This window comes from Panthera leo, chromosome C1 (genome assembly GCF_018350215.1).
Source record: "Panthera leo isolate Ple1 chromosome C1, P.leo_Ple1_pat1.1, whole genome shotgun sequence".
In the NCBI taxonomy this organism is placed as follows: Eukaryota; Metazoa; Chordata; class Mammalia; order Carnivora; family Felidae; genus Panthera; species Panthera leo.
The window spans coordinates 19,258,706-19,361,774 of record NC_056686.1 but is presented as its reverse complement, the minus strand read 5'-3'; the positions used below and the strand labels follow the sequence as shown (position 1 = coordinate 19,361,774).

Sequence of the window (103,069 nt, the reverse complement as noted above, 5' to 3'; positions counted from 1 at the left end):
CCCCTCAGGACTCTATGATACCCATCCAGCTCCAGCTAAAGTGGGTTTCCCCCTCAGGCCCCACCAGCATACAGTCAATTCCTGCCTATCGTGGAGAACTCAGACCTGGAACCCAGACCTGGGGCAGGGCCAGGGAAGCTGCCCAGGGGACCTGGGGATGGGAGTCAGTGAGAGCTGGCCTCTGCCACTCCCCCAGGTATAGCTGTGTGACCTTGGACAAGTCCACATGCTGGACCTCAATTTCTTCTTGTTCTTTTTTCTTTTTTATTTATTTTTTGTATAATCTTTTTTAGTGTTTGTTTATCTTTCAGACAGAGAGAGAGTGCGTGTGGGGGAGGGGCAGAGAGAGAGAGGGAGACACAGAATCTGAAGCAGGCTCCAGGTTCCAAGCTGTCAGCACAGAGCCCGTCGTGGGGCTTGAACTCACAAACTGCAAGACCATGACCTGAGCTAAAGTCGGATGCTTAAATGACTGAGCCACCCAGGCGCCCCCGGACCTCAGTTTCTTACCTAACAGCCTAACATAGGAATAGGACTAGCTGTTTAGAGCAAAAAGATCTGGAATTCTTATTCAGAAGTAATTCTGGCAGTTTGGAATTCCCATCCGGTGAACACTTGACTTTGTAAGGAAACATATACAAAACCTGGAGCTGAGGCAATGAGGAGACTGCATGAACCATCATCGTTCCCCTGGGACATCATCTTAGAAGCCCCCAAAGGTCATGTCTCTGGACCCAGACATTTTATTTTATTTTTTTTAATTTTTTTAACGTTTTATTTATTTTTGAGACAGGGAGAGACAGAGCATGAACAGGGGAGGGTCAGAGAGAGGGAGACACAGAATCTGAAACAGGCTCCAGGCTCTGAGCTGTCAGCACAGAGCCCGACGCGGGGCTTGAACTCACGGACCACGAGATCATGACCTGAGCCGAAGTCGGCCGCTTAACCGACTGAGCCACCCAGGTGCCCCTGGACCCAGACATTTTATAAGCATGATAGCAAAGACACTAAGTTGTAGAAAACAGGTAAGATACGAATACAATACAAATAGCGAAACAAATGATTTCTGACCAATAGAGATCATTCCAAAGGTTATAAGTCATGCCCTGCAGGGTATTTGCCAGTTTAGAATCTGACTAGCAATCTTTTTCCAGCATTCTCTGTGCTTCATCTCCGATCCTCAGTAAGTCGCTGGAACCAGCTCTCTCATCCTATAGTTTCCTTACGAATAAGTGAAATACAACTTTGACACACACTCGCTATGCATTGGTATGATCGTTTTGTTTTTTAGCACTTGGAAGACTTTAATTTGGTAGCTCAGTGAACTTCATTTTACTCTTCTGTAAAATTCAAGGGAGGAATTCAAGGAACTTCAAGGGAGGGGCTGGTACATTTGCTTGCCATGACCCTACCCGAGCTCTTTGGATCCATGAATTCATTTGAGCCTCATAGTGAAACTGCCAGGATGGGCGTCTGTTCTCCCCATTGAACAGGTGAGGTTAGTGAAGGTCAGAGAGGTGAAGTGATGGCCCCAAGGCTGCACAACTGGTGAGTAACAGCCTAGATTTGAACCCCTGCTTCACAGAATGATTCATCAGCCAAGGCTACCTTCTAACCAGCCACACGTGGACACAGCCCAGGGTCTGGGTCCTCTGCCTCCTGGGAGGTGGGTCTCTGCTTCCCTCGGGTGGGTGTCTGTTAGCTGGAGAAAGCCACAGGGGATTGAGGTGAGCAGGCATTCTGGGCCAGCCTCTCACAAACAGGACACTGTCCCTGCCTGAAACTTCAGGCCGAGTTTTCAGCCCTGGCCACTCCTTTGGGGCTTGTATTCCTGAGACAGGGGTCTTGGGGTAGGAGCTGGGGGATGGCAGGCCAGGACTGGACAGGCCTAGAGAAGGAAATATCAAACCCTGGTCATAGTCATTCCACTGCATCCTCCTGAGTGTTTTTATTTATTTATTTATTAAAAAAAATTTTTTTTGATGTTTATTTTTGAGAGAAGACAGAGTGTGAGCAGGGGAGGGGCTGAGAAAGAGAGAGGGAGACACAGAATCCAAAGCAGGCTCCAGGCTCTGAGCTGTCAACACAGAGCCCAACACGGGGCTCGAACTCACGAACTGCAAGATTGCAAGATCGTGACCTAAGCCAAAGTTGGAGGCTTAACGGACTGAGCCACCCAGGCGCCCCTCCACTGTCCTGAGTGGTTCACTTGAATTATTCCCTCTCTGAAGGCTCCAAAGCCATGCCCAGCTGCCTCATTCCCTCAACCCACACCCAGAGCTACCCACACCCAGACTCCTCCACCTCAGTCCTGGGTGCCAAGGGGTTAATCGACAGGCCAGCTTGGCAAGTGTTTACAAAGCAGTCAGGCTGCTTGGAACCCTAGGTAATTAACAGGCTGCTTTTCAAAGCCAAGGCAGGAAGATTTATTTCTCCTCTCCTCGCTCCCCAGGGATTCAGCTTGGCAGAGTAAACACAGCTTTCTATTGGCTCTTTGAGGAGGTGCCCAGCAGAGGACTAGGAGCTAGGGGCAGGAATTAGGCCCGGAGGTAGGCTTCAAGAAGGAAATGAAGGGGGCTCAGTCCCATTTCTCTGGGAGTCTTGGCCCCACCTCCGAAGCCTGGCCCGCACTGACATTCCTTATGACATGATGATTATTGCTGTAATTGATGGGAGCGCATGCAAGGGCTGGGCCCCTTATATCGCCTCATTGAGTCCCTGCAACCCCCAGAAGAGTTAGGTGCTCGAACCTCTGCTTCCAGAATAGGGAAAGGAGATGCAGAGAGATGAAATCACTTGTCTAGGGTCACCCAGCTAGTAGATTGTAGAGACAGGACCAAACCATGATCTGTCCGACTGCTGGGCTTTATACTCTCCCTGATGGAAGAAAAAACTGTCTATTTGTTGAGTACCAACTATGTGGCAGGCACTGTGTTGGACATTTCAATCTCTAATCTGGAAGTACCATTTCCTAGAGTCTCTTCATTAACATCAGAAGAGTGAGATAGTACAGACCATAACTGGGGGAGGAAACGCAGGCGTGAATCCTGGAAAGAAGGACAGGATGGGCCCCTTGAAGGTTGCCTCTTGTAATCCAAACAGCATCCTCATCAGATGTCCATCAGGTCCCTGACAAACCCTGACAGTAGCCTGGCTCCCACCTCCTGCTCCTACCTAGTCCAGGCCCACCATAATTTCGTGTGTGTGTGTGTGTGTGTGTGTGTGTGTGTATCATTGCATTGGGCTCTGGCCTCTCTTTCCTCTTGTCTCACTAAAATACTATTTCCTCGGGGCGCCTGGGTGGCTCAGTCGGTTAAGCGTCCGACTTCAGCTCAGGTCACAATCTCACGGTCCGTGAGTTCGAGCCCCGCGTCGGGCTCTGGGCTGATGGCTCAGAGCCTGGAGCCTGCTTCCGATTCTGTGTCTCCCTCTCTCTCTGCCCCTCCCCCGTTCATGCTGTCTCTCCCTGTCTCAAAAAATAAATAAACGTTAAAAAAAAAATTAAAAAAAAATAAATAAAATACTATTTCCTCACATCAGCCAGAGAACCTTGTTAAAGTGTAAACCCCATCCCTCCTTGGCTATATTAACCATGTCTTCTTATTTTCTGTATTTTGATGCTTTGACATTGGGGCCTTGCTGCCCCTCCCAAGGTTAGCCCATTCCTGGAGATAAAAACAACTCACTCTCAAGCTTACCTTTCAAAAAATTTTTCTAATGTTTATTTTTATTTTTGAGAGAGAGAGAGAGAAAGAACATGAGTTGGGGAGGGGCAGAGGACGAGGGAGACACAGAATCCAAAGCAGGCTCCAAGCTCTGAGCTATCAGCACAGAGCCTGATGCAGGGATTAACTCTCCAAGCGAGAGATCATGACCTGAGCCAAAGTCTGACACTCAACCAGCTGAGCCACCTAGGTGCCCCTCAAGCTTGTCTTTCAAATGCAAGCCAACAGATCCAGAGCCCATACTCCCAGACACCTCCTCAAGGGCTCTCACACTCAGGGCCACTATCCCCCTGCCCTATTCACCCAGGGCCAGGTACTTGACAACCACAACCGGGTGATGGCCCCTATGTCTCAGAGCCTGCGGGCATTATTCATACTAGCCAATCCTAAACCACCTTTCCCTCCCTTATCCATTCCTCCCACAGAAACCACAGTAAAGGCTCCTGCCCAGTTTTCTTCCCTTGCTCCCTCTGCTTCCTGACCCCTTATAGCAACGTGGTCCCCCTCCTCTTAGGACCTGTGAGTAAAACAAACCGTGTCTTCAGTCCTAGGTGTCTCCTGATCTGTTGGCCTTGCCATACCTAAATAATAAAACCTCTTTTTTATTAAAAAAAATTTTTTTTAATGTTTATTTATTTTTGAGACAGAGAGACAGAGAGAGACAGAGCACGAGCAAGGGGAAGGGCAGAGAGAGAGGGAGACACAGAATCTGAAACAGGCTCCAGGCTCTGAGCTGCCAGCACAGAGCCGGACGAGGGGCTTGAACTCACGAACCCATGAGACCATGACCTGAGCTGAAGTCAGACGCTTAACCAATTGAGCCACCCAGGCACCCCTAAAGCCTCTGTTTCAAAACAAACTCCCCCAGTGGCTCGCGTGACACAGAATAAAATCCAGGCTTCCTTCCATGGCCTCGAAGGCCCTACGTGACCTAATCCCTGCCTCCCGTGCAGGACCCGGTCTCCGGCCCCCCTCTCTGACTCACTGCACTCCAGCTCACTGCCTTCTCTCGACTCCTCAGACCCAGCAAAGCCACTTCTACCTTAGGATCTTTCCCCTGGCTCTTCCCTCTGCCTAGAACATTCTTCTCCCAGAGCTCAGCAAGGGTTCCAGCATCCAGGGCTCTGTGTACATGTCACCTTCGTGGAGAGGCCTTCTTCTGAACACTGGCCATCACAGAATAGTAATAGTAGCACTTCCTGGGTGTTTTCTGTGTTCCAGGCACCACCCCATGTACTTTCCACGTCTTCGCTCTTTGGATCCTCACAATAACCCCGTAAGGTAGGTGTCATTATTGTTTCCGTTTTGCGAACGAGGTGAGCGAGGCTCAGAGAGAGGTCAAGTGGCATGACCCAAGTCTCACAGCTAACAGGAGGGCTGGGCCCCAAACCTGGCAGCCCATTTCTAGAGTCCACACTCTGAACCACTGCACCCTCTTTCCTGGTGCAGATTAAGTTCGTAATTAGCTATTGCTGTTGTTGTGGTGGTGGTTGTTGTGAACAGAGGCTGAATTTCACTCACCTGTTTTCTCTCATCAAATTCAAATTCCTTTGCCACCATCCTTCCCGCTCCCTAGCATCTGACACCAATTCGCTTGAGTTGCTTGGACCCCCAAAGGCACTCATGTTTCCAACCCCTGCTCTGGGTGTCCCTTACGCATTCGCTCATTCCCTTAACCAACACCCACTGTGCCAGGCACTGTGCTAGGCCCGCGGAGGTGAATGTGACACATCCTTGTCCTCGAGGAGCCCCTGGCCGTGTGGGGAGGCAGACCTGTCACACGGATGTCGGCGTGTGTTAGGGGAGCACCCCAGAGCACAGGGGGACTCAGCCAGGATTCCCCAGAGGAAGTGACATCTCTGCCGGGTTTGAAAGACGGGACGGGAAGCAGCGAGGAATGGTGCGGCGGACACAAATGGCAACAGCGGAAATACACGCAGGTGGCTGAGCACACGCACGTCTGGGGACCAGGCCGTCACTTTGCAGAAGGAAGAGTGAATCTGACTGGCTGAAGGACGTTGACTCAGATCATGAAAGGCTTCTGGTGAGGACCGTGAGCTCAGTTGAGGAGGCCAAAAGCCATCCTAAAAGGATTTTAAGTAAGGACTGACAAGGCATTGCTGGTAAGGGTTCCACCCCTCCCCAACCCCATTTCCCCAAACCTGCCGAGAACTTGGTACCCACCAGGCCGGCTCACGTTCTGCAGGCTGGCGAGCCTTTACCAGACATTTGATGGGCTTGATGATAACAAGGCTGGGGGCCAGGAGGAAAAGATTGAAAGTGGGAATTCAGGACCTTCTTGGCCTCTGGGCATCCCTGAGCTGGCTTAGCCTCCGAGAACCATTTTTGATGAGAAATTCTGGGAAGTAGGCCATTGCCAAGGCCAAGTACACTCCTGAAGGCAGAGAAGGAGCCAGGAAGTAGAAAGGGTAATGCCTTCACCAGTTTTCCCCTCCCAGGTGAGGTGGGCCGGAGGCCCCGCCCCTTCCTTTGCAGGAAGCGCCCTCAGCCTGGCCTCCTTCCTCTGGGCTCTATTGTCCCTGTGCCTCTCAGCCCAGTATTCTGGTGACCGCCTTGGGGGACGTCTCCTTAGCTGTAGAGTTAGGTCTGACAGAATTTTGGTATCAATGGAATGAGAGACTGTATGCCGAGCCCTTGACACAAACGTGATTTTTAAAAATTTTTTAAAAATGTTTATTTACTTTTGAGAGAGAGAGAGAGAGAGAGAGAGAGACAGTGCACAAGCAGGGGAGGGGCAGAGAGAGGGAGGCACAGAATTCCAAGCGGGCTCCAGGCTCTGAGCTGCCAGCACAGAGCCCGATGCAGGGCTCGAACTCACAGACCGCAAGATCACGACCTGAGCTGAAGTTGGAAGCTTCACCGGCTGAGTCACCCAGGGCCCCAACACTAGCGAGATTCTTATCAGTGCTGGCCTGTCACTGCTGGAGTTCATCAGGTGGAGGGCCTAGGGATGGACCACAGTGGGTTCAACGTGTGCTTCAGCAGAGGACACAGCACTTGCAAAGGCCTGGAGGGTGACAGGGCTTGGCAGGATTGGAGAATGCTATGTCCCCAAGCAGTTGGCTGTGCCTAGAGCAACAGGTGGCTAGGAATAAGGTGGCTGAGAATGAGATGGCCGTTGGGATGCCTGGGTGGCTCAGTCGGTTGAGTGGCCGACTTCGGCTCAGGTCATGATCTCGCGGTCCGTCGGTTCGAGCCCCGCGTCGGGCTCTGTGCTGACAGCTCGGAGCCTGGAGCCTGTTTCAGATTCTGTGTCTCCCTCTCTGACCCTCCCCCGGTCATGCTCTGTCTCTCTCTGTCTCAAAAATAAATAAACGTTAAAAAAAAAAAAAAAAAAAAGAATGAGGTGGCCGTGAGTGAGGCGGCCGGAAGTGAGGTGACCGGGAGTGAAGTGGCCAAGAATGAGGTGGCAAGGAGTGAGGTGGCCGGGAGTGAGGTGGCTGAGATTGAGGTGACCGGGAGTGAGGTGGCTAAGAGTGAGGAGGTCAGGAGTGAGGTGGCCGGGAGTGAGGTGGCCTGGAGTGAGGTGGCCAGGAGTGAGGTGACCGAGAGTGAGGTGTCCGGGAGGGAGATGGCCAAGAATCAGGTGGCTAGGAGTAAAGAGGCCGGGAGTGAGGTGGTCGGGAGTGAGGTGGCTGGGAGTAAGGAGGCCGGGAGTGAGGTGGCCGGGAGTGAGGTGGCCGGGAGTGAGGTGGCTGGGAGTAAGGAGGCCGGGAGTGAGGTGGCCGGGAGTGAGGTGGCCGTGAGTGAGGAGGCCGGGAGTGAGGTGGCCGGGAGTGAGGTGACCTGGAGTGAGGTGGCTGGGAGCGAGGAGGCTGGGAGCGAGGAGGCTGGGAGCGAGGTGACCGAGAATGAGGTGGCCGGGAGTGAGGTGGTCGAGAGTGAGGTGGTCGAGAGTGAGGTGGCCGGGAGTGAGGTGGCCGGGAGTGAGGTGGCCGGGAGTGAGGTGGCCGTGAGTGAGGAGGCCGGGAGTGAGGTAGCCGGGAGTGAGGTGGCCGGGAGTGAGGTGGCTGGGAGCGAGGAGGCTGGGAGCGAGGAGGCTGGGAGCGAGGTGACCGAGAATGAGGTGGCCGGGAGTGAGGTGGTCGAGAGTGAGGTGGTCGAGAGTGAGGTGGCCGGGAGTGAGGTGGCCGGGAGTGAGGTAGCTGGGAGCAAGGAGGCTGGGAGTGACGTGACCGAGAAAGAGGTGACCGAGAATGAGGTGGCCGGGAGTGAGGTGGTCGAGAGTGAGGTGGCCGGGATTGAGGTGGCCGGGATTGAGGTGGCCGAGAGTGAGGTGGCTGGGAGTGAGGTGGCCGGGAGTGAGGTGGCCGGGAGTGAAGTGACTTAGAGCGAGGTGGCCGGGAGTGAGGTCCCGGGAGTGAGGTGTCGAGAGCGAGGTGGCCGGGAGCGAGGTGGCCGGGAGTGAGGTGGTCGAGAGTGAGGTGGACGGGAGTGAGGTGGCCGGGAGTGAGGTGGTCGAGAGTGAGGTGGCCGGGAGTGAGGTGGCCGGGAGTGAGGTCCCGGGAGTGAGGTGGCCGGGAGTGAGGTGGCCGGGAGTGAGGTGGCCGGGATTGAGGTGGCCGGGAGTGAGGTGGCCGGGAGTGAGGTGGCCGAGAGTGAGGTGGCCGAGAGTGAGGTGGCCAGAGTGAGGTGGCCAGGAGTGAGGTGGCCGGGATTGAGGGGGCCGAGAGTGAGATGGCCGGGAGTGAGGTGGCCGGGAGTGAGGTGGCCGTGATTGAGGTGGCCAGGAGTGAGGTGGCCGGGAGTGAGGTGGCCGGGAGTGAGGTGGCCGTGAGTGAGGTGGCCGGGAGTGAGGTGGCCGTGAGTGAGGAGGCCGGGAGTGAGGTGGCCGGGAGTGAGGAGGCCGAGAGTGAGGTGGCCGAGAGTGAGGTTGCCGGGAGTGAGGTTGCCGGGAGTGAGGTGGCCGGGAGTGAGGTGGCCGAGAGTGAGGTGGCCGGGAGTGAGGGGGCCGAGGGTGAGGTGGCCGTGAGTGAGGAGGCCGGGAGTGAGGTGGCCGGGAGTGAGGTGGCCGGGAGTGAGGTGGCTGGGAGCGAGGAGGCTGGGAGCGAGGAGGCTGGGAGCGAGGTGACCGAGAATGAGGTGGCCGGGAGTGAGGTGGTCGAGAGTGAGGTGGTCGAGAGTGAGGTGGCCAGGAGTGAGGTGGCCGGGAGTGAGGTAGCTGGGAGCAAGGAGGCTGGGAGTGACGTGACCGAGAATGAGGTGACCGAGAATGAGGTGGCCGGGAGTGAGGTGGTCGAGAGTGAGGTGGCCGGGATTGAGGTGGCCGGGATTGAGGTGGCCGAGAGTGAGGTGGCTGGGAGTGAGGTGGCCGGGAGTGAGGTGGCCGGGAGTGAGGTAGCTGGGAGTGAAAGAGGCCGGGAGTGAGGTGGCCAGGAGTGAAGGAGGCCGGGAGTGAGGTGGCCGGGAGTGAAGGAGGCCGGGAGTGAGGTGGCCGAGAGTGAGGTGGCCGGGAGTTAGGTCCCGGGAGTGAGGTGGTCGAGAGTGAGGTGGCCGGGAGTTAGGTCCCGGGAGTGAGGTGGTCGAGAGTGAGGTGGCCGGGAGTGAGGTGGCCAGGAGTGAGGTGATAGAGAGTGAGGTGGCCAGGAGTGAGGTGGCCGGGAGTGAGGTCCCGGGAGTGAGGTGGCCAGGAGTGAGGTGGTCGGGAGTGAAGTGGCCAAGAATGAGGTGGCAAGGAGTGAGGTGGCCGGGAGTGAGGTGGCTGAGATTGAGGTGACCGGGAGTGAGGTGGCTAAGAGTGAGGAGGTCAGGAGTGAGGTGGCCGGGAGTGAGGTGGCCTGGAGTGAGGTGGCCAGGAGTGAGGTGACCGAGAGTGAGGTGTCCGGGAGGGAGATGGCCAAGAATGAGGTGGCTGGGAGTAAGGAGGCCGGGAGTGAGGTGGCCGGGAGTGAGGTGGCCGGGAGTGAGGTGGCCGTGATTGAGGTGGCCAGGAGTGAGGTGGCCGGGAGTGAGGTGGCCGGGAGTGAGGTGGCCGTGATTGAGGTGGCCAGGAGTGAGGTGGCCGGGAGTGAGGTGGCCGGGAGTGAGGTGGCCGTGAGTGAGGTGGCCGGGAGTGAGGTGGCCGGGAGTGAGGTGGCCGTGAGTGAGGAGGCCGGGAGTGAGGTGGCCGGGAGTGAGGAGGCCGAGAGTGAGGTGGCCGAGAGTGAGGTTGCCGGGAGTGAGGTTGCCGGGAGTGAGGTGGCCGGGAGTGAGGTGGCCGAGAGTGAGGTGGCCGGGATTGAGGGGGCCGAGGGTGAGGTGGCCGTGAGTGAGGAGGCCGGGAGTGAGGTGGCCGGGAGTGAGGTGGCCGGGAGTGAGGTGGCCGGGAGCGAGGAGGCTGGGAGCGAGGAGGCTGGGAGCGAGGAGGCTGGGAGCGAGGTGACCGAGAATGAGGTGGCCGGGAGTGAGGTGGTCGAGAGTGAGGTGGTCGAGAGTGAGGTGGCCAGGAGTGAGGTGGCCGGGAGTGAGGTAGCTGGGAGCAAGGAGGCTGGGAGTGACGTGACCGAGAATGAGGTGACCGAGAATGAGGTGGCCGGGAGTGAGGTGGTCGAGAGTGAGGTGGCCGGGATTGAGGTGGCCGGGATTGAGGTGGCCGAGAGTGAGGTGGCTGGGAGTGAGGTGGCCGGGAGTGAGGTGGCCGGGAGTGAGGTAGCTGGGAGTGAAAGAGGCCGGGAGTGAGGTGGCCAGGAGTGAAGGAGGCCGGGAGTGAGGCGGCCGGGAGTGAAGGAGGCCGGGAGTGAGGTGGCCGAGAGTGAGGTGGCCGGGAGTTAGGTCCCGGGAGTGAGGTGGTCGAGAGTGAGGTGGCCGGGAGTTAGGTCCCGGGAGTGAGGTGGTCGAGAGTGAGGTGGCCGGGAGTGAGGTGGCCAGGAGTGAGGTGATAGAGAGTGAGGTGGCCAGGAGTGAGGTGGCCGGGAGTGAGGTCCCGGGAGTGAGGTGGCCAGGAGTGAGGTGGTCGGGAGTGAAGTGGCCAAGAATGAGGTGGCAAGGAGTGAGGTGGCCGGGAGTGAGGTGGCTGAGATTGAGGTGACCGGGAGTGAGGTGGCTAAGAGTGAGGAGGTCAGGAGTGAGGTGGCCGGGAGTGAGGTGGCCTGGAGTGAGGTGGCCAGGAGTGAGGTGACCGAGAGTGAGGTGTCCGGGAGGGAGATGGCCAAGAATGAGGTGGCTGGGAGTAAGGAGGCCGGGAGTGAGGTGGCCGGGAGTGAGGTGGCCGGGAGTGAGGTGGCTGGGAGTGAAAGAGGCCGGGAGTGAGGTGGCCAGGAGTGAGGTGGCTGGGAGTGAAAGAGGCCGGGAGTGAGGTGGCCGGGAGTGAAGGAGGCCGGGAGTGAGGTGGCCGGGAGTGAGGTGGCCGGGAGTGAGGTGGCTGGGAGTGAAAGAGGCCGGGAGTGAGGTGGCCAGGAGTGAAGGAGGCCGTGAGTGAGGTGGCCGAGAGTGAGGTCCCGGGAGTGAGGTGGTCGAGACTGAGGTGGTCGGGAGTGAGGTGGCCAGGAGTGAGGTGGTAGAGAGTGAGGTGGCCAGGAGTGAGGTGGCCGGGAGTGAGGTCCCGGGAGTGAGGTGGCCAGGAGTGAGGTGGCCGGGAGTGAGGTGACCGGGAGTGAGGTCCCGGGAGTGAGGTGGTCGAGAGCGAGGTGGCCGGGAGTGAGGTGGCCAGGAGTTAGGTGGTCGAGAGTAAGGTGGCCGGCAGTGAGGTCCCGGGAGTGAGGTGGCCGGGAGTGAGGTGGCCGGGAGTGAGGAGGCCGGGAGTGAGGTGGCCGGGAGTGAGGTGGCCGAGAGTGAGGTGGCCGTGAGTGAGGTGTCCGGGATTGCGGTGGCCGAGAGTGAGGTGGCCGGGAGTGAGGAGGGCGGGAGTGAGGAGGCCGGGAGTGAGGAGGCCGGGAGTGAGGTGGCCGGGATTGAGGGGGCCGAGGGTGAGATGTCCGGGAGTGAGATGGCCGAAAGTGAGGTGGCCGGGATTGAGGGGGCCGAGGGTGAGATGGCCGGGAGTGAGGTGGCCAGAAGTGAGGTGGCCGAGAGTGAGGTGGCCGGGAGTGAAGGAGGCCGGGAGTGAGGGGGCCGTGAGTGAGGTGGCCGGGAGTGAGGAGGCCGGGAGTGAGGTGGCCGGGAGTGAGGTGGCCGGGAGTGAGGTGGCCCTGGAGTGAGGTGGCCGGGATTGAGGTGGCCGGGAGTGAGGTGGCCGGGAGTGAGGGGGCCAAGAGTGAGGTGGCCGGGAGTGAGGTGGCCGAGAGTGAGGTGGCCGTGAGTGAGGTTCCCGGGATAGAGGTGGCCGGGAGTGAGGTGGCCGAGAGTGAGGTGGTCGGGAGTGAGGTGGCCGTGAGTGAGGTGGCCGTGAGTGAGGAGGCCGGGAGTGAGGTGGCCGGGAGTGAGGAGGCCGGGAGTGAGGTGGCCGTGAGTGAGGAGGCCAGGAGTGAGGTGGCCGAGACTGAGGTGGCCGAGAGTTAGGTGTCCTAGAGTGAGGTTGCCGGGAGTGAGGTGGCCGGGAGTGAGGTGGCCGAGAGTGAGGTGGCCGGGATTGAGGGGGCCGAGGGTGAGGTGGCCAGGAGTGAGGTGGCCGGGAGTGACGTGGCCGGGAGTGATGTGGCCCAGAGTGAGGAGGCCTGGAGTGAGGTGGCCGGGAGTGAGGTGTGAGGTGGCCGTGAGTGAGGTGGCCGGAGTGAGGAGGCCGTGAGTGAGGTGGCCGGGATTGAGGTGGCCGAGAGTGAGGTGGCCGGGAGTGAAGGAGGCCGGGAGTGAGGTGGCCGAGAGTGAGGAGGCCGGGAGTGAAGGAGGCCGGGAGTGAGGTGGCCGGGAGTGAGGAGACCGGGAGTGAGGTGGCGGGGATTGAGGTGGCTGAGAGTGAGGTGGCCATGAGTGAGGTTCCCGGGATAGAGGTGGCCGAGAGTGAGGTGGCCGGGAGTGAAGGAGGCCGGGAGTGAGGTGGCCGGGAGTGAGGAGGCTGTGAGTGAGGTGGCCGGGAGTGAGGTGGCCGAGAGTGAGGTGGCCGTGAGTGAGGTTCCCGGGATAGAGGTGGCCGAGAGTGAGGTGGCCGGGAGTGAGGTGGCCGGGAGTGAGGTGGCCGAGAGTGAGGTGGCCGTGAGTGAGGTTCCCGGGATAGAGGTGGCCGAGAGTGAGGTGGCCGGGAGTGAGGTGGCCGAGAGTGAGGTGGCCGAGAGTGAGGTGGCCGGGACTGAGGAGGCCGGGAGTGAGGTGGTCGGGAGTGAGGTGGCCGGGAGTGAGGTGGCCGAGAGTGAGGTGGCCGTGAGTGAGGTTCCCGGGATAGAGGTGGCTGAGAGTGAGGTGGCCGGGAGTGAGGTGGCCGGGAGTGACGTGGCCGGGAGTGAGGTGGCAGAGAGTGAGGAGGCCGAGAGTGAGGTGGCCGAGAGTGAGGTGGCCGGGAGTGAGGAGGCCGGGAGTGAGGTGGCCGGGATTGAGATGGCCGGGAGTGAGGAGGCCGGGAGTGAGGTGGCCGGGAGTGAGGGGGCCAAGAGTGAGGTGGCCGGGAGTGAGGTGGCCGGGAGTGAGGTGGCCGTGAGTGAGGTGTCCGGGAGTGAGGTGGCCGAGAGTGAGATGGCCGACAGTGAGGTGGCCTGGATTGAGGTGGCCGAGAGTGAGGAGGCCGAGAGTGAGGTGGCCGTTATTGACATGGCCGGGAGTGAGGTGGCCGGGAGTGAGGTGACCGATAGTGAGGTGGCTGTGAATGAGGTGGCCGGGATTGAGGTGGCCGAGAGTGAGGTGGCCAGGAGTGAGGTGGCCGGGATTGAGGTGGCCGAGAGTGAGGAGACCGGGAGTGAGGTGGCCAGGAGTGAGGTGGCCGTGAGTGAGGTGGCCGGGAGTGAGGTGGCCGGGAGTGAGGAGGCCAGGAGTGAGGTGGCCGGGAGTGAGGTGGCCGAGAGTGAGGTGGCCGTGAGTGAGGTGTCCGGGATTGAGGTGGCCGAGAGTGAGGTGGCCGGGAGTGAGGAGGCCGGGAGTGAGGTGGCCGGGATTGAGGTGGCCGGGAGTGAGGAGGCCGGGAGTGAGGTGGCCGGGAGTGAGGGGGCCAAGAGTGAGGTGGCCGGGAGTGAGGTGGCCGGGAGTGAGGTGGCGGTGAGTGAGGTGTCCGGGAGTGAGGTGGCCGAGAGTGAGATGGCCGACAGTGAGGTGGCCTGGATTGAGGTGGCCGAGAGTGAGGAGGCCGAGAGTGAGGTGGCTGTTATTGACATGGCTGGGAGTGAGGTGGCCGGCAGTGAGGTGGCCGAGAGTGATGTGGCTATGAATGAGGTGGCCGGGAGTGAGGTGGCCGAGAGTGAGGTGGCCGAGAGTGAGGTGGCCGGGACTGAGGAGGCCGGGAGTGAGGTGGCCGGGAGTGAAGTGACTTAGAGCGAGGTGGCCGGGAGTGAGGTCCCGGGAGTGAGGTGTCGAGAGCGAGGTGGCCGGGAGTGAGGTGGCCGGGAGTGAGGTGGTGGAGAGTGAGGTGGCCGGGAGTGAGGTGGCCGGGATTGAGGTCCCGGGAGTGAGGTGGCCGGGACTGAGGTGGCCGGGAGTGAGGTGGCCGAGAGTGAGGAGGCCCTGAGTGAGGAGGCCGTGAGTGAGGTGGCCGGGAGTGAGGTGGTCGAGAGTGAGGTGGCCGGGAGTGAGGTGGCCGGGAGCGAGGTGGCCGGGAGTGAGGAGGCCCTGAGTGAGGAGGCCGTGAGTGAGGTGGCCGGGAGTGAGGTGGTCGAGAGTGAGGTGGCCGGGAGTGAGGTGGCCGGGAGTGAGGTGGCCGGGAGTGAGGTGGTCGGGAGTGAGGTGGCCGGGATTGAGGTGGCCGAGAGTGAGGTGGCCGGGAGTGAGGAGACCGGGAGTGAGGTGGCGGGGATTGAGGTGGCTGAGAGTGAGGTGGCCATGAGTGAGGTTCCCGGGATAGAGGTGGCCGAGAGTGAGGTGGCCGGTAGTGAAGGAGGCCGGGAGTGAGGTGGCCGGGAGTGAGGAGGCTGTGAGTGAGGTGGCCGGGAGTGAGGTGGCCGAGAGTGAGGTGGCCGTGAGTGAGGTTCCCGGGATAGAGGTGGCCGAAAGTGAGGTGGCCGCGAGTGAGGTGGCCGAGAGTGAGGTGGCCGAGAGTGAGGTAGCCGGGACTGAGGAGGCCGGGAGTGAGGTGGTCGGGAGTGAGGTGGTCGGTAGTGAGGTGGCCGTGAGTGAGGAGGCCGGGAGTGAGGTGGCCGAGAGTGAGGAGGCCGGGAGTGAGGTGGCCGAGAGTGAGGTGGCCGGCACGGAGGAGGCCGAGAGTGAGGTGGTCGGGAGTGAGGTGGTCGGGAGTGAGGTGGCCAAGAGTGAGGAGGCCGGGAGTGAGGTGGCCAAGAGTGAGGAGGCCGGGAGTGAGGTGGCCGTGAGTGAGGAGGCCGGGAGTGAGGTGGCCGAGAGTGAGGAGGCCGGGAGTGAGGTGGCCGAGACTGAGGTGGCTGAGAGTGAGGTGGCCTAGAGTGAGGTGGCCGGGAGTGAGGTGGCCGGGAGTGAGGTGGCCGGGAGTGAGGTGGCTGAGAGTGAGGTGGCCTGGACTGAGGAGGCCGGGAGTGTGGTGGTCGGGAGTGAGGAGGCCGGGAGTGAAGGAGGCCGGGAGTGAGGTGGCCGGGAGTGAGGAGACCGGGAGTGAGGTGGCGGGGATTGAGGTGGCTGAGAGTGATGTGGCCGTGAGTGAGGTTCCCGGGATAGAGGTGGCCGAGAGTGAGGTGGCCGGGAGTGAAGGAGGCCGGGAGTGAGGTGGCCGGGAGTGAGGAGGCTGTGAGTGAGGTGGCCGGGAGTGAGGTGGCCGAGAGTGAGGTGGCCGGGAGTGAGGTTCCCGGGATAGAGGTGGCCGAGAGTGAGGTGGCCGGGAGTGAGGTGGCCGGGAGTGAGGTGGCCGAGAGTGAGGTGGCCGTGAGTGAGGTTCCCGGGATAGAGGTGGCCGAGAGTGAGGTGGCCGGGAGTGAGGTGGCCGAGAGTGAGGTGGCCGAGAGTGAGGTGGCCGGGACTGAGGAGGCCGGGAGTGAGGTGGTCGGGAGTGAGGTGTTCGGGAGTGAGGTGGCCGTGAGTGAGGTGGCCGGGAGTGAGGTGGCCAAGAGTGAGGAGGCCGGGAGTGAGGTGGCCGTGAGTGAGGAGGCCAGGAGTGAGGTGGCTGAGAGTGAGGAGGCCGGGAGTGAGGTGGCCGAGACTGAGGTGGCCGAGAGTGAGGTGGCCTAGAGTGAGGTGGCCGAGAGTGATGTGTCCGGGAGTGAGGAGGCTGGGAGCGAGGTGACCGAGAATGAGGTGGCCGTGAGTGAGGTGGCCGTGAGTGAGTTGGGCGGGAGTGAGGTGGCCGGGAGTCAGGTGGCCGGGAGTGAGGTGACCTGCAGTGAGGTGGCCGGGAGTGAGGAGGCTGGGAGTGAGGTGGCCGGGAGTGAGGTGGCCGGGAGTAAGGTGGCCGTGAGTGATGTGTCCGGGAGTGAGGAGGCTGGGAGCGAGGTGACCGAGAATGAGGTGGCCGTGAGTGAGGTGGCCGTGAGTGAGGTGGCCGAGAGTGAGGTGGCCGGGATTGAGGTGGCCGAGAGTGAGGTGGCCGGTAGTGAAGGAGGCCGGGAGTGAGGTGGCCGGGAGTGAGGAGGCTGTGAGTGAGGTGGCCGGGAGTGAGGTGGCCGAGAGTGAGGTGGCCGTGAGTGAGGTTCCCGGGATAGAGGTGGCCGAGAGTGAGGTGGCCGGGAGTGAGGTGGCCGGGAGTGAGGTGGCCGAGAGTGAGGTGGCCGTGAGTGAGGTTCCCGGGATAGAGGTGGCCGAGAGTGAGGTGGCCGGGAGTGAGGTGGCCGAGAGTGAGGTGGCCGAGAGTGAGGTAGCCGGGACTGAGGAGGCCGGGAGTGAGGTGGTCGGGAGTGAGGTGGTCGGTAGTGAGGTGGCCGTGAGTGAGGAGGCCGGGAGTGAGGTGGCCTAGAGTGAGGAGGCCGGGAGTGAGGTGGCCGAGAGTGAGGTGGCCGGCACGGAGGAGGCCGAGAGTGAGGTGGTCGGGAGTGAGGTGGTCGGGAGTGAGGTGGCCAAGAGTGAGGAGGCCGGGAGTGAGGTGGCCAAGAGTGAGGAGGCCGGGAGTGAGGTGGCCGTGAGTGAGGAGGCCGGGAGTGAGGTGGCCGAGAGTGAGGAGGCCGGGAGTGAGGTGGCCGGGAGTGAGGTGGCCGGGAGTGAGGTGGCTGGGAGCGAGGAGGCTGGGAGCGAGGAGGCTGGGAGTGAAAGAGGCCGGGAGTGAGGTGGCCAGGAGTGAGGTGGCTGGGAGTGAAAGAGGCCGGGAGTGATGTGGCCGAGAGTGAGGTGGCCGAGAGTGAGGTGGCCTGGACTGAGGAGGCCGGGAGTGTGGTGGTCGGGAGTGAGGTGGTCGGGAGTGAGGTGGCCGGGAGTGAGGTGGCCGGGAGTGAGGAGGCCGGGAGTGAGGTGGCCGGGAGTGAGGAGGCCGTGAGTGAGGTGGCCGGGATTGAGGTGGCCGAGAGTGAGGTGGCCGGGAGTGAAGGAGGCCGGGAGTGAGGTGGCCGGGAGTGAGGAGGCTGTGAGTGAAGTGGCCGGGAGTGAGGTGGCCGAGTGTGAGGTGGCCGTGAGTGAGGTTCCCGGGATAGAGGTGGCCGAGAGTGAGGTGGCCGGGAGTGATGTGGCCGAGAGTGAGGTGGCCGAGAGTGAGGTGGCCGGGACTGAGGAGGCCGGGAGTGAGGTGGTCGGGAGTGAGGTGGTCGGGACTGAGGAGGCCGGGAGTGAGGTGGTCGGGAGTGAGGTGGTCGGAGTGAGGTGGCCGTGAGTGAGGTGGCCGGGAGTGAGGTGGCCGTGAGTGAGGTGGCCGTGAGTGAGGTGGCCGTGAATGAGGTGGCCGGGAGTGAGGTGGCCGGGAGTGAGGTGGCCGAGAGTGAGGTGGCCGGGATTGAGGGGGCCGAGGGTGAGATGGCCGGGAGTGAGGTGGCCGGGAGTGAGGTGGCCGGGAGTGAGGTGGCCGGGAGTGAGGTGGCCGGGAGTGAGGAGGCTGTGAGTGAGGTGGCCGGGAGTGAGGTGACCGAGAATGAGGTGACCAAGTATGCAGAGGCGGGAGCGAGGTGGCTGGGAGTGAGGTGTCCGAGAATGAGGTGGTCGGGAGTGAGGTGGCCGGGAGTGAGGTGGCCGGGAGTGAGGTGGCCGAGAGTGAGGTGGCCGTGAGTGAGGTTCCCGGGATAGAGGTGGCCGTGAGTGAGTTTCCCGGGATAGAGGTGGCCGTGAGTGAGGTTCCTGGGATAGAGGTGGCCGGGAGTGAGGTGGCTGGGAGTGAGGTGGCCGGGAGTGAGGAGACCTGGAGCGAGGTGGCCGGGAGTGAGGTCCAGGGAGTGAGTTGGCCGAGAGTGAGGTGGCCATGATTGAGGTGGCCGAGAGTGAGGTGGCCGAGAGTGAGGTGGCCGGGAGTCAGGTGGCCGGGAATGAGGAGGCCGGGAGTGAGGTGGCCGGGAGTGAGGTGACCGACAGGAGGTGACCAAGTATGTGGAGGCTGGGAGCGAGCTGGCCGGGAGCGAGGAGGCTGGCAGCGAGGTGACCGAGAATGAGGTGAACGAGAATGAGGTGGCCGAGAGTGAGGTGGCCATGAGTGAGGTGGCCGGGAGTGAGGTGGCCGAGAGTGAGGTGGCCGGGAGTGAAGTGACCTGGAGTGAGGTGGCCGGGATTGAGGTGGCCGGGAGTGAGGTGACCTGAAGTGAGGTGGCCGGGAGTGAGGAGGCCGGGAGTGAAGGAGGCCGGGAGTGAGGTGGCCGGGAGTGAGGAGACCGGGAGTGAGGTGGCGGGGATTGAGGTGGCTGAGAGTGATGTGGCCGTGAGTGAGGTTCCCGGGATAGAGGTGGCCGAGAGTGAGGTGGCCGGGAGTGAAGGAGGCCGGGAGTGAGGTGGCCGGGAGTGAGGAGGCTGTGAGTGAGGTGGCCGGGAGTGAGGTGGCCGAGAGTGAGGTGGCCGGGAGTGAGGTTCCCGGGATAGAGGTGGCCGAGAGTGAGGTGGCCGGGAGTGAGGTGGCCGGGAGTGAGGTGGCCGAGAGTGAGGTGGCCGTGAGTGAGGTTCCCGGGATAGAGGTGGCCGAGAGTGAGGTGGCCGGGAGTGAGGTGGCCGAGAGTGAGGTGGCCGAGAGTGAGGTGGCCGGGACTGAGGAGGCCGGGAGTGAGGTGGTCGGGAGTGAGGTGTTCGGGAGTGAGGTGGCCGTGAGTGAGGTGGCCGGGAGTGAGGTGGCCAAGAGTGAGGAGGCCGGGAGTGAGGTGGCCGTGAGTGAGGAGGCCAGGAGTGAGGTGGCCGAGAGTGAGGAGGCCGGGAGTGAGGTGGCCGAGACTGAGGTGGCCGAGAGTGAGGTGGCCTAGAGTGAGGTGGCCGAGAGTGATGTGTCCGGGAGTGAGGAGGCTGGGAGCGAGGTGACCGAGAATGAGGTGGCCGTGAGTGAGGTGGCCGTGAGTGAGTTGGGCGGGAGTGAGGTGGCCGGGAGTCAGGTGGCCGGGAGTGAGGTGACCTGCAGTGAGGTGGCCGGGAGTGAGGAGGCTGGGAGTGAGGTGGCCGGGAGTGAGGTGGCCGGGAGTAAGGTGGCCGTGAGTTTTGTGTCCGGGAGTGAGGAGGCTGGGAGCGAGGTGACCGAGAATGAGGTGGCCGTGAGTGAGGTGGCCGTGAGTGAGGTGGCCGAGAGTGAGGTGGCCGGGATTGAGGTGGCCGAGAGTGAGGTGGCCGGTAGTGAAGGAGGCCGGAGTGAGGTGGCCAGGTGTGAGGTGGCCGTGAGTGAAGTGGCTGTGAGTGAGGTGGCCGAGAGTGAGGTGGCCGTGAGTGAGGTGGCCGGGATTGAGGTGGTCGGGAGTGAGGTAGCCGTGAGTGAGGTGGCCGAGAGTGAGGTGGCCGTGAGTGAGGTGGCCGGGAGTGAGGAGACCGGGAGTGAGGTGGCGGGGATTGAGGTGGCTGAGAGTGAGGTGGCCATGAGTGAGGTTCCCGGGATAGAGGTGGCCGAGAGTGAGGTGGCCGGTAGTGAAGGAGGCCGGGAGTGAGGTGGCCGGGAGTGAGGAGGCTGTGAGTGAGGTGGCCGGGAGTGAGGTAGCCGAGAGTGAGGTGGCCGTGAGTGAGGTTCCCGGGATAGAGGTGGCCAAGAGTGAGGTGGCCGGGAGTGAGGTGGCCGGGAGTGAGGTGGCCGAGAGTGAGGTGGCCGTGAGTGAGGTTCCCGGGATAGAGGTGGCCGAGAGTGAGGTGGCCGGGAGTGAGGTGGCCGAGAGTGAGGTGGCCGAGAGTGAGGTAGCCGGGACTGAGGAGGCCGGGAGTGAGGTGGTCGGGAGTGAGGTGGTCGGTAGTGAGGTGGCCGTGAGTGAGGAGGCCGGGAGTGAGGTGGCCGAGAGTGAGGAGGCCGGGAGTGAGGTGGCCGAGAGTGAGGTGGCCGGCACGGAGGAGGCCGAGAGTGAGGTGGTCGGGAGTGAGGTGGTCGGGAGTGAGGTGGCCAAGAGTGAGGAGGCCGGGAGTGAGGTGGCCAAGAGTGAGGAGGCCGGGAGTGAGGTGGCCGTGAGTGAGGAGGCCGGGAGTGAGGTGGACGAGAGTGAGGAGGCCGGGAGTGAGGTGGCCGAGACTGAGGTGGCTGAGAGTGAGGTGGCCTAGAGTGAGGTGGCCGGGAGTGAGGTGGCCGGGAGTGAGGTGGCCGAGAGTGAGGTGGCTGAGAGTGAGGTGGCCTGGACTGAGGAGGCCGGGAGTGTGGTGGTCGGGAGTGAGGAGGCCGGGAGTGAAGGAGGCCGGGAGTGAGGTGGCCGGGAGTGAGGAGACCGGGAGTGAGGTGGCGGGGATTGAGGTGGCTGAGAGTGATGTGGTCGTGAGTGAGGTTCCCGGGATAGAGGTGGCCGAGAGTGAGGTGGCCGGGAGTGAAGGAGGCCGGGAGTGAGGTGGCCGGGAGTGAGGAGGCTGTGAGTGAGGTGGCCGGGAGTGAGGTTCCCGGGATAGAGGTGGCCGAGAGTGAGGTGGCCGGGAGTGAGGTGGCCGGGAGTGAGGTGGCCGAGAGTGAGGTGGCCGTGAGTGAGGTTCCCGGGATAGAGGTGGCCGAGAGTGAGGTGGCCGGGAGTGAGGTGGCCGAGAGTGAGGTGGCCGAGAGTGAGGTGGCCGGGACTGAGGAGGCCGGGAGTGAGGTGGTCGGGAGTGAGGTGTTCGGGAGTGAGGTGGCCGTGAGTGAGGTGGCCGGGAGTGAGGTGGCCAAGAGTGAGGAGGCCGGGAGTGAGGTGGCCGTGAGTGAGGAGGCCAGGAGTGAGGTGGCCGAGAGTGAGGTGGCCGAGACTGAGGTGGCCGAGAGTGAGGTGGCCTAGAGTGAGGTGGCCGAGAGTGATGTGTCCGGGAGTGAGGAGGCTGGGAGCGAGGTGACCGAGAATGAGGTGGCCGTGAGTGAGGTGGCCGTGAGTGAGTTGGGCGGGAGTGAGGTGGCCGGGAGTCAGGTGGCCGGGAGTGAGGTGACCTGCAGTGAGGTGGCCGGGAGTGAGGAGGCTGGGAGTGAGGTGGCCGGGAGTGAGGTGGCCGGGAGTAAGGTGGCCGTGAGTGATGTGTCCGGGAGTGAGGAGGCTGGGAGCGAGGTGACCGAGAATGAGGTGGCCGTGAGTGAGGTGGCCGTGAGTGAGGTGGCCGGGAGTGAAGGAGGCCGGGAGTGAGGTGGCCAGGTGTGAGGTGGCCGTGAGTGAAGTGGCTGTGAGTGAGGTGGCCGAGAGTGAGGTGGCCGTGAGTGAGGTGGCCGGGATTGAGGTGGTCGGGAGTGAGGTAGCCGTGAGTGAGGTGGCCGAGAGTGAGGTGGCCGTGAGTGAGGTGGCCGGGAGTGAGGAGACCGGGAGTGAGGTGGCGGGGATTGAGGTGGCTGAGAGTGAGGTGGCCATGAGTGAGGTTCCCGGGATAGAGGTGGCCGAGAGTGAGGTGGCCGGTAGTGAAGGAGGCCGGGAGTGAGGTGGCCGGGAGTGAGGAGGCTGTGAGTGAGGTGGCCGGGAGTGAGGTGGCCGAGAGTGAGGTGGCCGTGAGTGAGGTTCCCGGGATAGAGGTGGCCGAGAGTGAGGTGGCCGGGAGTGAGGTGGCCGGGAGTGAGGTGGCCGAGAGTGAGGTGGCCGTGAGTGAGGTTCCCGGGATAGAGGTGGCCGAGAGTGAGGTGGCCGGGAGTGAGGTGGCCGAGAGTGAGGTGGCCGAGAGTGAGGTAGCCGGGACTGAGGAGGCCGGGAGTGAGGTGGTCGGGAGTGAGGTGGTCGGTAGTGAGGTGGCCGTGAGTGAGGAGGCCGGGAGTGAGGTGGCCGAGAGTGAGGAGGCCGGGAGTGAGGTGGCCGAGAGTGAGGTGGCCGGCACGGAGGAGGCCGAGAGTGAGGTGGTCGGGAGTGAGGTGGTCGGGAGTGAGGTGGCCAAGAGTGAGGAGGCCGGAGTGAGGTGGCCAAGAGTGAGGAGGCCGGGAGTGAGGTGGCCGTGAGTGAGGAGGCCGGGAGTGAGGTGGCCGAGAGTGAGGAGGCCGGGAGTGAGGTGGCCGAGACTGAGGTGGCTGAGAGTGAGGTGGCCTAGAGTGAGGTGGCCGGGAGTGACGTGGCCGGGAGTGAGGTGGCCGAGAGTGAGGTGGCTGAGAGTGAGGTGGCCTAGAGTGAGGAGGCCGGGAGTGAGGTGGCCGGGAGTGAGGTGGCCGAGAGTGAGGTGGCCGAGACTGAGGTGGCCGTGAATGAGGTGGCCGGGATTGAGGGGGCCGGGAGTGAGGTGGCCAAGAGTGAGGTGGCCGAGACTGAGGTGGCCGTGAATGAGGTGGCCGGGATTGAGGGGGCCGGGAGTGAGGTGGCCAAGAGTGAGGTGGCCGGGATTGAGGGGGCCGAGGGTGAGATAGCCGGGAGTGAGGTGGCCGGGAGTGAGGTGGCCTTGATTGAGGTGGCCGGGAGTGAGGTGGCCGAGAGTGAGGTGGCCGGGAGTGAGGTGGCCGGGAGTGAGGTGCCCGGGAGTGAGGTGGCCGGGAGTGAGGTGGCCGGGAGTGAGGTGGCCGAGAGTGAGGTGGCCGAGAGTGAGGTGGGCAGGAGTGAGGTGGCCGGGATTGAGGTGGCCGAGAGTGAGATGGCCGGGAGTGAGGTGGCCGGGAGTGAGGTGGCCGTGATTGAGGTGGCCGGGAGTGAGGTGGCCGGGAGTGAGGTGGCCGTGATTGAGGTGGCCGGGAGTGAGGTGGCCGGGAGTGAGGTGGCCGTGAGTGAGTTGGCCGGGAGTGAGGTGGCCGGGAGTGAGGAGGCCGGGATTGAGGTGGCCGGGAGTGAGGAGGCCGGGAGTGAGGTGGCCGAGAGTGAGGAGGCCGAGAGTGAGGTGGCCGAGAGTGAGGTGGCCTTGAGTGAGGAGGCCGGGAGTGAGGTGGCCGGGAGTGAGGTGGCCGGGATTGAGGGGGCCGAGGGTGAGGTGGCCGGGAGTGAGGTGGCCGGGAGTGAGGTGGCCGGGAGTGAGGTGGCCGGGAGTGAGGAGGCCGGGAGTGAGGTGGCCGTGAGTGAGGTGGCCGGGATTGAGGAGGTCGGGAGTGAGGTAGCCGTGAGTGAGGTGGCCGAGAGTGAGGTGGCCGTGAGTGAGGTGGCCGGGAGTGAGGAGACCGGGAGTGAGGTGGCGGGGATTGAGGTGGCTGAGAGTGAGGTGGCCATGAGTGAGGTTCCCGGGATAGAGGTGGCCGAGAGTGAGGTGGCCGGTAGTGAAGGAGGCCGGGAGTGAGGTGGCCGGGAGTGAGGAGGCTGTGAGTGAGGTGGCCGGGAGTGAGGTGGCCGAGAGTGAGGTGGCCGTGAGTGAGGTTCCCGGGATAGAGGTGGCCGAGAGTGAGGTGGCCGGGAGTGAGGTGGCCGGGAGTGAGGTGGCCGAGAGTGAGGTGGCCGTGAGTGAGGTTCCCGGGATAGAGGTGGCCGAGAGTGAGGTGGCCGGGAGTGAGGTGGCCGAGAGTGAGGTGGCCGAGAGTGAGGTAGCCGGGACTGAGGAGGCCGGGAGTGAGGTGGCCGGGAGTGAGGTGGCCGGGAGTGAGGTGGCCGAGAGTGAGGTGGCTGAGAGTGAGGTGGCCTAGAGTGAGGAGGCCGGGAGTGAGGTGGCCGGGAGTGAGGTGGCCGAGAGTGAGGTGGCCGAGACTGAGGTGGCCGTGAATGAGGTGGCCGGGATTGAGGGGGCCGGGAGTGAGGTGGCCAAGAGTGAGGTGGCCGGGATTGAGGGGGCCGAGGGTGAGATAGCCGGGAGTGAGGTGGCCGGGAGTGAGGTGGCCTTGATTGAGGTGGCCGGGAGTGAGGTGGCCGAGAGTGAGGTGGCCGGGAGTGAGGTGGCCGGGAGTGAGGTGCCCGGGAGTGAGGTGGCCGGGAGTGAGGTGGCCGTGATTGAGGTGGCCGTGATTGAGGTGGCCGGGAGTGAGGTGGCCGGGAGTGAGGTGGCCGTGATTGAGGTGGCCGGGAGTGAGGTGGCCGAGAGTGAGGTGGCCGGGAGTGAGGTGGCCGGGAGTGAGGTGCCCGGGAGTGAGGTGGCCGAGAGTGAGGTGGCCGGGAGTGAGGTGGCCGTGATTGAGGTGGCCGGGAGTGAGGTGGCCGGGAGTGAGGTGGCCGTGATTGAGGTGGCCGGGAGTGAGGTGGCCGGGAGTGAGGTGGCCGTGAGTGAGTTGGCCGGGAGTGAGGTGGCCGGGAGTGAGGAGGCCGGGAGTGAGGTGGCCGGGAGTGAGGAGGCCGGGAGTGAGGTGGCCGAGAGTGAGGAGGCCGAGAGTGAGGTGGCCGAGAGTGAGGTGGCCGTGAGTGAGGAGGCCGGGAGTGAGGTGGCCGGGAGTGAGGTGGCCGGGATTGAGGGGGCCGAGGGTGAGGTGGCCGGGAGTGAGGTGGCCGGGAGTGAGGTGGCCGGGAGTGAGGTGGCCGGGAGTGAGGAGGCCGGGAGTGAGGTGGCCGGGAGTGAGGAGGCCGGGAGTGAGGTGGCCGGGAGTGAGGAGGCCGGGAGTGAGGTGGCCGGGAGTGAGGTGGCCGGGAGTGAGGTGGCCGAGAGTGAGGAGGCCGAGAGTGAGGTGGCCGAGAGTGAGGTGGCCGTGAGTGAGGAGGCCGGGAGTGAGGTGGCCGGGATTGAGGTGGCCGGGAGTGAGGAGGCCGGGAGTGAGGTGGCCGGGAGTGAGGGGGCCAAGAGTGAGGTGGCCGGGAGTGAGGTGGCCGGGAGTGAGGTGGCCGTGAGTGAGGTGTCCGGGAGTGAGGTGGCCGAGAGTGAGATGGCCGACAGTGAGGTGGCCTGGATTGAGGTGGCCGAGAGTGAGGAGGCCGAGAGTGAGGTGGCCGTTATTGACATGGCCGGGAGTGAGGTGGCCGGGAGTGAGGTGGCCGAGAGTGAGGTGGCTATGAATGAGGTGGCCGGGAGTGAGGTGGCCGAGAGTGAGGTGGCCAAGAGTGAGGTGGCCGGGACTGAGGAGGCCGGGAGTGAGGTGGCCGGGAGTGAAGTGACTTAGAGCGAGGTGGCCGGGAGTGAGGTCCCGGGAGTGAGGTGTCGAGAGCGAGGTGGCCGGGAGTGAGGTGGCCGGGAGTGAGGTGGTCAAGAGTGAGGTGGCCGGGAGTGAGGTGGCCGGGATTGAGGTGGCCGGGAGTGAGGTGGCCGGGAGTGAGGTGGCCGGGATTGAGGTGGCCGGGAGTGAGGTGGCCGAGAGTGAGGAGGCCCTGAGTGAGGAGTCCGTGAGTGAGGTGGCCGGGAGTGAGGTGGTCGAGAGTGAGGTGGCCGGGAGTGAGGTGGCCAGGAGTGAGGTGGCCAGGAGTGAGGTGGCCGGGAGTGAGGTGGTCGAGAGTGAGGTGGCCGGGAGTGAGGTGGCCGGGAGTGAGGTCCCGGGAGTGAGGTGGCCGGGAGTGAGGTGGCCGGGACTGAGGTGGCCGGGAGTGAGGTGGCCGAGAGTGAGGTGGCCGGGAGTGAGGTGGTCGAGAGTGAGGAGGCCGTGAATGAGGTGGCCGAGACTGAGGTGGCCGAGAGTGAGGTGGCCGAGAGTGAGGTGGCCGGGAGTGAGGTGGCCGGGAGTGAGGTGGCCGGGAGTGATGTGGCCGGGAGTGAGGTGGCTGAGAGTGAGGTGGCCGAGAGTGAGGTGGGCAGGAGTGAGGTGGCCGGGATTGAGGTGGCCGAGAGTGAGACGGCCGGGAGTGAGGTGGCCGGGAGTGAGGTGGCCGGGAGTGAGGTGGCCGTGATTGAGGTGGCCGGGAGTGAGGTGGCCGTGATTGAGGTGGCCGGGAGTGAGGTGGCCGGGAGTGAGGTGGCCGTGAGTGAGGTGGCCGGGAGTGAGGTGGCCGTGATTGAGGTGGCCGGGAGTGAGGTGGCCGTGATTGAGGTGGCCGGGAGTGAGGAGGCCGGGAGTGAAGGAGGCCGGGAGTGAGGAGGCCGGGAGTGAGGTGGCCAGGAGTGAGGTGGCCCTGGATTGAAGGAGGCCGGGAGTGAGGTGGCCGGGAGTGAGGAGGCCGGGAGTGAGGTGGCCGGGAGTGAGGTGGCCGAGAGTGAGGTGGCCGTGAGTGAGGTTCCCGGGATAGAGGTGGCTGAGAGTGAGGTGGCCGGGAGTAAGGTGGCCGGGAGTGAGGTGGCCGAGAGTGAGGTGGCCGAGAGTGAGGTGGCCGGGACTGAGGAGGCCGGGAGTGAGGTGGCCGGGAGTGAAGTGACTTAGAGCGAGGTGGCCGGGAGTGAGGTCCCGGGAGTGAGGTGTCGAGAGCGAGGTGGCCGGGAGTGAGGTGGCCGGGAGTGACGTGGTCGAGAGTGAGGTGGACGGGAGTGAGGTGGCCGTGAGTGAGGTGGCCGAGAGTGAGGAGGCCGTGAGTGAGTTGGCCAGGAGCGAGGTGCCCGAGAATGAGGTGGCTGTGAGTGAGGTGGCCGGGAGTGAGGTGGCCGTGAGTGAGGTGGCCGGGATTGAGGTGGCCAAGAGTGAGGTGGCCAGGAGTGAAGGATGCCGGGAGTGAGGTGGCCAGGAGTGAGGTGGCCGTGAGTGAGGTGGCCGGGAGTGAGGTGGCCGGGAGTGAGGAGGCCGGGAGTGAGGTGGCCGGGAGTGAGGTGGCCGAGAGTGAGGTGGCCGTGAGTGAGGTGTCCGGGATTGCGGTGGCCGAGAGTGAGGTGGCCGGGAGTGAGGAGGCCGGGAGTGAGGAGGCCGGGAGTGAGGAGGCCGGGAGTGAGGTGGCCGGGATTGAGGGGGCCGAGGGTGAGATGTCCGGGAGTGAGATGGCCGAAAGTGAGGTGGCCGGGATTGAGGGGGCCGAGGGTGAGATGGCCGGGAGTGAGGTGGCCAGGAGTGAGGTGGCCGAGAGTGAGGTGGCCGGGAGTGAAGGAGGCCGGGAGTGAGGGGGCCGTGAGTGAGGTGGCCGGGAGTGAGGAGGCCGGGAGTGAGGTGGCCGGGAGTGAGGTGGCCGGGAGTGAGGTGGCCCTGGAGTGAGGTGGCCGGGATTGAGGTGGCCGGGAGTGAGGTGGCCGGGAGTGAGGGGGCCAAGAGTGAGGTGGCCGGGAGTGAGGTGGCCGAGAGTGAGGTGGCCGTGAGTGAGGTTCCCGGGATAGAGGTGGCCGGGAGTGAGGTGGCCGAGAGTGAGGTGGTCGGGAGTGAGGTGGCCGTGAGTGAGGTGGCCGTGAGTGAGGAGGCCGGGAGTGAGGTGGCCGGGAGTGAGGAGGCCGAGAGTGAGGAGGCCGGGAGTGAGGAGGCCGGGAGTGAGGTGGCCGTGAGTGAGGAGGCCGGGAGTGAGGTGGCCGAGACTGAGGTGGCCGAGAGTTAGGTGTCCTAGAGTGAGGTTGCCGGGAGTGAGGTGGCCGGGAGTGAGGTGGCCGAGAGTGAGGTGGCCGGGATTGAGGGGGCCGAGGGTGAGGTGGCCAGGAGTGAGGTGGCCGGGAGTGAGGTGGCCGGGAGTGATGTGGCCGAGAGTGAGGAGGCCTGGAGTGAGGTGGCCGGGAGTGAGGTGTGAGGTGGCCGTGAGTGAGGTGGCCGGAGTGAGGAGGCCGTGAGTGAGGTGGCCGGGATTGAGGTGGCCGAGAGTGAGGTGGCCGGGAGTGAAGGAGGCCGGGAGTGAGGTGGCCGAGAGTGAGGAGGCCGGGAGTGAAGGAGGCCGGGAGTGAGGTGGCCGGGAGTGAGGAGACCGGGAGTGAGGTGGCGGGGATTGAGGTGGCTGAGAGTGAGGTGGCCATGAGTGAGGTTCCCGGGATAGAGGTGGCCGAGAATGAGGTGGCCGGTAGTGAAGGAGGCCGGGAGTGAGGTAGCCGGGAGTGAGGAGGCTGTGAGTGAGGTGGCCGGGAGTGAGGTGGCCGAGAGTGAGGTGGCCGTGAGTGAGGTTCCCGGGATAGAGGTGGCCGAGAGTGAGGTGGCCGGGAGTGAGGTGGCCGGGAGTGAGGTGGCCGAGAGTGAGGTGGCCGTGAGTGAGGTTCCCGGGATAGAGGTGGCCGAGAGTGAGGTGGCCGGGAGTGAGGTGGCCGAGAGTGAGGTGGCCGAGAGTGAGGTGGCCGGGACTGAGGAGGCCGGGAGTGAGGTGGTCGGGAGTGAGGTGGCCGGGAGTGAGGTGGCCGAGAGTGAGGTGGCCGTGAGTGAGGTTCCCGGGATAGAGGTGGCTGAGAGTGAGGTGGCCGGGAGTGAGGTGGCCGGGAGTGACGTGGCCGGGAGTGAGGTGGCCGAGAGTGAGGAGGCCGAGAGTGAGGTGGCCGAGAGTGAGGTGGCCGGGAGTGAGGAGGCCGGGTTGAGGTGGCCGGGATTGAGATGGCCGGGAGTGAGGAGGCCGGGAGTGAGGTGGCCGGGAGTGAGGTGGCCGTGAGTGAGGTGTCCGGGAGTGAGGTGGCCGAGAGTGAGATGGCCGACAGTGAGGTGGCCTGGATTGAGGTGGCCGAGAGTGAGGAGGCCGAGAGTGAGGTGGCCGTTATTGACATGGCCGGGAGTGAGGTGGCCGGGAGTGAGGTGGCCGATAGTGAGGTGGCTGTGAATGAGGTGGCCGGGATTGAGGTGGCCGAGAGTGAGGTGGCCAGGAGTGAGGTGGCCGGGATTGAGGTGGCCGAGAGTGAGGTGGCCGGGAGTGATGTGGCCAAGAGTGAGGTGGCCGGGAGTGAGGTGGCCGTGAGTGAAGTGACCTGGAGTGAGGTGGCTGTGAGTGAGGAGGCCGCGAGTGAGGTTGCCGGGAGTGATGTTGCCAAGAGTGAGGTGGCCGGGATTGAGGTGGCCGAGAGTGAGGTGGCCGGGAGTGATGTGGCCAAGAGTGAGGTGGCCGGGAGTGAGGTGGCCGGGAGTGAAGTGACCTGGAGTGAGGTGGCTGGGAGTGTGGAGGCCGGGAGTTATGTGGCCGGGAGTGAGGTGACCGAGAATGAGGTGACCAAGTATGTGGAGGCTGGGAGCGAGGTGGCCGGGAGCGAGGAGGCCGGGAGCGAGGTGGCCGGGAGCGAGGTGACCGGGAGAAAGGAGGCCGGGAGCGAGGTGGCCGGGAGCGAGGAGGCCGGGAGCGAGGTGGCCGGGAGCGAGGTGGCCGTGAGTGAGGAGGCCGGGAGCGAGGTGGCCGGTAGTGAGTTGGCCAAGAGTGAGGAGGCCGTGAGTGAGGAGGCCGGGAGCGAGGAGGCCGGGAGTGATGTGTCTGGGAGTGAGGTGGCCGAGAGTGAGGTGGCCGAGAGTGAGTTGGCCGGGAGTGAGGTGGCCGGGAGTGAGGAGGCCGAGAGCGAGGTGGCCGGGAGCGAGGTGGCCGGGAGCGAGGAGGCCGGGAGTGAGGAGGCCGGGAGTGAGGTAGCCGGGAGTGAGGTGGCCGGGAGCGAGGAGGCCGGGAGTGAGGTGGCTGGGAGTGAGGAGGCCGGAGTGAAGTGCTGAGAATGAGGTGGCCGGGAGTGAGGCAGGAGAGGTCAGAGTGGGAAGGGCCTGGGGTGGTGCCAGAGGGGCTTGGGCTCTCTCCTCAGGCTTATTGTCATAGGGCACAGTGGTTAGGACTGTGGAGTGTGGTCCATGCGAACCTGGATTCACATTGCAGTTCTGCCACTTGGTCGGGTGGCCTTGGGAAAATCATTTAGGCTCTGTCTTAGCCTGAGTCCCCCCAAAATTAGACCCTGAGAGTTAGGTGCTTATAGTCTATTTGAGAGGTGATTTCAAGAAGCAGAAGTAAAGGCGTGGAGGAGGTGAATCCGGGCGGGGCACGTTCATGTGAGGTTTACTGCCATGAGCCACGGGTTCAGTGTCCCCCGGGACTCTCTGAAAGAGTGTGAAATGCACCTCAAAATCACCTTAATTCACGATGGAGGCACCAACTTCCTTGATGGCTGAAGCTCGCCCTAGGGGGCAGAACTCGCCACTCCCTTCCCCTTCGTGGCTCACAGATGCCTAAGAAAGCCCTCCGGAAGGAAGCAGGCAGGATCAGGCCCTTGGGTGGAGGGGCCCTCAGTGTGCTGGAAAGTACCACACTGGCAAGGGAGCTCAGAGAAGGATGAGGGGAGATGAGGCAGATATTAACACTGCTATTACCTCTTTGAGTTTCTGTTTTCTTGTCTGAAAAATAGAAAGACTATGATAGTATGGAGGTTCCTCAAAAAACTGAAAAGAGAACTACCCTACGACCCAGCAATTGCACTACTAGGCATTTATCCACGGGATACGGGTGTGCTGTTTCGAAGGGACACATGCACCCCCGTGTTTATAGCCGCACTATCAGCAATAGCCAAAGTATGGAAAGAGCCCGAATGTCCATCGATGGATGGATGGATAAAGAAGATGTGGGATATATATACAATGGAGTATTACTCGGCAATCAAAAAGAATGACCTCTTGCCATTTGCAACTACATGGATGGAACTGGAGGGTATTATGCTAAGTGAAATTAGTCAGAGAAAGACACAAATCATAGGACTTCGCTCATATGAGGGCTTTAAGAGGCAAAACAGATGAACATAAGGGAAGGGAAACAAAAAGAATATAAAAACGGGGGGGAGGGGGACAAAACAGAAGAGACTCATAAATATGGCGAACAAACTGAGGGTTACTGGAGGGGCTGTGGGAGGGGGGATGGGCTCAATGGGGAAGGGGCACTAAGGAATCTCTTCCTAAAATCATTGTTGCGCTATATGCTAAGTAATTTGGATGTAAATTTAAAAAAAAAAAAATGATATACTTCCCAGGGGGATTAAATGACATAAAGTATTGGAAAGTTCCTAACGACGTGTCTGACACATAGCAGACAATCAAGAAATGGTGGGTATGGTTGAGCTCAGCACAAATGCCAGCTGTTCATAGAATCCTTCCTGTTGATCTCCGTCAAAGCATCCTGTCTGTTTCCTGTAGAGCACTTAACATAGCATGTGATTATCTTGGTTATATGTGTGTTATCTGTCTCTCTCCACCAGAATGAAAGCACCATGTGGGTAGGATATTGATTTCTCCATTCACCGCTTGATCTCCGGGGTTGAGCACAGTGCCTGCGACATACTAGACTCTACTCAATATATTTTTTTGACTAGAAGAATTATTATATTAACAATAATAGAGAAGGACAGTTACAATTCTTTATTAAGTATGTACTCTGTCTGTTAACAGGACATTAAAGACCTAGCTGGATTCATCCGGACTCCAGCTGGGGCCCAGGGCTGAAAATAGTAGGCACAGCTACATTCAGAGCAGGACCCGAGTCCGTGCCTCCAACACGAGCCTATGAACTTCCAGGCTCTGACACAAGAAAGAGCTAAGAGTTCTCGAGCGGGTTTCAGCCAGGACAAGGGTATTTGGGGAGAGCTGGTTTGAAAGCAGTGATCTGAAAAGATTGAAGATATTGTGTAATCTTGCCTCTTCCCAAGGTCAGAGTTATAGAGAAGCTAACAAGGTTTAAGCTTCGGAGTCCTGTCCAAGGCCCTAGGAGGGTATCTACAATGTGTTCATATGGTCACATGTTTTATAAATTTTGAAAAAGTGGGGTGCCTGGGTGGCTTAGTCGGTTGAGTGTCTGACTTTGGCTCAGGTCATGATCCCATGGTTTGTAAGTTCGATCCCCACGTCAGGCTCTGTGCTGACAGCTCAGAACCTGGAGCCTGCTTCGGATTCTGTGTCTCCGTCTCTCTCTGCCCCGCTCCCGTTCGTGTTCTGTCTTTCTCTTTCTCTCAAAAATAAATAAACATTAAAAAAAAAACCCCAAATTTTGAAAAAGTAAGATATTTAAAATTCTTTTCAAAGAGGGTCTCCTCGAATTCTCTAAGCTTCAAGCCCCACAAAACCTGCATCCACCCCTGCCCCCTATCAGATCCAAGCTACTTAAGTAACCAGTGATCTGTGGATTAGCTCGTTTGATCCTGGCATCAATTCTATAATGTAGATGCTATTGTTGTCCCTGTTATAGATGAGGAAACTGAGGCCTAAAAACAGTCTTTGCCGAAGATCTCAGTAAGTGGTAGATCTGAGATTTAAAGTTTGTAGCCTATCTCCAGGGCCCAGACCCTGTGCCTTCCAATGGTGTATATTTGTTCTCTTGTCCGTTTTCCTGACCAGCCACGAGGTCCCCAAGGACACAAAGGCAAGTAATTTCTATTTACCCAGCCCAGAGCAGACATCGACATACGTTGGTATATAAGAAAGAGCAAAGCAGACCCTGACCTCCAGGAGCTGGCCTGGGACTCACCCTTGAGCCTGGGTGTACCTAAGCTGAACAGAAACAATTTCATAGAATGTCAATATCAGACAAGGCCACTCTGTGTCCATGATGCACTAAGATACAAACGGGACCACTCCATACTCATGTCTGAACAAAATATGGACATTGTCCAAGCCACAAAAAACACCAACCATCCCCCTATTCTGGCTAATAAAAGGGACTATTGCTTCTTACTAATGACAGCTTTTACCTTACTGAACTCTTCCCCTCCTTCTAGATAAAATTAAGATCCTTGGTCATAGGATTACCCCTACTTTCGGACAGCATCCAATCCAGAGCAAAGCCCTCCTTCCTGCAAGCCTCCTTGAAATCATCTAACAGAAGTCCCGATTCTAAGTCTTTCCTGATACCCCTCTTTCTGAGATGGCCCACAGCTCCTTTTCATGTATTCTCTCTCTCATTGCAAGGAGTATCCAATTTACTCAATTACAGGTGTGTTTCTGGTGGTCTTTGACCGCAATGGCATTAACACAGGTATCATCCAATGATGGATCATTGAGCATAAAATATCACTGTCGGGGTGCCTGCGTGGGTGGCTCAGTCGGTTAAGCATCCGACTCGATTTCAGCTCAGGTCATTTCTCACAGTTTGCGGGTTCAAGCCCCGCATTGGGCTGTGCACTGACAGCAGGGAGCCTGCTTGGGATTCACTCTTTCCCTCTCTCTCTCTGCCTCTCTCTCTCAAAATATATAAACAAACTGAAAAAAAAAATCATTGTCAAAAGTTACAAAATGTTGCTCACCCCAAACTAGTTGATGAAGATAGAAAGAAAAATAGTGGTTCCCTTTGGGAGATAAGTGGTTATAAACGGGAAGGGACATGAGGCAACCATTCAGGGTATTGGAAATGTTCCACATTTCAAACTAAGTGAGGGTTACGCCAATTTTTTTTAAAAAAAATTAAGCTGGACCCTTAGTATTAGTGCGCTTTACACACTTTATTGTATACATATTATAGTTTGATTTTAAAAAGTGTTGTCCAACAACTTCAGCGGGGGAGGGGGGCAGGAAATCGAAACTAGTCACCTAAATATCAGTTTAGTAACTTAGCAACAAGGAGAAGGCTAGAGTGGGATGGTGGCCAGCTGGAAGGAAAACGTGAGCCGTTGGAGGACAGGATCTAGGATAAAAGCCTAGAAAGTCAAATGCTTGCTAAAAACGTAAAACATTTGGGTTGTTTACCCCCGAAAAGACTAGATTGGAGGGAAATGCAATGGAACTCAAGTATTTTATTTTGCAACAGGAGTTTGGGCCCAAGATCTTCCTAACAGTGACCAAAGAGGTAAAGGAGGCTGTGACGTCCCTGTCCCTGGGAAGTTTAAAAGTCAGTTGCCCAGCAAATACACCCTCCGTGGCCTGGTCTGGGAGTAGGAGACATAGGAGGTGTGAGCTGACCCTCTCATGATTAGGGACTCTGGTTAGTCATGGCTGTGCTGGGCCAGCTGAAGAGCACTGATTAATGCCAAAGAGAGCATTCTCGGATCTACACTAAGCTTTCATTACTCTGCTGTCAGTGCCACCAACCACAGCTTTAATTAAATCCAGGGCTTAATTACCATGGTGCGAGACTACCATTACTCTTTCCTGATGAGTTTATCTTGGCTTCTGGAAGGATGGTGGTGGCGACAGGGTGTCAGGAGCAGAGGTGAGCCTCTGAATAGAAAAATTGAACAGGGACTCTGGACCCTGGTGACTAGAGGGTATGTGAGATGGGAGCCGGTGGGGGGGGGGGGTGGGGAGCGGGGAGGGTCGCCTGTAGGATTCAGCACCTGACCTCAGAGAGCTCACAATTTCTTGGAGCGTTAAGACCTCCCACCTAGGAGATGGCACCAGGCAGTGCGAGGTAAGCCCCCCAAATGAGAGGCGCACACGAATGTCCCAGCAACTGAGAATGGGCAGAGGTCCTTTGGGGCTGGAGGAATCAGGGAAGCTTCGTGGGGAGAACCTAGCGGACCATTAAAAGAACAGGATTAGACAAGCCACCAGACAGGGCAGCACCCAGTGGAGGGAAGAGCACGACTTGGAGTGTGGAGGTACAAGCCTGGGACACCTGCAGAACGGTGAGGGGGTGCACATAGCACATAGCGGGAGGCAGAGCAGAAGAGAGGAGAGCCCTGCCAGAGAAGCATGGGCAACACTTCTGGGGAAGTGGTGGGGAGCCAGGTCGGGGAGGATCTCCAATGCCAAGCTGAGACAGGGAAACCGAAGGGACCCCTTGAGACAAAAAGCTGTTTTTTAATTTTGCCTCTTTTGGGCTTCTATTCTTGCTAGGACCGGTACCCCTGCCCTGCACATGCCTTATTGTATGTCCTCCTTGTAGGGACAAAGAGGTAATGATATCTTTGGAGCCTTCTTTCTAGCACAAAAGATAATACCTAAGGCACTACTGGAAAAGCCATCATGTGCATATTTCAGACCACTGGCACTAGGCATCTCGACACCAAGACCCCTGGCTCTAAGGACTGAGTGACTTATGATGGACATCTGGACCCCGTCCTTTTTCTGACCACTTCTTAGAGGGAGGTCTGAGAGGACACGGGCATCAGACCACAATTGTCGATAAATCCCCCAGACCCCAAGCAAAGACAAGACTCATGCTCCTTTCCTTTCCGAGTCTCCCAGATGCTCTGTCTGTATCTGTTCTTCCTATATCTTCAATCAACTGCTTTTACCTCCTGCTGGCTGGAGGTTGATTTCCATCCTGCATGGAGCCAAGGATCCTCTTGGCTAGTCCTGCGGGACCCTCTTGAGGTCTTGAGACCCTGCCTGCCTGCATCAAAGCTAAGAAGCTGGGACCTCGTTCAGGAAGTAGTCTGAAGCCGCTGAAAGTTTTTAAAGTTGCTTGAATGATCCAAATTTGTTACAGAAGTTTACAAGACTCAAGGATGTGGCAACCCTCACACTCTTGTGTTACTGAGTGTACAACATTCTTCACAATCCCTGTGCTCCTGGCTAAGTGCTGTTCCCTCAGTTCTTAATTTTAACATAGATCTCTAAAAAGCCTTGCTGACACCATCCCATTTCCTCCAAGCCTGGGCAGGTGCCCCTTTCCGGGTTCCCACACCCCCCATTGTGTCCGCCATCAGAGCCCATATCGCGGTGTTGTAATTGATTTGTCAGACTCTTCCACTAGACTGTGATTTCACTGGAGGCTAGGGACAGTATCTTATTCACCAGTGTGTCCCTAAGAACCAGCACAAGAGCAGCAAAGCGATGACGGATGGAAGGGCTGGGCTGAGGGTGGGGAGTATCCGTGATCACTCAGGTTCGCCCCTGTTCCATGTCAGTGAGTTTCTGGAGGACAATGGAAAAATCACAATTGTCAACAGGTTATGGATTTGGCGCCAATGTGCACTTAATTTGAATGAGCAGTCTCATACTCTCACGGGAAACAGAATTGGGGGAGGGGGGAAAGAACCAAAAAAAGCTCCGACCCCTCTCCTCCCCCCTCCTTCCTTGAGAATAAAACGGAAGCCATTGCAATTTCTAGGCACGCCCGGGAATTATTTGAGGAATGGTGAGGCGGAGGGTTACTAACCGGGACTACAAGCAGTAACCCTCCGCGCGGGTCTTGTAATCGTGGTGGCGACGCCTCAGACCACCAGGGGGAAGAATCGGACCGCATCCCGGACCTTGGGAGGTTTCATCCAACGAGGCGGGGGCTGCATAGAACTCTGGGGATTGTAGTTCTAGAGTCGTAATACACAATCTCGCGCGGTGCACCTCGGGAGTTGTAGTTCCGGACAGAGAAGCGGGGAACGCTTTAAAGCGCCAGTGGTGAGTTCTGAAAACTACAACTACCAAAGGGCTACGAGCTCCAGAGTAGTTTTTAGTTCCCGTCAGTTGACCTTCTGGGCTACTTCTGAGGGGTCAACTTGACTGGGTAAGTTGGTTTGGAGAAAGCTCTTGTTCTGAACTGAGATATGAGCCAACTTTTCCATCCTCCAGCCGGTTTTGGGGGCTGCTCGTCCCAATCCGAGGAAGTCCGCATTAATCCCTCATCCTTTTCTGTTTCCTGTTCAGACACCTCCAGTATCCACCCGCACCCTTCACCCTCCCACTGTCATCTTGTTCCTTCACTCCCAACGGCCCTGGAGTCCCACCCTGAGCTCTGGTGCTAGGACCCCCCCCCCCCCCCCACGACCCCTCTCTGAGCACACAATGTGACCTCCCTGAAACCTGGGCTTCTTTATGCTCCACACCTCCTGTGTGCTTTCTCTCTTACCCTCACTTTCCGGTTTTGCATGGTAGTGGAAGGAGGGTCGCCATTCCTTCTTCCTAGTGGAAGAGCCCTGGACTCCCCCCGACCCGGGGTCTGGTCCACCTCGGCAGCTCACTCGCTGTGTGACCTTGGGCACATCAAGCAATCTCTGTGGGGCTCCGCTCTTGATTGACACAGTGAAGATGGTAATCGCTCTGTCGGTCTTAGGGTGAGGCTGTGTTGTGGAGCCAACAAGCTAATGTGTGTGAAAGGGCTTTTTAAACTGTAAAGCCGGGGCGCCTGGGTGGCTCAGTCGGTTAAGCGTCCGACTTCGGCTCAGGTCACGATCTCACAGTCTGTGAGTTCGAGCCCCGCGTCGGGCTCTGGGCTGATGGCTCGGAGCCTGGAGCCTCCTTCCGATTCTGTGTCTCCCTCTCTCTCTGCCCCTCCCCCCGTTCATGCTCTGTCTCTCTCTGTCTCAAAAATAAATAATAAAACGTTAAAAAAAAAATTTAAACTGTAAAGCCTCCACAAGCGAGAGAGGTTATTTTTATTATAATTGTTAATGCTCTGGACGCCTCTTATCTTGGCTCCTTTTCTATCTCTGCCCCCTTGTTGCTCAAGCCTGCCTCTGGAGCACTTGGTGTCTCTATTCTCTAAGAGCAGGATGTTTCCTCACTTCCTCCAGCGCCCAAAGGTCTTTAAGGAGCTTTAAGTCTCCATAGAGCTTTGTCTGAAAGGAAGCCCCAGAGAAGTGTTTATCGTGGACTCTGTCCTGAAATAGCCAGTGATGAAAAGTCCACACAGCTGGCAAAAGGGTGGTTGATTTCTACTCACTGGAAACAGGGCCCCAGCAGGAGATGGACAGCTGCATTGTAGGCACTGTCCATTCCTTCTGGGCTCTTGTGGGCCTTTTTAGTACACTGTGGTTTGGGCTTGGGTGTTTCTGACCCAGAAAAGCTGGGAGGGAAGAATCCATTTTGCCAAAGGGCTTAATCCAGAAAAAATTTCTGAAAGAGACCTCGGCTGGGTATGGCGAAAGAGAGACATGGCATTATTCATTCATTTTTAAGATTTTTATGCGTACTTGAAACGTACCAAGCCATAGGCAATTATCAGCTTTCTTATTTTAATTTAACTAGAAGTGACTTCATTTTACTTAAAAAGAACTTAGGCTCAGAGCTACCATCTCTGGTTCTAGGGCCTTCTACGTTTCAGGTGCTTTATATACATTATTATAATATACATTATTTCATTTAATTCTCATCAACAACTTCACGAGTACTATTATTTCTATCCTATGGGATAAATTATCAGAGGCTTAGAACTTAAGGAACTGGCTCAAGATCACAGCCAATTAAGAATTGGAATTCAGACGGTCGCCAAAGCCTTTTTTACACTATACCATATAGCCTTGTTTTTAGGTAGAAAAGACAGATTAAAGAATTGAGGGAGTTTAAATCAAAGCCAAATAAAGAGGCATTTATTGGGTCCTTACTACATAGAGGAAGCCTGATGATAGATGGTTTGGCCTACAAAGAAGTATAAAACACAGCCTCTATCTCTAGTATATCCAAAGAAATGAGGCCTAAGTGTGTAAAAAACTAAATCAGATTCATTGGATAAATTAATTCTTGCCAGTAGTTATATGCAAGGCGCTACATTAAGCCTTGTAACCAGCAAGAACATGCTTCTAGGTGGCCATGGGGATTCAACTAAGTGAAATCTTAGTCATTATCATTTCATTAATATACAGTGGTGGGCTGGAACACTGTATACACTCAGTAAATATTTGTTGCATGCATACATCTCTGAATAAAAAGTCCTGTGTTCCCTCTGGACCAGAGGTTCTCACACCTTGCTGATGAGAAATATGGGCAGCTTTTAAAAACTGACCTCCGGGAATGAGGACCTTAAAATCTATATTTTTGAACGTTTCCCAGGTGATTGTGATGATAGGTTCAGGAACCTCTGAACTAGGTTCTACTTGAACTGTTCATAGGCAAGTCACTGATCGAAAACTGCTAGAATAGGCAGTAATCCAAGAGCTGTTCTAAAGCAGCCCGTGATTGGTTACCAGGTGAGGGATGTGGACAGTGCTTAGATTTGAGAGGAGGGAAGGTGGAAGGACTTGGGAAAGCACAGAGAACCGGGGATTTCTCTGGGCCTTGATGGGTGGAATAGGTTTGCATGGGTAGAGAGGCTTCTAGACAGGTTCCACCTTGAATTGTTTGGATGAGCTAAGCAAAGCAAATTAGAGACACCTGGACTCATTTCCTTGGAAAATTATATGGCATTTATTGGAAATGACTCTGGATACTTTGTGTGGGTGTCTTGTAGGCAAAATTGGATTTTCCCATTCCCCCCCCCCCCCCCAACTCCCCCCGCCTTCCTTGGACATCAGTTAATGTGAGCCCAGGGAATGCAGATTCATTTTTGGGTATGCCTCACTCTGGCCAATTAGCTTTCATTTGTATTTATTTCCAAACTTAATGACCCCCCCCCCCCCCCCAGAAACTTTCCAGGACTACCAGTGAGTTCTACTCCCCCATCTGTTTAGCAGTCTAACTCCACTTATCCTGATTTCCAATCCTAAGCACTGTTCTCTATATGCAGAAAGACCAACATCTTTTCCCGTAAGAAGCTAGTATCATTCTGGTCACCCAGTCCTGAAACCTGACTCATCTTTGGCTCTTGTCTCTCCCTTGCCTCCACAAATCCACTCCGTTGCCAAATCCCATTGTTTCTACATTTCACTCAATCAACACATATTTCCTGGATACTTCATAAGAGCCAGATACTATACTGGGCGCTTTAACTACATTATTTCATTTGACCTTCCTAGCAACCCTATGAGGATGGATAGCATCCCATTGTACTGATGGGGAATCAGGCTTAGTGAGATCGGATGCTCCACCCGAGGTAAGAAAGCTAGGCAGCAAAGGAGCTGGGCTCAAACTTGGCTCTTTCAGACTTAATATTGGTGATTTCCACACCCTCATTTCCAGAGTGGATTCCAACTCTTTAGCCTAGCTCTTGAGAGACTGCTACCCTCCGTATCTGTCACACGTTTCTTTTGTCACCTTGCATCCGTCACTAATGACTAGCTGTTTCTCACGTGTGCTTTCTTACCTCTGTGTCTTAGCTCATGCACTTTCTTCTCCTTGAAAATTAACTTTTACCACCTTCTCCCGCCCTCCACGGGCAAGCTACCAGAGTGTGTTTTCTTCTCAGAACTCCTACGTCTATCTGATCTTCTTATCTGACCTTCTTTGATGGCAGTTAGAACTTGGAGCTGCTTCATTGTCATGTGGGTGACATGTGCCCTGTTTCCCTGCAGAGGCCTGCCATTGGTTACACCCGCAACGACCAGGGGAAAAGCTCAGGCTATGAGACATGCTCATGCACATGCTCAGTTTCACTCTGGCTAACTGGTGCACTGACTACATCAGGAGCTCAGTTTCTTTTTAAAAAGAATTGGATTCTGCGGTGCCTGGGTGGCTCAGTCCGTTGAGTGTCCGACTCTGATTTTGGTTTAGGTCATGAGCTCGCGGTTTGGGAGTTCAGCCTCATGTTAAGTTCTCTGCAAATAGCACGGAGCCTGCTTTAGATTCTCTGTCTCTGTCCCTCTCTCTCTCTGTCCCTCACCTACTCACTCTCTCTCAAAAGTAAACATTTGGGGGCGCCTGGGTGGTTCAGTCGGTTAAGCGGCCGACTTCGGCTCAGGTCATGATCTCTCGGTCCGTGAGTTCGAGCCCCGCATCGGGCTCTGTGCTGACAGCTCTGAGCCTGGAGCCTGTTTCGGATTCTGTGTCTCCCTCTCTCTGACCCTCCCCCATTCATGCTCTGTCTCTCTCTGTCTCAAAAATAAATAAACGTTAAAAAAAAAATAAACATTTAAAAATAAGTAAATAAAAAGAACTGGGTTCTACTACTACAGAGTAGTAGAAAGAAAATCACTTATTATATTCCAAAGGTAAATAGAATGACGTTAGGATTATCGGTTATTGAGTTTTCCACTGGACCAGACAGTTGGAAGTTGGCAACCAGGAGATCTGTGTGTAGTAATAGATACACTTGTGATGTTGAACAGTTCACTTAACCTCTTAGGACCTTGATTTCTTCATCAGCAGCACGTGTATATACTGGGGAGGGTGGGGGAAGATTGATGGGAATGGTCTCTAAGGTCTCTTCTTGCCTAGACATGCTTGGACTTGAACTTTCTTTTTTTTTTTTTATAATTTTCTTTTTAACATTTACTTATTTTTGAGAGACAGAGCAAGACAGAGCACGAGTGGGGAAGGGGCAGAGAGAGGGGGGTTACACAGAATCCAAAGCAGGCTCCAGGCTCTGAGCTGTCAGCACAGAGCCCGATGCGGGGCTCGACCTCACGGAACGTGAGATCATGACCTGAGCCAAAGTCAGCTGCCCAACCGACTAAGCCACCCAGGTGCCCCAGGACTTGAACTTTCTGATCCATCCCAGAGTGTCTTAAAGAAAACAGAATAGTGTAATGACCAAAAATCTGGGGCTGGGACTTAGCGTATCGGTTTAGATGCTTTTGGTTCAGGCATTAGAAATCTAAAGTCAGTTTAAACAAAAAGGGGATTTACTGACTCATGTAACTAGAAAATCTAGGAGTGAGTGGGTCAGGCCTTTCATGTATAGTCTAGAGGTTTTTTTTTTTTTAGCAACTGATAATTTATTAAAGAGGTTGATTTAAGCGTCTGCAATGGTGACTTCAGCCTCAACTCCTGGCTCAATACTGATGGAAGTAATCCGCTTAACAGTCTCAGAAGGACTGTGCAAATCAGTGAGTCGTTTGGGTATCCTCATCTGAAAATGATCCCAAGTCTTAGAACCTTCACCACAAGGAGTTTTTGTTGTAGTGATTCTCAGAGTCTTGGTAGACATCCAAACTGGTCCTTTCACTTTGAGATTCTTTTCCTTTGCGCCTCTGATCAAGTCAGCACATACCTTCTCCAAAGATTTTATGTTGCGGCTGGGTAGACTCATTCTCATTTGGTGAATCGCCACCTCTGGTTCCACGGGTGTCTTCCCGGGGTCTTTAAAAGCCATGGCTGCAGTGCGGCTTCCTGAGCAACTTGGTGAGTCAGGAGCAGGAGCAGGGCCTCCAAAGCTCTGCTGTAGCTGCGGCCGTGTCTTCCTCAAAGGGTGAGATTCTTTTTTTTTTTTTTTTTTTAAGTTGATTTATTTATTTTGAGAGAGAGAGCATGCGCACATGTGCACATGAAAGCTCATGTGAGCAGGGGGTGGATGGAGGCAGAGAGAGAAGGAGAGAGGGAATCCCAAGCAGGCTCCACGTGTGAGTGCAGAGCCCCGCACCGGGCTCTGTGTCACGCACCTCACGAACCACGAGATCACGACCTAAGGCGAAATCAGGAGACGGACGTTTGACTAATCAGGAGACGGACGTTTGACTGACTGAGCCGCCCCTCATTTTAAGATAAAGAGAGTGTTAATGTCTTCACAAATAGGACTCACGTTTCTCCGATTTGCTCAACTCTGCTATCCATCCTCCTTGGGTAGCTTCGTCCTTGAAGTAGCAAAGCAGCTCCCACATTCCAAGGCTTTGTATCTGCACATCACTCTCATTCAAAACAAGAAAGAACTTTTCCGTCCTCAGGGATCAAAAGTCCTGAGCTTTGCTCTGAATGGACCAACTATGTCATGTGCCCGCTTTTCATCCAGATACCGACCAGGGGACACCAAGGGCTGATCGGGCAGCCCCGCCCAAGTCACACAGGAAGGCAAGATAGAATGCATGTTGAGAAGCTTGGCCATATTCTCCACTGTTAGAGCCACACTGCTCATGATCAAATTCTGGCTCTGTTAGCTGTATGTTCTTGGGTAATCTACGTAACTGGCAAACTCATCAGTTTCCTCATCTCAATTTTTCAATTAGTAATATAGCAAAGCACTTGGTGTCATTCCTGGCATTCCATAGGTGTAATGATGACGATGTTGCTGGTGATGATGAGGTTGCAGAGGGACAGAAGCCATGGCATTAGCTCCTGTTTAGGGAGCAGCCAAGCTCCTGGAATGTGGGCTAGTCCGAAGCACGCACACCTGCCACGTTCAAGGCTCCTGTTTGATCTCCTGCCACATCACACTCTTCCCCTATCGCTGCCCTTTCTTGCTCTGTGTAGAAGTGCTTTCCTTCCTCTCCCCTGCCTCCAGATCTTGCTCATACCTCAAGGCCCAGTCTAAGTGCCTCCTTCATAGTCAGTAGTGGAGGTCCGTGCTTTTGCAAACCTGCAACCGAGTCTCCGCACAAGCAGGATCAGTAGGGGTTAAGAGCTCGGGTCTGCATTAGACAGACGTGGGTTTGCTGCCTGGAAGCAGTATAACTTGGGAAAGCTATTCAACCTCCCTGTGCCTTAGTTTCCTTATCTGTAAACGGGGTCTTCATAGGACCTTCCTCAGAGATTTGTGGAGAGAATGAAGTGACGTACTGTATGTAAAGAGCTTAGTTCAGTGCTGACACAGAGCCAATAATACATCTTAGTCGTCGTTATTCCTAGCCTCATGAGGACACAGCCTGGGTTACATTCTACGCAGAAGTTACTGCTGTGCTGGGCACATAGTAGGTGCTGAGTGAGCACTTGGCAGTGGGTTTTGAGAAGCATGGAAGCTCTCTTTCCTTTCCCCAACCATCTCTTCACCCTGCCCCCAACAACAAAGCAGCCCTTAAACCTTGGCAAAGTCAGGGTAGCACAGTGGTTGGTGTGGAAGACTGAACGAGTCCCTGACAAGGAGATGGGGTGATAAGGAGCAGTGGACACGGGTGGCAGATGACACATAGAATCAACAGGAAGCTAAGAGGAAACCAGCAAGAGGCTCTTCTATGTTCCACCCTCAGCCATCAAGTTCAGCGCTGCCCAGGTCGTTGTTCGTCTCAGCTGGTGATGAAATGGGGGTCAACCAGTCCGTGGGCTTTCCCCCTGTCACAGGACCCCACCTCGTAGGCTGCGGGGATGTGATGGAAGGTCAGAGTCTCCAGGTAAGCGTCTCCGGCTCTGTCCGCACACACCCCTGCTGCTTTTTCCTGCACCGTGACTTAATAGCCATCCCGATGAAACAGAGAGCTGGTCTGGATTTGGTGATAGAGCCCCCAAGTCTGTCTTCCCTGACCTTTTTCTTCGTCTCTCCAGTTAGAAACCTCTCGGTAGCCAGAGATGGGTTCTTTTGCCAGCTAGGAGGAAAGGGGGTGCGGGCTCTGGCTCCAAGGGCAGCTCTCGGGCTTGCGGCCTTATCTTTAGAGCAGATGCCTGATGCTGGGAACGTCTTCAGTCTCCTGCTAATCTGAAGGTATGGGAGGAGGAGCCGTGGGCCATGTGCTGTTGGCCTTTGACTCCCTGACCTGGGTTGGAAGACATGCTCCTCTCTCTCCTCTCCTGCCTTCATCCATTTTCCCTCCTGCTTTGGTTCCAGACTTTCCCTCCAACAGTTCCTAGGTGCTTCTCTGCTGGCCCTTAGACTTCCCCTCTCTCTTGAGAGGCACATACTTCCTGTTAAGCCCTCACCTACTCCTGTGTAAAATGAGGGTGCTGCCGCTTCCAGAGAACTGCCCTGGGTGATGCCCCCCCACCCCCACCCCATCCAGCACGAGGGCTAATCTCACTCCTGGGGCTCCTCCAGGCCTGGGCTCAGGGCCAGAATTGAAATCTTTCTGATCCAAGCACTGAAAATATTTTGGTGCTCCCAGATGTAATTCACAGTATAGTCAGCTATTTGAAATCACATAAGCCTTACATGTACGCTAAAAATAAATTTGCTCCTTTCTGGATTTTCTGGGTGTGAAATTCAGGTATATGAATTAGAGCTTAAGTTCCCCATTTTGGTGCCCTGCCCCGCTGGCACCTCAGATACCCTCTGAGTGTGTCTGATGGGAAGTCTAGCAGAGTCAGGCTTCTTGCTCTGAGCAGTTGCTCTCTTCTTTCCTACAGGGGAGCTTCTTTCGACTGTTCTATCCCTGCCAGGAGTCAGAGGAGACCACGGAGCAGCCCCTGTGGATCCCCCGCTATGAGTATTGCACTGGCCTGGCCGATTACCTGCGGTTTAATAAGCGCTGGGGGGGTTTGCTGTTCAACCTGGCTGTGGGTAAGGGCTGGCCTCCCCGCCCCGCCCAGATGCTTTCCCAGCTTCTTGGTTATGTTTCTAGGAGAGATCCCTAGGCGCACACAGTACCATTAGTTTGCATTTTCCAGCCCTTTTGTCACGGGGCGTGCGTCAGCCATTGCAGTGTGGAGAATTGGGAGAGGATTATGTACATAAGAGCTTTGGTTATAGAGTTAGATTGTCGTGGATTTGAATCCAGACTTTCGCGTTTACAGTTCTTCCTTAGCTCTCCTCTCTCTGGGGAAAGTCACACTGAGTCATCTACTTCCCCCAAAGGCCCCACCATTAAGAAGTCTACCCACCGCCTTGGCACCTCAGGGGTCGTTCAGTACTTGTTGCATTTATCTTCCCATTTTCTATTATATTTGTGCTTGCTAGGGAAGAAAAGGGGAAAGAAAAGGTGACTGTTTGCCCTGGACTGCTCAGGGGCAAAAGGTGGTTCTCCAGTGAGGAGGGGCATGTGTCCCCATGCATGCCTGTGCCCAGGCTGCCCTTGGGAATACAGATCTGGGGCAGCCAGAGATTCTATAGCCCGTGTCTCTGCCAGGATCTTGTCGCCTGCCTGTTAGCTGGAATGGCCCCTTTAAGACAAAGGATTCTGGATACCCCTTGATCATCTTCTCCCATGGCATGGGAGCCTTCAGGTAAGAGCTTCTGTCCCCCAGAACTTGTCATATTCCTCAACCAGTGACAGCAGCTGAGTCTGAACTTCTTCTCAAAGGGCAGAGGAACAGACATTTCCACCTGCCAGCTGTCTTATCTCCCATCTGCCTCCTTCCACCTTCCCTTAAAGGCCTTTCCCAAGCCCCTTCCACCTGGTGGAGTCTTTCAGCAGGCTTCTCATGTTCAGCATTTATAATGAAACAAACAACTTATTTTCTGTTCATCTTTATTTAAACAGAAACATTTATAAATAAACACTTTTAGTCCTCTTTCTATGTAACAGCACGGAAGTATTAGAAAGGAGCTTAAGCCTTACAGAGTAATTTCTTCACTGTATATGGAGGGACAGCTCTGCCATGGCACTGATATAACAGTAAGACGGGCTCACTCCCTGCACGCCTGGAGCTCAGAGCCTCACCTGTGAATCTCAGCCACACCGCCGCCGCCCCCCCACCCCCCACCCCGTGGGAGCCTGGGACAGTGGTAGAACTCTCCGAGCCCAGATTTCATCATCTGTTGGATGGGGATGCTGCTCCCACAGCGTGGTTTGTGAGGATTCAGTTAGACTGGCACCTGGAAGTGTCCACACACGCAGCTCTCTGTTTCCCTATGTCGAGGAACCATGGGATGGTGAATGGTAAGATCTCTCCTACCACACTTGGGTAGGCTCTGCCTGAGTTTTATAAGTCAGTATCCATTCAGAATTCTTCCTAGGAACCCTGATTTCTACATCTTGCTGTGTTACATAGCTTAATAACTATAGTCTGTGTGTTCCTGTGTAAGTTTGTGAAGATTCTGTCTATAGGTTCATTATCAACATATAAGTCTGGCTTATGTCCTAGAAGGTTACACATCTCAAAGGCATCTATTTTTGCCTCTCCATTCCCTAAACCATTGTCGACACGGTAGCCAGGGAGATCTGTTTTAAAAAGCAGATAGGACCGAGTCATTTCAGCACCTAGAGCAGTGCCTGGCTGATGGTGGGTGCTCAGTGAATATTGTTATATAAATGAACGACTGTCGCTTCTGTATTTAGACTTTTTAACAGTCCTTTGAACTTAATTCAGTTCTTGTCATGGCCTTACGTGGATGCAGGTCCCAGACAAAGTTTCCAGCCTCAGTTCTAACTACTTGCCTCACTCCGGCTCTTGAGACAAACTGACCTTTCACTTCTGTAAAAGCACTATGTTGTTTTCTGCCTCAGAGCCTTTATCTGTGCCGTGCTTTTTGGCTGTTTCCGTTGCCTGAAATATTTGCTGTTCTGCTTCTCTCTTCCTCCTCTGGCCCCCCAACCCCTTCATCTTTGCCTGGCTAATTCCAAATTAACCTCAATGTCTAGTTTGGATGTCACTTTTAGGGACACCCATTCTAACCCCTGCATTATATTAGTTTAATTTTTTCAGTAATGTACTTTCATAAGACAATATCTAGTACTTCTCAGTACTTATCATAATTATAATGAATTAACTATGCGTGATTTTTTTTTTTAATTAAAAATTTTAAAAAAATTTTTTTTAATTTATTTTTGGGAGAGAGAGAGAGACAGAGTGTGAGCAGGGGAGGGGCAGAGAGATAGAAACACAGAATCCAAAGCCGGCTCCAGGCTCTGAGCTGTTAGCACAGAGCCTGACGCGAGGCTCAAACTCACAAAGTGTGAGATAGTGACCTGAGCTGAAGTCGGACACTTAACCGACTGAGCCACCCAGGTGCCCACGTGTGATTATTCTTTAAGGTCTGTCTTTTCTACTAGATTGTAATTTCCCTGAAGGCAGAGACCATGTCTGTCTTCTATCTCTTCCAGCGCCTAGGCCAATACCTGGAAAGTAGTAGTCTCCCAACAAATATTCACTAAGTGAATACAAGGGCTATGTTTTGCTAGGTTCTCATTCATTTAGCAAATATCTGTTGAGCATCTGTTCTGTGCCAGCCCCTTGGCATGAGAAGGTGAGTCCTATGGAGATAAACATCAAGGAATTGCATCCACTAGGGGAGCCTAAACGTGGACTCACACAGCTAGCCCATGGCAGGAAGTGGAGAGTAAATGTGGAGATGCGGCTCAAAAGGCAAATAGATGGGTTTCAATGTTGCTTTTTTTTTTTAAACTTTTTAAAAACATTTTTGTTTATTTTTGAGAGACAGAGACAGAGCGTGAGCGGGGGAGAGGCAGAAAGAGAGAGAGACACAGAATCCGAAGCAGGCTCCAGGCTCTGAGCTGTCAGCACAGAGCCCAACGCGGGGTTCGAACTCATGGGCTGCGAGATCATGACCTGAGCTGAAGTCGGACGTTTAACCGACGGAGCCACCCAGGTGCCCTCAATGTTGCTTTCTTATTCAGTAAATTCGGTACCTGCCATATGCCGGGGCTTGTGCTGGGGTTGAGTATTCAGTAGTGAATAAGATAGAGTCCTTGCCTTCAGAAAGACTGTAGTCTAGCAGGGAAAAAAGTAAGAAACATCCTCATAAGCTCACAGGTATTTTATACAGACAGCAGGTGAGCACATGACTTTGGAGAGTGGTCTTTTTGGTCTAAGAATGTGTATTGAGACTTCACCCCTCAGTTGACCTGGGTGAGCCAATTATAAATACTCATCAATAACCAGAATGAAATTCCTAGAAAAGGGTCGCCTGGGTGGCTCAGTCAGTTAAGTGTCTGACTTCGGCTCAGGTCATGACCTCATGGTTCGTGAGTTCGGGCCCCACATCGGGCTCTGTGCTGACCACTCGGAGCCTGGACCCTGCTTCAGATTCTGTGTCTCCCTCTCTCTCTGCCCCTCCCCCACTCACGTTCCGTCTCTGTCTCTCTCAAAAATAAACATTAAAAAAATTCCTAGAAAAAAGGCAGGGAGGGAAAGGGACATGGTTTCCTCTTGTTGCCTGTGTGGTTACATTGGGGATTGGAAATCCTTCCAGACCTATGGCTTCCCATCACAGGGAGGAGTATGTGTATTTAAATGTTACCTGTTTATTGGGGTGCCAGTGTGGCTCAGGTGGTTAAGCATCCGACTCCATTTTAGCTCAGGTCGTGATCTCACAGTCATGAAATGGAGCCTCACATTGGGCTCTGTGCTGAGCGTGGAGCCTGCTTGAGATATATTCTCTCTCCCTCTCTCTCTCTCTCTGTCTCTGTGTCTCTGTTTCTGTCTCTCACCTCCCTGCCCCTCCTCCCTCACATGCTCACACGTGCTCTCTAAATAAATAAACACACAAATACATAATGATGTGCCACTGTTCCTTTGGTTTTCACACAGTCCTGTGAGGTAGGTGGGGGGTCAGTGGGGGGGCGGGATGCATATTTTACAGATGACCAGGCAGGCTCTGAAAGGCAGACTTGCCCAAGGTTACACAGTTTGAACTGGGAAAGGATCAGAAATCTCTCTGGCTCTTACGTCCAATGCACTGCCTCCCTTGGAGAAGTGAGAGAAGGTGAGAATCAATTTAATGTCTGTCCTTCCTGACCTTTCTGAATCAGTTAGGATCCAAACAAGTTGTATTAACAGAAGAACTCCAAATAACAGTGACCTAAGCAATATGAAGTTTTTTTTTTCTTGCTCAGATAAAAGAAAGCTAGAGGTAGACAGAGATGATATGGTACTTCCACAGTTAAGCAGAGAGCCAGACTTCTTTTATCATCTTGCTCTGCCGTGTGTGGCTTCCATTTCTAAGGCTATCTGATGACCTCAGGTGGCTGCTTTTGCTCCTACCGTGACACCCACAGTCCAAGCAATAGGAAGGGAGAACTTGCCTGAAAGTTCTGTACAACACTGTACAACAATGAGACTAGAAAGTTCTAGTCCCATTGACTAGATCTACTCTGTCCATTATAGTAGCTTTTAGCTGCATGTGGCTATTGAACATTACAAATATGGCTGGTCTAAACTGAGATGTGAAGTGTAAGGTATACACTGGATTTCAAAGACTTCATATGGAAAAAAAAAAAAAAAGAACTTAATAGAATATTTCATTAATTCAGACATTCTTTTTATTTAAAGTAATCCCGGGAGCCTGGGTGGCTCAGTCTGTTAAGCGTTTGACTTTGGGTCAGGTCATGATCTCGCGGTGTGTGGGTTTGAGCCCCATGTCAGGCTCTGAGCAGCCTGGAGCCTGCTTGGGATTCTGTGTCTCCCTCTCTCTCTGCCCCTCCCCGACTCGCACTCTGTCTGTCTCTGAAAAATGAATAAATCTTTTTTTTAATTTTTTTTTTTTCAACGTTTTTTATTTATTTTTGGGACAGAGAGAGACAGAGCATGAACGGGGGAGGGGCAGAGAGAGAGGGAGACACAGAATCGGAAACAGGCTCCAGGCTCCGAGCCATCAGCCCAGAGCCCGACGCGGGGCTCGAACTCACGGACCGCGAGATCGTGACCTGGCTGAAGTCGGACGCTTAACCGACTGCGCCACCCAGGCGCCCCTGAAAAATGAATAAATCTTAAAAAAAAAAAAAAAAAATTAAAGTAATCTCTATACCCAGCGTGGGGCTCAAAGGTTCAAACTCATGACCCCAAGATCAAGAGTAGGATGCTCTACCAACTGAGCCAGCCAGGTGTCCCTAATTCAGACATTTTGATTATATGTCAAAATGATAATGTCTTGGCTCTATTGAGTTAAATATAACATTATTAAAATTAATTCCACCTGGGTTGTTTTTTGTTTTTTGTTGTTTTGTTGTTGTTGTTGTTGTTGTTGTTGTTGTTGAGTTTAAAACATACATCAGGGTGCCTGGGTGGTTCAGTCAGTTGAGCTGAAATCAGTCTGTTGATTTCAGCTCAGGTCATGATCTCACAGTTCATGAGTTTGAGTCCTGCAACGGGCTCTGTGCTATCAGTACGGAGCCTACTTGGGCTTCTCTTTCTCTCTCTCTGCCTCTCTCTCTGTCTCTCAAAAATAAGTAAGTACACATTAAAATATATATCTACTAGAGAATTTTAATTAATTATGAGGGTAGTATTATATTTCCATTGCTGGGCTGAAAACTTAATCACACAGTTAAACCTGGCTGCAGGGGAGGCTGAGAAATGTCATAATTGATGGCATAACTGTATCTTGAGCTGAAAATCAGATTCTGTTACTAAGGCGGAGGGAAAAATAAGTGTTTAGAGTAGGCAGTGAACAGTGTCTGCCATATTGCTTTTTTTCTGGGAAGTTGGAGGACAGACCAAAAAAATCACATGCTAACTGACAGGGGCAGATTTGCATATTACAGAAATAGCCAGCGTGTCTGTCTTTGAGGATCTGACCAACGAATTTGGGAGACATACAACATATAGACAATAAAAATGCAATTGTCAAAGTAGCCAAACTGTATTGGGGGGTGCTGGAGGAGATAAGTCAAGGTTCATATGGGGTTGAAAACATCATGGATGGATTTCCACATGCTTCTTGGAACCTTGGGGAGACAAGTGGTATGCTGGCCGGAGAAAGTACCTTGAGGAGGGCTATTCCAAAGGAAGCTTCCTCCATTCAATCTTTTGAGATGGTCACTACCCAAGTATGGTTGGATTGGGGGCTGCAGGTGGGCAATTCTTTTGACCACTTCTCTCTTTCTTCCTTCCTGCGTCTCTAGGACACTGTATTCAGCCTTCTGCATGGAGCTGGCCTCCCACGGCTTTGTGGTGGCTGTTCCAGAACACAGGTGAGGGGACGGCAGTCATAACGAAGTATAATAGATTGGATGCCTGCCGTGGGCTAGGATATAGGCTGGACCCATATTGAGATGGTATTTTTAGTCTTCACAACAACCACGCAAAGCAGGTATTATACTCATTAAAAAAAATTTTTTTTTAATGTTTTATTGTTTCATTTATTTTTGAGAGGGAGGGAGAGAGAGAGAGAGAGAGAGAGAGCGCGCATGCACGGGTGAGGGGCAGAGAGAGAGGAAGACACAGAATCCAAAGCAGGCTCCAGGCTCCGGGCTGTCAGCACGGAGCCCGATGCGGGGCGTGAGCCCACCAACTGGGAGATCATGACCTGAGCTGAAGTCGGTCACTTAACCGACTGAGCCCCCCAGGCGCCCTTATACTCATTTTAAAGGTGAGGAAACCACGGTTCAGAGGTTCACTTGCTGAAGGTGACACTGCTAAATTGGGGTTCAAACCTATCAGTCTTCAATTTCAGGGTTTTTCTCCTCTCCTGTGTATGCCCCCAGATCTTTTTCCCTCCTGGCCAAAGGATGATCCAGGGTATCTTGGTGGAAATGGAGGATTTGGTAAAGGGGAGAAATAAGCTGAAGAGTGTCTTCTTGGTGTCTCTGGTGGCATGTGTATTTCAGGGACGGGTCAGCAGCGACCACCTGTTTCTGCAAGCAGGCCCCAGAGGAGAACCAGCTCACTAATGAGTCGCTGGGGGAGGAATGGATCCCTCACCGTCAGATTGAAGAAGGGGAGAAGGAATTCCATGTCCGAAACTGCCAGGTAGGCTTGTGCCAGTTGGGGAAGGGAGAGTTTACCTGTCTTCCTCCTACTGTAGTCACTAAAGAAGACTTCACTAACCTTCTGTCCTGAAATCTCAGCCATAGTGGGTCTGAGCTTGCCACATCAGAGAAATGGGGTATTAATCAAGACTTTTACAATTGCAGGTGACAGAAAGTCCATTTAATCTCGTTAGGCCAAATGGAGACTTGATTGGCTTATCCAGGCAGTTGTAAGTGGGGCAGGACCACGGGAGCCAGACAAATACGGTCAAGACCTTTCTTTCTTTCTCATCTCTGCTCTGCTCGTTGGTCTCGTCTGCAAACTGGCTTACCTTGTGAGGTTAGAACCATAGCTCGTGACAGTCTGAGCTTGCGCATGTTTCAGCTCCCCCTCTGAGAGAATTAGGCTCTTTGGGGGTTGTCTTCCAGTCGTCATACCTGCCTCAAGCTGCAGGTTGAAAATGAAAAACCCTGGGGGGAGGCTCCTAGACTGGGGAGAGATTTCCCCAATGGGAAATTCCCATCAGAAGTACATTGATAGATTTGAGGGGAGCACAGTCCTCAAAGGTCAGGGTTAGCGGGCAAAGTAGGAGCAGATGAGTGCTAGACAGACAAAAGCAATAGATGTATGTTGTTGATAGGCACGTAGAATCCAGCACTAGGTTGATTCAAAAACACTCTTGCTCCTTTTGTGTTCAAGGTGCTTTCATATGTGTTGTCTTATTCGGTCCTCTTGACACCCCCGTGGGGAGGTGGGTAGAGAGTCTGTATGGCAGTGCTGACTGCAGTGAACTGTTAGGTGGTGCTTATGTGAGCTGCTAGGAGGTTGCTGAGCCTTTCTCGGGATGTGGAACCCACAGTGCTTGCTGAGATGTGGGTGGGCAAGCTATCCCTGCATTCTTCCTTGGCTCTGTCGGAGAGTGAGATCCCTGCTGGATGATTGTGCGGCGTTCCAGCTCCCACCAGGACTGTCTGTGTTGCAGGTGCATCAGAGGGTAAGCGAGTGTGCACGGGTGTTGAAGATCCTGCAGGAGGTCACTGCTGGGCAGATCGTCCTCAACATCTTGCCTGGCGGGTTGGATCTGATGACTTTGAAGGTATGGCAGCCATTGGTATGACCCTGAGCACACATATTCATCAGGACTTTTTTGGTGACAAATAACAGAAACCTAACTCATTAGCTTAAACCGAAAGAGAATTTATTGACTCAAGTAAGTGGGAAGATCCAAGGCAGACAGGCTTCAGGCCAGTGTAGCTAGATCCAGGGTCTCAGACATTGTCATCAAAGCCCTGGCACTCTCTCTACCTTCTCCTGGCTCAGTTCCACTCCTGTGTGTGTGAGCTCCATTCTCACTGCACACCCCCCCCCCCCCCAATTAGACAAGAAAGATGTTGCTGGCAGCCTGAACCTGTGTTTTTTTTTAAGTTTGCTTATTTATTTTGAGAGAGAGAAAGCACAAGCAAGGAAGGGGCAGAGAGGGAGGACGACAGAGGATCTGAAGCAGGCTCTGCGCTGACAGTAGAAAGTCTGACACGGGGCTCAAACTCACGAACCACGAGATCATGACCTGAGCCGAAATCAGATGCTTAACCTACTGAGCCACCCAGGCGCCCCACCCCAAGCGCTTTTTCAATTCAGCTCCAGATTTAACAGGAAGAGAGATTCTGTTGCCTCCACTATTCTGGGAAGGCCGTGGCCCTGCTTGGGTTACTTGTCCCTTCTAGATCTATCACTGTACCAGAAGGACAGTTGTTAAGTGGGGCAAATAGATTGGCCTGCCTCGGTTCTACCCCACTTCTGGGTCAGGGGAACCTGAGCACCAGGACTGGCAGCCCTACAGGGCCACACGGATAAGGAAGAGATGTTTCGGTCCCCAGAGGAAGGGCTGTCGAGCCACAAACAACCTGCGTCCACAGCAGGCTAATTCCTTCCCTCAAGGGGATCTCAGAAATCCTCCCAGGAGGATAGAAATTGTCTTGGCTGTGGAATCTGCTGCCTATGAAGATACATTCCCAACCCCCCTATCTTTCCCACCTGATTTCAAAAATAGCTCAGGCTCTATTTAGACCACCAAGAAATCACACAAAAGCATGAAGAAAAAAATAGTTTTTTTACATTTTGATGTTTGTCCTTCCAGTTCTTTTATTTATCTATCTATTTATTTACTTATTTATTTTGAGAGAGAGGGAGCCTGCAAGCAGGGGGAGGGGCAGAGATAGAATCTTAAGCAGGCTGGTGCTCAGCACAGTCTCCATCTCACAACCCTAGGATCATGACCTGAGCTGAAATCAAGAGTCGGACACTCAACTCACTGAGCCACCCAGGTGCCCTAGGCTTTCTAGTTCTTTTAAAATGCATAACGTATACGTATACATTTTTAAAAGCAATAATGTTATCATTTAATACAAGCTTTTGTATGGCCCTTTTTTTTTTCCACTTAGCAAAATAGTCTGAATGTTGTCTTATGCCAGTGAATATTTTCTAGGGCATCATTTTTAATAGCTGTGTAATATTCCATTGCATAAGTGAGAATGGTGTATGTATATATATAAAAAAATAACAATTACTACCTTATGAGTACTTACCGTGATGAGAGCCCTTCGCACAAACTTATGTGGGAAGTATTATCTCTTTACATAGAAAGAAACCAAGGATCAAAGAGACTAAGTATCTACCCAGGGTGACACAGCTAAGTAAGTGGTAGGCTCAGGCTTCAAACTGGGGCTTTTGGATCCCAAAGCCTGTGCTGTGTGCCCCAAAACCTTACTACAAAGTACCTTTTAGGGGCACCTGGGTGGCTCAGTCAGTTGAACATTCGACTCGATTTCAGCTCAGGTCGTGATCCCAAGGTCATGGGATTGAGCCCCACCTCGGGCTCTGCACTGAGCATAGAGCCCTGCATGAGAGTCTCTCTCTCTCTCTCTCTCTCTCTCTCTCTCTCTCTCTCTCTCTCTTCTCTCTCTCTTTCTCTCTCTTTCTCTCTCTTTCTCTCTCTTTCTCTCTCTCTCTCTTTCTCTCTCTCTCTCTCTCTTTCTCTCTCTCCCCTCCCCCACCCCTCTCCCCCCACCACTCTGGCTCTCTGTATAATAAAAATAAATGAAAAAGAAAATACCTCGTAAAGGCTCTAGTAGCGTCTTCCAGGGCAGAGTATCTGCCTGGATGCCCAGTTGGCAAGGCAGAGATCTGAAGCGCTTTACCAACTGTTTGATGTATGTCATCAACCCCCACTAGACAAGCAGGGTCCTGGGCACTGAAGTGAAGGGCTGCACGCCTGTGAGCCTAAGACCAACATTAGGCAGGCTGGAGTTTAGTTCGATTGTTGTATTTTGGAGAAATACAGAATAAGAAAAGCTAAGAACGTTTTCGTCTATCAGATTACAATCTGAAAATTGATTACTCACTCTTGTTGGCAAAACTGTGGGGAAGTAGAGATTACAGATTGCCCCATGCAGGGCAGTTTGGCGATACTTATCAAAAGCACAAATGCACATATTATTTGACCCACCAGCGTCCACTTCTTGGAATTTATTCTATAGATACTTGTATCCGTGCAACATGATGTACGTACAAGGTTAATCATTCCACTGTTGTTTGTAATAGCGAAAGCTTGATAGTATCCTAAGTGTTCTCCAGTAAGGGAAGTGGTTTAATAGATTATGGAACAATGGATGTATTAGTTTTGGGAATGTTAATTGCTGTAACTTGTAAGTCCCAAATCTCAGCAGCTTAACACAATGGAAATTTAATTCTCTCCCACGTAAAGTCGAAAATGGGTGCTCCTATGCACGAGCTAACTCAGGGATCCAGGCTCCTTTCAGCTCATAGCTCTACCCTCTTCCACTTGTGAAACTCAACTCCACTGTGTGGAGTTGGAATTGGAAAGGGTGTAGAGGTTTGTATGAAACACTTTTTATGGGCCAAGCTTGGAAGTGGAGATATCGCTTTCGTGCTCATTCGTCGGCTAGAACTCGGTCCCAAGGCCACATCCAACTGCTGGGCAATAGAGTCTAGCTGTCTGTCCAGGAAGAAGACAGATTTGGTGATCAGCCAACTGTCTATGCCATGGTGAAACTCATTGTAGCTGTAAAAAGGATAAGGAAGGTCTTTATGTACTAATATTATTATGTACAAAGGTAAGACACAATGCCGCTTGTATAAAAAGGGGGGGGGGGTAGTATAGAGTCACATTTACCTGTATGCATGTAAGTAAGCTCTGCAAAGACACTGAAGAAACTTACCCGTGTAGGGATAGGTGTTGGGCAGCTGTGGGAAAAGGGAACGTGGTACACGGGTGACTTTGCTATATACTCCTGATTTTAGGGATTTATAAATATATTAACCTATTTAAAAAAGCTAAAGTGGGGGCGCCTGGGTGGCTCAGTCGGTTGAGCGTCCGACTTGGCTCAGGTCACGATCTCGCGGTCCATGAGTTCGAGCCCCGCGTCGGGCTCTGGGCTGATGACCCAGAGCCTGGAGCCTGCTTCCGATTCTGTGTCTCCCTCTCTCTCTGCCCCTCCCCCGTTCATGCTGTGTCTCTCTCTGTCTCAAAAATAAATAAACGTTAAAAAAATTAAAAAAAAATAAAAAATAAAAAATAAAAAAGCTAAAGTGGCCACCAGCCAAGTTGTTGGTCGGAAGGTACTGAGCAAGGGGGGAGAATTTGGATACAGAGCCTTGGGTTAGGAATTGGGGAGAGCAGGGGAGAGCATGGGAGCCGGGCAGAGGCTGGACAGCAAAGGCTAGAGAGATTTTCCGAGCCCCTTAGCAGGCAGCTGCAGTGGCTTTTTATATAACCAAGCCCTGCAGGCTTCTGTGGACAACCAGAAATAGATAACTTGCGGAGCATGTTCGAGTAACCAGACTCACTGCTAGAGAAACGTCAGGACAGATGCCCAGAGGAAGGAGAACCTGAGTCTGTTTTTGGATGAGCACGCCTCACTTCAGAGGAAAATGACAGGTGGCAGGAGCTTTCTGTTCTGTCCTCGGCTTGGTGCACGTGTCAGCCTGTTGGACTGGCTGTAAGGCAGGGGTCTAGAGGCCAGAGACAGTTCTTGTTCTTAACGTGCTCTTACACTGATGGGTCAGCGTGGAATCACATCATTTATGCCCATTCATTTATCCGTGTGTGTGTGTATATATATATATATATATATATTTTTTTTTTTTTTAATGTTTATTTATTTTTGAGAGAGAGTGAGAGACAGAGCATGAGCAGGGAAGGGGCAGAGAGAGAGGGAGACACAGAATCCGAAGCAGGCTCCAGGCTCTGAGCTGTCAGCACAGAGCCTGACGCGGGACCCGAACTCACAAACCACGAGATCATGACCTGAGCTGAGGTTGGATGGTTAACTGACTAAGCCACCCAGGTGCCCCTGTTGGTATATATTTGAATGTCTCCTCTGGTCCAGGTGTTACAGGCAGTATGATTACAAAAACAAAGGTGGAAAACATAGTTTTCAGAATTCCTGACTACAGAAAGCTGTTCAGCCTGGGGAATGCCTGACTGGCCGCTCTCCGGTGAGCAAGAGGTTCTTAACATGCAGTTGGGAGCTCACCCACTGTACTGTGCTCCCACATCACTCTCACTCTTTGCCTCTTGCCTCTGAAGAATTCCCAGAAAAGCAACCCCTCGTTTCTGATTTGGCTCAGTTCTCTGCTTTCCTCAGGGCAGCATCAACATGAGCCGCGTGGCTGTGATGGGACATTCATTTGGTGGGGCCACGGCGATACTGGCTTTGGCCAAGGAGACCCAGTTTCGGTGAGTTTCCCAGCAATGCTTCTGTGAGCACACACCATTCATTCAGCGTGTGTTTGTCACACAAGAGTTATATACTAGGCACTGTTTTGGGGGCTAAGGGTTCAGTGGGTCTAAGATTTCATGGAATTATGTTATTGTGGGAGGAGATGGACTAATAAACAGTCAAATCCCCAGTCCCCAAGTGTAGTGAAGCAAATAAGAGGCCGATATGCCAGAGTAATTGGAGGTTTTTTGGAGAAAGTGACATAAACCAAGACTTAACAAAGAAACTAACCATATAAAGGTCTAGGGGATCATTCTAGGAAGAGGGAACAGCTAATGCAAAGGCCCTGAGGTAGAAAGAAGCTTGCTGTGTCAGTGTGGGAGAGGCACAGTGAGTGAGGGGGAAGTGGCTCAAGATGTGATCAGAGAGATAAACAGGGGCTAGATCACAGGGCCTTTTGGCCACAGTGAGGGAGTTCGATTTTATTCCAGGTATGATGGGAAACCGTTGAAGGATTTTAAGCAGAAAAAAAATCTTTATTTATTTATTTACTTATTATTTTATTTTATTATTTATTTATGTATTAAACTAATTGCTACACTCCACATGGGGCTCAAACTCATGACCCCAAGATCAAGAGTCACATGCTCTTCCTGCTGAGCCAGCACCACCCCCCTCAACCCCGCCCCGAGAAAACTCTTATTTACACTTGTAAAGATCCCTCTGGCTACTGTGTGAAGAATGGACTGTAGCAGGACAAGACTGAAAACCAGGAGGCTAGTTAGAGGAAAGCTATTTCAGAGTCAAGGTCAGAGGTGATGGGTTTGCATTAGGACAGAGGTGGCAGGATGGAGAGATGTGAATTGAGTCAGGATATATTTTAGAATTTTCAGGACTTGGTGATGTATGAGGTGAAGGAAAGAGGAGTCAGGTTTTTCATTTTTGTATACATCATCTGAGTGGGAGATGAATGTCCTTCATTGATATGGAGAAGACCGGAGGAACTTTGGGGGTGGGGTGCTAATCTTGGGGCCTTAGTTTTGCCCCAGGTGACAGATTACTGCTTGCCACACTGGCCATGTCTTTGAGTTGTGGCATCGAGGAACCTTTTCCTGACCTCCCATGCCATGCATGCTGTGGGCTCACATAGCTCCTTGTGCCGTCAGGGCACTAAGCTGCATTTCGTTACCTTGTCTGTTCTGTCTCCCTTTCTAGACTGGGAGCTCCATGAGAGCAAGAACTGTGTCATTTATCTCTGTATCCACAGCACAGAGCTAAGCACATAGTAGGTACTCAGTGAATGTTGAATGAATGAAGTACCTTCTGAGTAACCCAGGTCAGCAACCTGAGTAGATCCAGGAGAAGGTCTGACCCTTGCTCTCAGTCAGTTTAAAATGTAGAAGAGTCTTTGGTGACAGGTAAAACTGATCTCTACCCAAGATCCTAACTGAAGTGTCTGGGCCCTGGTACCCCCTTCCTGGCTTTCTGAGCTTTTGTCCCCCTGAAGGGAAGAACCCTGCCCCTTCCCCCTCTACCCTAACTACTCTTGCCTGGGTTTCTGCATGGCTATTCCAAATGTCTGGTTCCATGACAGGTGTGCTGTGGCTCTGGATGCTTGGATGTTTCCTCTGGAACATGACTTTTACCCCAAGGCCCGAGGCCCTGTGTTCTTTATCAATGCTGAGAAATTCCAGACAGTGGAGAGTATCAACCTGATGAAGAAGATATGTGCTCAGCACGAGCAATCCAGGATCATAACTGTCCTGTGAGTAAGCCCCAGGGTCATGATCCCCAGTGTCCTCGCCATTTGCTACCTAGCTGTGGCTCTCTTAGTTTCTTCTACATTATCCATAAGTTCTACCCATTAATACAGCACCTGAGTACTTCCTGAAGTGCAAAGCCTTATTCATTCCTTTAGGATTTCCTATCTGTCCCTTTCCACTTAGCTCTATCTACAGCAATTCCTTTACTAGTTTATATGACTCGATGACAGGATTTACCTGTTGCTTTCTGGAACAGAAAGCAACTCTTTCCCCCGGAGAGGAAAAGTGTGGGTCAGGGTGGACTCCAGAGATCTCGAACCTCATTTGGGAATTTTACCGAGTCTTTTGAAGACTGTAAATGTACTAGCCCTTCGACGTTCAGGAGATAGGCCTCAGGAGACCTTGAATACCTAAATTCAGATACCTTCCACAAACCATCTATATTCTGCCCAAGAGAAACCACACTCTTCACTTCCATTGCTGGCACTATCAGATGGTTTTCTTTCAGGAGCCATTTTTCACAGAAAGAAAATTTTCTGAGTGACTTTGAGATACGTACCGTAGCTCGTAAGTAGCACACAGTTCAGGTGCAGGGCTGAAGGCTCACTGACAGATCTCTGACTTGCTTCCGCCCCACACTCGAGCCTCACAGAGCCTAATAGCACAGGCGTCAAGGATCCCACGTTCCGTCTTAGCAAGACGACAAGTAACTACGTGTCACGGGCCTTTGCAATCGCTCAGGTAGTTGAAACGCTAAGTCCGAAGCGCTCATGCTAGGAGTCTGCCACCCTTGCTCATCTTGGCGGGGCTGTCTCCCCGAGGGCCAGCCCTCCCTTTGGCTGTTGATCTCATGGCAGCGTGACAGTTTCCCCAAGCCAGTCAGATTGAGGGTAATGGTGGGAAGGGAGGTGAGAGCAGTCAGGAAGGGGATGATTTAACTGTTGGCAGTGTATCACTTCTTAAACCGAGCGCTGGGTATCCATTATGTTTATTCGTTACACTTTTTCGTGTGCCTTAAGTAACACATTTTTTTTTTTTTTTAAGTCAGTTTTTCTGCATGATATCAACCAAAGTTTGGCATTTAGGTTTTCTTCCCTCATTGAATTGATTAGGAAATTGAGTTGGGAGCAATAGCCCAAAATGAACCTACCGAGAACTTTTCACCTTCGAATTAAATGTATTTGATATCAAAGAACTTAAATTCTAATCCAGAAACCCTCTTTTATAAGCATTTGTCCTCACTTGTCTGATTACTTAAATGAAGACAGGGGATTCCTTTTCCTGTTTACTTTGTGGTACATTTCTGAAGAAAGAGGAGCTGCCATGTTTTGTGAATGTTCAGGAGTCACGTGAAAGCCATGGTGTGGTGGTTTGTCATGACATAGGAATGGCCGGTGTGGCAGACCTTGCTTCCTCACCCCTGCGCCTGCCCGCTCCAGCTAACTCCACCCTTCCCTGCACCGTCAGACGTTGTGTTCTAGGGGCCGAGGCAGCTTTGAAGCCAGGCACCCCTGTGTTCAAATCCTAACCCTGTCCCTTGCTAGCCGTGTGACCTCAGGCAGTTCCTTTCCTCGGATTCCGTCAAAGGGGAAATGCTTCCCTTACGAGACTCATGTGAAAATTGAGATAATGCACATAAAAAAGCTCACACATGGTGAATGCTTAACAAATACTAGTATGCCTTAACCTCCAGACCCATCCCGGTTACTTGTTCCTCTTTTCCTCTAGTGGTTCTGTTCATCGGAGTCAAACTGACTTTGCCTTTGTGGCTGGTAACTGGATTGGTAAATTCTTCTCCACTCAAACCCGTGGGAGCTTGGACCCCTATGAAGGTCAAGAGATTATGGTGAGGGCCATGTTGGCCTTCCTGCAGAAGCACCTTGGTAAGGAGAGAACTGGGGTTTATGGGGAAGCCATGGGGTCCCTTAGATTTCCCTGCACAGTGGTCTATACCGACATATCCCACATCAGGACGATTTATGGCACAAGGAAAACCTGAGCGAAGGAGAGAGTTACGTAGAATTACAGAAAGAACACTTAGCTGAAAGTTCGGAGACCCTGACTCTGTCTCTTACTACCTGAATGAACTTGGCTTCATCATTGAACTCCTGAGCCTTGGTTTCCTCACTGTAAATCGAACATTCACCTCTCTCTACTCCATTACTTGGGTCCTAACTCATTATCACTCACCTCATGTGGATTGTGGAGGTTATAATGATAAATGGGCTAAATTCGTGGAAGTGCTTTAAACGAAACAAAGCACGGAAGGCCTGTGACCAGTGTCATACATCACAGACCAGCTAAATGGCAAGGCCTGTAGAGGTCATCGGTCCATCCTCCCACCCAGAGGAGATGGCCCCTTCCCTGCCACGTGGAGAGTGTGCTTCTCTGAGGGTCAGCCCTCTCTGCCTCTCCATTTTAAGACTGATACCCTAGTTAGGCTTGTTTTGGTTACAAGGACTAGATATTGACTCAGTTACCTCAAGAAGAAAAGGGGAGTTTATTGATGAAAGTACACCCAGCCAGGTGGGAAGCAAAAAGTTACAGGAACCCGAGTAGGACTGGCCTCTCTCTCTCTCTCATCTCTCTCATGGGCTTAGCCTCATTTCCTCTCATGACATCTCTTTCTCTTGGCTCCAGTCTGTATTTTGCTTATACTCTACTCTAGTTTTTCTCTTGCCAATAGCCTCTGCTTGTTCAGTTGCTGGTCCCTCATAGCTCCAGTCAGCTCGAACCACTCATGGCTCGGTCTTTCTTCCTTGCGGCCCCCTCCCATCTTTGGCTCCCGCTGCTCGCTGCCATGTTTCCTCGAGTTTCCCAGACCGGATTCCCAAGAGAGACAGCTTGATTCTACCAGCTCATCTTTACCTAGCAACGCATCGTAGGCCACTGTCCAGCTTAGGCCCAGAGCTCTGGATCAGATGTCCTTCTCTGATCCACCAACTGTTGTGCTAGCACAGTGCCCTTCAGAAGGGAGCCAGGCTGGCCTGGGTTTCCAAGGTTCCGCCTCACCCCAGCCTAAGACCAAAATGTCCTACTTTGTGACTCCTCCCACTTCCCCTGATCATCCCCTCAAGGGCTACCCAGAGGGGCCCCCGACCCCTTGCACATGGCAGGTCTCCCGATACTTTAAGTCCCCTATGGTGTCCTCTCTGAGTTTCCTGGTCAGTAAGCTGAATGTCCCCGGTACCTGCGCCTGTTCCCCGTGCAGCTCCCCGTGTGGCCATTATTATCCCCTTCGGATGCACTGTTTGTCACCACACCTGGGTGGTGCCCCGACTTGAGCAGCCGGTTGCGGTACAGCAGCACCGTCACCTCTGTGCTCTGGACACTAGACTTCGAGTTGCGTGGCCTGAGCGCATTCACAATTCCAACCGTTGCCTAACAAATTCGGCTTGGATTGAGTTTGCTTTTAAGACACATCTGTTCTGTTACGAGTTTATTGACTTTTTGAACCTCCGTTTGCATTTCGAAATTTATGCCTGTTCATTTTCTCTTGCTCATTGTGTGAGCCATTATGCCTGCCTGGGTTTAGAGACTTCCAGGGTTAATAGAGACCTTGGAGCACCACCTGTCACCTCCTAGGAGAAGAATGAATCCATGACTCTAGACTTTCATGGAGACTGACTACATGGTCCTCAGTCCACTTTCCCCATTTCCTACTGGCACCATGTCATTAGGTAAGAGCTAAGTATGACAGGGGAGCCTACCATGGCGTGATTGGTATTTCCGCCTTTAATACCAATGTCTGGTGAGCTAAGGTACTTATTACGGAGACCACCAGAAGAGGAGACGGAAGGGAGGCAAGCCCTACACTGAAGGGAGATTACTGAGGATTTGCATTATGCCAGGCTTTCCACTGAATACTATAGATTCAGTATGAGGTATAATCCTGAAGATGACCCTCTCCGGCAGGTACTTTTATTATTAACTCCATTTTATAGGTGAAGATAGGAAGCTTAAAAAATTTAAGTAATTTGTCCAAGGTTATCTGGTTATTGAGTGGCAAGGCCAGAATGCAGCCCAACTTGTCTGATTCCCAAGCCCACGTACTTAGTTGATGCACTGTTCTGCCAGTGACTGATGCCCACGATATATGCGCTCAGTCTTGGGGAGACACAGAGGGCAGGCGCCTGGCTGATGGAAGGGAACAGACAGCCGAGGAAGGAGGCTCCCTAGACAAAGTGATGCTTGTCTTGAATCTTTTTTTTTTTTAATTTTTAAAAATGTTCTTACTTGTTTTTGAGAGAGAGACACACATACACAGAGCACGAGTGGGGGAAGGGCAGAGAGAGAGGGAGACACGGAATCTGAAGCAGGCTGCAGGGTCCGAGCTATCAGCACAGAGCCTGATACGGGGCTCAAAGTCACAAACCACAAGATCATGACCTGAGCCGGAGTCAGAGGCTTAACTGACGGAGCCACCCAAGCACCCCTGCTTGTCTTTAATCTTAACCGATGAGTACAATTCTCCAGGCAAGAAAGGGGCAAGGATCTTCTAAACAGAAGGCGCAGACGCTTGTATGGTCAGTTTTGAGAAACTGTGTTTAGAGTATCTGGCTCTCGGGGGCACCTGGGTGGCTCAGTCGGTTGAGTGTCCGACTTCGACTCGGGTCATGATCTCACGGCTTGTGAGTTCGATCCCCACGTCAGCCTCTGTGCTGACAGCTCGGAGCCTGGAGCCTGCTTCGGATTCTGTGTCTCCCTCTTTCTCTGCCCCTCCCCCGCTCACACTCTGTCTCTCTCTCTCAAAAATAAACATTAAAAAAAAAAAAAAAAGTATCTGGCACTCGGGATAGTGAGTTGGTGGAACATACAGGCAGAGAAGTGGGCAGAAGCCAGAGGAGAAGCCATGTACTTGCTGAAATGAGAGTGGATTCTATTCCCCTGGCCGGGGACTGTCATGATCAGACTTGTGTGTGCGAGCTGGCTGCATCATGGAGGACGGGCGATGGGCCTGTCTGAAGCTCTGGCATAAGCAGACGAGAAGAGATGACACAGGGTCCGAAAACACAAAGGCTCTCACTTGGAACAGTTAGCTTTGCAGCGGGAGAAAAGCATTTTGGTGGCCACACAATACATTGGCACACGGGAAACTAAGCTGAGTTGCAGTGAGCTGACCCTCTTCTGGCTCCTACAAAATACCTCTGGGAGGGCATATGCCACTGATCCGGGGATATTCTTTCTCTTTGTTAAAAAGATTGGTGCTTCTGGGGCACCTGGGTGGCTCAGTCATTTGAAGGTCTGACTCCCAATTTCGACTTGGGTCATGATCTCACGCTGACAGTGTGGAGCCTACTTGGGATTCTCTCTCTCTCTCTCTCTCTCTCTCTCTCTCTCTCTCTCTCTTTCTGTCTCTCTTTTTCTCTCTCGCAAGATAAATAAATAAACTTGGGGCGCCTGGGCGGCTCAGTCGGTTAAGCGTCCGACTTCGGCTCAGGTCATGATCTCATGGTTTGTGAGTTCGAGCCCCACGTCGGGCTCTGTGCTGATAGCTTGGAGCCTGGAGCCTGCTTCGGGTTCTGTGTCTCCCTCTGTCTCTGCCCCTCCCCTGCTCATGCTCGCTCTGTTTCTCAAAAATAAACATTAAAGAAATTTTAAAAATAATAATAAATAAACTTTTAGGAAGATTGGTGCTCCTTTCCAGTGAACTACAGGTAGCTTCTGTCTCCACCTAGTGCTCCTCTCTACCGCTCTCCCAGAAGACTATTTCACATCTTCTCCTTTGCGAACCTCTGACACCCTCCCCTACCCTGTCTCTCAGCTGATTAACTTCGCCTCCCACCTCACTGAGAAAATGGAAGTAGTCAGGACTTCCTCGAAATCCCAGCACCTCGTCTACCCACCTTCATGCCTATGCTCAGCTCTGCGGCCGGTTCCTAGAGATTCCCAGTCAGTTGTCTAAGGCCACCCCTCCACTCACGTACCAGATTTCCTCCTTTTCCATATGCCGGCAGTTTTTTCCTCTTTATCTTCCATCATCAGTTTTTCCCTCTCTTGCTTCATTTCACCCTGAAATTTCTCTTTAAAGATACCTCTCTGGGAGGTGCCTGGGTGGCTCAGTCGGTTGAGCTGCGAGTCTTGATTTCACCTCAGGTCATGATCCCAGGGTCGTGGGATCGAGCCCTGAGTCAGGCTTTGCCCTGAGCATGGAGCCTGCTTAAGATTTTCTCTCTCTCTCTTCTACCCTCTCTTCTACCCTCTCTCTCCCTCTGCCCCACTTGTGCTTTCTCTTTAAAAACTAAAAAAAAAAAAAAAAAAAAAAAAAAATTAAAGATCTCTCTTTTGACCCCACTTTCTCCCCTGTCTTCACCCCTTTTCCCTGTTCCTCCTAACAGCAAAACTCCTCAAAGAAGAATGTCCGTCTTCTCTTTCTCTGGTTCTTGTGTTCGCATTCTCTCTTTTTTATGTATTTATTTAGTTTAAAACATTTTTTGTTTATTTATTTTGAGAGAGAGAGAGAGAGAATGGGGGAGGGGCAGGGAGAGGGGGAGACACAGAATCCAAAGCAGGCTGCAGGCCCTGAGCTGTCAACACAGAGCCCGACGTGGGGCTCGAACCCACGAACCGTGAGATCATGACCTGAGCCGAAGTCGGCTGCTCAACCGACTGAGCCACCCAGGCGCCCCTCGCATTCTCTCTTGAACCCATTCCAGTCAGGCTTTTGCATCCCAGTTCCCCATGAAAACTGCTTTTGTCAGTGTGGCCAGTGACCCTCACAGCCTTCCATCCGGTGGTGAACTCCATTCCTCGTCCCCTGGCATGCTCAGCAGCTCCTGACAGAGTCGGGGACGCCCACCTCTGTGAACCCTGGAGTTTGCTGCCAGGACACCCCACGGTGGGTTTTTCCCCTGCCCCGACGTCTGTTCCTCTTCGGTCTACTTTGCTGCTTCCAGGACTCAGGGCTTGGACCTCTTCTCTACCTGTGTCCCCTGATGTCATCCAGTCTTGCGGCTTTAAGCGCCATCTCCATGCTGGCAAGTCCCACCTTTCTGTCACCAGTTTAATCTCTTCCATGAATGTCGCCATTTGTCTAAACCCACCACTCAACGTTTCTACTCTCTCGCCAGCCAAACCTGATTTCGGCTGCGGTCTTGCCCTTTGAGTTACTCAAGCTGTAGTCCTCACTCTTGTCTCTGCTCTCACATCCCCCTTTCCAATCTTTCAAGAATCCCCTTGGCTCTGCCTTCAAATTACATAATGGAATCTCGTCACTGGTCCTCACCCCCACGACCGCCATCCTGTCCAAGTCGTCTCTCACTGAAATCACTGTGAGAGTTTCCTGAGTGGCCTCCCTACTGCCACCCTTTCTCCCCACACGGTCTTAATCGAACAGCCAGAGTGATCCTGATAGAAAGTAAGTCAGATCTTTCACACCCCTGTTCAGAATCCTCCAATGGCTCCCCATTTCTCTGAGGGTCAAAAGCCAACATCCAGCATCCTGCTGGGCCCATGTGATGTGGCCCTCTGGTCCCTCCTGACCCCCTCTGCTGCTCTTCCTCAGGCCTCCTTCCGTGCTGCTGCAAAAGCCTCCCGCACTCCAGGCACTCACCCACTTCAGGGCCTGTGCACTGCCGTTCCCTCTGCCTGGAATGGAACACTGTTCCCGTATAGTCTCGTGGCTTCTTCCCACCTCCTTTAAGTCTTTGTGCAAATCTCAACTCAGTGAGGCCCACCTTGACCACCCTTTTTATTTTTAATTTAATTAAAAAATTTTTAAGTTTATTTATTTAAGTAATCTCTACACCCAGCGTAGGGCTAGAACTCACAACCCTGAGGTCAAAAGTCACATTCTTCCATCCAAGCCAGCCAGGTGCCCCTGACCACCCTTTTTAAAACATTGTCCCTTCCCTGCCTCCCCTTGCCCCATCCCCCAGCCACCACCACTGCTTCTCTTATCTCGCTCTATTTTGTTTCCCATAGTATTTATCACCGCTTCCCATCCTATGTAATTTCTTGTGTTTATTGTTATACCTACTAGATTACGAGCTCTGTGAGGATAAGGATTTCTATTTGTGTGTGGATGTATTTTTAGCACCAAGAACAGATTGGCACATCATGGGTGTGCTCGATGTTTTTTGAGTTAACAAATCTGTAACACTTACTTGTTGAGGACCTGGTCCATGCCAGGTCCTTGGCAGGGTGCTGGGGATCCAAAGATGAAGGAGAGTGGTCCCTGCCTTCTGCCCCAGCTTTTGTTTGTTTTGAACAAAAGCACAGTGAGTGCCTGTTCGGCTGTGCCCCACTCCCTCAGCCTGAGGCCTTGGATCCTTTGTGACTGTTGCTGCTGTGTATTTAGACCCATCTGCCGGGGTGCCTGGGTGGCTCAGTCGGTTGAGCGTGTGACTTCGGCTCAGGTCATGATCTCATGGTCAGTGAGTTCAAGCCCTGCATCGGGCTCTGTGCTGACAGCTCAGAGCGAGGAGCCTGCTTCAGTTTCTGTGTCTCCCTCTCTCTGTGCTCCTCCCCCACTCGTGCTGTGTCTCTCAGAAATGAATAAACGTTAAAAAAAAAAAAAAACTTAGACCCATCTGCCCACGATCCCGGGGCCCTCTCGTGAATCATATCCAGTTGTGCTGCCTCACGATATTGCCATCCTGTTCTCTCCTGCCCTGCATCGAGGTGGCCCTGAATTTGCACCCACGGGCTAGCATGCAGAAGACTTCTTCCTGTTCAGCAGCTTTCCTGAGCTCGGAAATAGGCTTTCCGTTTTCTCACCCTTTCTGACCCAGGCGTGAATTCTGCCTCTACCACTTATCAGCTGTAAGGACCTTGGGTGAATCGGGTAGCTTCTGTGAGCCTCAGTTTCCTCAACTGTAAAATAGGGCTAACATAGTACTTAACTCATAGGGATATTGTGAAAAAGAAACAGTGCATGTTTGGCACAGTCTGTAGAATGAATTATCCTTCAGTAAATGCTGCCTTCTGTTACTAATTATTATCATTACTGAGTTGTTATGGGTTAAGCAAGTCGTTTATGAAGCACGTGTATAAAAGCATTGAACGAAGCACAGTTATACTGCGGTCACCATCACAGCCACTGTAATCAGTCCTTTTGGTATCCCCGGTGCTCCTCTCAAGGCTGACCCGCTAAATCCATGGTAGCTACTCTTTGATCTAAACTGGCAAAGATTGACTTGACCGTCCTGTTTTTTTCCCCATTCAGACCTGAAAGAGGACTATGACCAGTGGAACAGCCTCATTGAAGGCATTGGACCGTCGCTCATCCCAGGGGCCCCACACCATCTGTCCAGCCTGTAGGCACAGCTGGCCATTTGTGAAAGGTCACTGAGCTGAGTTCCCATGCGGGGCCTGCCCAGGGACACCCGTAGCCTCCTATCGAGAAGTGGCTGATGGTGACCCTTCTTCGCAGATTAAGAGGATGAAATCACACTGCTGATTAGATAACTGGGTACTTTGATCTTGGACTTGTTGATCTCAAACTCATGCTGGGGTGTGGATCACTTACTGATTGGCAAACTGACTTTCTGGGAACTGAACCCTGATGGTGTGGGGAACAAGCAGTGGGGTAGAGTTGGGGGGGGGGGGGCTGCTTCCAGCCCCAAGCTCTATTAACCCAGTGGCCTACTCCCTCACCTCGGGCCAGTGTGGCTTCTGCAGTGGAAGGAAGGAAGCCGAAGGATGGAGTGAAATTTCCACCTTCAGGACCTCTAGCCCAGCCTCGCACTGTCTCCTCCCACCTCTCCGCCTTCTCCCTCTCCAGGGCCACTTGGTAAGTTCTGATCACTTTAGGTAACTTCCTAGGATAGAGACCACTGTTTTCTGTTTATTTTCAAGCCTTCTTGTTGCATGAAACATCAGGACTCAGACTTGTGAGCCCACGGAGGAGGACAGAAGCATTGTCCTCACAGCATAGGGAGGGAAGCAGAGTCCACACTGGTATCGCAGAAGTTTCTGGATGTCATGGACTTTTGCTAAAAATGTATCTTGACAAGAATCAACACAAGTTGGTTGAGATGGAAAAGATAGATTAACACCATTAAGTGGCCTTTTGAACAGGCCCTTGCCACAAGAGGGAGGTAGTTTGGTTGGTTAGAATTCAGGCAACCACCCCTGGAGAGGTCTAGGGACTCTTTGGTCTTGCCCCTTACGTCAGATACCATGAGCCTCCAACTTGCCTGGAATCAGGGTGCTATAGTCTGTTTTCTGGCTCTGAGGCCCTAGCCTCAAATGTAAGTCAAGATATAGACTGAATTTCCATTCTGTTCCATTTATAATATGAATGATATTAATACTCATGTTTGCCTAATGATATGTTGGAATATTTTCTTTATTTAATCTGCATTAGAGCAAGATGGTGAGCCATCTGGAAGTAACTTTTCCTTCTGTCTTTCTTTGTTCACTTACCACTTATGCCCATGTGGAAAAAAACTTTAAAAGGAAAGGAAATCTTCCTGGGGATCGAATTCAAAGTTGTCTGGGAACATCAACCTGAAACCCTCCTCTCCACTACTCTAGACTTCATACCTCAGCCCAGGTAGTAGGGGACCCCAGATGAGGCAGGAGCAAAGGGGAAATGCATCTACACAGTAGGTCCAAGGTCAGTGCCACCAAAGCAAGCTGGGACCATGTCTTCCATCTTGTGACAGCTCTTCTCTCTAAGATGTGAAGCGTCAGCTCCCCTGAGGCTGTGGACCTTGGGAGGATCTATGAATTCCAGTGAGACAGAGCATAAGGAGAATATCATTTAAGTGCTGGGCTCTAGAATTCTGTATCCTGGTTTTGAGTCCTGACTCTACCACCACTGAGTAAATTTGAGCAAATTATGTTCTCTTTCCATTCTTAGTTCCTGAATTTCTAAAATGGGGATCTGCATCATGAATTGTTAAGAGGATTAAGTGTAAAGATGAGTGACCCAAGGCTTATTTAAAAGTATGTTTCTGGGGCACTGGGTGGCTCAGTTGATTAAGCGTCCGACTCTTAATTTCCGCTCAGGTCATGATGTCACGGTTCTTGAGTTTGAGCCCCATGTAGGGCTCTGCGCTGACAGCATGGAGCCTGCTTGGGGTTCTCTCTCTCCCTTTGCCCCTCTCCCCTGCTCTCCCTCAATCTCTTTCTCAAGAGTAAATAAACATTTAAAAGTAAATAAATAAAAGTATGATTCCTACTTTCCGAATATGTGAGATTTTTGTAGTTATCTCCTAGCTGTTGTTTTCTGGCTTAATTGCTTTGTGGTCAGAGAAAATAACCCATATGGTGTTCATCCTTCAGGATTTGTGGAAACTTGCTTTTTGGCCCAGTATAAGGTCAGTTTTGTAATTTAAATGATTTAAAAGACTATATGTAAGAAGTTTTGGCTTGCTTTTTTACTCAACCACACATTATGGACTTCCTTCTAGGAGAATGCATGCAGATATTTAATAGAGCCTTCCAACCCCCGCATGGGGACCAGAGCCCCTCCGCACTCGCAGAACCAGTATCTACTGGTTCTTGAGCCTGGGGCTGGTTCTGCAGATGCTGAGGGGCCAGTTCTGGCAGCATGAGCACATGAGACCCAACTGCTACCTTAGGCAAATAAAGAATGCAGATATATTTTGTAGAGAAGGTTCTCAGAAATTGGATCTATTTCCTCCACTCAGTTCATGTTCTGGTAATGACTCATTTATCCAGCAACGTTGGAGTAGGTGAATTTTTATATAATTGAAAATTATCCTGTAAGCTACAGAATATAATATTGACTTTTTTTTTTTTTTTTTTTAAGTAATCTCTACATCCAACACGGGGCTTGAACTCACAACCCCAAGATCAAGAGTTGTGTGCTCTACTGACTGAGGCAGCCAGGCATCCCTAATACTGACTATTTTGAATTATCAATCTACCAAAAAGATAATGCAGTTACTTCTTAATGTGAACCAACCTCATTTAACTTTTTAGGATGTTTCTATTAAGATAAACCAGATTATATGGTAGTAACAAGCAACCCCAAACAGCAACAAAAGTTTATTTCTTGCCCATGTTCTTGTTCTCTGTTGGTTGGCTAGAAACTCTGCCTTGTGTCTTTTTTACCCTCATAAGACACAGAGGATCTATGAATTCCAGTGAGACAGAGCATAAGGAGAATATCATTTCAGTGCTGGGCTCTAGAATTCTGTATCCTGGTTTGGGTACAGTGGGGACAGTGGAGCTGCCACTGTCTGAAAGCGTCCTTTGCTGGTTGCCATGGGCACCCATTAGCTCTTGAAGCTTCTGCCCAGAAGTGCCACTCACTATTTCCATTCACGTTTCATTAGCCAAAACTAGTAATCCGCCCATACCTAACATCCCATACCACACCCAGAGAGCCGACCTATCTGTGACCAGGTCTAATGTGTGAGCAGTGGCACACCCTTATCTGTAAAGATGTGGATAGCTGTTTGCACCTATCCACCTAGTGTGGTCCCCAGCAGCTGTCCTCCTCGTTCTTTTGGTTGCTTTTCAGAGTTTGTGTTTGTCTCCCTTGCAGTCAGACTGCCAGCCATCACTCTTCGTTGCCTTTCTTGCGCCAACCCCTCTTCACTTGAGATTTGTGACTTGTGGTCAGCCACATTATTTACAACTGTCTAAAGTAAAACTAGGTAGTCCCAGAGGGCTTTAGAGACTTCTGCAGTCAAAACGCACTGCCTTTAGCCCTTGGACTTTATAATCCTTCCTTTGACTGCCCAGAAGGGATATCACAAGGCCTTTGGTCTTTTGTCCTGGTTTTTTGTTAGCTCCCAGGGTATCAAAAGACACCAGATAAATGGCCTTTAGAGAAGTAAGATGATCCGGCATATTATTTGGCATTTGCTGGTAAATTACATGCTAGCAAATCCTTTCCAAAAGCAAAGATGTCTCAGATTTCTCTTGTCTTGTTTCCCATCCCGTTATTCAACTACACGCATGGAAGCCTCCTAGTGGTGTTTTGTGAAGTCTCTGTGCAGGGCATCGTGCATCAGTGAGGAGGGAAGAGTAGTAAGCACAGGCTGGAATGAGAGTCCTCATCCCTCCCGCTTCCTGGACTTGTCAGGCTGAGGCTGGTCGGGCTCTTGCTGTGCCCGCAGCACAGCCCCCAGGTACATTTCTAGTATACGTCTTGACGTGCTGTCTACTTGCTCATCCTCAAGAGGACTACTAGGCTCTTGAAATGTCAGTCGATGAACTCCAACTCCATGTGTTGGCCCTGTGTGGGACTACATCTGCTCCCCTTTTCTTCTGGGACACCACTTACCCCTGGGCCTGCAAACTGACAGAGGGAGGGACAGAAGAAGCCATACTCTGTACTCAGGACCCATCCTCCTTAAGAAGCTTACTTTCTGTCCCGCCATACCCACACACAGATACCAAGTGTCCCTGGCCATTGCCACGTAGCAAAGTAGCAGTGATGAGGTTCATCATCACAGCCTGGGTTAACGGGCCCTTCCTGTGAATCTAAGACTATGTTCAGGGCTTTACATGCATCATCTCGCTTCTCACAGTAACCCCCTGAGGTGAGGGGCTATTGGCCTCATTTCATGTATGAGGAAACAAGAGCCTTAGAGAAGTGACTCGATCAGCAATCACAGCAAGAATTTGGCAAAGCTGGGATTTTGGCGTCAAAAGCCAAGCTCCTAATCACTGAGCCATACTGCCAGATACACATACTCAGTTTTGCACCTGCTTCTGTCTTTTTAAACTGTCAGGGTATGAAGAATGCAATTTCATGAGAAATTGAATCAAAAATAATGAAACTCCACGGGGCACCTGGCTGGCTCAGTCGGTGGGGCATAGGACTCTTGATCTTGGGGTTTTGAGTTCAAGCCCCATGCTGGGTGTAGAGATTACTTAAAAATAAAATCTTGGGATGCCTGGGTGCCTCAGTCAGTTAAGTGTCTGGCTCTTGATTTTGGCTCAGGTCATGATCTCACAGTTCGTGGGTTTGAGCCCCAATTGTGTTCTGTGCTGACCGTGTGGAGACTGCTTGGGATTCTCTGTCTCCCTCTCTCTCTCTCTGATAGATAGATAGATAGATAGATAGATAGATAGATAAATAAATAAATAAAATTTTAAAAATCTTGGGGAAAAAAACCCAAACTCAAAAAAAAAAAAAAAAAGTCAAATTCCAGCAATTTCGATATGACATGTATTTAGATTCCATGACATCCTCAGCATTATTTATTGAGAAATGGGTTGGGGGAGAGAAATGCCCTTCACCGAGGACTGTGGGTGGGTCGGGTGCTCAGTTAGTTTGATTTATGAGGAAAGCAGTTCAGGTGTTAAGAAGATGGTCTTTGAAATCAGACACCCCCAGCCCCAGTAGCCCTGTGACCTCATGCTGTTTATTCGGTGAACTTTGTTTTCCTTCTATGTGTGCATGTTTGCAAAATGAGAATTCTAATAGTATTTACCTCTTGGAGTTGTGGTGATAATTAAACGAAGTTCATGCACGTAAAGCGCTTAGCCCGGTATCTATGCGAGGGCTTAGTGAACATGACCTATGACTGGCATTGTTTTCCTTGCTCCTCCTCACGTGTCTGTGAGGTCAGGTATCATTTGCCCTTCGCTGAGTGGACCCCAGTGGTCCTGGTCTAAGTTCTTACGCCAGCCTGTCCGGTTCCCCAGGCCCCTCCCTCGCAAGAAGCCTGCTCCCTGCCACCCAGCTGCCTCCACCGTGTGAGGATGGATCCACTGGATGAAGAGACAGTTCCGTTCTCTTTGCCCTGATTTCCCTGCTCCGCACATCAAAGCTCAAAGCCCACACTGCAGTTCTAGCCCCTCTTCACCACCAGGGAGAGTCTCCGCCCCTAGGTTCTGGTGTGGGTTTGAGTTTCACACCTGATCATCCGAGCACACAGGTCTATGCGCCGGCTGTAACCCAAAGGTGGGCGAGTCAGAGGTCTGCGTAGAGGTTAGTCGGAGGGAGGAGGACCTGGGGGCGGGGAGTTTGTGGCAGAGGCTAGTTGCGGGAATTATCGTCTGCCGTGTTGGAGGCGGGCGTGGGGGGGTTAAAGCGCCCCGTGACCTCCTCGGGAGACACTCCTCCAGCTCTCCCCGCTCACTGCCTGCCCTGATTTCCCCCCAGGTTCTCTTGTGTCCTCCCACCGGCCGGTTGCCAGGACCTTTGAGGCTAGTCTCCCGGCCGCTCACCCCTGGACTCATTTTTACAGTCTCCTGGACTCCAGTCCCTTTCCCCTGCGTCCTGTTGCCAGATCAGCCGACAACACTACTTTTGTTTCAAAACGCCAACCTGGCAAGGGGGTCTGATGGGAAGAGGACCAAACTGCTTGTTTGGAGCCCAGGGTTTTTGTCTCGGCTCTCAGTCACCGTCTCTCTTGTCACCGTCTCTCTTGTCACCGTCTTTCTTGCTCAGCGCCTTTCCTCTTGTGACTTCAGTTTCCCTGCCTGTGAATTGGGATGCGGGGTGGTGGGTCGTTGACTTGGCTGATCCCTGAGGCCCGTGCAGTTGTGCTGTTTCCTGGCTCCGTCACGGAGTGGATTTGCCTGTGGCATGACATCTCACCCCCTCATCGCGCCTGGTCCTGCCCTGCCCCTCCTGTCCTCTGCTTCTTACCACGCACTTTTCCCACAGTCCCCCTCAAGTACGTGCCCACCCATTCCCCAGACGAACACGCATGCCCTTTCTCACGATGTTTTCTTCCCAGTCTCCTCCCTGTACATCCAAGTACTGCTAATCTTTTAGGCCCCATTTGAGCTCCTGCTCTTCTGTGAAAGCCTTCCTGCTTCGACTCACCTAACGTTTGATCTCTTGGCCTCCTGCTCCCCAAGAGAAACACATCCGTGCCGTATTTAGTATTGCAGTTAATGACGTTATTCCAGGAGTAGGACCCATCTGTTGCGCAGGACAAGCATCCTCCTGTTGACTGACATGGGGAGCAGGGATCACCGTCCCCTCCCCTCTTGTCCCCCTGATCAGCAGGCTGCTTGTTTCCCAGGCAGACTTGGGAACAGCTGGTGTTCGCCCAGCCCTCCGATGCCTCCGGCTGCCCCTGCTTCCTTTTCTTGGGGTTTTCCCAGATCCCAGGTGTGGGGCCCGGGGCAGACCCAGTGACACTGCGGCCGAGGGCAGCTGGAGCGAAAGGAGATATGGAGATACTTGGACACGTAGCGTTTGAGAGTTAGAAGGAGGGTAACACTGAGCACAAATCATACCGATACTGAAAATGAGGGAAAGTTTGCCAGCTTATTTTTCCCATCTTGCTTTCACCTAAAAAAAGAAGCTGCTCAGAAACACAGCCCTCCTCAGCCTGCTAAGCCAGATGGTCCCTAGATGCACAGCCTGCCAAGAGTGCGTGCATAATTCTTCATTTTCATGGTGTCACATCCAGGTCTGAATCCAGGCACTGACACTTTCTTACCATTTGATCTGGAGCCAGTGAACCCTCCCGAGCCTTTATTTTCCTATAAAATGGGGTCATTAATGTCTGCCTTGCCCACCTCAAGATGCGGGGCGGTGGGGGGAGGGGTTCAATATAAGACAGAGGGTGCTTTGTAATTTACAAGGCACTAGACAAATATATGCTGCTATTAATAACAAAAGTGCCATATTTTGTTTTTTGCCAGTGTGCTGCTATATAATGAGCACGTATTTTGTGCCAGATTCTGTGCTAAGTGTTTTACATACATTGTATCGTTTAATCCTAACACCATCCCTGTAAGGTATTACGTGTTATCCCCATACAACAGATCAGGAAAAGGAGGTTCAGGAAGGTGTACTAGCTCGGCCACAGTCGCCCAGCAGGTAAGTAAGTCCTGGGGTCAGGATCGGAACCTAAACTGTTGGCTTCCAAAGTCAGTGCTCTCGGTTTCTGTTCATCCCTACCTCACAAAGAGAAAGCAGTTCTGTACTACCCTATATAGGTTAAAATAAGCCATGATTTGATCTCCAGTAAATGCCCTGAACAGTTGGGTCATACAAAGACTGATTTTGGGGGAAGGTCCAACTGAGTCCTGATGGTACACCTCTTCTAGCAGTAGAGATGGGCCGGTTCCAACAGTCCATCCATCATCTCTCCACCTCATATAAAGTTAACAGTTCAGAGAACAAACCCATTAGTTCCGTACTCTATAAACCATGAAGCCAACCAATTGGCAGAAAGAAAATTTCTAATCTCTAACTTACATACTGTAGATCAGTGAGTGTCAGCTCTAGATGTACATCAGAATCACTTTAGAACTGCATAAAAATACAGATGCCCTGGCCATGTCTCCAGAGACCCAGAGAAGCTGATCAGCAGGTATAGGGTGGGCTCCAGGTGTGTGTGTGTGTGTGTGTGTGTGTGTGTGCGCGCTAACTGTGATAAGCTCCAGGGGTATTCCTGATATGCAGCCTAGTTTGAGAACCCCTGTTATGGCTTAACACTATTAGCCTATCTTTCACTTTGTTCTGGAACAAGAGTAATTACTAGCTGAAAATATAGAATCATTAAATTTTAGAACTGGAAGAACCTTTAAATCTTTTGGTGCATGAGGAAACCAAAGCTCAGGGAAGTTCAGCAAGTAGCTGGAAGATTTGAATTAATATCCAGATCTGAATTCTAATCTAGTGCTTTAGATGCCTCCATACATGCCAGAGTTTTATTGGATTATTAAGAAAATCTTCCAAGGCACTTGCGTGGCTCAGTCGGTTGAGCATCTGACTTTTGGTTTTGGCTCAGGTCACGGTCTCATGGTTTGTGGGATCGAGCCCTGCAGCAGGACTGCTGTTCCACTCACAGCTCATGGAGACTGCTTGGGATTCTCTCTCCCTCTCTCTCTGCCCCTTCCCTACTGATGCTTTCTCTCTCTAAATAAAAAAAAAATAAATTAAACATTTAAACTGGCAATAAACTAAGTTTTGAAGAGAAAGAAAGAGAGAGAAAGAAAGAAAGAAAGAAAGAAAGAAAGAAAAGAAGAGAAGAAAGAAAATCCTCAGGACCCACTCACCATGACATCCATGATTTCCAGAAGTCATACCTTGGATTTTTTGTGTGGGGAAGAAGCCCGGGCTGAAAGGTCTATGAGAATCAACTCAGATAGCCTTTCTCACATGTGTTCATTCACGCTACAGTCACTTACACGGCTGTACATGGTTGTCTCTGTCCTCATGGGACTGAATCTAGAGGGTAAGAACATCAAGTCAGCAGTTAGGCCCCGTGTCACGAGTGCTATAATAGGGGAGATCTAAGGCTCAGAGCAGCACACGGTGATTAGTTCAACCTCAGCAGCGGAGAAGAGCTACAAAACCCTTGCAGAGTATCATTTACTTGAGCTTGGTATTTGTATTAGTTATCTATTGCTGCATTATAACCCCAAATTTAGCAGCTTTGCACCGCAAACGTTATCTCACACTTGACGGCTCAGGAATTCTGGAATTGCTTAGCTGGGTGGTTCTGGCTTAAGCTCTCTCGTGAGGTTGCAGTCAAGATGTCAGCTGGGATTACAGCCATCTGAAGGCTTGACTAAGACTGGAGAACCCACTTACAAGCCGGCTCACTCACATGGCTGTTGGCAGGAGGCCTCACCTCATGGAGCTCTCCATGGGGCTGCTGTTCAAGACATGGCAGCTGGCTTCTCCCAAAGTAAGTGACCCAAGAGAGAGTAAGATGGCAGCCACAATGTCTCTTATGTCCCATCCTTAGAAGTCCTACTCCATTGTATCCACAGTATCACATGATACAGGCCAGGCCTATTCGGTGTGGGAGGGGACCTACAAGGGTGTAAACACCAGGAGGTGGGGATTACTGGGGGTCATCTTGGAGGCCAACCACCACAGAATTGGAGATGAATGGAATCTTCCAGATGGGCAAGGGAGAAGGCCTTCTAAGCACAAGAAGTAACATGCAAAGGCACAGAAATATAAATAGCAAGGCTTGGCATATTCAGGACATTGTAACTGGTTTAAAGAAAATAGGTGAGAAATGGAGATAAAGGGGAGCTTACTGAAGAAATCAAGGCCTTCTATGTCAAGGGAAGGAGTTAGGCCCTTATCCTCTCTAACTATCCCAAATTAAACAGAAACATCTAAACTTTAGCAGCCCCAAGTAAGTTCCCATCAACCTAAATTGCCTATTTATAAATTTCCAAACCGAATGTTGATGCCAACATTCTTACATTAACATAATCACTCTGGAGAGGCTTTCCCCCCATTGCTTCACACTTTCGTATGTGCATTTCTCTATTTCTGCATGGTCCTCCCATCCAACAGGAGAGTATTAATTAGGAGCATGGCCTTCTGAGTCAGCTGGACCTCTGAATTTGAGTCCTGATGTCATCACTTATTAACTTGTCAGGTGATGGAACCTCTCAGGGCTTCAGCTAACTCATCTGAAAAATGCAATCATATCTACCTCAGAAGATGCTCGAGGATAGCAAATGAGATCACGCATGCCAAGACCTCTCCTCAGTGCCTGGCACATAGTGCTCAATAAATGTTTATTATTATCCAGCATTCCAAATGACATTTTTAAAAGTTTATTTATTTATTTTGAGTGGGGGTGGGGGCACGGAGAGAACAAGAGAGAATCCCAAGCAGGCTGCACACTCAGCACAGAGCCCAATGCAGGACTCGAACCCATGAACTGGGGGATAATGACCTGAGCCGAAGTCAAGAGTCAGATGCTCAACCAACCGAGCCATCCTGGCGCCTCTATAAATGATGTTAAAATTTTTTTGTTATGTTTTTATTTATTTTTGAGAGACAGAGACAGAGCATGATTGGGGGAGGAGCAGAGAGAGGGAGACACAGAACTGGAAGCGGGCTCCAGGTTCTGAGCTGTCAGCACAGAACCCAACGCAGGGCTCGAACTCGTGAACTGTGAGATCATTACCTGAGCCGAAGTCGGACGCTTAACTGAGCCACCCAGGCACCCCTCAAATGACATTTTAATATTCTGTTGCATCAACCGGCACCCTTTTGTTTGGGTCTGCTTAGCAGGTGCCCCCCATTGCCAGGGTTTTGAGCCATTTTTAGTTGTTTTTAGCTATAATAGTTTACATTTCTTTGTTTAAATTGGTGGGGTTTCTCTTTAAAGTTCTTTCCCTGATATTGTTTTTATCCTTTCTTTCTTTCTTTCTTTCTTTCTTTCTTTCTTTCTTTCACAAATTCTTGTGTCAAGGGCTGATTTTCGATAGATCACAGCAAGGTCCCTAATATTTTAGATGTAGAAGTTGAAGATTGGAAAGATGAAGTAACTTGTCATACAAAGGTCTTCCTGCTTGTTAGCGTCAGAGCCAAGAACAGGACCAGTCCCAGACACCCTGAGGCTTACCCTTGTGTTCTTTCTCCCCTGCCACCCAGACCGCATAGTCCCTGGAGACTTGAAGACAGGCCCTTCTTGCCTTCTCTTCTCCAGGCTGGGTGATTCGGCTCTCCCAGTGTGCCCTCTGACATCTTCTCTCCCACCCTTTCATCATCCTAGAGGCCCCTCATCAACCCACTATAATTGGAGCAGCATCCCTGCTGGTCCCCTGAGGCATGGGAGCAGACGATGACTAATGCTTTGGAGACCAGGACTCATCTCTTGGCGCCTCTGGATCTCTGTTGGTTGATGGTGTGCATTCAGATGGGGATGGGGATCCTGTCTGACTCATACCCCTCCCTCCTACCTGGAGCACTGTCTGATTTCATCACATCCACCTTTCCAGAACAGGTGGAGGGACCAGAGAGACCATTCTCTAACTTACCCCCTGGTATGTACAAAATGAGGAAACAGGCTCAGTGACACAGGTTGATCAGTAGCAGATCTGGGACTGGGACCCAAGCCAGGACACTTCCAGTGTGATGTTGGGGAGAGGGCTTTGGAGCCAGGCAGGCCTGGGCGTGAAACCCAACTGGGTGAACTTGGGCAAGAGAGTTAAATGATGGCCAATTTCCTCTTCTGTAAAATGGCAATACCCAGCTCAGGGATGTGATAAGGAGTGAATGAGATAACTAATGTAGAGTATGGAGCACTGTGTGCAATAAATGGTAGGTAGTAGAGCACAGTGCAGTTAAGAGTCTGGGCTTTGGAATCAGAGAAACTATTCAAATCCTAGACACCCATTCGCGAGTTGAGCTGTGTGATCTTGGACGACTTATTTAACAAGAACTAACATTAAATTTACTTGTTGCAGGCATTATGCCAAGTGCCTTAGAGATATGATCTCATGTGATGTTCACAACAATTTTATGAGATGGGTACCATCAGTATCCTGTCTTTATGACTGAAGCTACTGAGGCATGAATCAATTTAGTAATTTAACTCACCGTCCTGTATTTTCTGATTATTCTCTAGTTTAAGTTCTTTCCTGCCAAACACACCCATCTTCTTCCCTCAGTGCTGAAGAATTCTCTCCTGCTTTTGAGCTTTGGGACACGCCACAGTCTCTTAAAAACCCTCTCCCCTCTTCATCAAGTTCCGTTCCTTCCCTCCGTTCCCGTGTTGCTGGTGACTCTCCTCCTCTACAAAACCCACCCTGCAAGCCGCACTCAGGCTGCTCCAACATCTCCTCTGCCCAGTCAGCTGTCAGCGCCTGGGATCGATTCTGCAGGGTTGTTAAGTGCTCGTTGCACACACTGGTCCCCCTTCACACAAAGGACTTCACAAAGGACGAGCGTCCCCAGCAATTCAATTCAACCAACATCACACCTGCTTGTGTCACTGCTGGACCACGTGTTGGGTACTGTCCTGAATGTTAAACCAGGCTGACAAATCACATACTGCTCACCCCTGCTCTATAAAAATGAAATTCAGATTTCACACCCAAAATGCACAAGTCTGAAAAAAAGGGCTCTGTGCTGACCGCGGGGAGCCTGCTTGGGATCTGTCTCCCTCTCTCTCTGGCCCTCCCCTGCTCACGCTCTCTCTCTCAAAAATAAATAAACATTAAAAAAAATACTGTACAGAGTCAGAGATGCACCTACAATCAGCAAGTCTATTCCCAGGCAAACCTGAAGAAACCCTTGCTCACGTGTATAAGGGAACACACACAAAATTATTTCTTGCCGCACATACATGTTTCTTCATAACAAAATGTATTGTTTCCTAAAAAGCTCCAACTAGAGTTTTGGTGTTTGGTTTTTTTTTTTAAGTTTATTTATTTATTTTGACAGAGAGAGAGGGAGAGAGAGAGAATCCCACAAAGGCCCCAGACTATCAGCACAGAGCCCATCTCAGGGCTCAATCTCACAACCGTGAGATCATGACCTGAGCGGAGATCAAGAGTCAGATGCTTGGGGTGCCTGGGTGGCTCAGTCGGTTGAGCGTCCGACTTCAGCTCAGGTCATGGTCTTGCAGTTCGTGGGTTCGAGCCCCACGTCGGGCTCTGGGCTAACAAACAGCTCAGAGCCTGGAGCCTGCTTTGGATTCTGTCTGTCTGTCTCTCTCTCTCTCCCTCCCTCCCCTGCTCATGCTCTGCCTCTCTCTGTCTCTCAAAAATAAATAAATGTTAAAAAAAATTTTTTAAAAAAAGAGTCAGATGCTTAACTGACTGAGCCACCCAGGTACCCTGAGCTCCAACTAGAGTTTGTTTTTTTTTTAATTTTTTTTTTTTAACGTTTATTTTTTTTTGAGACAGAGAGAGACAGAGCATGAACGGGGGAGGGTCAGAGAGAGAGGGAGGCACAGACTCGGAAGCAGGCTCCAGGCCCTGAGCTGTCCGCACAGAGCCCAACGCGGGGCTCGAACTCACGAACTGCGAGATCATGACCTGAGCCGAAGTTGGCCGCTTAACCGACTGAGCCACCCAGGCGCCCCTAGAGTTTTAAAAAATAATGAAAGTACTGAAGTTTTTGAAATCACATTTCATTAAAAAAAAATTTATTGTGGTAACATATACATAACATGAAATTTACTCTTTTAATCACTCTTAAGTGTACAATTCTGTGGTATTAAGTGCTCTCACATCGTGCAACCTAAAAATCCTGTGTTTCTTGCAGCGTCTGGCTGGCTCAATATAAGTGTCCGACTTGGGCTCAGGTCATGATCTCATGGTTCGTAGGTTCTACCCTCTGTCGGACTCTGTGCTGACATCTCAGAGCCTGGAGCCTGCTTGGGATTCTGTGTCTTCCTCTTTCCCTGCCCCTCCCCCACTCATGCTCTGTCTCTCTCGCTCTCAATAATAATAATAATAATAATAAACATTAAAGAAAAGTGTTAAAAACCCCGTGTTTATTAATGAGCATGGGTTTAAATACCTAGAAGGTAGAACCTAGTAAATCAGGAAACATCTATGTGGTTAACAAAACATTGAATAACCTGTTTTAATGTATCCTGGCATTAAACTGCCCTTTTTTTTCTTGTTGACATAAAAGACATGTGCTGTTATTTTTTTTTCTTCCTGATCCTTGTCCTTCTATTTCTACCCCAACTTTTTATTATGAAAAATTTCAAATAGAGGGAAAAGCTGAAATCATAGTACAGAAAAACACCTGTAGGTCCACCACCCGGGTTCCCTAATTTTGAGACTCTTGTTCATGCAGTTTATAAAATACTGCCTTCAGAGGTCTTTTGGGCTCATTCCTCGGTTTCCTGTGTCCCATTCAGGGCCATTCCTTTCTGGGATTCCTTTTTCGTTTTGTGTGAGTATGCATGCTTCTTTGAAAGTTCTTTGAAAGGGAAACTTGGGGTCCTTGGGGGACCTCAGGTGTATGTTCATTTGGCTGGGAAGACAATTCTACATACAAATTCACTTTTTCCCTTAGAACTTTGAAGACCCCACTCTTTTGTCTTCCAGGATGCAGTACTGTTGGTAAGAGATCTGATGCCAATCTACGTCTTGATCCCTTATCTCTGGGAACTCTGGAGGCCAACTTTTATCCTCGGAGGTCAGATGCTTCACCACTATGTGCCTGGGTATGTATCTCTTTTTGACTGAAAGGTAATTATGAATAAAGGACTTGGTTGATTAGTACAGATAGATGGATGGTGTAGGTTCCTCTGAAGCATGGGAGGTTTTTTTTCACAGAGGATCTCTTTCCTGTGTGGGAGGTCTGACTGTGGGCTCTGATAAGTGGGCAGGGCCTATCAGAAGCAAGCCTCCCTTTAGGCAATCTTGGAATCCCCGGCCTTCTAAAATAAGGAGTGGAACAATGTGTTAACTGGTCTGTTAGTTGCAACGGCCAGAAAACAGGCATGATCCAGCTTAAGCAAATACAATTTACTGGCTTACAGAGTTCGAAGTGGGGTTGCTGGCTATCTGCATGGTGTCAAGATGGCTGCCGACAGCCCCCTGACTCCCATCATCTTTATCTACAATCTTTATCCATGTTTGTCCACAGTCCCAGAGGAAGATCCTGGAGTGTTCTCTCCCAGGGACCATATTATTAGACTCCAAGGAAGGGATTGACTCTGCTTGGATTCTGTATCTTAGCCAGGTCTTAGACCAGTCACTGTGGACAGGAGATAGGTACTGAAATTGGCCAGGACTGACCCATGGCCCACTTCTTATGCCTAGTGCAGGCCTGACATTGTGATTGTTTTCCAGAATCATGTGGGATGGCAGAAAGGCAGGCAGCCCCGCAAAGGGCACAATTCCCGGCAGGTAGACCACCCATGTTCTCATAAGGATTCTAGGGCATTCGTTGCCAGATGGAGTTGCCTCTTCTTTTCCCTTCTGGGACCTCTGGCTTTTTCACTTAAGAACCCTCCCTGAGATCTCTCGTTTTGTTGGGAAAGCACTTCCAGTACCTTTAGCAGATTTGAAAGCAGCCATTCATCCCTGGAAGGCATTGGCACAGCACTATCATATGAGGACATCTACCCTAAAAACCACATCATTAAATTTATAATTTTTAAAAAATGTTTATTTATTTACATTTGAGGGGGGGCGAGCAGAGAGAGAGGGAGACAGGGAATCCCAAGCAGGCTCCATGCTGTTAGCATGGAACCTGACGTGGGGCTCAAACCCATGAACCGTGAGATCATGACCTGAACCGAAACCAAAAGTCAATTGCTCAACTGACTGAGCCACCCAGGAGCCCCTTTCATTTTCTTTTTTTTTTTTTTTTTCTTATTATCGAGTGGTACATGCAAAGCAGACATCCTCCCTTCCACTCTGCACCCCACTTAATGCCAGCTCTCACTGCAGTGGAGAGGGGGTCAGAGACATGGTAGAAATCAGGAATGGAGTCAAGGTCAAGGAGGGCATGAGAGTCAGGGGTAGGTGAGGGTGTGAGAGAAAGTAAGGATTGGATATGCCTTTCAGAAGCTACTTGGTAATTTTTATTTGTTTCAAGCTTTTTTCCTTAAGTTTATTGATTTATTTTGAGAAAGAGAGAAAGCATGAGCAAGGGAGGGGCAGAGAGAGAAGGCAAGATAGAATCCCAAGCAGGCTCCAAGCTATCAGCACAGTTCTCTTCAATCTCACCAACCGTGAGATCATGACCTGAGCTGAAATTAAGTGTCGGACCCTTAACTGACTGAGCCACCCGGGTGCCCCTGTTTGTTTCAAGTTTTTATTTAAATCCCAGTTAGTTAACATACAGAGTAATATTAGTTTCACAACTAGAGTTTGGGGATTCATCACTTACATACGATACCCAGTGCCCATCACGAGTGCCCTACTTGGTAATTTTTAATGATAATTTTTATTTTGACTGTTCTGTCATTTCAAAATGTCCCTCATATCAAAGTGGCTTTGCCAAGCTGCCCTGCTTTGAGGCCCGGTTAGAATGAGACTCAGATAGCTGATTCCCAGGCCAATACTCTTATCAGATAGTGCACAGTCTCCTTGCAGAGAGGGGCCAGACCTCAGCAGGGCAGAGTCCAGCCCCAAGCTCTGCCCTCATTTGTCCTGCGGGTTACTGCCTGAGCAGATGTTCCACCCATCCTATGTTTGGCTCCCCGCACCGCCTCCCTCTTCCTCCTGGGTTCAGATCAGGAAGGCAAGTGTGGAACAGGCAAGAGTGAGCTAGCGGGCTGCTCCTGCCCTCTGCCCCTGGTCCTCTGTCTCTCCAGCCTCCTTGTCTTCCATAAATAAGGCTGACCCAGAGGATGCCTTCACCTCCTTGTTGCACTCTGTTCAAAACTCGGGAGCTACAAGGCCTGTAGACCTCCTCTATACTGCTGCCAGTGCCTGGGAAAGCCATAGGCCATGGCCCCTGCTGCCCTTGGAGCCCTGGATAGAGCCACTGCCTCCCCAGAGAGCAGTCCCTCCTCGCAGTAGGGTCTCAACCTTGAATTGAAATTTTTGGTTTTAATTTAGTTTCTCTTCCTTTTTTACCCTCTTGTATTTTCCTACACACATACCCCAGCACCCCCATTCTTTAAGTAAGAGATGCTGTCTTAGTTTGGGCTGCCATAACAAAATATCATACACTGGGGGGCTTAAACAAGACACATTGACTTCTCACAGTGCCAGAGGTTCGGAAGTCCAAAATGAAGGTGCCAGCTGATTTGGTTCCTGGTGAGGGCCCTCTTCCTGGCCTGCAGACATCTGCCTTCTCCCTGTGTCCTCACATGACAGAAAGGGAGCCGTCTCTCTCTCTGTCTTCTCTTCCTAGAGCCACTAATCCCATCATGAGGGCCTCACACTCAGGACCCCATCTAAACCTAATTACCTCCCAGAGGCACCACTTCTCAATATCATGCCATTCCAAGTTAGGGCTTCAACATATGAATTGTAGGGGGACACAAACATTCAGTCCATAGTAGATGCTTATTGTAGAAATTTTTGACAAATACAGAAAAGTAAAACAGAAGAAGAGTACAACCTATACTACCATCTAAAGGTAAATGATATTTAGAAATTTCTAGCATATTCCTTAAAGTATACATATCAGGGGTGCCTGGGTGGCCCAATCAGTTGGGCATCCAACTTCTGCTCGGGTCATGATCTCACGGCTCATGGGTTCGAACCCCATGTTGGGCTCTGTGCTGACAGCTTGGAGCTTGAAGCCTGTTTCAGATTTTGTGTCTGCCTCTCTCTCTGCCCCTCCCCCATTCACGCTCTGTCTCACTCTCTCAAAAAAAAATTAATAAATAAACAAAAAAAATTTTTAAATATATATATCATATGTACAACTCTGTATCTCATAAGCATTTTCCCATATGAAAAAATCTTTGTAAACATTTTATAATACTTACCATTTTATTTATTTATTTATTTTGAGCCTAACCCATGGCTTGAGCTCACAACCCTGAGATCAAGAATCAGATGCTTGGGGCTCCTGGATAGCTCAGTGGGTTGGGTGTCAGACTTCAGCGCAGGTCATGACCTCACAGTCTGTGGGTTCGAGCCCACATTGGGTTCTGTTGCTGACAGCTCAGAGCCTGGACCCTGCTTCCTATGCTGTGTCTCCCTCTCTTTCTGCGCCTACCCCACCCACTCTCTCTCTCTCTCTTAAAAATAAATAAACATTAAAAAAAGAAAAAAAGAATCAGATGCTTAACTAACTGAGCCACCCAAGTACCCCTTGTATTCACCATTTTAAATGACTGAATAATATTTTATCCTATGACTATACCACAGGTTATGTGAGCAGTCTCCTGATGTTGGGTGTTGAACTTGCTTTTACTTTTTGTTACTGTAAAAATTAACATTATTCCTTGTGACAGAACTGTCTTGTCTTGGCTATGGGAGTGGCTCCACAATCTACATGTGATAAAGTTACATAGAACGAAATACACACACCCAAATGAGTGCATGTAAAATAGTGAAATCTGAATAAGGTGAGGATTGCATGAATGCCAGCATCTTGATCCATGATTATATGAGCTTTTTTACTGCCATAGATCGAACGTGTCCCCTCAAAATTCATGTGTCCCCTCAAAATTCGTATACTGAAACTTAATCTCCAGTGTGATGGTGTTAGAAGGTGGGACCTTTGTGAGGTGATTAGATCAGGAGGGTTGAGCCCTTGTGAATGGGGTTAGAGAGAGATACCAGAGTTCCTTCACCCGTTCTGCCATGTCTCTGCCATGTCGAGGATACAGCGTCAAGACAACCACCTCTGAACCAGGGAAAGGGCCCCCACCACACCTGTAACCTGCCAGTGCCTTCAGCTTGGACTTCCCAGCCTTAGAATTGGGAGGAATAAATGTTTTTTAAACGACCCCATCTATGGTGTTTTTGTTATAGCGGCCTGAACAGATGGAGACAGTTACCGTTGGGGAAAACTAGGTGAAGGGAATAGAGACTCTCTCAATATTATTTCTTATAACTGCCTGCTAATCTAAAAATTAATTCAAGAGAAAAGGTTTTAGGGGCGCCCGGCTGGCTCAATCAGTAGAGCGTGTGACTCTGGATCTCGGGGTTGTAAGTTCAAACCCCATGCTGGATGTAGAGATTACTTTAAGAAAAGTAAAGAAAAAAGAGAAGAAAAGGAAAGAGAAAAGAAAAAAGAAAAGAAGAAGCTTTTAGGAATCCACTGTAGTGGATATCTTCTTTGTGTGCATATATACATCTCAACTTCTAATCATTTCCTGTGGGTAGATTCCTATGAGAGAAATTACCAAATTTGAAAACTTGGTCGAAGATACGAACTCTCAGTCCCAGGACATAGAAGACCTATCTGCATGTCCGCAGAGGAGGAGGGGTTAGCCATACTCACAGACTGTTCTATAAACCCAGAATGCTAGTTCACTATTTACAATGAAAAGTGTGAGCGGAGGGGACCAGACTCCCTGTCATTTGGCCAGGGCTTTTGCTGCCCGTAGACCCTCCACCAGCAGAGCCAGGGGAGTTAGGTGATATGATTCAAATGTTAAAGATATCAAGCCAAGGCTTACTACACACACCTCAGAAATAGGGCTGAACCATTGCTACCAGCGACAGACAAATGGGTTCTTGGGCCAGGGGCACCCCTCCCTTAGCAGTGCTTGAATGGGGACAGCCTATATTTGCCTACTGTGCTCCTAAGGTTGATTAACCCCTGTTCCAATTAGCACATTGTTTCTTTAGGCGTATGATTCTATTCTAGCGAGTTACAGCCAAATCTTGTTGACCCCAGAGCCCTTCTGTCTCATTAAGGCACTTGTTCATAACCCCTTGTTCAGTAGACCTGGAAGCCTCTGGAAGGCTCTGGAAGGCTCTGGAAGGCTCCTATCCCCAGTGAAATTGCATGCAAAATTTTGAGTGTATGGTCAAATGTGCATTTTTCTGGAGAGAGAGTTCGTTGCATTTATCAGATTTTCAGAAAAGGATATCAGCTTAATAGTGAGCATCACATGGCCCCCATGTTCTAGGCCTTGTACTCAGGGTTTTACATAACCTCATGTTATCCCCGCTGAGTCCAAAAATTTGTCTCAAGTTATCAGTCTGGGCATGCTAAAGAACCTCTGTTTTCAAGTGACTTTGTGTATCTTTTCTCTGGTACAGTTGCTATCTGTCCTACAGGGAAGTCTTATCCACCCCCCACCCCCACCCCCACCTTTTTTATCTTCCTAAATGAAGAAAAAGTTATTGGCAACAAGCACACCCACGATCCATGCCAGACGACGCTGTGGAACAGCTTTGTTGATTCTTCTGGAGACTGAGCACCACTGTCTGTGTCAGCATCTCTAGTTACCTGTCTTATTTTCTTATTCACTGATCCCTGTGTGCACTCGGATTAACTTGTGAGCTAGCACCTCACATCTACATCTCACCCCCCTTGCCACCTTGAATGCCGTCTTCCGCTCCCCTTCCTTCCAAACGGCAGCCCCGCTGTCCGTGTACTCTCCCTTTGACTCCATCAGAGTCTAGAACCCTTAGGTTTTCTAAAGGATCATCGGGTTGCTTTTTATCAAAAGCAGTATGCATTTCGATGCTAGCTTTCCAGTAGAAAGTCAGGCAAGAGGCTTTTCAACATTCACTTATACACTGAATATTCATTAATTCAGATACTGTTCTAGGCACTACGGATATAGATAAAAATCTTGGCTTTCGCCAAGCCTAGTTTTCAGGGGAAGAGCACGGACTAAAACAAATAAACAACTGAAGATATAGTAAGTCAGATGTTTTTTGGGTTTGTTTGCTTTTTTCGCCTTTTTTTAAAGACGGAGAGAGTGGGGGAAGGGCAGAGAGAGAGAGAGGGAGAGGGAGAATCCCAAGCAGGCTCCATGCCATCAGCACAGAGCCCCACGCGGGGCTCCACGTTACAAACCATGAGATCATGACCTGAGCCGAAATCAAGAGTCAGACGCTCAACCGACTGAGCCACCCAGGCACCCCAGGTCAGATGCTTTTAAGGGCTGAGAAGAGAAATAAAATAGGGGCAGGGCCTAGAGAGTGCCAGGGACAAGGCACTGCATGTTTACTTGGGGTACTCAGGGAAGGCCTCACTGAGAAGTGACAATCAAGCAAAGGCCTCTGTGGTGTAGTAGGCAAAATATGGGTTTAGGGGTCAGACGGGCCTGAGTTCAAATAATGACTCTATACTTCTAAATGTGTGACCTTGGTCTAGACCTTAGCTTGGGCTTTAGTTTCTTCATATATAGCATGCAGATACTTACGCCTGCTCCGTGAGAATGCTGTGAGAGTGGAACCACGGTCATAGCTTTTGCTACATGACCCTGAGGGCCCACCCAGTCAGGGGTTCCTTTAGTTTTGGAGGGTCTTACTTGGGTCCAGAGGCCCAAGGCAGGGGCTGGAGACTCCTCCCTCCCTGAGCCCAGCACCAAGATGAGGTCTGAACCTTCTCTAGTGATGATTTAGATGCAAATCCCGCCACAACAATAATGTGAACACCCCTCTCTGAAAAGAGAGGCTTTTTGTTCTCAAGGAAGACCCTCTCTCTTCCCTGCCTGACAAGGGTGTGGTCTGCAGTCCTTTCCCGGATTGCAAAAACCTCCAATGGTTCGACACCCTAGATCTATTTTCATCTCTCTACCACTTGTTTAAAATAAGGAGCTCATTGCTATTCTGCCCACGGCTGCGTCTAAATCATAACTGGGCTGGGAGTTGAATACATTTTTCTCTCTTCTGCTAAATACCACTTTTATCTTTCCGAGCCCACAAGCCCTCAGATGACAGTGTCTGCTTCAGCAGTCCAGGCGTGGGCCCCGGGGAAACACACAGGTGAGGGACCCCCCCCCGCCACCCCCCCAGCTCACAGCGAGCTTCCCTCCCCATGACCTGTTTGTCTCCCACTGCAAATTCTTCCGCACCTGGAGCTAGCCGAAGCCACCTTCCAAGCTGTCACCTCCTGTTTTCACCGTCCTTCGTTCCTTGGTGGGGGCGGAGGCTTTGTGAGCCTTTGAGTCTCCAAGTCTGTCCTGTGAAGGCTTGAGACTCGGCACCCTCAGGACTTCTGTCTCCCTTTTTCTGACTCCTGTTATATAGGAGGGAGAAGATGAGCAATATGAGGAAATTATGGAACTCCAAAACGCAATTTCATAAACATAATTTAAAAGAGATTTTTGACTCCGAAAAGAAATGATGTCATGCTCTAAATTCAGCCTGAAACTCGTGCTTTTTTATCTCTAATCTCGCCCCATCTGAGTCTTAACTCCTCCCGCATACCTCCTTTCCCTTTAGCATTATTACCATCATCTTATAGACCATCAAATCAGCCCCGCCGGGGAGGGAGGTGAGTGGCTTGGACCAGATTAGGATGTGAGGCTCCCCTGAGGACAGATGAGCCTGAAGTGTCCCTCGACTGCCTCATTATTTTAATCATGATTTTTTCCTTTTCAGTTAGCCCCCGTGCACTTGTGAGAAACCCTTGCCCCCACCACTGCAGACATCAAGAAAAAGAGTAAGTGTCCCTTTCTGTTGCTGGGGAGACTGAGAGTACCTGGGACCCCAGAGAGTCAGGAATACAAGATAGAGAATCAGAGCCAGCCTCTGCCTTAGCTGCAGAAATGGCCCTCTGAAAAAAAGGGTTTTTCCAGCAGTGGAGGTGGATGGTGACGAGCCTATGACAAAATGGCAAGACAACAGCCTCTGAAGCTAGTCCGCCTCTCTTCAATCCTGAGTCTGCTATTTACGGGCTGTGTTACCCTGGACAAGTTACTTCACCTTTCTGAGCCTCAGTTTCCCCATCTGTAAATGGGAATGATAATATTTCTCCCTGGAGATGTTGTAAGGATCACGTGAGATGATACATTAAAAAGTGCCTAGCACAGCGTGTGACAAATGGTAGCCGTAATCACCAAATGCCCACAGTGTGCGGACCCTGTGCCGGTCACCGGAAATACTTACGTGAATACGGCAGATATTTCGTCTTTGGGGAGTTGATTGTCCTGTGGATAGAACAGGCGGGCTAATGTTTACCGCACAGCACGATGGGAGTGGCGCTGTCTGCAGCGGTGACTAGAGCTCCCCCGTGTCTGCAGGTGACATTAATTGTGTGAGAGCAGAAACTGAACCCATAACCTTACTAATGGAAATGGAAAAAAAGTAATAACAATAGCAAGTAGCAACTGGCCATTTCCAGGCAGAGGGTGTAAAATCAGTCACGGTAGCCAGTGACTTCTTTGTCTCCTCTGCAAGTCTTTACAATATCTGGTGATGAATAACTGAAGAGGTGAGTGTGGCTTTTCTAGGGACTTAATAAAAGTAACTGTCCCTAAGGCCCCGTGCATACCAGCTCCTGCTCCGATGAAGCCCGGCAGAGCCAGAACTGGTATGGGCTCCCCACCCACCTTTTTAGAGGGGAAAACAAGTAACAAAATGGCCAAAGCGTGCTTTGGAAAGAGGCTGCTGGCTAGAACCCAGTGAATCTAGTAAGCAGATCACCAGGGTGCCTGGCTGGCTTCGTCCACGGAGAATGTGACTCTCAATCTCGGGGTGACTCTCGATCTCGGGGTTGTGAGTTCCAGCCCTGTGGTGGGTATGGCGATTACTTAAAAATAACTAAATAAAGTGATCTCAAAATAAGCAGGTCATTTGTTTGAGGTCAAGGAATTTAGGAAAATGCCTTTTTGCAGGTTTAGGTTAAAGTGGAACCCTCTACTCTGTCCTTCCATCAATTGACTGAAGGACATGGCAGGAGAGGTGGGAACGATATGACAGAAGGCAGTTTGCCCTGTCGCTGTGCCAGCGACCTCCACCCATACATAGAACTCCATCTGAGGGAATGTCCTTGCATGGGTTCAGACTTGAGGCCTTGTCCACCCTTCTTTGCCATGTTATTTTTGTCTTTCCCCCTCACATGGGTATGATACCTCAACAGAGTATAAATTCTCTTCAGTTCTGGAAACCCACAGATTCTACAATAGCCCTGTGAAGCTAGCACCTGTCAAACGAGGGGCGCCTGGGTGGCTCAGTCGGTTGAGTGTCCGAGTTCGGTTCAGGTCATGATCTCATGGTGTGTGGGTTTAAGCCCCACGTTGGGCTCTGTGCTGTCAGCTCAGAGCCTAGAGCCTGCTTTGGATTCTGTATCTCCCTCTCTCTCTGCCCCTCCCCTGCTTGCTCTCTGTCCCTCAAAAATGAATTAAAACATTTAAAAAAAAGAAAAAAGAAAAAGTAAATGACTTACCCAAGATTAAACAGCTAAAAAGTGGAAATCCCAAATCTGGAACCCAACTCTGCTGGCTGTGAGCCCAGTGCTTCCATGGTTCTAGATGCCTGCTTCCCGGGGGCCATGGATTTGGTCTTCTTCTAAGAAGGAGAGGGTCCCCCAGAGGGCTGAAGATCCACGGCCGTAAAGCTCTCTTCCTTTTCCCGATACCCCCTCCCACGTGGGAGGTCACAGGGACATCAGGAAGCCAATGGTGTGGGTAGATGAACCCCAGCTTCAGATCAGAGTCAGGAGGTCAGCTCTTCTCCAGCTCTGAGCCATCTCTCTTGTGACCTTGAGCAGGTCACTGCACTCTTCAGAGTCTTGGGGTCCTTCTCTACTGTGGGGAGCCATAGCCCTCTCCCTGTCCACTTCTTGGGTATGATGAGACTCCAAGTAACAAGTGACCTTAGAAATGCTTTGAGGGGGCCTAGGTGGCTCAGTCGGTTAAACGTCTGATTCTTGGTCTCCTCTCAGGTCATGATCTCATGGTTTCGGGAGTTCAAGCCCCATGTCTGGCTCTGCAGTGGCAGCTGGGAGCCTACTTGAGATTCTCTCTCTCTCTCTCTCTCTCTCTCTCTCTCTCCTTCTCTCTCTGCTCCTCCCCTGCTCTCATGTCTCTGTCTCTCTCAAAATAAATAAATAAACTTTAAAAAATTTTTTGGAAAAAAAAAAAAGAAAGAAATGCTTTGAGAGTATTAAAAGCACGGTAACAAATGCCAGGCATGATTCTGAACATCTTCATACAAAAAATGAGGTCTTCTTTCTCATTGTTACTTTTCATGCATTCACTCAGTGCTAGAAAAAATGTTTATAGACTACTTCTCCTGTGCCAGATACTGCAATAGGTACTGAGGACCCAAGGAAATCTCCAGGCTTTGAGGAATTCAAAGGGAGAAGAGACAGATGTAAACAAAGAATTATGGCATAGACTTGAGGACCTTATTTTATTTTTTTAACTTTTATTTTTTTAATGTATGTTTATTTTTGAGACAGAGAGAGAGAGAGAGAGAGAGAGAGAGAGAGACAGAGCATGAGCAGGGGAGGGGCAGAGAGAGAGGGAGACACAGAATCTGAAGCAGGTTCCAGGCTCGGAGCGGTCAGCACAGAGCCCGACGCGTGGCTTGAACTCACAAGCTTGAGATCACGACCTGAGCAGAAGTCAGACGCTCAACCGACTGAACCACCCAGGCGCCTCTAGACATGAGGACTTTAAACTGAAGTCCACAGTCGAGGAGACCTCCCAGTGAGGGGTCCTAAAGTGCTGTGGAATCCAGAAAGGGGTGTGGTGAGTAACATTTGGAACCAGAGGAGGCCCCACAGAAGGCAGAGGAGTAGGAAGGTGATGGGGGGGGGGGTGCGGAGGGGGAGGGGCAGCGAGCAGAAATAACGGGATGATGTGCGAGAAGAGTATGTGAGTAGTTTAGCACGGTTGGAGCAGGGGCTGTTTGAGGAAGTGTGGTAGCTATTTCTCACTGTTGCAGTGGGGCCTAGGAGTCACCTTGGGGTTCCCTCTGTGGCATGTTCAGCTGGTTGTGTCAGTGTGTATTAGGTTGCCTTTCCGGGTTACAAGAAGCCCATGTAAATGAAATTCAGTGACGGAATTTTGTTGCCAGGTTCCCCTGGAGGAGGAGGGGTTTTTGGTTGCTGTTTTCTACTGTCTCGGCTACTGGACATGCCCAGGATCCCTGGCCTCCAAGTCAGTGCAGTGCTGTTCAGGTTACAGCCCGAGCTGTAGGGTCCCATGAGCACCTAGTGTCGGCGGTTCCTAGGAGAAGGAGGCTGGTTGTGCTGGTCTGCTGCTGGGCATGACTCGCCTCCTTACGCAGGGCTTTCAGCCAAGCCACCATGGCGGGAGTTGGTTTCCATTGGGCTCAGCATACACCAGGCCATCTGGTCACCATCCACTATCACCTTGTACAGAGAGAACTCCACAGGACACCTTCCTCAGATCGGGCTGTGAATAGGGCAGGTAACTTAGCTCTCCAGAATTCATCTCGTGGATGGCATTTAATCTGCACAGACTGTGTTATTTCTTCACGGAGTCCTTTCCAGTTGGGACATTAGGGTCCAAAGTTACCATTTCATGATTTTTTTTTTTCTTTAATTTATCCTGCTCTTGACCCGTTTTCCCCTATGAAGACCCGTGTGGATTTCTCCCTTGAACAGAAGGTGTTGGAGCTGAGGAGGAAGCTTTAGAGATCACAGTCCAACTTACTTCACAGATGGAGAGAGTGGGGCCCAGAAAAGGCAATAGACTTGCTCAGAGTTGCACAGCAAGTTAGCTGCAGGGTTAGGCCCAGAACCAGGTCTTCTGACTCGAGTCAGATTTTTTTTGGTTGGTATATAAAGGTGCTTCCGTGCTATTGAAGTGTTTGTCAACCCATCTGCTGCATACCAGGCAATATGCCATATCCTGGGAAGAGACCGCTGTATAATCCCTGTCCTCTAGGAAGCTCACAGGCAGGCCAGCAGAGCAGAGCACAAATGGAAAAAGATAGCTGTTTGATTTTAAATGGCCCTGGGGGAAGCCAACATAGTTAGGCAAATTTTACTATATCCAAGGGAGAGATCTGGAAAGCTGAGTACCTGCCGAGCCCTCCGTGAACTTCTGAGAGAGGTGGTCATCAAGATATTTTGCTTCAAAAAGAAAAAAAAAAAAAAAGATTTCAGTCTTGTGAGAACCAGACAGGTCACAGCAGAACTTCTGGACCAGCCATAGGCTAGCAGAGAGTGGCAAGGAGCCTGAGGGAATGAAAAGGAATAAGATTGGGGACCTCATTACCAGCGAACCTGTTCCCTAAGCCCTCTGTTCTTACAGACCCGTACTAGCAGCCCAGAGCAGCTAGGGAGCGGGACGGGGGTCTCTGAAACACGAATCACCAGTGATTATAAGGCCATCGGGCAGGAGGCTGTGTGTCTTTCCTCTAAGTGGGACAGGTTTTATAAAGGACACGTGGAGTCGTTTTTCTGGCTAGCCCAGTGTCCTTCCCATGCGATGGCTAGGGGATGCTGCCATGAGAGGATCCTGGGAGGGGCAAAAGATTGGCTTGCAGAAAGACAAGTGAAAACCCTGCTCCAAGGGAAGCTCCAGAGCCTGGACCCTGGCAAATTAGTCTTTTGGCCTGGTTGCCATGGAGACAGACAGGCAGCAGCTGCGCTGGGAAAGGGAACAGCAGCCTCACCAGCATCTAGGATTCTGAGACAGCCATGGAGGGGGAGGGGGCTCGACACCGCCCTTTCTTCCCCAGATACAGAGGCTCCTGTCTGCCCCTGAAGCGCCCAGACTCACAGGATCTGGTGAGTTGCCACGGTCGTAAAAGGAGACAAGGCGGTGCTGGCTCCTGAGATGCCGCTTTTCTGGCTTCTAGGCCGGTGCCCTCCCGCTGCACCATTTGTCTCCTGCTCAGCTTTTGGAGCAAACAGATCTTCCAGTGCTGAGCTCCTGGGCTCCGGAGGGTTTCCAAGCCTCCCTCCTTGGAGGGGATAAGTCATTAGAGGTGAAGCCCAGAGTGTTGGCCACCAGAGGCCAATTTGGCCCCATGCTCTGTCACAGTCTTTCTGGAAAACCTGGCAGAGGCTGTCTGGGACCAGCCATTGTCTGGGAAAGGAGCTTGAAGCCGAGCCTAGAGGGAACTCGGCAAATGATGGGGTTTATTGTTCCCTCATTTGATGCTACACTGATATCATTAATTTATGGCTCCAAGCCCTGTCCTCCCTGCCCTGGTGGAAACAGTCCTCGGCTCTCCCTTCCTATGGGTTATCTCTGGAAATTGGAGGTGGGAGAGAAGGGGCCTGGGATCCAGGTCGCCTGAGTCCACTTTCCCAGCAAAGCTGCCAGAAGGTTGTGTCTCTGTGTCTCCGTTTCCTCCTCTTAGGTAAGAGGAGAAATGAGCAGGGTATTGTCTGGGGCTTTGAGTGCCTGGGCGGTGCACGTGACCAGGGTGGTTACCTAAGAGAGCAGAGCCCTAGAACAGGGACAGCGGAGCTGGAGAAATCCAGGGGCTACTGCCGATCAGACAGGGCTTTCAGTGTTGCTATTTTAATTATGAAGGTAGCTCACGTGTGGGTGTAAAGAAAAAATCAGTACATAAAGTATATAAAGTCAATTGAGAAGATCACCCATCGCTTCAAGCGCCGATACATCACTCCTGCTGAAAACTGCTGGTGATTTTATTGTGTATTTTTTAGAGCTTTCTCTATGTGTATTGCTTCCCCCCTATATTATGTTTTAATTACACAAGTGATTTACAGGAACACATGTTTATAAAAGACACAAATGCCACAGATAAACGTAGAGTCCAAAGCATATTCCCTTCCCCAAAGACAACTTTTGGTAAACTTTAGCATCCTTCATGCATGTATGTACCAACAGCACAAACACAGAGTTTCAGCTTTTCTTCCTTTCAAAAAAATGCAATCATAACATCCATATCCTTCTGCAAGTTGCCTTTCCTGCTACAATAACATGTTACCCTGTAGATTTTTCCACGTTTCATATTCTCCATTATGGATGTTCTGTGCTTATGAAGTGGTCTCCTCTGATAGACACTTGCGTTGTTTATAATCTTTTGTTATTAATATTATGCTTTGTGCATTTGTGCACCTATTGATGTAGGGTTCATTTCTAGAGGTAGAATTGTTAGGTTAATGTGTTAGTATATCTTTAATTTTTCTAAATACTGTGGGGATTTATTTTTAAGGTTTTTTTTTTTTAATTATCCAAGAATGCTCATTGCAAAAAAAGTGGAAAAGTATAGAAAGCCATCTAGAGAGAAAACATCACTCACAGTCCCTCTACTCATTTGCCACAATTGCCTGCTTTTTGGCATGTTTGCTTCCAATCAGTTTCTGTGTCCTACTATTGTTACAGTGACCAGATCAGATCATACTGCAGAGATAATTTTCTATCCGGCATTTTTTTTTACCTAATGTTACAAACATTCTCCTGTGTCGGTAACATATTTTTGTCAGCATCCTTTTTTTATGATTTCATGATGGACATTACATGTACATATTGTAATTTTCTTAGCTCTTCCTCTATTGTTGGGCTTTTCAGTTGCCTACATATTTTTCACTGTAACACTTCAGTGAATATCTTTTTGTACAAATCTTTGAAATGCAATGATTTCCTTAAGCTAGATTCCCAAAAGGAAAATTACTGGGTCCAGAGGAAGGATGTTAGTGAATCTATTTTTAAGTGGAATTTTGAATTGCTAATATTCATACATGGAACAAAGGTCCAAAGGTACTAAAAGTTAGACAATGAAAAAAAAAGTCTTTATTCTACTTGGTCCCCCCAGCTGTGGTATTCCCCCGAAGGTAAATTGCCTGGTTTGTTGTGTATCTTTCTTAGGAAAAAAAAAAAAAAAAAAAAAAAAAAAAAAAAAAATATATATATATATATATATATATATATATGCATATACACAGACACGTATTATACATACACGTGTATACACACATGTATACATACATATATATTCCTTTTTCATTTAGAAATAGCACATCAGAGCTATACTTTTATACTTTTCTCTCTTCATTTAATATTGACGATTGTTCCATATATAAAAAGGAGAACTGCCTCATTTTCTGAAAATATTGCATAGAATTTCTTTAAATGGATGTGCCACAATTAATTCTATTGAAATGGTTTTAGGTTAGTTCCCAGCTTTTGCTATGGGAGCTGTGCCGTAATGAATGTCCTTACATATACACACCATTTTCACCACGTGCTAGCACATCCATCAATAGAATAGACTCCTTTGAGTGGAATTGCTGGGTCCCTGGAAATGTGCATTTGACATATATCGCCAGCTGGTGCTGTCTCCTTAGAAGATGCCTATTTCCTCATTAAAGGGCAAGGACAGTTCTTCAAACTCTTGATCCAAATGGCCAAACTACTTTCCAGAAACGTGTCACCTATTTGCTCTCTTGCCAGCCATACATCAGCCCTCCACGCCCTCCTCCCACTGAGTAAAAATAGCATGCTGATGTTTGCAGTGTCTGTGCTCCATTGTCACTTTTGCCAAAAGAATCTGTGAAAGACTAGCAAGAGTGAGCAGATAGTTCATTTTTAAAACTTGTTTAAAGTAGATGGGTTTATGTGGTAGTTTTTAGGAAACCATAAAGCATCATGCAATTATGAATTGACTATTATGAAAAACATTCTAATTTGCTTGGGGGGGGGAAAAACTCGTATAATCAAAACAAATTTTAAAACACAGAATCTGGGAGAATTTCCTAATCCCACTCTATATGTGTGACCTGGGGAAATTGCTTATCATCTCCAAGACTAAGGTCTTAGAGTCATCTGGAGGAGGAAATGGGATAATGCACTCAGCACAGTGCTTGGCATCTGACAAGGGCTCACAACGTGGTAGCCAAGAAGAAAAGTTTGCTAAGGAAAAAACACCAATCTTCCAAGTAATGCCAACTGTGAGAGGAGGGAGCCTTCCAGGCTCTGCAAAGGAGGCTGGGCGGTGCCAGCTTTGTTCTTTCCCGCAAATTCTTCCTCTGGTCTTTCCTGCCTTGAAGAGGAAAAAGGGAAATCTGGCCACAGGCCCCTGGGGAGGAACACCTCACACTAGCACTAGCTCTGGGAGCACTAGCTCTTCAGAGGGGCTGGGATCTGGGACCTCACCCAGATTGCCCTTGTGCACCTCGGAGGTCCGTGCGTCCTCCACGGGGGTCCCTGCCGCAGCCGGATCGGAGCCCGGAAAGTGAGAAGTGCTGACCCAGCCTTGCATTTCTTACTCCGAGCTAACGGCAGGCGGTGGCTGCCTATGCCTCCGGGGGTCCAGCGTCTCAGAGCTGCCCCGGTGGGCGCGGCTGCGTGCTCGATGGCTTGGGAGGTCCTTGGGACTTGTCAGTGCCGTTCTCTGCAGCGCGCTCGCTCCATTCCAGCCAGTCAGGCGCTGCCTGCAGGGCCCGGCCAGTGCCAGCCCACCCTCAAGGTGCTGCAAGTGGCAGGGAGGGGTCGCTGGGGCTCGTGCTGGGTGCCGCGTGCCGCGGTCTGCTGGGCGAGCCTGGGATGTGGGGTTGCCTTCGTGGGCTCCGCACCTGCCCAAGTCCCGGGAGGCTTGGCCTCCCCCTCCCCCGCCCCTCCTCCCCGAGCAGGGCTGCTGCACTGAAAAATCAGCTGCTAGAGACGCCATTTCTGTCCCCACCCTTGTCTGGGCTGGAAGAGCCAATCACTGTCGTCGTGCGGAGCTGCAGGTAGAAACTTCCCCGCGTGGGAGAGCAGATCCGTGCCGCACAGTGAAGCCATTTTCTGGGAGGATTTGGAGTCATTTCCACTCACAGCATAGTCGCCATGCTGGAGAATTTTAGCCATTCCCTCCCCACCCGCCTCCTTACACCAGCCTCTCCTTGATTTTCCGGGGAGAAGTGACAGTGACGATACTGTGTGGTGAAAAGATTGAACTGCGTGGAATCAGGGGGAGTGTGGGGTCGGGTCTTGGCCCTGAACCGTAACCTGCACTGTGACCAGAAGAAAGCGATACAGCCCCAGGCCTGTCTTCTCGTCTATAAACATAAAGTTAGACCATGTCAAGTATTGGTGAGGCTGTGGGGAAGCGGGTTTGTACCCTGTGCTCTAACAATTCTATTTCTTGGTTTCTACACTAGAGAAATACTTCCACGGGGTGTGTTCGGGCAAGCTGTCCATTGCAGGATCATATCTAATAACAAAGCACTGAAAACCATTCAATGACCATCAGTAAGGAAATTATAAATAAAACAGTCTATTTTCATAATCAGTCACTAGATTGCAGTTGGAAGGAATACATTGGATCTATATATGCAGGGACATGGGCAGAGCTCTAAGATATTAAGGCAGAAAGTTGCAGAATAATGCATACAACATAATACCATTTTGCAACATATCAAACACAATTGTGGTATATTCAAACATATATAATGCATTAAAAAAAAAAATAAAAAGATACACTCCCAGCTCAAAAGAGTGGCTTTCTTTGGGGAGAGGGGCAAGGAGCTGGGATAGCCAGGGGAGGTGAAAGGGAACTTTAGCTTTCCTTGTAACATTCTAATTTTTCCTTTAAAAAAAAAATGACAGTGCATCCATATATTGGCTAAGGAATTTAAAACGATGTAGTCATAAAGAAAACACTGAAAACAAATATGTCAAAATGTAAACAATGGTCAATTCCAGGTGATGGGGAATGGGAGTAATTTTGGGGGTTTGTTTTAGTTGTAAAAATTCAGGGAAGGGGTTGAAGAGTGACTGTGTGACCCCTCAAATCCCTCAGGTCAGAGACCCTGCGATCTTGTGATTCTAGGTCAGCATCCCTAAAGTCCTGGTCCCACCCTGAAGGTTTTTCAGGGGCTCTGGTGCTCCTGCCCCGCCCATTCCCAGGCATGGGATCCACTCTCACCCGAAGGCTGGAGCCAGGGAGGAACACTGGCAGTTCACTGCCCTACAGGACTTACTCTCTCATCTGGGCATTTCGTTGCCCTGTTTCCTCTAGAGGCAGATTCTCTCCCATAGCCCTCAGAAGGAGCCAACCCTGCCATCACCTTGATTCCAGACTTCTAAGTCCCAGAACTGTGAGACTGCCATTTAAGCCTCCACCCAGCTTGTGGCTCTTCGGTAAGGCAGGTCCCAGGGAAGTAGTAGACCCCACCCATCCTGATTAGCTGGAGGCTGCACTCTCCGGGGACCTGAGTTGGCAGGTGCCCATGCGGGGAGTGGATTTGAGGCAGGGGCAGGAGGAAGACCAAGGAGGAGGAGGCTGCTGTGGGGTCGGCCAAAGCCCGGCAGTGCTGATACTTACTAATCGATGCAAGAGCTTAGCAATAAGCCCGTGAAGGTCTATAAATCAAGCCGAGCTCCAGTAAGGCATCAGCTTGTCTTCCCCTTGTGTATTTTCTCTTGCGCAGCATCCCACCCTCCTCCTGACACCTCAGCCACCCCCACCTCCCGGGCTGGAATTCTACTCGGTCTTCACTTTCCCCCGCCTTTCAATGGGTGTGATTGCAGCAGGCTTGATTTCAACTTCCTGTGACAGCTGTAACCTCTGTTTTCACTGAATTGCTAAGACTGCTGATAAATGCCAACTGCTTGGAAGTTTTGTAAGTAACCGGGAACATGTTCCCATGCCAGGCCATGGAGAAATGGGCTATGGAATGGTCCAGAAATTTAATGAATTAAAAGTAACTAGTAACTCCCCTCTGTCTTTAGGTCTACCAATGCCCATTCAAGAAAAACACTAGATCTGGGTGGCTCAGTCGGTTAGGCTTCCAACTTCGGCTCAGGTCATGATCTCACAGCTCGTGAGTTCGAGCCCCACGTCAGGCTCTTGTGCTGACAGCTCAGAGCCTGGAGCCTGCTTTGAGTTCTGTGCCTCCCTCTCTCTCAGCCCCTCCTCTGCTCGTGCTCTCTCAAAAATGAATAAACGTTTAAAAAAATTTTTTTTAATTTAAGAAAAAAGAAAAAGACTAGATCTTATGAAATGAAAGCCATCCTCCTGGCCCCATGTGGGAGGAACAGTCCCTTTACTTGTCTGAAGCCCCAAAAAGCCCAACAGAGAGCCAGTGTGCTCACCATCCCCACATCATCTTTCTTGCTCATCTTTTGATTGTTTGGGAAAAGGTTGGTTAGAAGAAACAATAGAAAGCAATACCCGCCCCCCCCCGGGCTTCACATTAAAAGACATGTCACTGGCTGAGGGGACATGCTGTGCATACAAACTGGTGTCCTGAATTGGATCCTGGAACACAAAAAGGACCCCGATGGGAAAATGGAGAATCCAATTAAAGCTAGCCACGCAATTGGTAGTATTGTACCGGTGTTAATGTTTTAGTCTGGATAAATGTTCTGTGATTATGTAAGATGTCAATGTTAGAGCAAGCTGGCTGAAAGGTGTATGGGAACTCGGTGTATTTGTTCTTTGCAACTCTCTGGAAATCTGAAATGATTTCAAAAGTAAAGCTTAGGGGCACCCAGGTGGCTCAGTCGGTTAAGCATCTGACTCTTGAATTCAGCTCAGGTCATGATCTCATGGTTCTTGAGATGTGAGCTGTCAGCACAGAGCTTGTGTGGGATTCTCTCTTCCTCTTTCTGTCTGTACCTTCCCTGCATTTGCATGTGCATTCTCTCTCTCTCTCTCTCTCTCTCTCTCTCTCTCTCTCTCAAAATAAACTTAAAAAAAAAAAAAGTAAAAACTTAATCAGGGCACCTGGGTGACTCAGTCAGTTAAGCATCCCCCTTTGGCTCAGGTCATGATCTCATGGTTTGTGAGTTCGAGCCCTGTGTCCAGCTCTTTGCTGACAGCTCAGAGCCTGGAGCCTGCTGCAGATTCTGTCTCCCTCTCTCTCCAACCTTCCCCTGCTCACACTCTCTCTCTCTCTCTCAAAAATAAATAAACATTAAAAAAATTAATTAAAAAAGTAAAAACTTAAAAACAAGTAGAAAAATATTTTTTAATGTACTTTTTGAATCGCAAGACTCTAGACCTCAGGATATACTCTCAGTTATACGTCTGATAATCAGCCCTAAATGTTATTTTGTTTTTTTTAAACATTTTTAAAATTTTAAAAAATTAGTTATTTTTATTTTTGTGTGAGAGAGAAAGAGAGTG

At 51.7% G+C, this 103,069-nt stretch overlaps 2 protein-coding genes and 1 long non-coding RNA gene across 5 annotated transcripts; 1 reads left to right on the top strand and 2 right to left on the bottom strand.

Moving 5' to 3' along the window:
• Positions 1 to 35,022: 35,022 nt before the first annotated feature.
• LOC122227224 lies at positions 35,023 to 35,827 on the bottom strand. The gene is made up of 2 exons (XR_006205927.1): positions 35,735 to 35,827; positions 35,023 to 35,490 (listed from the first exon to the last, which is right to left on the bottom strand). It is a non-coding gene; the product is annotated as an uncharacterized LOC122227224 (long non-coding RNA).
• Positions 35,828 to 35,998: 171 nt separating this feature from the next.
• Positions 35,999 to 100,279, top strand: PAFAH2 (platelet activating factor acetylhydrolase 2). Of its 3 annotated transcripts, XM_042951583.1 has the most exons (13): positions 35,999 to 36,079; positions 43,281 to 43,421; positions 44,368 to 44,521; positions 45,087 to 45,183; positions 50,763 to 50,831; positions 51,468 to 51,609; positions 52,592 to 52,705; positions 57,276 to 57,367; positions 58,945 to 59,115; positions 60,842 to 60,996; positions 82,781 to 82,899; positions 90,662 to 90,722; positions 100,098 to 100,279. In XM_042951583.1, exons 2-12 carry the CDS (start codon positions 43,332 to 43,334, stop codon positions 90,680 to 90,682), a joined length of 1,224 nt encoding a protein of 407 aa, XP_042807517.1. In that variant the 5' UTR covers positions 35,999 to 36,079; positions 43,281 to 43,331; the 3' UTR covers positions 90,683 to 90,722; positions 100,098 to 100,279. The 3 variants fall into 3 exon arrangements, with proteins under 3 accessions (XP_042807517.1, XP_042807516.1, XP_042807518.1); XM_042951582.1 differs by lacking the exon at positions 100,098 to 100,279 and having other exon boundaries at positions 90,662 to 90,862; XM_042951584.1 differs by lacking the exons at positions 82,781 to 82,899; positions 90,662 to 90,722; positions 100,098 to 100,279 and adding an exon at positions 68,280 to 69,386 and having other exon boundaries at positions 36,006 to 36,079.
• LOC122227222 (40S ribosomal protein S20-like) lies at positions 41,117 to 41,476 on the bottom strand. Its single transcript, XM_042951585.1, has one exon. It carries the CDS (start codon positions 41,474 to 41,476, stop codon positions 41,117 to 41,119), a length of 360 nt encoding a protein of 119 aa, XP_042807519.1.
• Positions 100,280 to 103,069: the final 2,790 nt, after the last annotated feature.

Bases quoted from the DNA above. Each gene is read 5' to 3' on its own strand.
- LOC122227222 (XM_042951585.1), bottom strand. From the start codon at position 41,476: ATGGCTTTTAAAGACCCCGGGAAGACACCCGTGGAACCAGAGGTGGCG.
- PAFAH2 (XM_042951583.1), top strand. From the start codon at position 43,332: ATGGGGGTCAACCAGTCCGTGGGCTTTCCCCCTGTCACAGGACCCCAC. The intron at 50,832-51,467 runs GTGAGGGGACGG...TGTGTATTTCAG, and splicing joins GTGGCTGTTCCAGAACACAG to GGACGGGTCAGCAGCGACCA. The intron at 57,368-58,944 runs GTGAGTTTCCCA...GTTCCATGACAG, and splicing joins GCCAAGGAGACCCAGTTTCG to GTGTGCTGTGGCTCTGGATG.